We start from the raw sequence: 142,238 nt of genomic DNA, 5'->3' as shown, positions 1-142,238 counted from the left end.
GATCCTAAGTTGTACAGATAATTATATTTGTCTATCTCTGGATTTTCTATATATAGGGATGTTAGCTCCAACCACATACAGGGTGGAATACCTTACTTCTTACCTCCCAATGCAACACAATTGTAAGTTTTCAGTGATTCTGTCCCGTATAAATTGGGACTTTTGCTACTAAACTAACTAATGCCTACACAAATGCAGAGATTTTTCTTGCAACAATTTCACCGTGAACATACCAGACTCCTTATCATTCATGAAACATCTGCGTCATCTGTGAGTTATTAATCCTTAATGTTTAGATATATCGCATATCTGTTTTAGTTTGTGAACACCCAAGTCACAATTTCTGTTGTTTGTGCACAGGAATATCAGCCACAATTCCTTGTCTGGGCCAATTGGCAATATATTCACTGGTTTGCAGAATCTAAAACAAATGTATGAATTTTTATGTCTTATTTTTTGCTCATAGACGAACTTGAATAGTTTGCGTAAAAATCATTAATAAATTGTTTGAAAGACTTACATGTTTCCTTGGTGTTTGTATTGGCTAAGTGTCAGTATAAACTTTGAGCTGTGTATTCTCATTCTTTTTTATACTCTCTTTTCATGTCTGTAATCTCTATGTTTGGGAATATATTATATATAAAAAACTTTCGAATAATATTTACAGGTAGATGTTTTACTGTCAGTTATAAATTTTGGATCACAAAGTCTTAGGAGCTGCTGATTAATGTATTTAAAGTAGTCCTACATAAGTTAATTATCAAGCTTAGGTCTGTGTCTGCCATTTCAGGTAGTCCATTAATACCAGTTTTGGGCCTTTTACAATTTATATGTCGCTTTGTTCCATCTATCTCTTCCATATTTACAAGTGAGCAGTTATTCATACTAGTTTAATTTATCGCTATCTCATTTCAGGGATCTGTCATACAACAGTTTCACTGGAGATCTCCCTAGCTCATTTCAGAATTTAATGAATCTCACTGGCTTGTGAGTCATATACTTATACCAATAACTAATTAGTTCCTTTAACGAGGCATTATTGTAGTGTTTGTATTTCTGGTTCTTACTGTGGACAGTATTGCAGGTACTTGCAGAATAACGAATTCACTGGCTCAGTTATTTTCCTAGCGAACCTCCAGCTTATTGATCTGTATGTGCTACACGGAAACACACTGCATTTTACTACCCACTGTCGGTGCTTCTATTAAATTTCTGACTCAAAATGTGTTGTATTTGTCAGTAACATCCAAAACAATAGCTTTAGTGGTGTTATTCCAACGCAATTTCAACATGTGAACTTGTTTTGTGTATCATTTTTCTGATTCTAAAGTGTTTTTCACTATTATCTTTCAATATAGTTCATTGTTCATATTCTTCTTTAGTTATTCTTTCTTTCAATGGGCTTCATCTTGTATAATACAACCACCTGTTTAGAAGTTGTTAGTTGATCCAACAACTAGACCAATGTTCTCCTCCAATATCCCTCTGCTTGGTTTGCTTGACATTGTTTCTATGATGGCCTCCACATATGGATGATGAAGGATCAATCAAATATTCAAACACCTTTTATATGTATTTGCCGATATGCATTTACGGTTGCATTACTTTATAATATTGTTTTAAATTAGCATATCAACATGCATATGATATTTTGTTGTTGTGCAATGCCAACAGAAGCCAGAGTTCAGGCCAACAATGTCCGAGATTGTGGAATCTCTTGAGCTCCCCGAACGATAGGAGTTTTGATTGTGGAATCTCTTGAGCTCTGAGCTATGGCATTGATAATTAGTCCTTTTGATTTGTCTCTTCAAACAACTAATACTGATTGTGATCCAATAATCCTACTAGCTATGCCTCTTTTGTACAACAATTTTTGTGAGAAAACAATCTGTTTCACCGTCTGTTTGTTCAATGGCAGTGTCATGTCAATATAATGTTGTTTTCAGGGAGAACACCAATTTAATTTCATACATGCTTTTGTAATTTGAGTTTCTTGATAATATTATTACCGAAAATACATTTTTCTGTTGATGATTTTGTTAGTTCTTCCAGAACCCATTTATTATAACCATTTAAACGAGGTCGGTTATTAGCAGGCATGAACTTAGAGAGTTAGGAATGATCATTATACTCACTTCCTTTGTCATAATACCAGCAAATCTGAATGCTTTAATTTAGAGCTGGTAACAACATTTATCAGAAAATGTTTCTGAAGCTAGCAACTATGATGAGAACTCCGAAGTTCTATCAACTAGAGACAACAGAGCAATTTGCTGTTACCGAAGGAAGTTCAAAGTAAGTTCACAACATTTTGTGAAGAACAATTCCAAATAAGTTAGCTTCGTTCACTGTATTAACTATGGACATGAAGAGAAAATTAATTGCAGGGCAAATACCACCAAAGTAAGCACGCTTCGAGTAGTAGGAAAATCAGGCATAATATATAGATCCTCCTATCTTCTGGTGGAGCCATATTAACGGGTATAATCCACAAGTGTATTACAAAATACAAACTATGAACAACGCACTAGAATCTCCTTTAAAATAGTAAAATAAACTGTCTTCAGATGGTTACATTTTGCCTAATCTACTGCGTAGTCTGCCAATCTGCCTCCAAATGCTCGGGGTACACAAAACACAGACGTCAATCTGACACTTCTTTAAAAAAGCATGATTGAGGATGAATCATTGTCATAAACTTACCATCACAGAGAGCATGTGATTTAGACAACCCCTCTTTGCAAATAATAAGCCAAATGAGATTCCTGACACCCTTCTCCCTAATTCTTTGCAAATCCTCTTCAGAAAGATCGTCGATGCAAACAGACACAACAACATCCCATGCTTTCTCATCTAACTGGGTTCTATCCTTGACAATCCAATCCACACTTGGTTCTCCCCCTAGACGAACAAACTTCAAGTTATGACTAGCACAGTCGTCGATAATGGCTTTACGAACTGCATCTTTTAACGCAACTTCATCGTTCAAATAATGCACGACGCTAACTCCATAGTAGACTGCACTGACTTGAAAACCCATAGGCGAAGAATATCGAGTAAACCAGCTACAAAATCTTTTCACCACCTCAACATCCACTTCCCTCTTAGCCTTCTTCTTATCTTCCTCACTCTCCAACTCACTGTTAGTAGCCTCACTAGCCTCATTGTCCAACTCACTGTTAGCAGCCGAAGTCGAGAGCGATTGGGAAGACAAGATCGATAACGGGTTGGTGAAACTGTTGCAAAATTTCAAAATAAGTTATAACTAGGAAGAATAAATAGACATATACTAAATTAATAAAAGAGATTCATGTAGTGACTTACATTCCTGTGAATGAGGGAATGAATGATTTCCACCATGACTGAACATTTGAGGAGTTGTTATTTGGAGAGGTTGATTCATCGATTGAGAAATGACGAATTGGACTGGTAATTGATCCTCTTCCTTGGAAGATGGGATAGAAGGATGTTAGGAGACGCTTTGAATTTGTGTTTCTGAGAAAAGATGAAGCCATTGGAAGAACAGGGTTTTTACTTTTTAGTCACAGTCAGGGTTTTAGAAGGAGAGATGTCAACTGGGCCGGGCTTGAGCTTTTACGGCCCATATGTCTAGGAAATAGAATGGTGAACATACTCCCAGTTAGTGATGTCCAAATGGGTACCCGACCCGGCCCGAATCCGATTTTTCGGGTTTTGGGTATCGAGTTACCCGGATCCATACTGGTTTTCAGCGGGTCGGGGTTTAGAGTCGGGTATTTTGTTGAGAAGTGTGACCAAATCCTACCTATTCCTATATTTCGGATACCCATCGAGCTCGGGTTCGGGTTTTAGGTAGGATAAAACCCGATATAAATGAATAAATAAGACAATAAAAAATTTTATTTGAAATATATATTTACATTTTATTTCTTCTTCGGCTATCCACCCATCCTTCAAACAAAATAAAACTTATCATGAACTTAGAAAGTAATTATCACTTATATTCGGACATAATTATTTTATATGATTTAAAAATATATAAACTTCGAAATAAATTATAGACATATGATCACGTGCAATAACTGAAAAAATTAAAAATCCCAACATAAATTTTTTCCATAATCCAATATATTAAATAACTCATCATTGTAAACATGAATGAGATCATAATCTAAATATTTATCTATCTCATTATTTTTTATATGAGATTAGTAGTATGCAATTGAAATCGGATTTGGGGTTCATTTCAATCCGGTTCGGTTTCGGGTTTTTTAGCCTTTTAACAAGTTTAGGGCTAAACTATCGGGTCGGGCTCGGGTTTAAAGAGTGTGACCAAACCCCATCCTATGTATTTCGGTTTGGGTTCGGGTTCGGTGTGGGTTTTTTATATAAGATTAGTAGTATGCAATTGAAACCGGATTTGGGGTTCGATTTTGGTTTTTGGTTTCAAACTTTTTAACCCTTTTAACGGGTTTAGGGCTAAATTATCAGATCGGTTCGGGTTTAGAGAGTGTGACCAAACTCTATCATATGTATTTCGGTCTGGGTTCGGATTTTGTCGGGTTCAGTGCGGGTTTTTTGTTCGGGTTTCGGGCAAGATGGACATCCCTACTCCCATGAGTATGATATCATACCAAAGGCCGAAAGAAGAAGAGAGAGAAAATTGCCGTCTATTGCACGCTAAGCCTTGAATCACAAACATTCAATCTCTCTCTCTTTCTGACTCTGTAGTTTCTGTACATAAATTTTAAAAAAAATTAATTAGAATCACCTGCCACAAACACTAATTTATTCCATCCAGTGATTCCTGCTTTGATCACATCCCATTTTGACTGTCAGAGAGATACAAAAACCAGCCCATCACCCTTCAATTCTATTTAAAGGACAAGAAAGAATGTACGGTGTTAAAGAGGAATACTTTTTGTTCATGATCATGATCATGATGATGATAAAGATTGGTTTTGAGGTTTTTGGTTAGTATTTCCAATTAATAAGGTATGTGTTGCTTTAATTTCCGTTCATTCTTTCCCAATTTGGTAAATATTGCAAATTTTCATTTCAGCTTCTTGCATTTTGATTGTGATAGTAGAAACCACTTGAAAACAACAAAATTTGGATACTTTAAGGTCGCCTATTAGACATAAAGAATGTTTTTTTGATCTCTTGTTTCTAAAACTTGCAGTTTGTACAACATGTATCAGGCCAGAAAATTTTCAACTGTGGGTTTGGTCCCACACAAGGCCCATAGTACTGAGCAACATACTAATATTGGAGCTTTGGTAGAATCCCCAAAACATGATTCAGCTCCATCTGGTGGAAATGGAAAGCAACGGTTGCGGTGGACGTCAGAGCTTCATGATCGATTTGTGGACGCTATTACACAGCTTGGTGGCCCGGATAGTGAGTATTTTATAGTAGTGCTTTTAATAGTGCACAATAATTGATGTGTATTTTCTGTCGAGCTCATCATGCAGTAGTGTTAATTTAAGTTCTTAAAGTAGAATTGTTTTTATTTCTGTTAGGCTGTTTTAAATCGTGTGTATTGGTAACTTGGATTTTGTTTTAGTTAAAAATTGGATTTTATTCCTCTAGATTTGATATCTGAAAATAATATTATACGTAAAAGTTGATTGCCAGAGAACAATGTGTTTAGAGGTTATACTGTTTTGAGTTCTTCCTTTTCAATCTGTAATTTTTTATTTTTTTCTAGAAACTAAAAAGAAAATGAGTACTTGTGTCTGATATTAGTTTGTGGTTCAGGAGCAACACCGAAGGGCGTTCTCAGGGTGATGGGTGTACCTGGACTAACTATCTATCATGTGAAAAGCCACTTGCAGGTACTACCCGCTATATTATTGGAATTTTCTGTCTTTTTAAGCTAATCTTACCTAGTGTTCTTTATTCTCTGTATAGAAATATCGCCTTGCAAAATACTTGCCGGAATCTCCAGCTGATGGTAAGGGCCTTGTTTCCCGCTGTGTATTTCAGTGCCTAATTACTAGCAGTGGGTCTAGACATGTTGAATTTTGCTGACCTTAATATGTAAAAAATGTATTCTGTAGGTTCGAAAGATGAGAAGAAAGATTCTGGAGATAGTCTCTCGAGCATGGATTCTGCCCCGTGAGTATTTTTGGTCTCATACGTATGTAGTTTTTACAATAGTTGTCACATCGTCTCCCTTTTAGTCTTATTACAGTGCGAACCTTAAGGTTTGTTTTGTAACTAAGTTTGAGACTTTGAGGCTTGGAATGACTTTGTACCCAATTTGAAATTGTTTTGTGTTACAGGGGAATACAAATCAATGAAGCTCTAAGAATGCAGATGGAGGTGCAGAAGCGCCTACATGAACAGCTTGAGGTCTGAATTGTCTTTTGCTTGTTATTATAGAATGATGAGGATGAATTGTAGGTTCACACTCTTTGGATATACGACAATATGCTACTATTAGCTGACTGACTTCATAAGCAAACATTTTGTTGCTAGTTCTGTTACACGAGTGTTTACTGGTTGGGTTTCTTTCATTGTATTTATGGGACTATTCTGATCTCAGGTGCAAAGACAGTTACAGCTGAGAATTGAAGCTCAAGGAAAATACTTGCAGAAAATAATAGAAGAGCAGCAGAAACTTGGTGGGGTACTCAAAGCATCTGAATCCGAGCAGGTTACCAAGGACAAACAACAGCAATCTCCACCACCGCCCAACACCATAGTGGATCCACAACCACCTCTCAAGAAGCAGAGAGTAGAAGACAGAATGCTTGAACCCATCGAATCTGTAGGTCCTTCCAGGACAGAAAAGAAGTCCGATTTCGTTGGCCAGTGGGAAGGAGACTTCTATAGTAATGATGTGGTGGGATTTGATTTTGGTGTGGAGAACGAATTCAAAATTGGGAAAGATGGAGAACCCAGCCAGAGAATCTCACAAGCAGTCGGACCTGCATATGGACCAGGAGGGAGTTCATCTTAGCAGACTGACGAAGACCCTCATTGGCTTGTGTTTAGGAGACCATTGGTTAAATTTAAGCCTGTATAATTTATACACTAATTTTCAACTTGCAACTGAAATTAAATACAGAGCTGTCATCTTCTTTCAACCTTTATCTCTTGCAGATGGGTTGGTTTGTAACTTTGTATTAGGGCATTGAAAAGGTTAATGATTGTTTGAAGTCTAAGATCTTAGTCCACAATTCTGGATAAGAATCGTGCAGTAGAAAAATGAAACAAGTTCCATGTGGTTTTACTCCGAGTCGAATAGGCATTACACCGAAACTTGACCAAAGTGTGTTCTTTCATGCTTCTTCTTTTTCAATTTCATCCGATAATGAAAGCAGTATTATAATCTCGAAAAAGAATAGATATCATAGCACACATTTAAAACAATCCCATATCTTGGTTTCAGTCAACACTGGAATGGTTTCACTCCGTTTCAGTCAACACTGGTATGGGCATGTGGATGATTGCTGGGCTGACATTCTAGATTCAATGGGATCAGTCATTACTGAACGTCTGCGATACGTTGGTATTGATTGAGAATTGCATTTTTGTTGACTGGATTGAAGTCTTCGAACCCAACTCAAAGAAAGAGTTTGCTAGCCGCCTAGCTTAAGATCTTACTGGAAATTGCTTATAACCAGGCTTGGGCAAGGAAAGCATGGGATATCTGACAGGGAAAAGAGACAGAACGCAGAGGGTCTAGATTGTAACTCATCAACTATGGTTAACACTTCACACGCCCTTATCCTGTTGTTCCTCTTAAGCTTTATCTGCGAAAGTAAATGAGCCGCACAGTTCCCAGAACAGGAGGGTGAGCCTTTCCAAGAGTAAAATTGTACAGTATTATCGTAAACTTGACACTGGCATAATTGTAATGAAAATACGTCAACTATTGTGTGCCAAAACAGATTGTTGAGCACTTCTAGCTCAACAGAATCCTTTGCCTATAAGGCAGAAAAGTAAAACATAACTTTTTTCACAATTCATGTCTATGTCAGAGCACAACATGTGAATACAAATACAGATACAAATATTATAGATGCTGGTCAATTTACACATAGTTATGACCTACTAAATATATCACGAGACACAATATATTTGCACGAATATAAATATCCCCGTCCAATTATCACACGTCACAAGGCGATATTGCAAATTGATGCTTCGCCATCATTACGAGCAGTTTGTATCATAACTTGCAAGCCCCAATAACTCTGGACCTTCCATCCGAGGGTTGTTTTCGAAGCTGTGTCCAACAAAAAAGACCAATAAGTAATCTCCCACTAGAGGGGAGGAAGAAGAAGTTTGTAAAAGATATAACGGCAAAGGAACCTACTTGTCTGAAGGGATGTGTTCAAACGGTCCGCTCGTGGGAATTGTTCCACATAAGTTGTTGTTTGAAACATCTCTGGAAGCACAGTAAAATAATTTTTTTTCTTATGAACTAGCACGAGCATATATAAGAACTCAACCAAAGATACTCAACAGTATCTATACTTACACAACTTTGAGGCTTGAAATGGAAGCAAGCTCCCTTGGGACTGGCCCAGTTAAGTGGTTGTCATTAAGCCGGCTGCCAATTAAGTTATAGTATTAGTGATATACAAGCTACGAGAAGGAAATACATTAATCACCTAACAGCACAACTATTTTGAAGGACGTAGACATTCAGACATTGTATAGGAGTAAGTGCGTGCACATGTGTTTGTTCAAATAATTAGACAGATTTGACCAAGAACCGAAGCAGCAGCAGTGAAGCACCATACTACACCTATCATCGTAATACTAGACACTAGAAATCATAATTCCAGAAGGACAAACTAGTGCCAAGATCCGAAATTGTGTGCAGAATCTATACAAGAATTATCAGATCACCAATTTCTTAATCCAGGAAAATATGCAGCGATAACCAAATTAAAGACAAGATCAGGTGAATACAACTCACAAGAACACTAAGGATTTCAGCTTTCCCAGTGCAGGAGGGATGATCCCGGAAATGTTGTTGTTATACAAGTCCAAACTTATAAGGCTCTTCAAATTACCAAGCTCAACTGGGACTGTTCCTTGGATGTTGTTTCTGTAAAGCTCTCTGGATAAGATAAGAATGAAAAACTACTGTTACTATCTCCTCTTCTATGAAAACATACATAACTATTATAACCAAAACTGACAAAACAAACAATTAGCATCAAGATATCGAGAGTCAATACAGCCAAGAAAAAAGGAAGAGTCGCACGTCACATTAGCATCTCTAGTAAGTTTAAGGTGAAACAAAAAAACTTACAAATACTGCAGACGTTCGAGTTTCCCAAGTTCAGGAACAAGATGGCCAGATAAGTTTGAATTACCTAGGTCCCTGCAGTGAAGTATGACGGAAAACTGTATCAATTATTTGTAAATATAGAAACCATAGAATTTTCTTTCCACATCAATTTCTTGAAACTTTATATTATAGTAAAACACAAAACAAGGTGAAACACAGTAGACTACTCTTAATAGAAGCCATCTATCCACTCATCCCATGTTATCCAAAATGCGAGGACATTAAATTCTACATAACTTTTGCAAATAGAGTATTCTAATATGGAGAAACATCCAATCCAATTCTTCAATAAATTATATCTTGATGTTACATAGAGCAACTTAAAATGATTAAAATCTCAAAGTTTTGATGGGCTATCGTGCTTTTCATGGGCATGTCTCTTCAGCCAAACGTAACAATGTTTAGAAAATGGCGTCTATCGCAATTGTGGCACGGGCCAATCTTGAGCATTAGCTCATACTGGTGCTAAATTTTTGCTGGTTCAGTTGGGAAAGAGTAGTCACGAATAACTAACATATGACTTAGAAATGGCTAAGCTGATGAGTGGTAGTACACTTGTGTCTATGCGTTTCTGCATAAAGAAGAGTGCAAAATAATGCAAACATAACTAGTTTAAACTTTACATCACATAAAGATATAAAAAAGAACCAAACATGTGTACCCCATCATCAAAATTAGTTTCATTTTCCAAACAAAAACCTTAAAGAATCAAACTTTAACAGCATAGAGCATCAATATATCCAAAATCATGTCTAAACACAACTTATCATCAAATTAAAGGTATTACAAACTGAATGACTCAATTTCAAGTTAAAAAGAGGAGTGGCTTACAGTCGGGTAACGCGATTATCTTGATCACAAGTGATGTGAAACCAAGTACAAGGATTAACAAGAGTTGGATCCCAGCTTTGAAGAACGTTATCTGGATCAGTTAAGCTTCTCCTCAAAGTGTATAAAGCATCTCCTTCTGAATTTGAAGATGAAAATGGAACAAGGAGAAGAAATGAGAGCGTAGCTGTGAAGAGGGATATTTTGGTAATTTCGGTTACCCCCATCGCCAGCATCGTCTTTTCTTAGGGTTTGTATTATTATTCAGTAGAAATGAAATGAGGAGAGAGAAATAGAAAAATTGAGGTGTAGTGTGTTGTGGGGTGTGCGTGTGGTTTTTTAAATGAAAATTCAGTAGTCAAAGTCAGTGGGTAGTAATCACCAGTCAATGGGTGCCAACCCCACTTACCCACTCCCAATACCTAAGGCCGAGTCCACTGGTGCATCACCCTCTATTTCCATTACACAAAAAGATAGTGTTTTGAGGATGGAGAGTCAATTTTGGTGTCCAATGGTTCGGACCATTCTACGCCACTTCGACCAGCGCGGAATTTTTTTAAAAAATATATTCCGCGCCACTTCAAGTGGCTCCGTTTGGGATTTTACAAACCACGCCACTTCAAATGGCGCGGTATGAAATTGAAAAATGCATTCCGTGAAGTGGCGCCGTTTGGGTTTTTACAAACCACGCCATTTCAACTCGCGTGGAATGCACTTTCTATTCCTCAATATTACTCTCTATATATAAAAAGTATTATGGAGATAAGGAGCAAAAACCACCGCCACTCCCCACTTTTGAGGGAATGGGGAGCCATTGTACCCAGCCTAAGAGCATTCCCAATGCAGGTGGTTTTGGGGGTTTGTGAAAATAGTCACCACTTTTGGTTCAAAATCGTTGTCCAATGCAGAGGTGAATATGTGGTGACTATTTTCCCAAGTCAAAACCAAGGTGAAACCTAAGACCGAGATAGTGGCTGACTTGTGAATTTCAGACGGGACGTTGGATTCTGTCTGTTTTTTTTTTTTTTCGGAATGAAAATCTCGCGTATTTTTTCGATTTTTTTTAATTTCAGACAAAATACTAGACGAGATGTTACATTCCGTCTCGATCAAAAGCCTCCATACAAAATCTAACATTCCGTATGAGACTTTTTTTTTTTTCACCTTTGTATTGGGCAGTTTCACCTTGTTTTTCATCAAAAGGAGACATACTGTCTACGTGGAGGTGATAAGAGGGAGAATATATGGACTTGCATTGAGAATGTTCTAATAAGTTGGTCTGATCCGCTTGGGGGCATTATTTTTATTGGATTTTATCTATTAACCTTTGGTAGTAATATCAAAGCTAGGAAATGTGCGAAATGTTAAAACATCGTACATTTGTTCTCATTAGAATTCAGATATGGGGTACCCTCACAACAAATTTAAGAAAATACATGTAGTAATACTAATGAACTAATGATAATCAACAATTTGCCGGTAGGCATTGACAAATATTTTTGCATAAAATTACAAAATGCGTCGAAAAATTCAAATATGAGAAGTTGCTATCAGCTTAAGGGCTTAGTTCTGGTCTACTTGTCAAAGAAGTTGAGCGATGAGGTATTGAGTTGTTGGTGGTTGCTTGATATGTTATTGGTGGATACACATCCCTCTTTTTAGAATAATATCTATACTAGTTTGGGTGACTTCCATATCAGTTGTGGACTTGTGGTCATGATATTCCAAGTAACCGCGTACTTTGTATGTGCACGATTTTGGATCTTATAGATGGGCATGTATAGATTACATTGAGAACTAGGGACATACAACAAATGAAGTTCCTTCTCCTATTTATACTTTTTTTTAAAAATCGCATGGACGATAAACGATTAATACAAGTGGAATGATCCAACCGTTTCAATAGAAATAAAAATGTACTTAAGATTTTTGCCCATTCCCCAAAGAAACTAAATTATTTACCAAAAAAAAAAAAAAAAAAACTAAATCACTCTTAAAAAGAGAATATGCAAATATGAACAATAAAATTTACTATCTAGCTAGCAGATATGCTATCAATATTGGATATCTCGACCGATTAATCGCGTATTGCTTGTAAACCGATTAGTTTTTACCGATTTTTTAATTTTTCTTACTGAACCGATTTAATCACCTATTAATCGGGCCGAGATGAATGATTTCTCGCTAAACCGAGAAAAAAAATTATTTTTTGAAAATATCGGTTCTCCATCCGAAAAAATATGTAAAATTAACGAATTGAATTTTTAAATCGTATTAATAATAATATAACTCAATCAATACACAAAGCTAATAGTTTACTTATTTTTCTTTCCTCAACGAAATTTAAATATATAAATTATTGTATTATCTCTCTAATAAATATTATCGCTTTTTAATCTCCTTATTCTTTTAAATATTTAACATAATTTTTGTGTTTGTCATATCTCTAGTATTTCAAAATTGAGCTAGTTAGATGTGATTACGATAATTTAATATTTTTTGTTGTATCTCGGATCACCATATAGAATATGATTATACTATTATATACTATTATATATTTTAAAAACGTTAAATATATACATCCAATATAACCGATTAAATTACCGATATATATATATACCAAAACATGCATTGACGCAGATTAGAAAGTCAGGGGGGTGCCGATAGTAAATAGTAGCACGGTGCAACTCTTTTTATAAAATGCTTGCCACAAACAGACAAAAAAATTGTCTTGAAAGTCTTTCGTCTTCTTCTTCTTCGAAAAGGGAAGGGGGGAGGAAGGAAGGAAGGAAAAAAAAAGGTAGTCCCTTTGAATTACTCTTCAATCTATTTTATTTTATTTAGTGTTTTCAGTTTGGGTCTATTAATTTATTTATTCCCAAAAGCTTTTTTAACTGTTGTGAATAAGTATTTAGGGTTTCTGGACATAGAAATTATTTGAGGCTTCCTCATATTCATTTTATGGATATTGAATGCTTTGATGAAAGAGAAGATTCTGTGATTGATTCATTAGAACCCAATTTGCCTAATAAATTGATAACTAGTTTAGAGTTGGATTTGGAGAGTGGGATTAGGATTGTTAATTGTAATGAAGAGTTTGGAAAGCTTTTATCAGTAGATAAATGTGGTGGAAGTAGGATAACTGATTTGCCACCGGCATTGGTAGGTGAGATTCTACAATGTCTTGATGCCAAAGAGCTTGGGATTGTTTCATGTGTTTCCCCTTTGTTTCAAAGACTTGCATCAGAGCACCAAGGGTGGGAGAAGTTTTATTTCGAGCGATGGGGAGTGCCCCCCGGGATATCAAAGAGTTCATGGAAGGATTTGTTTGTAGAGAGGGAATTTAGAAGTCAGACGTTCATGGGGCGTTATAGTATTGATGTTTTGTATGGTCATACAGAAGCAGTTCGTTCCGTGTTTCTGTTGTCTTCTGCCAAGCTGGTTGTTACTGGTAGTTATGATTCGATTATTCGGATTTGGAGTATGGAGGAGGGTTTGTTGGTTGCCTCGTCTCGACCCTTGAAGTGTACTATCAGGGCCGTTGCTGCAGATACTAAACTTTTGGTGGCTGGTGGTACTGATGGCTTTATCCAATGTTGGAGAGCGGTTGAAGGGCTATCTTATCTGTTTGATATTACGAGTGCTCAACAGGATCAGATTACCGAGTTTCGTCTTTGGGAGCACCAAGGCCCTATAACATGCCTTGCATTGGATTTGGCTAGGATTTACAGTGGTTCATGGGACATGACTTTACGCATATGGGATCGGTATAGTCTCAAATGTATAAATGTTCTAAAGCATAATGATTGGGTTTGGAGCCTTGTTCCTCGAGACTCTACTGTTGCAACTACTGCTGGTGTCGATGTATATGTTTGGGACATTGATACCGGGAATCTCCTGACTGCCATTCAGAATGCTCACGTAGGCAACACTTGTTCTTTGGCCCGAAGTCATACGGGGAATTTACTTTTCACTGGTGGAGAAGATGGGACAATTCATATGTTTGAGATCTCTGAAAAGTTCAATGTTTCCAAAGTGGCAACTTGGAGTCCGCACACAGGAGCTGTTCATTCTCTTGCATTTGAGTTCCCTTGGCTTATTTCAGCCTCAAGTGATGGGAAGCTGTCATTGATTGACATTAGACGGCTGTTGAAATCCAACCGACGTTCGAAGTCAGTGAGTGTGGAGGCTCCACAGAGGATGTTACATGGTTTTGGTAGCAATTTGTTTTCAGTGGACATTGGTTCTGATCGGATCGTATGCGGTGGGGAGGAAGGTGTAGTTAGGATTTGGAATTTTTCACAAGCAATAGAAATTGAACGCAGGGTGCAGGCTTTACGAGGCATACGTTTAGAGAACCGAATGAGACGACGAAAGGTCCAAGTAGAGATGAATGGTAAGGGTAGCCGTACTGATCAGTGTTCAGTTGCAGCTAATAAGAAGAACCAGATGAATGGAGACAGGGCCTGGCACAGCAGGCGAGGAGTAAGTGGAAAGCTGAAGGCGTAGCTATCCTTCTCTCAGTAACTGCTTTGAAAAGTTATTGTTGATTATGTAGCATAAGTAAATTGACAGTGCTTTTTTAATTTAAGAACATGGAATTTATATAATTTCCTTTCCGCCGATAGTCTTTGAAGCTTTTCTCAATATAGTTTTTTTTTTTTATATTAGCAATCAAATGGTTGTTAATTAGATCATTTGTGTTATAGTTTATGCAATCAGAATGAAGATTAGAATCTAGCTACAAACCCTCTAGTCCATGAAGTTCTAGAGCGAACTAGATATTTCATAGTTGTAGAAGTAGGATATGCTTGATTAAGTTTGTTTCAGTAGAATATGCTTGAATTGCACTTGTTTAAGTCGTAGTTTTTGTAGTTAGTTATCTCCTGTCCAAGTATCAACTATTAGCTAATATGCCTCTCCATGTATTAGGTAAGTAAAAATATGGCGGTTGTGCCTGTCCCAGGTATCTGGCACTCTGCCAATATGCATGTTCATGTGTTAGGTAGCAATATGTCTGAAGATTATGAAATTATACCAATCTATTTTCACAGAACTTTTCTCTTCAAGGTAGTAACTCTGCCTCATACAAATCAAATCACCGAGCACTCACTGTGTAATATGCCTCAATACTCAATAGTCGTTTTAGTAAGAGATAAAGGTTTGTATGCAAGGAACATCTATCTTAAAGGTGAAAGTACTTGCTTATTGAGAGGACAGTTCACAATTTAGACGCTATTATTCAGGAGTCGCCATGCCTCATACGCCAGATTATATACTTGAAGTTGGGTTGTCGTGCGAGCAGCATCCCGCAACTTGATTGAAGAATATGTGTCTTCTGGTAAATGAGATGCAAAAGATGTATCCATCGGAGTAGAAGGCTAGAAGCTATTGCAAATGGGGGCAAGAAGACCTCAAAACCTTCCAATAATTGAACCAAAACCAAAAGAGGCAACATGAAGAGTTTGGAGTTTGGACCCAAAAATCTGCTCCGATCACCATGCATATTGACATGTCACAGGCTAATCAAATTTCAAAGTCAGAAGCAATTCATTTAGTTAAAAACTCAGATCCCTTACTGCAACATTGATCTGGATTTTACGCGCTCAGCAAACCCCACAAGCAGTAGGTTTCATGTTTATGGAGCTATATCGTACACGTCTTGCATGATTCACATCGGCTGGTTAGATATTAAGTCCAGTTAGCTCAATCAATTATGGCTTATAAACTAAAATCGATGGACTAGCGAGATTAGATTATTGAAGAACTGTGTGAACTGATCAAGGTGTACTGATCAAGGTGTACTCTATTACCATGTACACAACTGTTTAAACTTTAAACTCCTCCATCCCAGATTCCCAGTGAATAAACCTCAATCACTCCAAGCAAAGAGACTAAATTAGGAAAGTACATGAAATGGATCAACAGAAGTTATTCAGTCAAAGACGACAATCTTAAGATGCTTTAGAAAATATTAAGATTGATCATAGTTCATACTAGTAGCAAAAATGTAAACAACACAAAGTAATGCATGGTTATTTCCTGAAATGTACAGGAATGGTGATATCTTCTTTTGAACATAGAGACAAGACTAAATTCATTCAGTTTCTGAAAGAAATATTCAGTACATGGAAACAACTCTTTCCCCGAACAAAAAACTGCTCAAAAACTTTATTCCACGATAGCCACCTGATAGGTATATATCCCTGCAGAACAAAACATGAACAAGTAAATGATCCATGAAATAACAGTGTTCAGGGGTGCAGCTTTCTCTGCACATACTATTAAGATAAAATCTGCAAGGAAGATTCTTTATGGTCGATAACAATGCAGGTCTAAAAAATTCAAAATATCAGAATCAACCAATAGATAAAATTTCCTATGTGATAGAATATGCTGTGTATGTGGCGGAAGGCCATGTCTACCAACCGCCTTTTTTTATTTTGTTTCTTTCTCCTCCCATTCTTTTCTTCTTCACATCTCGCTCCACTCTCCCTTAACTACAAAAAATTTATGGCAGTAGAACGAGTAAAAGTTTAAAACACCTTAACCTTTTGAAGGAAAAAGAAAGAAAAAAAAATCAGTGAAAATGAAAAAGAAAACTCAATAGTGCAGATTTCGTCTTCTTCATCATCTGCTTACTAATTTAAACACTATAAGAGGATCACCATTAAAGAAAAGTTATATCTCAGTTCTCAAACATATTGCACATCTGAAAGAAAAATACACTTTTGTTCTAAAATCACAGGTTAAATACTTGAATACAAGTTTGTTTGTTTTTTTTGGAACTTCCCATATGAACTTGATAGAATAGGTGGTTTACTATCTTTCCATCACGAAAGGTTGGGAAAGGGAAACACACTTATGTGCCTCATCTTATTCCTAAATTCCCAAGTTTTAATTATGAAGTGATGGGATGGCGGCTGAAGTGATATTTTGGCCTTGATCTCACTGTCTCAAACTAGATATGGAGGAAATAAAGCATGTTCTTGTAGTTAATGGAAAGGTCAGGATGTCAAGAACAAACCTTGGTGCATGACTCAAACAGCAGCCTCTAATAATTCTCTGTCTGCACGCTCCTTGATCCTCCTTTCAAGCTCAGGTCTAAAATGTCTGATAAGACCCTGCACAGGCCAAGCAGCAGCATCGCCTAATGCACAGATGGTGTGCCCCTCAATTTGCTTAGTAACTTCCTGAAGCATGTCAATCTCCTCCAGTTTTGCATTCCCGACCTTCAATCTTTCCATGATCATCCAAAGCCATCCTGTCCCCTCTCTGCAAGGCGTACACTGCCCACAGCTCTCATGCTTGTAAAAATATGAAAGCCTTGCAATTGCATCTACAACGTCTGTCGATTTGTCCATCACAATAACTGCAGCAGTTCCCAGCCCAGATGTAACAGCCTTGAGAGCATCGTAGTCCATAAGAACATCGTCGCATATGTGCTTAGGAAGCAGTGGGACAGACGAACCTCCTGGTATTACTGCAAGTAAATTGTCCCATCCACCTCTAACTCCACCGCAGTGTCTCTCCAGCAACTCCTTCAATGGTATACTCATCTCCTCTTCAACTGTGCAAGGCTTGTTAACATGACCTGAGATACAAAACAGCTTGGTCCCAGAATTGTTTTTCCTCCCAAAACTGGCAAACCACTCAGGCCCTCGCCTTAAAATTGTAGGAGAAACAGCAACAGTTTCAACATTTGTAACTGTTGTGGGACAGCCATATAGCCCTGCATTAGCTGGGAAAGGAGGCTTCAGCCTTGGTTTCCCTTGTTTCCCTTCGAGACTCTCCAACAGCGCTGTCTCTTCACCACAAATGTAAGCACCAGCACCGTAATGGATATGAACATCAAAATCATAACCAGATCCACATGCATTCTTCCCCAAAAGTCCAGCTTCATAAGCTTCTTTCCTGGCCTTCTCAAGGTTTAGACGCTCATTTACATATTCTCCCCTTATATAAATGTAAGCAGCAGTTGCCCTCATGCCCACCCCAGCAATCAAGCATCCTTCTAATAGTTTGTGTGGGTCATGCCTCATGATTTCCCTGTCCTTACATGTACCTGGCTCACTCTCATCAGCATTGACAACAAGATAAGAAGGGCGTCCATCAGACACCTTTGGCATGAAAGACCACTTAAGACCAGAAGGAAAACCAGCACCACCACGCCCACGAAGACCAGATTTCTTCATTTCATTGACAATCCAATCAGCCCCCTTGATTACTATGTCTTTGGTTCTATACCAGTCACCTCTTTTCATAGCACCTTTAAGGAAAGGATCATGCAACCCATAAACATTAGTAAAGATACGGTCTTCGTCTTTCAAGCCACCAAAATGTGTTTTCTCAGTTGGTGGTGGAGGGGGAGGAGGTTGTGGAGTACTTGAGGTACTTGCAGCCTGGGTACTAAAGGATTTACAAACTGTGCTGCACCTCAGCAGAGCTACTTTCTGTATAGACAGAACGTTTTTCACAAAAGTCCATAAGCAAAGTAATCACAAATGTTAAATACAGCTTAAAACCAAACATGAGTTAAAGCTTTTATTGTGTCGCCTTAAGTTAGAGACTAAGTTTGAAAGTCTTGTTCAACAATTTGAGTTGAATTCTAAATTAACATTCATACAGAAAACATACATACATCATCATAAAACACAGAATATGAACTATCAATATAAATAAACAAGACAGGTGAAATTTTTACCAAAGAAGCATCAGATACAACTTTACGCCCAACAATCCCCAACATCTTCTCTCTATCTTGTGTATATGCGTTCTGATCAGAATTTCATGCGGAATTCAATTTTGAGTAAAGGTCTGACCAATTTGATTGTCTAATTACACAAATCTCATTCAAAACAAATAAATATGTGGGTGAGAAAATATTGTCAATCTAAAATATCTGGGGATCCAATTTGAGTTGAATGATTGTATGGATTAGGTAGTTGTTTTGTTTTTCTACACACTAGAAACTAGAAAGTGACACGTGGTCGTATCACTTAGTAGCGTCACCTAAATCACACCTCAGCCATTTGTCTTTTGTACATATGCCACGTAAAACTTAATTTTTCAAAAAATATGAGATTTGCCACTGTTTTTCCACATTTGATTTAGATTTAGTTAAAAATGATAAAATCAATGAAAATTTATAAACTGGGAAAATTTCAATTCGTGTTTGTTTGCAAAAATATTTATAAATTATAAGGTTGAAAAATATGAACGATTTGTTTTAGTTTAATGTTAAAATGTATTTGTTTATTATTAAAATATATGTAAAAATGTTGAGGGCTATGAGGGCCAGCTTAAGTTTAAGGTATGGTATCTTTATCCCATCAATCTCATTTTGAGGGTTTTTTCACCATCTTACTAAGGGGGCTAAGGGTTTGAAGTGTGTATTGTACTAATTAGGCAAAACTTAGACTATGTTTGTTTAGTGGCAGGCCCACATTTTTCCACTAGAGATTTGTAAAACAAATTTATAGTGGTAAAATACATCTCAATTTATAGTGGGAAAATATGAAGACATGCTCTTGTTTATCTGGTTTTTCTCTAGTGACAAATGATATTTCAACTTTTTAGAGATATATATTTTTTTTGTTTTCAAACTCAATGAAGTATAATAAAAGCAAAAAATAAAATAAAAATGCAAAATAATTTTGCAGGCTAGTACGAATATAAGTTTTCCAATAGTCATTTGAGCCGAACCAAAAAACAAAGAGTAATTACATACGCTTTAACGCATTGCATGCGAGTCTGGTTGATAAAGTTGTTTTGTACAATCACAAACATGAATAACCTGTATTAATCTTTTTAGGCACTCAAAAGCATCCTCATCTCTTTGGACTCAACTTGAGATGCGAACAAGTAATTATAACGGATAACCAACCATCATCTGGCGGTATGCAGATGATGATGTGTTTGAAAGATGATTTAAGGGTAGGTGTGACTCAAAAACAGCATCGTCCTCCTTCTGTTCTTGTTTTGGCCTTAAAAACCTCATATCAGCATCCTTAGTCTGCTGGCCCCTGATAAAAGATTGAGGTGGAGCAATAGCCTTTCCAAGATTACCACAATCAAAGCCCTAAATGCAAGGTTTCCAGCAACAAGAGGAACATTCATTGGCATTGACATTTGGAAGTTTGAAACAACCTGACCAATTGGAGCCGCTTGATACATTCCACTGTGGGTGGTATTCAATCCAAAAGAACTAGAAGGCATGGAAGGGTGGAAGCTTCATGTCATAGCAGGCAGAGGAGCCAAACTTCATATCACTACCAAATCCCCCAAGATTACTAGGTCTGAAGACTCATTGCTGAAGTCAGGTTTCCTCTCAAAATGAGGTACCAAATCTTGGATTTGTGTTTCAGGCTTTGGGATATTGGTGCTTCTTTGAAGCGTCAGGGAGGTACACTACCACCAACTGAGTTCATGTGACTACTGCTCCTAGCTGCAGGCACCTCATGGTTGTGTTTCCCCTCACAGAGCATCCCGCACTCGTGCATTTGTAGTAACTCCTGAAGGATTGAGACAGAAACAATAATAAAAATAAACCATGATCCTCCATTCAATTACGTTTGAAGGCCAAATAATATGGATTCAGACAACATGCATACACTAAATCAGCACACACCACACACTCACACACTCATGCAGCACACACACATCACACACAATCACACCACTCACGCAGCACACCAGCAACAGCAGCACAGTAGTAGTAGCAGCAGCAGCAGCAGCAGCAACAACTAGAACCAGCAGCAGCAGCACTACCTGCAGCACGGCCATCACCAGTCCACACTACCACACCACACTACCAGCAGCAGCAGCACCACCACACTCACACACACTCACCACATTACCACCACCAGGCAGCACACACACACACACACTACCAGCCAGCACACACCACACATATCATCCACCACCTGCCAGTACCACCAGCCAGCAGACACCACACGACACACACCATCATTCACAGAGTCCACCGGCAGCTTGTATCCCCCTTTCTAAAACACATCGACAAATAGTAAATATCTCAAATGATAAGTAGAATTAAGGATCTTGGTGGGTTTGAACCACCATCACCTTGAGATACATGAAGATATGCTCCAACTCCCAAGTGCTCTACCATTTGAGCTAAAGATCCACTACGTGTTTATTAAAACAACTTAACAAGCAACTTTCTAATTATAGAATGAACCTCTGTCTCCGTATAGTATTCTAATCAACCAACAATAATTGGCATAACGGAAAAAAAAAAAAAAAAAACATGTCAACCTTTTTATGGATTTATGGTTGAGATACATCAATAACATGTACTAAGAAAACTAACACAACTAAGGGTTGAAGTCCTATCTTTCTTATCAAACAACCATGTCACAAAATCAGATATAAACAAACACAAGCAAACCATATATATAGCCTACAATATCCAAAAATTAAAACTAGTTCTGATAAACAATAGAACACAAAAAGGTCTTTTAAAGAGCACAACTCAAATCTAAAAAGTAAGCCCAGCCAAACTGATCACATTATCAATCAAACACCAAATCATGATCTTAAGTAAACATGAATAACTAAATTAACAACCTCAAATTCAGCCACCAGGAATAGCTAAATTAACAACTTCGAAAAAAAAAAACCCCCCAAACTGTGTTTCTCATCCTCATGGACTCGTGAAATCAATTTATTTTTAACAGAAAAATCGATGATACCAACTAATTTCATGATTAATACTTCACATACTAAATCAAATGAAATTGCATGAATTTGCAATCCGTGCAAGGGAGAGAAAAAAATATGAAATTGATTGATGGAATCAATTGACACTGTGTATGTGAGAGAGAGAGAGAGAGAAGAACTCGAGAGATAGATGGGTAATATTATCTATTCGCAATGTCTGTCCATAGGCACTCAAACGGAGGGAATCAGAATCATGTACTCACATCTCGATTACCAGAAAGAAGGTATCTTGATCTCGCAACTCTATGGCACTCATCGTCTTTCAGGATTTCTTTCTAGAACATTCTAACGTAATCTCCCCATTTCATGATGAATTACATCTCCCTATTTGGGATGAATTACAGGAATACATTACATTATCCTGGTCTTTTAGAAAGTCTTGCATGTTGCCTTTGCCCAACAAAGCAGAATCATCATGGGCCAACATTCTATGAGATCTCTAGTTCTTATCATGTAAAATGATTGACATCAGTAAGAGGCAGAAATATCAAAAACACTATAACCATGGTTGTTTGTTTATTCACAAAAGAAAACCTGCTGAAGCATTTTTCATAGATGATTTAAAGGATGTAGGATGGTACTTCATTTTGGATTTACAAGACTCGAGCTTCAACCTTAAGCTACCATAACAAGTCAAACGACATCAAAAGCAATAACCAGTCAGCTTATATAAGAGACGGACCTTATTATTGTTCATAAGTCGGTTGATGCAGTAACTGGCAGATGCACTGGAACTTATGGATGTTAAAAGATTAAGGTCACCACTTGGAGGATCACATACTGCTGAAGGGTTCAATGAGTACTCACTTGAAGAAAATTCTGGACCATCAAAAGTTGATATTGATACACACTCATCAAAATAGTTCAACGCATCATCTATCAGACGCTTCGACATCCTTCGCCTTTAAATGCTTGTTTGCTGGCATTGTTCAAATTAGATAAATTGCTAACAGACACCTTGAAGTTAGAGAAAAGGTAGATGAAGAACCTCATATTCTACATCCTAGTTCCATTGGCAGCAAGCATTTCTCTTTTCACTTCCAATCATATAACACAAATGTGCATCCGTTCGAAGTTACATTGATGGATATAGTAGATGCAAAGCTTATTTCTTGGAATGAGCCCCTTCTAGCCAAGGATATTTAAAATACCTTGGCTACAACAAGTCCCCTTATTATGTCCTGTGGAGCATTACTTTTGCCACGTTTATCATTATTTTCAGTGCCAATGATATGCAACTACATTTACATCAGAGGACCTATATAAAAAAGTCAGTAAATATAATTTTATTTGAATGTCATTTATTTCGAGCAAATTTTTATATAATAATGACTTTTTCAGGGGCATGGGCCGCACAAATGTAGCCCACAATCACTGGTAAGGCAGTCTGGATGGACTGACAAATCAAGCAAACAGTTTGAGCAGGGCTACTCTAAAGGTGATGTTATGAATTGTGTACAAATCTTAAATCCATTAGAAATTTAGAAGTAATTAAAAGAAACATGAAATCATACACTTACTTTTATCCTTGGTCGAGATTTTTGTGTCTGAAAATTGTTTGGTTCTGGAAGTATCTCCTCCAAAATTCTACTGATTTCTTCTTCACAAGGATCCTCAACAGAGATATGAACGTGTAGTTTCCTTGCCCGACCTTTTGATTGCAACTTTGATGAGCACTTCCTAAATTAGAGAATATTGAAGAGAGAGAGAGAGAGAGGGAAAGGAACTCAAAAGAAAATTATGTATCAAACATAGCATTAGTCGTGAACAAAGTGATAGGGAACCGCCTACTTTATTTCTTTCAAGTTCAAATTTCAAGTCTAGTAGTAGCGTATGTGGCAGTACAGGATATTATTGGCAACAGCTTCCCTTGGTATGGCAGGAAGCCTATCCCCAGTCTTCAGAGAGATTATGGGTCCGTGTAGTATATGGTCTCAGTATATCCAGACGCCTTTCTGGAGAGTAATATCTTCTAGACACCGCCTTGAGTAAATAACTATTTGACACAAAGATTTAGAATACACAAAATGCTTCATCTTTGCAACAATTTACTCCTAATTACAGAAATCAATTCCATTGCATCCAGATTTACCAATTCTGGAGGAATATTATCCATTTTAGGTATGGCAATGTTGGTAAACAAAAAATTTGGATAGCACGAAATAAATATTTGGAGAAAATAAGAACAGACACTAAAAGAACACAAAATGAAAAATAGCCATGAACAGGTTAAATGGCAATTAAGAAAGAAACAACAACCTTCTTAACTATGGTACAAAAACTGAACCATTCTTTAAATTTTTGAGTTATAAACTCCAATAAAACCTCAAGAGAAAACAAAGACTCCAACAGTAAGGCTATTGATTATTGATGGGTTCTTAACACTTCTAAAAATACATCTCATGGCTTTTTGAAAATAAAATATGTGTTTCAGTGTAGATATTAGTATCCAATCAAGTGCTCTTTCCACATACTCCTAACCTGTACAGCCCCTAGTGACCAAATAGGAAACAAGGTAAGGGCTTAAACCTAAAGTTAATGAAAAATTGGCTTTACCTCCACCATCAACATCTCAAATAGAAAATAGTGGATTTTGCAGAGAGCTACTCGTGTTGCAAACCCTTTCAGTAGATGCACCTTACAAGCAACTCTGTCTATACAGTGTATCACAAGCTGTATAGCTAGGAAAACAATGACTCTGGTTATTATACACTTTTTACTAACCACAGATGCTTGGACAAATATAACTAGACGATTTTTTACTGAAATAGAAAACTTGAAAAGCACTCTCGTTTCTTATTATTCATTTTCAGAGATGAACTGTTATATCACATGCATCATGATTAATGATTCAATTTTAGTTTTTACATATTTCCTTTAACATAGAGAAAACAATATAGTTAAAGGCCTATAATAATAGTAGCGAGAAACTAAAGTTGCAAACACTTCTTTTATCTTATGAGTGGAAAAAATGGCAGCTTATTCATTCCTAGCTAAGTTACATTGATCACGGATAGGTGTGTCTGTATCTGACACAGATACGAAGTGTCTGACACGGCAATATATAAAAAATTGTGGTATATCACTTACAATATGTCTCCGATATTTGTCCGACACACAGTATTTTCAAAATATGGCGTGTCCATGTAACATAGATTCTTAGTTTCCAATTTAAGCTATTGCACTCTTGTTCAAATGTTAGAAATCTCCAACTCAATTATTTCCTAAAACCAATAGAAAGTCTTACCTCAACTCAAACAGTAAGATCACAATTAGGATGTCACTCACAGCAATAACCTGGAAAGATCTGGTGATGCATGATTTTAGATGTGAAGACCCACAATCACCTTCATCACCAAGTTTGTTTTCCTACAAAGAAAAATATTATTATCAAATAGAGTACAAAAAACTGACAATATAGTCTAAGCCATTGGAAACATTTGTTGTTGTGATTATTTATTGATGCTGTTGTTGTTTTTCCCCAGTAAAAATAGGAAAACTTTCCGTTAGATGCCAAGAAACCAAATGTATATCTCTATAATCAGCGAGAAGCTAAAAGACAAATAGCATAATAGTCCTGGTCACTGTCATCAACAACACCTGCAGAAACACTGAGTAATCGTTACACCATTAAATTAGTAAATTGCTTGGAAGGTGCCCAGGTATCCCGATCTTGAACCCTAAACATGTATTTTACAAACTCCTCAAATTGAACTACCTTTTTTTCTCCAACTTGTTATAAAAGGAAAATAAGCTATAAATCAAAGCTTTTAAATCCAATTTTGTTTCAAAGACTTCTCATTCATTTATTTCCAAAATAGATAGTGTTTGTCCACTACTGGCTGAAGATACATAAGTCAGCTATTAAATTAACTAATTATTGTCAAAAAAAGCCAACTTGGATCATAGAAATTTTTAATTTTACCAATAACTACCAAGACAAGTAACTCTCCAAAAACAAGAACAGGAAGAAATTCAAAACACATCAGCAAGTCCATTCTCTTGAAAACAGATGAGTAATAAGTTGGACCATAGATAGGGCCACCTAAAATGTTGTCAGAGTGAGAATTCTGTATAGCTACAGGGATTCAAAAAACTATAATGTAAATCAAAATATGCTTCCCGTTGAAACTATATTGTCTACACTCTACACATAAAACCTTAATCTGCGAATCAGAATCCATATTAATTACAAACTAACAAAAGACACATCCTCACCAAGAACCCAAATATTTGCATTGAGAGAGTGAGCCTCGGAGAAGAGACTAAAAAAAAGGATCAAACTTCTCAAGAAAAATGATCCTGTCGGAATAATAATAATAATAATAATAATAATTTAACAAATCGAGCATGCTACTTGGAAGTGGAAGGAGTTTTAGAAACGAAAAGTCGAAAACAAATATATCAAGTGAAAAATCATCTTACAAGTTCTATCATTGTTTTTAAACAAATAATATGAGAGAGAGTTGAAGACACTCTTTAAATAACCTAGTGCCTTCTCAAGTGTTCAAACTTCAAAGTGAGAAGAGGTGTCTCACTAACCGTCATTACCTTGATCAAAGGGCTTATATTCCTTTGGTCGAAAACTGGAACGAGTTAATGTATGCGCAGTTTGGCTGATTTGTATTAGCACTGGAATGGCTGCTGTGTGTTACAATTGGATTCATTCATGGCCGCTAGTTAGAGTGCTCCAGTGAGTTGTACTGCTTTAGTTTCTTTTACTCTTTTTTATGTTCTTGCAGTGTAGAATATCTCGTCCTACACAGTTTCCTAATATCCTCTTTTTGGTCTCTTTATTAATAACAGAATAAATACTTACTTTTAACAAAAGACAGACGTATTACTAACCTGATCACTATAGCCCGCGTTGCGAGACATGACAATACCCCACCGATTCCCAGCAGTAGCCATTGAAGTGACATAAAATCCTTCCCTCCATTTCTTGTTTATCCATTTGAAAGGAAAAGAAACACTGACTTTGTAAGATTGCTGAGTGAATTGTGTACCTGAATAAATTGGGTCATAAATTCAGACTCAAGCAAATGAAGATCAAGTCTTGCTTTCAAATTGTAATGCTGTATATTGAGCCGCGTTTTATGCTATCTTACGTGGCAAAGAAAGATCGACAAAAAAAACAATATCTGAAAAATAATATATATAGGGGGTAGGGATCAATATACCATGGTTTTCATACCATGCCCCACAACTTCACCCACAAGACGAACTAGAACCTAATTTTTTGTGGATATGTCCCAACAAACCATGAAGATCTCCTCCACAAAATTTCATCTCATTTTATGGTGTTTAACAATGTCAAAAGATGATTGCAAAATCGAAGAATCTGGACCGTTAAAAAAATTAAAAGTTGGCAACATTTTTTAACTAAGTTAGAGGTTTCCAAATGAACCGAATTTTGGTGGAGTAGCTATCCATAGTTAGTAGATCATATCCACAAAATCTTAGCTCTTAACTCGTCTTATAAAGAGGCGTGGTATAAACCATGGTAAACGGATCCATCCCTATATATATATGAATTAAGCCTTGATTCCTTGTATAAAACGTTGTATAAAAGTATTGTAAACAGAACCTACCCCATATATATATATATATATATATATATATATATATATATATATATATATATATATATATATATATATATACACGTGAATGGGCAGACTGCAGAGTGAAAAGTAATCAAGTGTGCTACCTCTCTCAATTTAAGAAGACCTTCAAGTTTATATAACGGAACTCATGTGTCAAACACATGGACCAAAATAGTAATGGTACACCGTATTTATACTATTCCATTAAAGAACAAAGTATATGATACAGATAGTTGGTAAATTAAAGAGAAACAAGGTAAATTAAAGCATTTGTTTCTGCATTAAGCAAGTGGATATTGGAGATTAACCTTTAGACATCACCACGAGAGAGCTTCCATTGGTAGCACCAGCAATTGAACTGATGTAGTAGTTCTTCTCCCATTGCTCCATAATCCATTCCTGTGATGTTGAAGGTACTAATGGCATTATATTGATTGAGCATGAAATTAAATAACTAAAAGAAAAAAAAAAAAAAAAAAAAACAAAAACAAAGACAAAAACAAAAACCAAAATATTCATGAGTTAGCAAAATGAAGTCATACTTTGTGGAGGAAGCACGGTGACAGTTCATAAACTTGAGATGTGAATCCAGTTCCAGCATCCATAATTAGTGCCCAAAGATTGGTACAAGATGCAACACAACTTATAAGAAGGCCATCTTCATTCCCTTTTTCCACATGTGGTGATAATCGTCCATCCGCCACATTGTAGTGATACCTTATCAATAACAAAGAGTAAAGTATGTTAATTAGGTGATTACAACAATGAAACTGCGGGTTGATGTGTATCACATGCTTGGTTTTGTCAGAGGATGTATTGCTTCTTTTCTTTTTCTTTAAAGGTATTTTTTCCCGGTCAAGTTTGAATTTTCTATTTACTTATTTAGCAATACAATTTTAGTTTAGCTAGCAAAAGTGAAAATAACGAACATATAGTTTTAAAGGGAACATGATCATGCATCATTCATTATTGTACATAACAGAAAATGATGGACTGTACACCTTGAACAAGACAAATATACCATCAGGCGGATTGATAATATGATCCAGGAGCGACCACTTGAGCATCTAAAAATAGGAAGCACTCATCACTTTATAAGTGCATTACTATTTTTAAGATATCAACAAGACATAATATGGTGATAGAGTTTTATTTTACGCTGTGTCTTCTTACTTAGTTACAGAGATAGGAAACAAGCATGAAGAGAAATGCTGTGCTAATGCAAAACCATAAATAACTTTTTTCCTTGTAATTAATTTGCACTGAGACATCTGGAAAATTTGCTTTGTTAGAGGCCCTCCTAACAGTAAAATCTATAATCAAACTCTCCCAATAAATTCAGTCCCTCCTTACATTATATCCTCTACCTTATGACTATGGCCTTTATTTACAACAAGATTTCCCTCCAAACCGTCGTGTTGTATGATTAAACTTAAGAGTTGTTCTAGAGTAACGTGTTACACTCTGAGTGTAACACGCAAATACAGCACAGCCACGTGGATTTCAAACTGGAAAGCAGGTACAATATGTTTCCTTTTGAAAAAAAAATAAAAATAACAAAAGCAAAGGCAAAGACAAAGAAAAAAGGGAGGAAGAGAAAATAGCTAAGCAGAGATGAACTTCGGCAACGACTTCACAGTTCACACAAGATTCAGTAGGGAAAAATCCTCTAACTTTTAGACAATTAAAATTATAAGAACCCTCTTCAAATTTGAATAAACCCTTCCTCAGAATGATTAAATTCCTTTTTAAATTATTCCCTTAACACCTTTGAAATCAAGGCAACTTGCTTGTGAGAGTCATTTTTTAACTTACCCTCAAACCCATATCCTTAAACACTATCTCTGTCCCAAAAATCCATACAAATTTGTCTCCCTATTGCAACATTAAATGTTTGAATTTGAAGGTGATGAAAATGAATTTATAAAAAACACATATTTCGCTTTCCACTACCTATTTTCTTAAAATCGGTTTAGTTAGTATTTCACCACTAGTCCACTAGTTTGATTTTCTACCAAAGAAACAGGGAAAGATGGAACTGATTGAAGAGAGGGGACTAAAGATTGAGAGAAGCGAGGCAGAGAGAAGAGGTGAGAAAAGAGAAAGGAAACTTTTTACTACACAAGTTTGAGTTGTTAACCGGTTGTCCAGTTTCGGCTTCATGTGACAGCTTTGTATTGGCTGGTAACACAATGTGCTACGCTATAGTTTTCCTTAACCTGATCTACTCTCAGGCAAAATACATAATGTTAAAAAATTGTTCTACCTCTGTTTCATTGGTGGCTTGGCGTTGTAAACTGAAATCCACTGGGAAGCAGGAACTCCTAGACGGACCTTCTTCTTCGGTTGACCGTCATCTTCTTCCTCAATGGTCAACCTACCCCGTTTCTGACCAACTTGGTGGATGATCTAGCATTGTTTCAAAGAGAAAAAGAGAGTAAGTATTAAGCTAGCATTAAGCACTACACGGACATCAATAAATCGATTGGAAAATAATGTATTCAACATTGACCATTTATAACCTTTTGAGCGCCATCTGTGTTTATTGGTCTAATTGCCGGGTTTGGTCCAAGCAACCCCTCAAACAGAGATATCAGTTTGGAATAGTTAGGCTCTTCATCAAATTTCATGTTTACCACTATCTCAAGAAATTGCTTAAAAGGTGGAGGGCAAAAACAACACAGCAACTCAGGGGATGTCGACATCTTTTTCTTGCAAACCAGGAATGACTTATTGTCTCCCTGAAAAACGAAAAAACTAATGTCAATCACAGAACACAAAGAAAATAGCATACACAGACTCTCTGAGACAACACCAAAATACCTGATAGCCTTGCCATGGTAATCTGCCTCTATGAAGGAAGATGAGTGTGTACGCAAGAGATTCTAGATCATTTCATCTACTTGCGGTTCTACCCAAGTGGGCATGTGCACTAGCACATCGGACAGTTCCCCTGGAGCAATAAAGCATGAACGAATTTTATATTTATATTCAGCCTAGAAAAAAGAATGAAGTAACTTGTTCAAGAATAGCGATCTACCTAAAAATATCAGGGCGTTGATCATATTCAACATGACCACTGGATCCATCTCTCCATTTTGATGCTGCAAGATTTAATTTAAAGTAACAAATATCAGTAACTACAAAATGAAGACGAAGAAAATAACATGCAAAACCATTGGTGCTTTCATGTGAAGAATAGCCATCTTCCTCACCTAATCCCAGGTCAACAAGGAACAACTTCTTCTCTTGTTGTGTAGTTGGCTGTCCGAGAAGAAAATTTTCAGGCTTCACATCTCCATGGACATAACTAATATTGGACAGAGGCATCACATGAGAAATATAAAAACAGACCAACAAAGGAAACTTCTGTAACTACACATAACCAGTCTCTTTCCCAAGACTACAAAGCTAAACAGTAGGAACATTATCAGTAATTACCCCTTTGAGTGCATCTTCTCCAGGATTGATATTGACTCAACAGCAATACATGCTACCATTTCTGAGGACATCCTGCATATTTAACATACAAGAAGGGAAGAGAGGTCAATATATAGCAAGAAATTTAGAAAACTTTTCTGTGTCATTTTTTAACATTCAGTAGATAAAATAATAAGGTTTAACGAGGCTGAACAATTTGGTGAGAGGAATGATGTTGTGGTCACCTCTCCAGATTCATTCAGACAGAAAACAAACATTTTTCTAAGAGTAAAATATATTTCATCAATTTAAGTAGTTGAAAACCAATTACATTACTTCCTAGAACAGCTAGTTACACTAGCAATTCTACGTCGCAACTCCCAAGCCACCGCACACCAAACACAAGCAAAGAAGAAGAAGATACACACAGAAAAGTAAATAAAGATAGAAGGCACATTGTACATTTGTACCGGATTTCTGATTTATTTACTAGTCAAATTTATGTGAGTTTAGCTTATTTGGTTAATTTCCCGCTATCTGCTCATGCATTTGGTTTTTATCACACCACTCATATATAAGCCCAAGGGTTTTCGTCTTTTTTGTTTGTAGGTGAGGATGTTCTTCCTCTGTAATACACTGACAACCCATAACAAGTGCATTCTTTTCTTATCTCAATCTAGTCTGTTGTGTGATTCCTCGTGGTCTTTCAAATTTTATACGCCAGTTTTAAAAGAAGAATTTTTTTTACCAATCAACAGCAGTATACAAGTCAGAATAAATAAAAGATTTCTCAATAAGAAGATTCGGATACTGCTCGTACATACATACATACACAGACAAGATATTTAGATAAGAAAGATATATAGAACTCACACTTGCCCTGAAGAATTCCATGTGTCCCATAAACTAGGTCCTAATATGTCCATGACCTGAAACCATATAAAAATTAGTCACTTGTGCACTTCACTAGGCCTATACAGATTCAGAATACTAATACAGCCATAAGAAGAACCTTGAAAGTCATACATTACCACTTTCAGTGCATTTCATTCCTTAGATGATCAAATAGCATATAATCATTTACAGCCAAAGGTAGTATCAAATATGATATGAGGGAGAGGAAAAGATTTAAATCATACCATTACATAGTAGTCGCCTTGCCCCCCTTTATAATGCACTTTAGGCACTCCATGAATTCCACCAAGTACGCTATCAATAAAATACAGTTTATTAAAAACTATTATTATCTATTGAGAAAGTTACAATAATAACCAAAGAGAGAAATGTAAGGAGCTACTCCTGTAAAGAGGCACATCCAAAGCTATCCCAATAAAAATGCATATTTTTGTGGATTCCAGGACACAAGATTCTATTCCCAATGCACGGGAATCCGCAGAAGGATTTAGTATTTTAGAGCGGTAGTTCAGTGGTGCTTCTTGTCAAAGAAGTGGCTCCTTGGCATTCCTCTACAGGGAAAATAGGAATAACAAAAGGATATCACATAGGCATAAAAGAAGCTGTCAGACATAGTTGTAAACTTGCCACTCATAAGGAGAACCATAGTTACAACCTTTGCTGCTCCTATGCTCAAACTTTAACACCACCTAAGGAGACATAAAAGTTAATAGGAGCAGCATACCAACTCAGAAAATATAGAAATAAAAATGATTTTACATGAAATGCAATAGACTGAGAACTACCTCCATAGCCCCAGGACCCGTTCCCCGCTCAGTTCCGCCGGAAACACGACGACCAACAAAGACCTGACCAAAACCACCTTTACCCAGCTTCCTTTCTACCTTATATTGTGGGGAACCACATACTTGAACCTGAAAACAATTTCAAGTTCTCAGATAAGAACCAGCAAGTGCACATAGTACAAGGTCAAAACACCAGTATTGTTCAGAATTCTACTTCGACTTTCTTATGAAGTAAAGAGCTCAAATATTGACTATACTTTGATAAGTACAAATTTTTACTTGATACCCCCAAACTGCACACAAAGCTTATAATTCAACATGAGCATTGTTAAATGTTGAGGATAGTATTTCTACAAGGTTACAACAAAGTTAACTAAGTCAGACATGCACTCAACTAAAAACTGCCTCCTTAGCACTGCATCTGACAACACAACTTTCATCTACCATACCCTAAAACCAAACTAATTAGCTATAACAATGACTGTTAAAAACCAAACTAATTAGCTATAACTAATTAGGATGTCACTTACAGCAATAACCTGGAAAGATCTGGTGATGCATGATTTTAGATGTGAAGACCCACGATCACCTTCATCACCAAGTTTGTTTTCCTACAAAGAAAAATATTATTATCAAATAAAGTACAAAAAACAGACAATATAGTCTAAGCCATTGGAAACATTTGTTGTTGAGATTATTTATTGATGTTGTTGTTTTTCCCCAGTAAAAATAGGAAAACTTTCCTTTATGCCAAGAAACCAAATATATATCTCTATAATCAGCGAGAAGCTGAAAGACAAATAGCATAATAGTCCTGGTCAATGTCATCAACAACACCTGCAGAAACACTGAGTAATCGTTACACCATTAAATTAGTAAATTGCTTGGCAGGTGCCTAGGTATCCCGATCTTGAACTCTAAACATGTATTTTACAAACTCCTCAAATTGAAGTATTGAACTACCTTTTTTTCTCCAACTTGTTATAAAAGGAAAATAAGCTATAAATCCAATTTTGTTTCAAAGACTTCTCATTCATTTATTTCCAAAATAGATAGTGTTTGTCCACTACTGGCTGAAGATACATAAGTCAGCTATTAAATTAACTAATTATTGTCAAAAAAAGCCAATTTGGATCATAGAAATTTTACCAATAACTACCAAGACAAGTAACTATCCAAAAACAATAACAGGAAGAAATTCAAAACACATCAGCAGGTCCATTCTCTTGAAAACAGATGAGTAATAAACTGGACCATAGATAGGGCCACCTAAAATGTTGTCAGAGTGAGAACTCTGTCTAGCTATAGGGATTCAAAAAACTATAATGTAAATCAAAATCTGCTTCCTGTTGAAACTATATTGTCTACACTCTACACTCTACACCTAAAACCTTAATCTGCAAAAAATGATCCTGTCGGAAAATAATAATAATAATAATTTAACAAATCGAGCATGCTACTTGGAAGTGGAAATATTTTTAGAAACAAAAACAAATATATCAAGTGAAAAATCTTCTTACAAATTCTACCATTGTTTTTAAACCAATATCAAGATATGATATATTAAAAATCTATTGCTCCAAGGATTCAATTCTGTTATAGTAAAAGACAAAGATGCATGTCTCAGGAGGGGTCATTCATATTTTTTTATCAGCAATTTGGAACCCGGATATTTCATGCACAAGAAGCAGATAGCTTATACTCTCTGAGGTGCCAATGTGGAAGACGACAGATCACACACCTCAATGGTGAAAGCAATTGTGCACCAAATTGAAAAAGTGGAACAAAGATATCTTTAACGTAAAAAACCTATGAGCAACAATCCAAAACTGACATCTTTCTCAAAGTTCAAGACTTGCTTCAGAAAACTCTATTGAGTATTGACACACACACTATAGTAAGCTTAATGTGGATAAGTAAACAACTCAAGGTTACTAGTACCTGTTTATTACTTTATCCTGAGTACAAGCAATCCAATCATCTAGGCTAAAGATAATATAAGTTGAATCCGTTAGAGCATTTGCAATGCAGGTGATAGTTTTCACCCCCTCTATCACCGCCACCTCCTCACTTTTCACCCCCTCTATCACCAACCCGGTGATAAACAAGGTGAAGCTGTGCAATGCAAAGGTGATAAAAAATATCTCGGACGGGATGTTGGATTCCGTCTGGACATAAAAATGAAAAACACTCGGACGGAATGAAACATCCGTCCTGAAATTTAAAAAATCGAAAAAACCAAAAAATCATGCGAAAGTTCAAATCTAACATCCCGTCCGAAAAAAACCCTATTTTTTTAAAAAAAACACCGCGATGCGGATAAACATCCCGTCCGAAAACAACTCGAGGATAAACTTCGGTGGAAGGTTTCACCTTGTTTTGAACTCGGAAAACTATCACCGAGTTTATCACCCAAAGCAATGCAAGCATTTTAGAGGAAAAGGTGATAGTTATCACTTCCCCCCCTCTATCACCTGCATTGCAAATGCTCTTACACATGTGAGTGAATCACAATATGATCTCATAATAGTAAACATTGTTTACCAAGGGTTACACATTCATGAAGCACTTTCTCTTGTTATAAAAAAAAATTAAGAAAGAGGACAAACCACCCCTGCCACCCATGGGCCGGCAGCTCTAGTGGCACTATACTTTCATAATAAAATATAGTATACAATGTAACTTGTACCTTATGACGTTTCTGCGCCACACCATCAATAACCTCGGACTGCATTTGACCTCCAGACTTCTGTAAAGGATAAAAATGGTTCCATCAGGCATATACAAGTAATTGTAAACAGTAATGACTATTAGAAGATTTACATACCAGTTACTCTTTCATGATGAGACTCACAGAGTGTGGAAGTCTAGACCACCATGCATGCAATTAGAGGTTTGAACACCTTAGCAAGAATGCTTATATGTCAAATCATTAGGCTGGGCCTCGTTGTAGCTAATGATCCTGGAGTGAAGAGCTTACAGTCACGACACCTAAGGCAAGCCTCTGACTACAGTCACACGCTCCTCTTTATCAAAAATATGAGTTGAGATGTTCTTATCAATCTTATATCACAAGCTTATATTAAAGTCACAAATGCTCAATTCCTCATGGCTGGTCTAAGTTGTTGAAGTCTCACTTTTCTTTCAGTTCTATGTGATAGACAAGGTTGTGTGGTCCATCATGGGTAGCCATGTGTCATCATCAAGGCCATCGACCATCTTCCTTATTGGTAACGAAGTGACAAAGCCTTTTCTATTCTCTACTTTCTCAGAATTTTAGCATTTTGAGATTGAGTAATTTAGCAAAGCCGCAATCAACACATGTAGTTTTTTCCTCTAATGTCTCAGATATTTATACCAAAAAATTATTATACGAGTTCAAATTGGCTATAAAAACATTCATCCCATTTAAGATTGTAACAGAATTAAAAAATTCAACAATACTTGAAAAAACAAACAAAATGCCTTGGCCATTTCATCTGGTCGTCATTTCATCGAGTCAGAAAAGAGGAGGGCAATACAGTTTTTTTATATATATGCCGAAATTAATGAAATATAAATTGGAATGATATTATGCCAAATATCAGTCGAAATGTGAATGGCATATGGTGCCCAACTGCCCATTAGTGAAAAACGCGAGACATGTTAAGATATTTTGAAAAATATCACAAAATTTATTAGTTTGATAAAATAATTTTTAAGAAAAACTGTTTAAAAATTGTTTTTATAATAAATTTTTTTCAGAAAAATACTTTTTGAGAAAAATTGATTTTTTGAAAGAAAAAAAATGAGATCCAAACACCCGTAAGTTTTCAACAAACGCATTGCATTCTCAAGATGGATCAAATAGTGATCAATTCTTAGGACCCCTTTATCACGAATATGGCCACTCTTCGATGTTGGGCCAACAACACCAATTTATCGACCAACAACATCCCAACATCATCTATTTTGACTCAGTGAGTGTTGAAAGTTTCTCCGCCCTTTTGTATAAAATAGTTTTTCACCCAAAAAAACATCTATTGGTCCAAAAAACATGTTTTATGATAAATAACAAAAATTTGTTTTTCAAGTTAAAAAACAATTTTTTCTTCTCACTTTCTCATCCAACTCCAAAAGCATATTGATTGCACATTAGTAAAAAATGTTGAGATATGTTAAGATATTTGGTCCAAAAATATGTTTTATGATAAATAACAAAAATTTGTTTTTCAAGTTAAAATACAATTTTTTCTTTTCACTTTTTCATCCAGCTCCAAAAGCATATTGATTGCACATTAGTAAAAAATACTGAGATATGCTAAGATATTTTGAGAAATATCACAAAATTTACTAGTTCGATAAAATAGATTTTAAAAAAAAATATTTAAAATATTTAAAAATTATTTTTAGAATAAATATTTAAAAAAAATACTTTTTGAGAAAAAATAATTTTTTGAAAATATTGAGCCTTTCATTTTTTTTGTCAAAGAGATTTGTGGAGAGTTGATTTGCATTCTTAACGGAATTTTAAAACTTATATAGTTACATACATTCCATTTCCACGAGTTAAAACTTCAAATCAAGAAAAATGGGGATCTAGGTTTTTATATGTAAAAAGTACGAAATATAAACTGGAATTATGCCAAATATCAGGCGAAATGAAAATTTATATTCACTATTCCAAAATTACAGCAAAAATTCATAACCATATTTCACACAATTATGGTAAACCTCTAAACATTTGTTTACACTGCACAAACCTAGACAATTCAGACTCCAAATGTCTTTAACAAGTTGATTGCATTCTCCAGGTCTCACCTTTACTTCCCGTTACCCAATGAGCCTCGAAACTTTTTGTTATTGATTAGAGAATTAATGTCCTCCAGAACCGTGCTTAGATCATCATCAGCTATATAAAATAGTTTTTCACCCAAAAAAACATTTATTGGTCCAAAAAACATGTTTTATGATAAATAACAAAAATTTGTTTTTCAAGTTAAAAAACAATTTTTTCTTCCCACTTTCTCATCCAGCTCCAAAGGCATATTGATTGCCCATTAGTAAAAAATGTTAAGATATTCTAAGATATTTTGAGAAATATCACAAAATTTACTAGTTTGATAAAATAACTTTTAAAAAAATATTGTTTAAGATATTTAAAAACTATCTTTAGAATAAATATTTTTTTAGAAAAATACTTTTTGAGAACAACAATTTCACTGACATTTTATGAAGATGGATCAAACAGTCCTCGATTTTATGCTAGATTGGCATCTTATCTACCTACTATTCAAAATTCAGCTGAACGCATTTACCAAACTTTAGAAACAAAATAAAACATGATCCATTTAACAAGATCAGTAGAAATGTACAAAATTTACATTTTATTAGATTATTATCAAAAGATTTAGTTAGACCAACCAATGCTATTGCAATGTATAGATTCAATCACGCAAAACAAACAGTGTTAAGCAAAACTGAGATTCTGAGAACATAATTACTTTTTGTTATAAGAACATAATCTAACCAGGTGAAGCAGCAACGTTAGACCATTGTAATATCAATTGCAACTTTTAACGGAATTGCAATCCTGATCCTTTCGATGTCATTGCAAAAAGAGGAAACAAAAAATACAAATGAAATGGTGGAACTACTCTATCATCAGTGACAACTGACAACAACAAAAAGAATCTACAGTATCACGCTATCTGTGGACTTCTACTCCAACAATCTCGTTCCCTAGCTAGTTGCCCTAGTTGTCGACTTCACAAAAAAGGAAGAAACCATTGCGCTGAAGAAGTTGAATTGTCATTGTGGTTTCAGCTTTGCAACTTCCTCATGGATGGAATGGAAGAGAACACCATAAATATATCTTTCACCAAAGCCTAGGAACGCAATCTTCAGTGCCAAAAATATAAACAAAAATGGTCAAGCAGGATTACAAAAATAATTGTTATGACCAATTCATGACTTTGAATGTTGTCTTAAGTGCAATAGTTGGAAGATTAACCAATGTCGCACATAAGTTTAGCCAGAAATGTATGCAGATACATGCTTTGTAATTCAAATACAAATGCTTGTCAATAATTAGAGGTACAATGCACTGTAGAACTTTACACTAAGCAATTTATTACTCCAAAGTGCCATCACTTGAAGTGAAGCCTAGATCTGCTTGTATGAACCTGACCTTTTGGCATTTTATGTGACAATCCATCTAATGATGGCTTAAGGTTCACTAGTTTCAATATTTAGGAGCATGTGAAAAGTATTCACAAACACTACATATCCGAGGATAGGAACACATACAATAACCATGGGACTGCAAGACTCCCTTTCCTAGTCCAGCTACTACCAAATGCATTTTTCTTGAGGTATTCACGTTTTAAATCCAAACAAGTTAGGTAAAATCGATGATTATACATTTATAATTCCCGGTAAAGGATTTCCTATAAAATATCAATAGATTGAAACCATAGTATGGTGGTTAACCTACTCCCATCTTCTACATTATCGGACATATTAATTAGTCTAGAAGCCAATTATAACTAGACACAATACCCATTTTGTACGTGGTTAATTAAGATTACATACAAAGGCTACAGGTAATATTTTATAATCATCTGCAAGTGTATGTCTATCTGTCTATATTTAGCTGTGTTTTCAAATTTTATCTTTTATTTAAATTTGATCTTGCAGAAATCTTTACAAAATTTTAAACTTAAGAAAATGGAAAGTTCCTTGGATTTATATGAACTCTCAAAGTTGTCTTCTCTTCTTTTCGTTTCTCAGTTACTATGCTTACTTTTCTGTTTTGTTTTTGTTTTTTGTTCTCCAAATAACTTATCTAAGCTAATACCCACAAAGAATATTGAATAAGTTGCACAAAATGGTTGAATGACTCAGAAAAAGAAAATTCCATCCTCCCCACTCCCTAAATAGGAGCAAACATTTTTGAGAATGTGCAATACTCGGAAAACTATAAGGGCTATCCAACATTTAGAATATCACCTACTTCTATGAATGTCGATCTCCTATATAATCTACCAAAAATGATAAAAATTCCCTTTGCATGGTACACCACCACAATTCACATATCTAATATCAGTGTAGTTTTGCATTTCCATTTTAGTCATCCAACTTGGATCATCAATTCTATGGGTGTGCTTGTATTGGATCTTTCTTTTTTATTTATTGTTTCTTTTGGGTTGCCAGGGGGCAGGGGCGGGGGTGCATCACTTAGAAATGTGCTAATCTTCTAGCCATATCAACTGCTTCACCAGTGGTAACCTGCTAGTTCAAGAATAATAGGATCATTAGAAATGTTTTTTTTTTTTTTTCTTTAAAACCAACTTGCAATTCTATTTAATTACAAGGTTTTTACATCAACTTCAGATGTCAACCTAACTTGCTTAAGAAAACTGGACATCCCAACCAATTATTTGTATATAATGAAATGATACACATAAAGAATAGCTTGTTTACCTTCACAACTTCATCAAGTAATTTGACATTCAAAATGCTTGGAATGAATCCTGCACGTATATGTGTGTGTATCACGTATATGTAGCTCCAGGAAGATAGAGACAACAAGGAAACATGATAAAATTGATGTAATTATCTCGTTCACTTGGCTTGTCTCCAGATATTGTGCTAGTTTCAGCAGGAGGTTCTACTCTGACTACGAAATATGTGAAACTTCGAAAATAATAAGCTACAAATCGTTGAACACTAAAAAAAAAAAAACAGAGAATGAGAAACAGTGCAACCTAATGTATACTTGCGTAGGGAAGGTACGTGCATGCCACCTCAGCCACACATAAATACTACTATTTCTAGCACACTAAAAACCTAGTATGCAAAATCGATTATAGCTTCTGAGCATGAAAAACCAGTTGGGTATTAGAATGACAGTATAACCTGTCACACGAGGCTTTTGCTAGGATATCTCTTAAGATGAGGAAAACAAAAGGCTTGCCGTGATATACAACCAGCTTCAGCGTACGGGAGATGTACATACTGAATAATTAAGAAGGTGTGTTATGTGTTTAACAAATTACTCCCAATGTCTCCATATTGACCACTCTATAATGATAGAAACGCGAGTGATGCTGGACTTGGACGGTCGTTGTACATAACAAAGAACAGTTCCACTATAAAGAACCTTAAACTACAAAGTTCCATATTAAAGAAATTCAAACCTTAATATCTTTGTTCATCATCTTCAAATAACCCTCTGTGCCTGTGACAGTACCACCAGTTCCAATTGCCGCTACAAATATGTCAACACTTGTCATAGTATCCTTAAAAACATTCAAAAATCTTTAAAAAGTCAGTAACGAAAGAAATTGAACACCGACTACAATTGAAAAAGGAGTTAAGGACAGTGCGAAAGCTGAACATGGACTGAGAGCACAACCTTTGTATTTGCCCGATTGTCAAACTGTTGAAACAGGTATGCATTTGGTGTTCCATGAGTAATTTCTTTAGTCTTATCAACGAACGGCCCCTTTCAATCCTTTTGCCGGATCTGTCAAAATTATCTCTGCTCCAAATGCACGAAGAAGAAGCCTCCTCTCAAGATTTATGGAAGCCGGCATGGTGACAATAAGTTTGTATACCTTAGTTGCAGCAACAAAAGCAATACCAATTCCTGTATTTCCCGTAGTTGGTTCGACTGAAATTGTCTGCAGAAAGAAAAAGAGAGGGAAATCCTTGTATTACTCACAATCATCTAAGCACTAAGAACTAGAAAGATGTAAGGAGAGCAACAACGAACCTTCCCAGGAGATATACCATCATTTTCTTCTGCATCAGCTATCATGCTTAATCCAATTCTGTGACATAAGCCAGTGAAAATAGTCAGTACTCATTACACCAAACTTTAAGCGAGTAACTAGAATCAAGTACAAACTTCATACCATTCTACAAATGGTACAGTACGCCATATTCACAATGTATTTTTGTTGTGTCTCAGCCCTACAAGCTAATTGAGCATTTGAGCGCCTTTTGTTAGAGGTTTCTATCCCAAAATTGCACAAGGGATCCCTAAGCATCTCATTGGATGCTCACCATTTACTGCCACCCAAAAGTCATGCACCAATGAGATGGTCAGCTCAGGAGCAACAGGAAGATGTACTTTCTCTTTCTATTTAAGTATTTATCTATGGTCGTATCATGATGTATGTACAGATTAAATAATGATAGCCAACCTTAACATTGATATAACAGTTTGAACAGACAAGACACTAAATCTCACGAGGAAATGAATTAATCGAGCATCGTAGGTTACCTATCCTTAGCACTTCGACAAGGCTCCATAGACTCAAGCTTTGCAGCAACATTCGCAACACAGCCTCCAACAACTTTGGTGAGATATATCATGCGTGTTCTCCCAATCAGCTAAAATTGAATATTCAAGGTGCCAAAAATTAGTAACCATAATTTATTGAACATTTATCAGCAAGAAAAAACTACAAGAGATGGAAGACCCCATTTACATGGGATTAAGGCAAGGATGATCCTGATGAAAAACTGCAACAGTAGGCATTTCATTATCTCCAACTATGTTAGCCTACATTTTGTAACTGTTTGCTTGTGTTGACTGTTGAGTGCCGCTATTGTCATTCTTGTATTGATGAAACTAACCATGGAAATCTTTTGGGAACAACAAATCTTATATCTTAAAAATGTAGATTTTTTTGGAGAGGGAGTTGTGTGTAGCCATTGAGAATATCAGTTCAGCTAGCAACAGGAAAATAATACAACTTACCCCTCTACTCTAGTGTAACTCAACTGAACAAAATGTTCATTGAAGATAATCTACCGCCGCCATAAGGCAATAAACGCCATTACAAACATTATAAGAATACATTGCTAAACCCTTCAAATGTTGTATGTGCAACTGAATAACTGAGCTAAATATCGACAAAACCAACTTCAAAATGAAAAATCTCGCCTACCCATTTGAGCAAAAACAAAAGGAACAATCAGAGTAATCCTTCATTTAAAACAACAAAAGTCTAATACTCATCTTCAAATTTCAACATAAAAACAAAAGTACAAAGGCATGGGGAATATATATATACCTGAGTGACATCTTCAGCAATGCTAACAGTTTCAAGCTCTTCTCTACCATGAAAAGCAACGTTTTGTGGAGAAATAACAGAGTCCAACCTTGCTACTCTAGAAACACATTTAAGAGAAAGACTAGTAGTGGCAAATTTAGTGGATTGAAAAAGAAGGAAGCCAACTCCTAAAACTGTGTTCTGTCTATCTTTGCATAATACGGCTGCTGCTCCCTTGTTAGTTGACCTGTCATAATCAGCATCATAAAAGAATTTTGGCCATTTGTCAGAGAAGAAGTGACTAGGCTAAGATGCAACGACAATAGAGTCATCTTACACATTGTGTTTGAAAGCTTCTAAATTGGTATACCATGATGAATGAGTGGTGTTCCAGATAACCCCATATCATAATGGTACCTCTGGCAAACTTAACATGGCTCCTGTGTTTCTAGATTTCATGGAGAAGGCAAAGACAATAAAGACCTCTGTTGTTCGGATCCTCATTTTCATCAGACATCCATTTGAGAAAAAAATTCTCAAGTCATTGTCTACAGCGCCTATACTCATCTGTTCCGAGTGTAACATTGGATGCAAACCATAAGCCTCTGATCCAGTTACTATCAAAAAGTGATAATCAGATTCTACTACTCTAGAACAGAAGCTGCAGGATAAATCATTCTTGAATTTTCTGGGAAGCAAGATTTCACCAGTGGGAAGATAATTAAGATACAACTTCCAAAGAAATAGTTGCAGACTAGACTCCACCTTCAGTCCCCATATGTGCTTTACTACTCCATACTTCCATAGTTGAAGGAGGAGCATTGAGCTTGATTATCATTTCTTCTGATTAAATGATATAGGCACTTTTGACAGTAAACTCACCTTTCTTATGACCTACCCATACCAGAGAATAAGATGAAACAAGTGGCCTAATGGAAATTCTACCAATGATGTTTTTGATATAGGTTGGAAACAGCTCTCCAATCCTAGTGAAGTTCCAAGACTTTGAGTCTGGGAGAAAGAGATGGTTGACATGTTTATAATGGAGTAAGGTGTCTTGAGGTAAGAATTATTTTAAGGACAAAGGTTTAGTGTCTATAGAAAGCCAGGAATCATAGAAAAGGAAAATATTTGAACCGTTACCAACTGACCAGCAGGGATGATCTTGAATAAGCTTCAGATGCTTGCAAATCCCTCTCCAGAAATAAGAACAATCATATGGTAGATTATCCACATCTTTGACTCTCCACCGTTTACTATAAATAACCATGAAAAAAGATGCCCATAGTGATTCATGTCATCCTTTGAGTAACTTCTGACAATGCTTGGCTAGTAAAGCTGCATTCATGTCTCTGGCCTTCCTAAATCCCATACTTCCCATGGCTTTAGGAATACACAACTTGTCCCAACTTGCACGAACTGCATTGACGCCTTCAAAAGTCACGAGCCATTTGATCAATAAGTTTATCACATATTTTGACAGGTAAGTGATAAGTGCTCATATATAGTATATAATGGAATGGGTTGTGCAACATTTTTTACAAGTACTCCCCTACCAGCTTGTGACAAAACTTTGGCCTTCCACCCATAAATCTTCTTTTGTCTCCTTGAAGATATGACAATAGGTACTCCCAAGTACTTTTCATTAAATTTTCTGACATTCCACATTCTTCTGAGCAAGTCTTGATGCACATTTGAACTGAAAAAGATACTAGACTTGTCCCAATTCACTGATTGACCAGATGCAGCACAGTACTTCTCTATGGTACAAATAGCTTCTTATACAATAGCTTTGCAGAAGACTAAGAGGTATGGATGCAGGTTTGAGGTTTATCCCATGTATATTCCCATTTGTTTCTTCTTGGAGAAGAAGTCTTGATAAGGTGATTTAGGGTCACCTTGTCGGAGTCCTCTAAAAGAATTTTTTTTACTCAGAGGTGAAATTAGACTGTTGAAATGCACCTCTAGCTCTAGGTGAGAAACCAAGTTTATCAAGGACTTGGTCAATAAAGCACCACTACATTCTATCAAAAGCTTTTTCATCTTCTTCATATAATGGAATATTTAACTAGCCATGCTAGTATTATCCCCAATGGACCTGCCTTTGATGAAAGCAGCTTGTGGAGAAGTAGTACGGTTTAACTCTACAAACTATGATTTTAGAGAGGATCTTGTAAATGTAGTTGGTTAAAATGTTTGGTCTGAAGTTTGTAATGTGTTTAGCATTTTTCAAATTTCTTCTGTCCCACCTTGTCATAGAATCGAAAAGAGCACTCTAGGTGATCTGTGGTGGAGTTAGCAATAGTTCTAAAACATAAACCCAAGCTGTACTAGCAATAGTTCTAACTTCTAACATATGTTTCGTTTTTTCTATCGAAAATAAAAATAGTTCTAACATGTGCATCACAGGTTCTCCATAGACAAAATGAAATACAACTTTTAAATTGCCACTCGTCGGCCTTTTTTTATGGGCATAACGAAAAATACTGACTGGTTTTAATTTTAGTTTGATGGGCTTTACCAGAAACAGGCTGGGTACCAAAACACATCACCAACAATGGCGCATCATGTTTTGAGACGGGTTAGAAATTAGAACGTGAGGAGTGAAAAGAAAAACAGTCGATCAATAGTGCTTATGACCAAAGCATCTATTTACCACACATCTCCACATATTGATCAAGTATTCATTATTCGTTTTTCGGTTGTAGAGTTATTTTACTTCAAATTTTTGTTAGGTGATTTGGAATAAATAAGTATTTGTTTTTTATGTGAATTTTAGCCTTTTTCGTACAGACATATATGTTACATTGAGTTGCCTATGACCATTATTATCACTTAATGCTTGTAAAATGAAAGTATCAAGCATCTTTTGTGCGAAGCACAATAATTTTTTTTTGCGATTAAGTGTTTGGTTTAATTTTTCATTTGTGGGGACCTTAATGTGCTCTTTGATTAAACTTATGAGAAAATAAACAATTAAGAATCGTCTTCAGTTGTAGTTGTTACTGTTGGTAGATACCCTTTAAGAATTAACATAAATATGACCTATTTAGTAGATATTCCCTAATTCACTACAAGTTTTGTTATTTTGCATTACTGAATAACATACATCTATCTATTAACACTACTACATTTTTCGGCAGAGATACAACAAGAGGAAGATTGAGTGTCTATGTAATCAGTTCTTAAATAAAAGGTCACGACCGATTTCTAATCGTTCTACTACTACGGTTTGTTTACATTCACGTACTGTTGTTTATGAGGATTACAAACAATTAAATCAATTCATCAGTTTTAATGTTGGTTTCTTGAAAACAACAGAGAAATTGCTCTCTTCTCCATTCCATTTTCTTCTCCTTCTTCAGTATTTTCATCTTCCGAAGAAACTATACCATGAATCTAAGTCCGTATATAATTTAATTCTCATAAAACATATATATCTAAGTTTTATAAAAATTCCCCGCTTGTTACGTGTCAATATATTATATGCTTTACACACTACTCACGTCAAATCTTAATTAGATAATGACCAACCAAGTTATACAATTTACGACAATATTTTATTACTACATTTGTCCATATAATCAAATATGTGAAAAACTGGAAAAAGTCAACATTCCCCAGTCAAAGGTCAAAATCAACAGTCAACGGTCAACAGTCAAAGTCAACACGTCATTGTCAAAGTCAAACTATCATTTTCATGTTCAACAGGTTCAGGGTCGTAGCCATGGTTCATTGCTAAGGTCAATGTGTATGGCTCATGATCTCATAACCAAGGTAATGGCTCGGACCCAACTGGCAAAGCCCAAACCTTAGAACCCGGAAGTCTAAATGTTGAAAAACCCATTTGGATCTCTATTAAGTCCTAAGGACTGGCCCCAAACAAATATTAAACCGCCCAAAACTTGATTGAATCGGCCCAAAACACAACTGAGTTCGGCCCGAAAATTTGAACTGAAACCGGCCCAATCAAAACAAATGAAACTGGCCCAACAAAACAAATGAAACGGGCCCATAGACTAATTGGAAAAGGCCCTAAACAAAACAAACTAAAATCGGGCCCAAGACCAACTAACACATTTCGGCCCAACTAACAAACCTAAATCCAAGAGAAACCGACCCAGGTCCAATCCCAATTCGGTCATCTTCTCCAACATCCTCCACCACCAACCCAAATTTCGGCCACCACAAGCTCTCCTCCTCCTCCAACTTCATCACATCGGTTTGACTCATAAACAAAAACCCTATAACTTTAATTAAGGCATAAACCTCAATTCCTTAAATCTAAACCTCCCCAAAACTAGATCTGGACATAAATTTCGGCCACCATTAATGGTTCTTCAAGCTCCACTCGACAGCCCCCACCCAATCCAACATCAAACCAAGAAATACAAAGTCATGGCACAAGAGTTCAACCACCAAAATTGACCCAAAAATAGTTCAAACTATATTACTGCAGTGTTTGGGCAAGCCACCATTAATGGTTTCTCCGAGCTTTGACGGCCCTTCCCAGCACCCATTCGACAGCCTCATACACCATACACTACCCCACTTCAACCCATTATCAACCAGCCAACCAACAATCAAAAAGTTTAAAATAACAACCACAACAGTATTTAAGTTGTACAGGACGTCTGGGCTCGTGCCGCCATTGACGGGCCCAACAAGCTTCTTCGACAGTTCAAAGTCTATTTCAAAGCTTTCAACATAGTTTTAACAATAACGACAAACGACGACGTCGAATAAAACCAAGATAATGAGCAGTATAAAAAAAACAGAAACGTTATACAGTAAACACCGATACACGAAAACTATAAATCCGGTAAAATAGCAAAAATAGCTACTCACCTGTATTAAAACTCAACTCGACGAATTCTTCCTAGTCCGAAGTAAAATCGCCGAGCAAACAAGCAAACAAGTTTCTAGCTCTGCCTCCATTTTTATTATTTTATTATCTTCAAAAACCCTAATCTCTAGAACAATGTGATTATATACTTGGGTCTGAAACCCAAGCCCAACACAGACTCGGGCCCAAAAACAAGGCCCACATATCTCAAACCCAATCCGATCCAATTTTAAATAAATAAATAAATAATTAATTAATTAGTAAATATGTATTTTAAAATACGGACGTTACAGCTATACACATCTCAAAAAAATCTCGTCCCGAGATTCAGAAGTAAATCTATACGAACAAATAACGTCGGTTATTAACTTAGAACATACCCAAAAATGCACGTTGATTAAACTTAAACAAGATAACATTGGTATTAATTATTTACTTAATTAATGATATCAGAACATTTGGTTATCTTAGACTTAGGTGAATCTAGGTGATTCTCAGATCGTGATTTATTGGTAGTGTTTAGGAAGTATTATTTTCAAAACTATTTCCGCTAAAATACATGGGCCTGATTTGAGATACATGGGCCTGATTTCTGGGCCCGAGTCAGTGTTGGGCTTGGGTTTCAAACCCAAGTATATAATCACATTGTTCTAGAGAATAGGGTTTCAAGAGAATAAAAAAATAATAAAAATGGAGGCGGCTTGTTTGCTCGAGCGTTGGAGCGCGACGACTCGGATTAGGAGGAATTCGTCGAGCTGTTAATTAAGGTGAGTAGTTATTTTGCTATTTCACCGAATCTATAGTTTTCCGTGTACATATTTCTCTGCCTGAGGTTTCGGCCTATTAATACTGCTCATTATCATGTTTTATTCAACGTCGTGCATATCGTTTTATTAAACTTTGTTAAAAATCAAAAATTTGTATTTTGAACTGTTGAAGCTCGACAGAGCGTCAAGGGCGGCTAAAGCCCAAGGTAATGAATCCTCCTCTGTCCGTATGCGTTACTGTGATAGCCTTTAGATTGTCGAACTGGGAACGGTGGATTTGGGGTATTTTGTTGGTTGAAATTGGTTGAGTGATGTCGGGGCAGTTCAAGCTCTACTGATGCTCTGTAAAAGAGTTAATGGCGGCTGGAGAAAACCGCCAGTAAATATTTAGTTGAACTGTTTTGGTTGTTGCGTTTTCGAATGGAGTGTTGGTTGTTGAGGGTTGATTGGGGGCTTGTGGTGGCCGATTTTGAGTGCTGTTGGGGGCGGTTGAAAGCTCGGAGAAGCCATTAATGGTGGCTCGACCAAACCCCCTCCAGTAATATAGTTTGAACTATTTTTGGGTTGATTTTGTTGGTTGTTTGATAATGGATTGAAGTGGGGTAGTATAGGGTGTGTGAGTGCTGTCGAAGGAGGGCTGTCAAAGCTCGGAGAGGAGCGTTAATGGCGGCGGTAATATTCTAGATCTAGTTTTGGGTGAAGTTTGGATTGAATGATTTGAAGATTTGGCGTTTATTAAAGTTGGTTGGGTTTGGATGGAGTCGAACCGACTTGATGAAGAAGAAAGTTGGTGGCCAGCGCGATTTGGTGGCTGGTGGAGGAAGAAGCTTGGAGAAGATGACCTGTTGACCGGCTGGGCTTGGGCTTTGGCCGAGTTCAGTTTTTGGGCCTTGGTTGTTTTGTTTGGGCCCGGTTTGTTTTAGTTGTTTGGGCCAACCTTTTATTTGTTTGGTTGGGCCGGATTCTATTTTAGTTGGTTTGGTCCATTTTCTTTTAAGTCTTTGGGCCGGAACTTAGATTGTTTTGTTGGGCCGGTTTCAGTTTAATTTCGGGCACAACTCAATTGTGTTTTGGGTCAGTTCAGTCTAAAGTTTTTGGGCCAGTTTCTAATATTGCTTGGGGCCAGTCCATAGGACTTAATTGAGATCCAGATGGGTCTTTCAACTTTTAGACTTTTGAGTTCTAAGGTTTGGGCTTGGCCAGTTGGGTCCGAACCATTACCTTAGTCATGAGCCCATGAGCCATGTACATTGACCTTAGCCATGAACCATGGCTATGACCCTGAACCTGTCGAACATGGAAACAACAGTTTGACTTTGATAATAATGTGTTGACTTTGACCATTGACCGTTGACCGTTGACCGTTGACTTTGACCGTTGACTTTGAAATGTTGACTTTTTCCAGATTTTTCACATATTTAAGAATATGGACAAATATAGTAATAAAATATTATCGAAAATTGTATAACCTTGTTTGTCATTATCTAATTAAGATTTGATGTAAATAGTGTGTAAGACATAATTATTGGCACGTAACCAGAGGGAAATTCTGATAATAAAACTTAGATATATATACGTTTTTACGAGTATTAAACTACATACGGACTTAGATTCATTGACTTAGTATTTACTTTGTGTTGGAGTCTCGTACGTCCATTAGTACTTAACAGTTAACACTAGCAAGACTGTAAAACGAAGTAAACCGGCTTATGGCATGGCAAAAGCAACCTTTATTAACATTCACAGTAAATACTAAAATCACAAAACTGCTCCCGAAAAGGCAGCACTCATGACTTGAGCTGAAAAGAACACCGATTAAGGGGGCAATTTTGATACTCAAAATCAATTACAAAGACAACAAAGGCTAGTTAAAGCATAGCCTGTTGCTACACCATCGGCACACTTACCATGGGTCAGAGGCCTATCCACCCACTAGTTTTTAGTACTAATGGATGCACAAGATTCCAACACGAAATAAACTGGCCAGTGGCGTGGCAAAAGCAACCTTTATTGACATTAAAAGTACATACTAAAAACACCAAACTGACCCAAAAAAAAGTTCAACAAATCAGTGCTCAGGAGTTGAGCTGAAGCGAACATCGATTAAGGGGGAAATTTTGATACTCCAAGTCAGTTGCAAAGACAACAAAGGCTACTTAAAGCATAACCAGTTGCAACACCACAGGCACACTTATCATGGGTAAGAGGCCTGCTTACTAGTTTTTTGTACTAATGGATGCACAAGATTCCAACACGAAATAAACTGGCCTGTGGCGTGGCAAAAGCAACCTTTATTGACAGTAAAAGTACATACTAAAAACACCAAATTGCCCCAAAACTAGGTTCAACAAATCAGTGCTCATGACTTGAGCTGAAAAGAACACCAATTAAGGGGGCAATTTTGATACTCCAAATCAGTTACAAAGACAACAAAGGCTACTTAAAGCATAACCAGTTGCAACACCACAGGCACACTTACCATGGGTAAGAGGCCTGCTCACTCACTAGTTTTTTGTACTAATGGATGCACAAGATTCCAACACGAAATAAACTGGCCTGTGGCGTGGCAAAAGCAACCTTTATTGACAGTAAAAGTACATACTAAAAACACCAAATTGCCCCAAAACTAGGTTCAACAAATCAGTGCTCATGACTTGAGCTGAAAAGAACACCAATTAAGGGGGCAATTTTGATACTCCAAATCAGTTACAAAGACAACAAAGGCTACTTAAAGCATAACCAGTTGCAACACCACAGGCACACTTACCATGGGTAAGAGGCCTGCTCACTCACTAGTTTTTAGTACTAATGGATGCACAAGATTCCAACACGAAATAAACTGGCCTGTGGCGTTGCAAAAGCAACCTTTATTGACATTAAAAGTACATACTAAAAACACCAAATTGCCCCAAAAAAAGGTTCAAAAAATCAGCACTCGTGACTTGAGCTGAAAAGAACATCGATTAAGGGGGCAATTTTGATACTCCAAATCAGTTACAAAGACAACAAAGGCTACTTAAAGCATAGCCTGTTGCTACACCATTGGCACACTTACCGTGGGTCAGAGGCCTGTCCACCCACTAGTTTTTAGTGCTAATGGATGCACAAGATTCCAACACGAAATAAACTGGCCTGTGTCGTTGCAAAAGCAACCTTTATTGACATTAAAAGTACATACTAAAAACACCAAATTGCCCCAAAAAAAAGGTTCAACAAATCAGCACTCGTGACTTGAGCTGAAAAGAACATCGATTAAGGGGGCAATTTTGATACTCCAAATCAGTTACAAAGACAACAAAGGCTACTTAAAGCATAGCCTGTTGCTACACCATTGGCACACTTACCGTGGGTCAGAGGCCTGTCCACCCACTAGTTTTTAGTACTAATGGATGCACAAGATTCCAACACGAAATAAACTGGCCAGTGGCGTGGCAAAAGCAACCTTTATTGACAGTAAAAGTACATACTAAAAACACCAAATTACCCCAAAAAAAGGTTCAACAAATCAGTGCTTAGGAGTTGAGATGAAGTGAACACGATTAAGGGGGCAATTTTGATACTCCAAGTGAGTTACAAAGACAACAAAGGCTACTTAAAGCATAACCAGTTGCAACACCACAGGCACACTTACCATGCACACTTACCATGGGTAAGAGGACTGCTCACTCACTAGTTTTTAGTACTAATGGATGTACAAGACTCCAACACGAAGTAAACCGGCCTGTAATGTAGCAGGGCAATCAGCCTTTGTGGACTTTTCTAACTAAATATTAACAATACAATTGCCGCTTCCTCTAAACAATGGTCCTTGTGAGTTATAACCAACGTTATCGCTTCATACTATATATTTGGACACACATTTGGGTCCTTGTGACTCAAAACCATTAATGACCAACAGTTGGTTCATATATCTTTTATACACGCTAATGAGTACACATGATAAGGTGTTGTGTTCGTCATAAACAGAAAATGATTATGTTGTTTGGAATTTATCTAAAAAATGTTATGCCTTTTCAAAAAGCATTTATGCTATGAACAGACAAACAACAACTCGAGAAATTGCTTATTGATAAAAAATTTGTTGACACATTATTCTAATATCAGCATGCCAAATCCAAAATCATAACTACAATAAATCATAAATCTATTATTCTAACAATGCTTGGTAAGACTAATATATATATATATATAATAGACAGATAAACTAACGCATATGGCATACTAAATCCCAAAAAAAGTAAATAAATGTATATAAAACAAAGTTTCACCCAGTAAAAATGAAACTAAACCAACTCAAGATACACTATAAGACTCACCCCAACACAGCCACACAGATATAAACATTACCCACAACAAAAGAATAAAACTCATGCTCTCAAATACTAACTAAATCACTCTAAACTCAATTACTAAGCCATATATTTCATTTTTCATACAAATGAAAAAATACATATTTTTACCCATCACATAAAACACCCCCAACATCATAAAAACACACACAAAATGCAAACATTTCACCAAATAACAAAATTGCCCATCACATAAAAAATAAAAAGAAGGGTTATTTACTATTATACCTGCTGAACTCCCCTATCACCAACATGATGTTCCACATTACAAACAACAGCTCCTTCAGGTATACTTCTCAATGGCAAAACATTCCCCACCATTAAATTAGCTTTTTACCCACAGTAAACAAACTGCCCAGTATACATTCCTTCAGCAGCAACAAACAGTTCTTTCTGATGCTTATATCTAAACGGGTGACGGAATGTTACTCGGGCTAATGGAGCCCCACGACCCGGATCGTTAACTATTTCTGTTACTACTCCTTTACGCTGTGCTAGAATGACACGTCCCATTTTTAGGGTTTTAGGGTTTTGAGGATGCGGCTTGTAGAGAGAGGTTGGAGAAAGGGTTTTGAGAGGAGAGTTGTTTATATAGTGTGGAGTGTTTAGAAATGGACTTGGGTAGTGTGGGTAATTACGAGATTACCAGTAATGTAGTGGGCTTCGGATTGGGCTTGGGGATGGACTTAGTCCAATTGAAACGGAAGCCCAGCGAATAAGGAGAAAGAGCCCTTGCTGTGATTATGAGAACGACCACTAGTTTTGGAACCCGTTCTACAAACGGGTACCGTTATTTGAAATTTGTTGTAAAAGAATATACATCAACAAATAGTGTTTACATAAACGGACTTAATTACGCAAGTAGTCATTTATAGATAAAGTCTGTGGTATCATTTGTTTGTGACTACCCTTTTTTTCTTACTTTTAATTTCTGTGGGAGAAATAAAGGAAAAGAGAAAAGAGGAGCAAACCCTAGCCTTTTTAATAATTGAGAGATTTTTTTGTACAAACTGCACTAAAAAGTTGAAAAAAAAAAAAATAATGATGCCGGAAAGAAACTTCGTTTATCACACTGGAAATCAATGGAAAAAAAAACACAATAACACTGAAACAATTAAAAATCAACAAATAAATATAATATACATAAGATTCTTTTCTTACATGTAACGTAAACATTTCCGAGATTTTCCAAATCTCACCGCTGCATTGCACACAGTATATCAATAAGTTCCTGTCTTTAGTTCTTACCCTCCCCTAATAATTTTTCCACAAACATTACTAATACATTTTGAAAGTATATAGTACAAAAAGAAACCACTTGGTTGATATGCATTCATATAAATCACTCATCAATCAATTCCTTGCAAAAGGGTTTCACAAAAGCCTTTATTTTTATTAATTGAAATCTCTGTTGGCAATGCACATTTAACAGAGTTTGGAACTACGATACTTAGCAATTGATAATGTCAATGTTTTTGCGAAGGCTCCTACAATTGTCCTAGACCTTGTAGTTTCTTCTCTCGATGGCTAGAGTTCAATTTTGCCCCACACCTGAAGGTTCATAGTGACCTGGTCCAATCTTCATTTCCACCTTGTCCATCATATATGGCATGCGGCTTTCTTCTTGTTTGCATGCTTTAAATCAACTTGAACCCACTGCAGCAAACCAAATGTCAACATTGTAAGGATTCATTTTTTTGCCATAATAAGAATTTCTCTTACTCTACTTGGCCTATTCTTTTTCATAATTGAAACTTAACAGGAAATTCTTCCTTCTTGTATTGTCTGGCGTCGCACTCAAATTATTCTTGTTCTCACCACTCACCAGTAGCATTTGAGACAATTTGTTCCTTAATAGCTAATGTGTCGGTACTAACCCCCTTTTGATCAGATTTTTTAAGCAGGCCAGTTGGCTGTACAGGTGGGAGAGCCCTATTTCAGTGCATCAGAGATTTTCTTAATTTGTATAGTTGTTGTACTAATGCTTTTTTAAAATTGGGGCAGAAGTATATATACTTGTTACCCTTTCTAATATTCTTATCCTTCTCCTTTTTAGGTTAGGCTAACAGTTAGCCCTTCCATGAGCTGTCCGACAATTGGGTTAGAGCTACAGTGGAATATGTGTAGACTACTAATGAATAACTTTGTGATTGTTTTAATACGTTCAATTGACTTCATGCAACAAACATTATGCTTCAGGCCCATCTTGTATGAAACTTGTGACTGCCTTAAGCTAGTCAGGCCATAATTGGTGCTTACCTTTTAAGGGAATATAAAAGTTGCACAGTCCTTTGCTCACCGTACAAAATCCACCTTTCACTTTTCTTCATAGCAACTATGAAACCACAAAAATAAATAAAGTATAAGAATACTAAGAATTATAAAATCAATATTTGTTAATAATTGTAAATCGTGCTATGAAGATATGAAATACTGAGAAGAACTGCTAAAAGTTTAAGTTTATTTCCTATTATTTTACTCATGAGCGCCTCCAACATTGGTTAGTTAAAAGGTTCATCAGGTAGTTGGTTAATAGTTAGTTTCTCCATAAGAACAACAACCCTGAACAAAGCACACATTACTATGCACATAGTTTAAGCGATCAACAATAGAAACTAATATTTGAGTTTTTGAAATTTCATCCCCATCCATTAGCTTTTGTAGTGAATTCTATTATTGAAGAAAATAATGCATGAAGACAACTTCTACACTTATTTTCATTGATATCATAAGAGACAAATAACTGAAAAATATAGATAAATATAGAAAATTAATATGACCGTGATTTACATGTTTGGTACTTCAATTGTTAAAAGGCATACAAATGAAGCATCATAATCTAGTAAGTGGTTAGCTTTTGTTTTATTGTATCAATAGCAATAAGATAAAGTAGAAGGCATATTCCAAATTAGTCACATCCACACCCGGGAAAGAATCCACAATAACCGCTGTTTAAAAGCGGTGGATGAATCAAAAGTGAAGAAGACCAATAGAAGTAAAACTAACAAAGAAACTTCATTAGAAAAACCTTAAAACAAAATTCACTTATCGTGAAGGAATTTTTTAGCCTGAAAGATATCAAAGAAAACTCAAATGATAGGTTACCTAAAAAATAGACAGGGCAAACATGAAACCACCTTGAGGAATCAGCATAACTTCACAGGTAATAATCACCTCATTGACTTGAGCTGCAACAACATTGACTATATATTAAAATATGATGCAATAAGTCTTAAAACCATATAAATGATTCCCAACACATTAACCACTCAGTAGCCACCATTTTCATACAATCTTGAATCACATACATACTGAGTAGCCTTGAGGATTGGGTCTAGGTCCACTTCATATCATGGCGTGTAAACTATGTTTAAGGTGTCCGCCTTGATAAAATGTTTGTATGTATTGTACCGCAAGATCGACTCTTATAGGGTGCATTGCTTAACTTGAAAGAGTATGTAATGGTTGGGCTTGGAGGGGAATGGGGAACTTTCATCAAGCTGTGCTTGGCTAATGAAAGGGAACGTAACAATTTTTAATAGAATTATACTCGAGCGGAGTCTATTTACAAATTTTAGTAATATGTACTACTAATAGTAAGAAAAATTGAAGCACATTAATGTATAAATTAGTACACGGGCCCAAACAAATCATGACAAATAATTTGATTTTACATGTAATGAACCATAGAGGAGTTTGCTCAATATAATTCCCGGATGATTGTGAAGTGGAATGATCGATAAAGGTGGCACACAAAGTATTCCTATCTGCAAAATAGGGTAGAAACCAAAACATATGCAAACACTTCATTAATCCAGACCTCCTACAATATCCCAAGCAACTCAAAACCAAAGTGGAATTAAATTACAATAAAGTTAGAACACTAAATTAGCAACTCCGAGATGAACTTCAATCTAAACAATAAGTCGAAGTTAAAGGAAAAGGCCAAAAGGAAAATAATAAAAATGGTTGAATGTCTTATTAGATAGCTTTCATGTATTTCACCGAGCCTACCATATGGCCTTTTTTTCACAGCTGGGTTCCAAAAAGGAAGAAAACTACTCAACTACACCTGCCTGTTGAACTAATAATATTGGATGATAGGATTCAAAGTCCTGGCCCCAACAAAAACGAACGTACAATGGGAGGAGAAATGCCTTGAACCCATATAAAATGCTTTAAAATCCATCGAAAATGTCAACTCTATTAGTGACAGGTACATAATATTGTTAACTGATGATTTAAAAATGAGAAGCACAAAGCTACTTGTCTTTTGTATCAACACGAAGAAATTGTAAAAGTACCTCCATTAATGTTATTCTCTTCAAAAGCAATGAGCGGGCTTGAAATCTGACGTGTATTAATCTGGGTAAATAAGCATGTACCTTGAAATCTGTGACATCAATTTTGATTAATTAGAGAAAAATAATAGAGCATAATATGACATACATTAGAAAATGTGAAGAATGACCTGAAAAACCAAAAAGGAATTGTAGGCCGGCTCGGCAAGGCAGAGATGGCAAACTCATATACAATTAGAAAAGGAAAGCAAGGGGAAAAAGGAAGAATGTATTTCATGGCAATAATTCCTGAAAAATTTAAATGGTAAAACAACTATCAATCATCCTCGAAATATTCATGTATCTTGAAGCAACGCGCTTAAACTTCACTATATTTTGAAGTTTCACGCTTAAACTTCACTAAGAGTTGAAATTGGTATATGAGACTTTAGCATTGTTATGTAGATTAGAGCAAAAAAATGGACTATGAATGCCTATAATAAAGTTATATTAGTCATCTTTTTCCAAGAACTAACAGTTTACCATCTAAAATGGAACCCATTTCTTAACAATTTTATAGAACTCTGGACACATCACCAAGTGTGTCACAATAACTAACCCACTTCCATCATTGACACTTCAATCACCATATAAATGTCCCAAAGAAGTAGATAGCTAACCTTGGATGGTGATTTGAATCATGGTTCCTGAAATGGGTTCGTGGTTGAGGCTTGATTAAGGTACATGCGTTGCTTGCCGTAAATGACTCGGATATATCCTCCTATTTTCATTTCTTCTTTATGGTTTTAGTGCATGTCCGACCTTGCTCCATTACTCACCTAAACAAAAGATCACGGAAAATCATTTATTCAAGAATTTATATCATCTAGATCCATTATTTGTATGATTGGGAGTCAAATTACCTGGCTCTCACAATCCGAAGGGTTAAAATGCATTGTATTCACGAAACATTCACCAATTTATTGTCATAACCTACAAAATCGACACAAAAAATGATATTAAAAGGCAATAATGAGATGCATGATGACTTGAATAAATAATTACCAACACGAACTAATGAGTTGCAAAAATAACAAATCAACGAAACGAAATCTCTTCAAATAATCAACATGTACATATTCAATTAATTGCTTCCATGAGTTTGTCAGATCACCGTGTATCTTAGTAGATTGCAAGGAAAAAATATTGAACAATCACTAATTTTTTTGATAACGCATGATCACAGAATGTATCTTCCAAGAAAGGTACGTACACTCTTACATGTTCTCATTGACACAAAGGACAATATATGCTAACAAAAATTTAATATCAATTGTCTTTAATCAAACTAAGGCACCACAAAGGTAAACTATTTGATTAATTAAGCAAAAACAGATCAAATTCATCGTCTCCCAAAAATTTAATATCAACCCTAAATCTGATAGGTTTACACCTTAGTATGGCTTAGATTATATATCTAAGCGAGCTATTCTTATATAGGTCAGCTACATAACAATAATAGGAAAGACACCAATGGCAACAAAACTTGACCATTTAAATATTGTATTTGTAGCAGTCAATTAAAAATACCTTAAAAATTAAGGAATCGCAATGGGTAAACAGATCATTACCCTTTCTTTTTTTACAGACTCAAGACCAAAACTGGGAGTATGTCTCCAAGGTATTTTTATGATAAGACAACAAAGTGAATTAGAAAAGCTAACACTCTCAAATAAGTCAATAAGGAACTCACATCTAACTTCTTTTAATCTCTGTTTTAAATTTCATGTACCATATATTGTCGACATAGGAACTTGAGAAAAAATTAAAACAAAATAAAATAGAGTATTGTATTCCTTTGCTGCCCATAGATAAAAACACACAAATATACGGTAACATGAATAATTTACGGGAAAGAATGTGGGCTGCACTTCAGTGTCTGCTACTTAGTACTACTTTGAACCCAACTTTCAATATTGTCAATAAAAAAGTATAAATGTACATGTTCCTAGATCGACCTTGCAGTAGACTCTCCACCCTCGACCATTTGCTCATTTGCTTCCAAATCTGCTCGTCTATTTATCACCATCTTACCTAAAAATTAAAACCACCGCCACCATAATTCGACATAAATGGCATATTTAAACATTGTATGCTTGAAATGTTTAGAAGGGTATGGAACGTATATATAAATCTGATAGGTTTACACCTTAGTATGGCTTAGATTATATATCTAAGCGAGCTATTCTTATATAGGTCAGCTACATAACAATAATAGGAAAGACACCAATGGCAACAAAACTTGACCATTTAAATATTGTATTTGTAGCAGTCAATTAAAAATACCTTAAAAATTAAGGAATCGCAATGGGTAAACAAATCATTACCCTTTCTTTTTTTACAGACTCAAGACCAAAACTGGGAGTATGTCTCCAAGGTATTTTTATGATAAGACAACAAAGTGAATTAGAAAAGCTAACACTCTCAAATAAGTCAATAAGGAACTCACATCTAACTTCTTTTAATCTCTCGTTTTAAATTTCATGTACCATATATTGTCGACATAGGAACTTGAGAAAAAATAAAAATAAAATAAAATAGAGTATTGTATTCCTTTTGTCAGCCATAGATAAAAACACACAAATATACGGTAACATGAATAATTTACGGAAAGAATGTGGGCTGCACTTAATGCGCTACTTAGTACTACTTTGAACCCAACTTTCAATATTGTCAATAAAAAGTATAAACGCATATGTTCCTAGATCGACCTTTGCAAGTGGACTCTCCACCCTCGACCATTTGCTCATTTGCTTCCAAATCTGCTCGCTCTATTTATCACCATCTTACCTAAAAATTAAAACCACCGCCACCATAATTCGACATAAATGGCATATTTAAACATTGTATGCTTGAAATGTTTAGAAGGGTATGGAACGTATATATTATAGATGACATTATAAACAATTTTCAAGACTACAAAGAACAACATGTTGTTTTTGTAATCAAAATTACCAATTAATGAATCAATAGAATTGCCAATGTAGGTGCACTTAAAGTGAGATTATTCGATAACAACTCCGCAATCTCAACTACAATAGTCAAATGTGCATCACATACATAGTTTGAAGTTCTTAAAATATGTAATGCTATTCACAGAAATACTTAAAGAGTTAAAGCAATTAGTATTACCTTGTCACTTAAACGTGAATGGATATTATGGCTTAGATATATGATATCACAAAATCTTGACCGCTTTTTCTGCTCAAGTTGGAAGTAATCATTTATGAATCCCTTCTCACACCTATCACCACCATCAACAAAACAATTAACAACAATTTTGAGAATTCAATGACATATAAGAAACGTTTTATGAGCCATTTAATAACCAATTCACATCAATTGTAATCATCAATTAAAATCTTAGTATACCACTAAGAATGTCAAATCTAATTAAAATATCAACAATCAAATGCATATAGACCACCAAAAAAAAAAGACTATGTACGAATAAAAAGGTCGTTATTTAGTTGGCTAACAAAAATAAATGAGAATATAAACCAATTGCATAAAAGCAAAGGCTATTCACATAGTTTTAAAAAAAATTGGTCCAGAGTTACCTACAACATTAATGGCAACAACAAAGCAACTACTCAAAAGACGAAACGACATCACCAAAATGTAGTACTGTTTACTACATTAGTCACTGACATTTTGGGACTAACAAAATTTTCTAGAAATTCTTTTTGTTTTATGACGATATGCACTATTTTCTTACATAAATCTTGGTGGTGTACTGTAGTATCTATGCATTAAGTATAGTGTGACCGTTGTTCGAGTTGACAAAGTATAAACAAAAATAAATTTATACCTTTTTCTCAACAGAAGTTTGAATCCCACCCAAAGAAGACTAATATTGCTGATTAGGAGTCATGCTTTCCCTTCATTTCTTCTATAAAATTTATTCTCTTTTATTCTTCCTGATCTCAATCATATTATCTTCTCTTCTTATGTATCTACTGCTACTTTATACCTATTCCTTCTCACTTCAGTCTTTGCGTTTGGTAGTAAAGACAATTTTAATACTCACATATAATTAATACTCGGATCTTGAAAATAGTTTAATTATTCGAAAAACAAATCTAATTTTTGAGGATTGGGAATTTTGTTTTAGGGTCGGCGGAAGAGAAAAGAAGAAAGGTTTGGGTTTTGGGTTTTTTTGGGTTTAGCTTTCTATTTAGTTGACTGTGTTTTTTTTTTTGTGTATTTTGGGGGAGGGGGGGACTACTAATTATTATTAAAACAATGGTTTGCTAACAATCATAAATCATGCAACTAAGTCTAATTGTAACAAAATAGAGTTTAAATTCTAGAACACAAAACGTAGTCCAGTCAAAATACATAACTCTATTAATAAAGGACAATGGAACTCCGACGATGAATCTCGTGAAACTTTACCTTTTTACCATAGAATCCATATACAGAAATTCATGCCGAGCTTAAAAGAGAAAAGAAAGCAAATCAACTTGTAGGGATTGAAATGCTTATCTTAAATCAACAAAGTAAGCTCTGCGAATATTAAAAATGGACGAATTGGCCTTTGAATCACTGTCATGTTGTAAAAATAATAATTGTCTGACAAATGCATTACAATATAGAGTCTAACATTGATACAATTTCGAGTTCAAATATAAATAACGTAGAGGAAGCTTTATCAAGGAATATTGGCTTGGAATGTCCATAATTATTGTGTCCTTCACTATAATTATTAACATTACCTACGGGTTACCTTTTAGAAATCCAAAATAGTAGTAACAAATGGCATTGGTTGCTACACAATTCTGCAACCGGAAAAAAAAAATTATAAAGAACAAAGAGACTCACATATATATTAAGCTGCCTCATGAAACTGGAAATATTGTTATGCTTGTAGCATCTCTTCTTCTTGTTCTTTTTACTTTCTGTTTCAATCTTAAGTTTTCCTGCAAGAGAAGAAAATGGTTAGCAACGCAACAATAAGGTCATAAAATCAACTCTAAAGTTTGCCTCAAGCAGTGCACTCCATTGCCATAACATACATTGTTAAAATTTGTTTTTGTAATGCTCAGCAGCTCAGGGATTAAAACAAATGTTTGAGTGGATGACAATTTACTCCTGCAAACACAAAATTAATAGGAAGTGGACTAACAATGAGGTGCACAACCAAAGTATATATTAATGTGACACTATAAATATAGCATTTCTATAATAATGAAAGCTGCATAAAAACAGGGGCGGATGAACTAAATGTTTGCTAAATAAATTAACCAACTAATGTACCAAGCATAAACTTCTTTACCTTTATGTTGTTCAACATGATAAGCAAAGATTGATGATCGAGAAAAGTTCAGTTACTAAACGTTCTAAAGCAACACAGATTGGTCATTACTATCAAACCAATAACTTGTTCATGGAAGCTTTACGTCTTGGAACTTAATCTACGAAATTCCATGCAAGTAGAACAAATAAAATAGTCTTTTGCAGCAAATGTCAATCTAGGTGTAAACTTCTTTGCAGGTTCACATGTCATCTTAGCAACTTGTCCAAGTTCAGGTTCAACAATAAACCCAAATTCAGCCTCATCTTTGTTTCTAACGTGTATTATATTTCCAAGTGGAAAACTGACTGGTTGTCTAGTGACCAGTCATTATTTGAAAACAACTTACGCCAATTATTGAATGTTAGAAAACCCTCAATATATTAAACGCCGCACCACCCACCATGACTATTTAATCTGTATTAAGTGGAGATGATGGCCTATATAGTTAACTGTAGGCAACTACGTTACTCTGCATTAACTGCTATCCTCATGCCATAGCCACACCATTCCGGTCCATCAGAGATGGTTATATGCATAGGTGAATATTCTGTTCCTCGCCATGGTTTTTCAGATAAGGAAAACTATACGCCAGTATAAAAAAAAAAAAAAAAAAAGAAAGAGAAAGCACTAACCTTTTGTTGTTCCATTGACAGATCATCCATGCATTTAATCAAAAACTCTACATTCCTCTCCATAAATGGATTGGTTGATAGCTGTAGACGATCATAATCACACTGCAAAAAGAACCTCAAGAGTTCAATGATTGACCAAAACTGAAGGAGTCAGGGTAAGAAGTTTCAAAATAATTAAAGAATAACCTGTGTGACAGGTGTATCAGCTTCCAGCTCTGTCATAAAGGCATTGATAAGTGCTGAATTTGAAACTTTGATCTGATAGAAGCAAAAAAAAACGTAAACAGAAGTGAAATATGATTGTATGATTCATATGAAGCAATCGGATCCAGATTCCTTTGCTTCTAGGAGGGATTCAAATGTGGTCTTAGAGTTTTAGTTGTGCTTTTCTACGTGAATTTAGAAGTAGAGAAAGAAGGTTTTGGGGGAAGTGGAGAAAGAAGGTTTTGGGGACCGTGGGGTATAGAATCGTATTTGTGGGGGACTCATATATAATTCCTTTTTTCTCTCCTTTTTTCGGGGGTTTTTTTCCTCTCCTGATTTCTCGTGAGTAAAAAGGGTACTTAAAATTAGCCTACGTGGACACCCTCAGAGAGCAGGAAAAGGGACTGCTATTATATATATATAAAGATGTGCGAGTTAGTCATCTGCATGCGACATGCGTAGATATATATGGTTTAGTTTGTTGAACAATATTTAAATAAAAAAACAAGGAACTGTACATAGTACGTGCTATAAAAAATTGTACTAAATCTCAACTAAATTCGTAATATGTATTTTTTTTAGTTTCAATATATAGAATACTCTTTTCTCATGATTGTAATTTGCAAAGGGTGTTAAGTTGTTTGATTTTTTTAAATAATATTATGAGATTTCTTGATCAGAATGTTAATTTCATGATTAATAATGTGACTCATCAGTTGAGCACGTCTACTTTTAATTCAGTCAGCTATTTAGGTATGAAAACCATAGTATATTGATCCCTCCCCCTATATATTTATTTTTATGAAAGCCCATGCTGATCGAGCTGAGCATATAGCACATGAATTACACCAACTTCTCTTAACATTACTTTCAAAATGATTATGCATGAAAGCCTGTGCTGGTTGTTTTCATTTTGGAGTCCTACGTTGGAAATGGCCCATGGAAATTAGTTCTTAGTGAAAAAAACAGGTACTGTGTGGTGTGGAGGTAAGTGACACTCGATTTTGTCAAGATTCTCAGTTTTCCAAAATTTAAAGAAGATTTCGAACAAGATACATCACATTCTGAGTTTCTCGCACAGTGTTTGTTACGTCTCAAAAAATAGCAAAGTTTCTGGAACTACAATGGATTACAAGCTCATCAAGAGGTGTTAAACAATATGAAGGCATGAAACTGATTATATTTCCATTTCCAACATATTGGAGATACTACAAGAGTACAAGTGCACATTCTGTTTATTATTTGTCATATTAATTCCAAGATTATAAGCTACACGTGGAAGCTCGAGTCAATCTCATGTCCAATAACTAAGGACAGTCCAGTAACCTCTGCAGTCCCTTCCTTTGCATCAAACGTCACTTTTATTTTAGAATCATTGTACAAGCTTGTCCCACTCCCTATAACAGTCAAATATATACTTTATTGGAGAAACAAATTACTTATTACTTCCTGGTAATGAATGCGCTATACAATCTTAATGTTGGAGAAACAAATTACTTTATTACTTACTAACCTATAGTTTCTTGATGTCTAATAACTTCCTGATAGTTTTCACAATTTAATATTCACCCAGTAGTCCCATACTCAACTCAGTTTAATTTTTTAATTTGTATCATATTGAATACAGTTTAAACCCAAACATTCCATTTCATTACCATGTCTTTTGCAGTGCATAGTGATGTTGTGGTGCATTACCACAACTATAGTTTCATGGTGTCTTTTGTGTTTGTCTCTCCTTGCATCAATAATGTATTTTGTGTATATTCTACAAGTAGAATTAAAACTAAGTTACATTGACACGGACATGTGTGTCCATATTCAACACGGATACGAAGTGTCTGACACAGCAAGATATAAAAAATTGAGATATATTACGTACGGGTATGTGTCCATGTGTGTCTGACATGGACACCTCACGGATTTTTTTTGAAATATGGCATGTCCATGTAACATAGAATTAAAACAATGTCTCGTTTATTTAGATTATACATACGACTAAAGCGTATCCGACATTATATACTATGAAAAAAATGTTAGAATGCCAGTGACTTCATCACCCTAGATTGAATTTAACTATGTCAAACTTCATTACTCCTGCTCTCATGCTCAAATACTAATTTGTAGTAGAAACATAACAAGCTTATTTGTTCATCAGTATTGACTCAACAAACTTAGTGCACTGAATGGAGTTTAAGAGCATTTGCCTAGCTTCATGTTTTTTTTTTAAACATATATATATTTTTTCCCATTTCAGTTGACCTGGGGATTGAGTATTTATAAAAGAGGAATAGCTGATGCACAACGTGTTGCTATTTGAGCATCACTAGCAAAACAAATGTTGGGTATGATATTGTGAGGTCTATTACTGACAAAATTCTATTTGGATAGGAAGGTGCATAAATGGTGATCAACTTAAGTTTTAAGAAAGGAGTTGCTGACTTTACTGGTGCCATTTTTTAGGGAAGTACAAAGAAAATAGGGAGGATACTTGCAATCCTGCAGATCCTAAACAATGCTCGGATTGGGCTTGGAGGCAAATGCTGGGTAGTCGTTAAATTATATTTGAATTCCCTTTCTTCTGTTGTAATTTATGGTCTACCAAGCTTGCACCCTGGCCTTTCATGTATGGCCCAGTGGTATATTGTGAATACCAACCTAACTTCAAAGAAAAATGTTGGGTCTTGCCGAATTACTTAAGCGGCTAATTTTGTTATATATATTTTAAATTTATAGAAGACATTTTCTCATATTTTCGTCACGCATTTTACTAGCCTTGAATTGTTCCAGTTGGGACTCCGGCCATACAAGAAACAAGCTGATTGGTCGTATCTTACTTCTTAGCAGTTCCCTTGAAAAAGGTGTCAGTCCGAGACGTTATTGTGCTCCCGATTAAATCGAAACTCCGAACGAAACTCCGGAATTCCGCTCGGAATTTCGGTTTTCCAAAAAATCGAAATTTCAAATATAGAGTCGAAATTTCCGAAATTCCGAATGAATTCGAAATTCCGAATGTGATAGAGTCGAAATTTAATAGATTTCGGTTTTTCAATTTATCGGAATTCCGAGAATTCCGAAATCCCGAACATTGTTTTAATCAAAACAAACCTATGCATGTGGTGTGCAATCAACAACATACATGATCCATTGTCTTGACTCTTGACTCTTGACTCTTGACTCCAAATCCAAGTGCAATGTTAAACCTTGAAAACATATGACATTTCTCTTACAAATTAGAATATATTTTTTGGTATAATCCTGTACAAAAGTAGTGTACTCATGTTTATTTTAACAGTTCAGAAGGCAAATTAACACAGTTTTCCGCTTATAGAATCTTATCACTACTGGCTGAAGATACATAAGTCGATCTCAGCTATTAAATTAACTATTTTTTGTCAAAACAAGCCAATTTGGATCATAGAAATTTTACCAATAACTAACAAGACAAGTAACTATCCAAAAACAAGAACAGGAAGAAATTCAAAACACATCAGCAGGTTCATTCTCTTGAAAACAGATGAGTAATAAACTGGACCATAGATAGGGCCACCTAAAATGTTGTCAGAGTGAGACCTCTGTCTAGCTACAGGGATTCAAAAAACTATAATGTAAATCAAAATCTGCTTCCCGTTGAAACTATATTGTCTACACTCTACACATAAAACCTTAATCTGCGAATCTGAATCCATATTAATTACAAACTAACAAAAGACATCATCCTCACCAAGAACCCAAATATTTGCATTGAGAGAGTGAGCCTCGGAGAAGAGATTAAAAAACACGGATCAAACTTCTCAAGAAAAATACTGTTCAATGACTCTTACAACCAAAGTACTTCAATCACCAAAATAGCCTTTTCAAGTCCTTGATTAGATTTGTACATCTCTCTCAAAGTTCAAGACTTGCTTCAGAAAACTCTATTGAGTATTGACACACACACTATAGCAAGCTTAATGTGGATAAGTAAACAACTCAAGGTTACTTTTACCTGTTTATTACTTTATCCTGAGTACAAGCAATCCAATCATCTAGGCTAAAGATAATATAAGTTGAATCCATTACACATGTGAGTGAATCACAATATGATCTCATAATCGTAAAAATTGTTTACCAAGGGTTATACATTCATGAAGCACTTTCTCTTGTTATACAAAAAATTAAGAAAGAGGACAAACCACCCCTACCCCCCATGGGCCGGCAGCTCTAGTGGCACTAGACTTTCATAATAAAAGATAGTATGTAATGTAACTTGTACCTGATGATGTTTCTGCGCCACAACATCAATAACTTCGGACTGCATTTGACCTCCAGACTTCTGTAAAGGATTAAAATGGTTCCTTCGTTCTTCGTGCCATTGCTGAATTTCTTGCTCCAAGTAGTTCAAAGCAAGGGATCTTGAACTAGTATGAAGATAATAACATAGAGGATCAAAAAGAACTTTGCGAGTCAAAACAAGACACACCTTCTCAATGTACCTGAAGGGTGCCTTTTCCTTCGTTCTTCATGCCATTGCTGAATTTCTACCTCTGAGTAACTGAGAGCAAGAGGTCTTGAACTAAGATGAAATATTAAAAAACAAAAATATTCAAAATATTTATTTACGAGTGACAACAATAAACTGAAATAAAGATGGCAAACAGTAAAAAAATAAGCATATAGAGAGATGAAGCAGGCTCATGCCGATGTTATAAACTCAGAATTCACACTTTCTATGTTCAGTTTATTATGCTTTTACTGTTTTCTCTAAAATGAAGGAATCTTTATGTAATTAGAATTAGGAATATAGATTTACGGGTAAGGAAGTCTCAAAAATTGGCAGAGTTCTTATTTGGCAATAATGTTTCGTAAGCGAGTAATAATGTTTTTGTTCAGTTGAATGACTATAAGAAGATTTACGTACCAGTTACTCTTTCATGAGTCGTAAGTTTGGCACTCACATGCAGAGTGTGGAAGTCTAGACCACCTTGCATGCAATTAGAGGTTTGTAACAGCTTAGCAAGAATGCTTATATGTCAAATCATTAGGCTGGGCCTCGTTGTAGCTAATGATCCTGAGTTAAGAGCTTACAGTCATGACACCTAAGGCAAGCCTCTGACTACAGAGTCACACTCCTCTTTATCAAATATGAGTTGAGATGTTCTTATCAATCTTATATCACAAGCTTATATTAAAGTCACAAAGTCTCACTTTTCTTTCAGTTCTATCACTTCTATGTGATAGACAAGGTTGTGTGAGGGCAGAAGCACGCAGACCCTTTCAGTGCATCACTTTGACTGACATGACCAAGAAGCATCGTCTACTATATCTTTGTTCATCCAACGTCTCAAATCTTAGACCTTGTGGAGTTAGGATTTATCATAGTCTGAGTTGTCGTATGACCAACAGTCACAATTTACAATTTTTTACAGAAGAAATGAAGAAATTAAAAGGGGAAAAAAAAATGAATATAGAGGACCAACATGCAAGTCTGATTATCAGGTCCGTGGACAACTGGACATGCTAACTCATCTAATGTTTTCCCATCAACACGCTATTCAGTTTTCAATGTTTTCTAAGGTTGATGAGGAGATGAACTGATATTTATACCTTTTGAGCACTTATTTTGGGGATGTGAGCCTTTCATTTTTTAGATCGGGTCTTTGTCAAAGAGATTTGATGTACTTAAATATCATCATACCCTCTGTGTATAACTATATTTTTTCTTAATATAAAAAGTAACTTTACTAGGCGATTAAAACAAGGGTGTCCCCCTTGAAGTAAAGCTATCTCAGTTCTCAAACACACTCCATAGGTTCATATATGAAAGAATTTTGTTTTAAAAACACATCAAATTCTTGAACAGAGTTTTCTTTTTCTTTTTTTTTTTTTTTTTTTTGGAAATCATGTACATATCTTTGTCTAAGAACTTGATAGAATAGTTGGTATACAACCTTTCCATCACAAGAGGTTGGAAATACACTAACATGCCTCATTGCATCCTAAGTTCCCAAATTCTCATAACCATGTTTTCAATCATTCAATCTATAGTTGGAGGAAAGAAAACATGTTCTTTAGTTAAGAGTTGGCTAGTATTACCTCCCTTACTAGATGAGCTAATTAGGATTTACCCCCAACTAGATTGGAAACACGGTGCAACTCATCTGAGTCCACTTGGGACTCAACTGACACTCGCAAACTAAAGGGCTGAAACTACGAAAACAACTACTGACTTTCCAAAGACTCAACCTGTGTTTGAATTGATAATTAGGGTCTAGGTTAAGAAATTAATAAAAAGGAGGATCTAGGTTTTTATATGTAAAAAGTAGGAAGAGAGAGAGGTAGAAACACACAAGTAAGAAATTAAGAAAAAGGAGGATCTAGGTGTAGGAAGAGAGAGAGAGGTAGAAACACACAAGTATATGAATAACTAAATTGAGGAGTAACAAATTTGATATAAAATTGTATATACGGTATTTTAAAAAATAAATAGGGCACAGGGAGGGAGAGAGAGAGGTAGAAACACAAAAGTAAATGAATAACTAAATTGAAGAGTAACAAATTTGATATAAAATGGTATATATGGTATTTTAAAAAATAAATAAGACACAGGGAGAGAGAGAAGAGGTAGAAACACAAAAGTATATGAATAACTAAATTGAGGAGTAACAAATTTGATATAAAATGGTATATACAGTATTTTAAAAAATAAATAAGACACAAGGAAAGAGAGGTAGAAACACAAAAGTATATGAATAACTAAATTGAGGAATAACAAATTTGATATAAAAAGGTATATATGGTATTTTAAAAAATAAATAAGACACATGGAGAGAGAGAGAGAGAGAAACACAAAAGTATATGAATAACTAAATTGAGGAGTAACAAATTTGATATAAAATGGTATATACGGTATTTTAAAAAAATAAATAATACACAGGGAGAGAGAGAGAGGTAGAAACACAAAAGTATATGAATAACTAAATTGAAGAGTAACAAATTTGATATAAAATAGTATATACGGTATTTAAAAAAAATAAATAAGACACAGGGAGAGAGATAGAGAGAGGTAGAAACAAGTATATGAATAACTAAATTGAGGAGTAACAAATTTGATATAAAAGGGTATATACATTATTTTAAAAAATAAATAAGACACATGGAGGGAGAGAGAGAGAGAAACACAAAAATATATGAATAACTAAATTGAAGAGTAACAAATTTGATATAAAAGGGTATATACGGTATTTTAAAAAATAAATAAGACACAAAGAGAGAGAGAGGTAGAAACACAAAAGTATATAAATAACTAAATTGAGGAGTAAACAAATTTGATATAAAATGGTATATACGGTATTTTAAAAAATAAATAAGACACGGGGAGAGAGAGAGAGAGGTAAAAACACAAAAGTATATAAATAACTAAATTGAGGAGTAACAAATTTGATATACAAGGGTATATACGGTATTTAAAAAAATAAATAAGACATAGGGAGAGAGAGAGAGAGAGAGAGAGAGAGAGAGAGAGATGTAGAAACACAAAAGTATATGAATAACTAAATTGAGGAGTAACAAATTTGATATAAAAGGGTATATATGGTATTTTTAAAAAATAAATAAGGCACAGTGAGAGAGAGAGAGAGAGAGAGAGGTAGAAATACAAAAGTATATGAATAACTAAATTGAAGAGTAACAAATTTGATATAAAAGGGTATATACGGTATTTTTAAAAATAAATAAGACACAGGGAGAGAAAGATAGAGAGAGGTAGAAACACCAAAGTATATGAATAACTAAATTGATCGAGGAGTAACAAATTTGATATAAAAAGGTATATACGGTATTTTAAAAAATAAATAGGACACAGGGAGAGAGAGAGGTAGAAACAAACAAGTATATGAATAACTAAATTGAAGAGTAGCAAATTTGATATAAAAGGGTGTTTATAAAGAAAAACGACTTTACATGTAAATTTTCCATGGATGACTCTTTTAAATACTTTACACCAACTGAAAGCTATATGGCTTTCTCGGCAGTTTTGGTAAATAGAAACAATAATTTCATTGGCACCTATTTGGGTTCTCAAGTTGCATTTATAAATCCATCATCAAATCTTGCGGAAGCTCTGGCGATTAAGAGTGCTTTAAAGTTTTGTATCATTTGGGTTTCGTAAATCTCACTTGCCTAAATGATAATCAAACTAACATCAATCGTTTCATCAACCAAGGCAGATGGGATACAACTGATGATGATCTGAGCACGGTTTTGGAGGACATTAATTCTCTAATCAATAACAAAAAGTTCGAGGCTCATTAGGTAACGGGAAGTAACCCTGGAATATCTAATGTCTTAGATATTTATACCAAAAAATTATTATATGAGTTCAAATTGCCCATAAAAACATTTATCCCATTTAAAAATGTTGAGATATTCTAAGATATTTTAAATGGGAAAAAAATGATGAGATAGGCTAAATATTTTTTCAAAAAAATACTTTTTGAGAAAAATCAAAATTTTGGGGTTATAAATATTTGATTATTTTAATTTATATATTAAAGTTTTAAATTATCACATGAATGGTAAATGTTTTAACGTGTATGATTGATACATGTTCATAGATTGATGTAAATATGATTGTTAATACATCACTAATTATACATAAAATATTATCATGTAGGAAAATAATAAAATAAAAATAAAAATAAAAACAAAATTTAGTGTTTAAATGATTGAAATTGTTTAATAATCATAATAAATAATAAATATCCGAATTAGAACCGAAACCGATAAAAAACCATGGGTTTTGATGGTTTTGGATTGAGTTCTATAATTTTCATACTAAAACCATTGAGAACCAAAACCAATAGAATTGTAAATAGTAAAACCCAAACCGAAACCGATAAAACCGACCAAAACCAACCCATTGGCACCCCTACTTTTAACATGTTTATAATACAATTTTTGATACCTAGTTGCATATTAAATAACTAAATAAATATTTTTTGAGTGTTTTTGAAAACCAACTCACACCTTTTGGATTTTGCATATTAAATGATTTTAAATTTGAAATACACACGCACCCAAAAACCGACCCATTTTTTAATCACAATTTTGTATTTTTGAAAAGATTGCATATTGCTATAGAATTTTGGATATTTTTTATTCACACAAAATTCTATGAATTTACTTTAGTATTAATACGATTTTGGAGAATTGATGCCTCACATTAAACAAATACAAATTTTGTTATTATAGAACCAATATAAACAATATTGGAAAAAAGAAGAAGGAAAGTATTAGGTTTTAAAAGGTAAAAGGATGGTGTTTTTTACAACAAACACAGGAAATTTAGGCCATCACAATTTTGGTCAGTGATTGTAATAATAGTTTTCGATATGGGCTCAATAGTGCTTCGGACCAAAGTGTGTCATAAGTCCATGAATGAATGAAAGAAGCGGTAAAATTTCAGCGGGAGTCTGAAAACTCAAAATTTTCATTCATTCAACTTTTTAAAAAAATGCTCAAAAATCTTGTTTGTTTTTTCACTCTCTCAAATCTTACTTTGCCCAAAACCTTAATCTCTTCAATTCACAACAACAAAGTTTCAAACTTCATCTTTACTCCAATTCACTCTTTCAGGTATTCTCAACTTCTCTCATTTGCTTTAACAGTGATTGGGTATAAAAAAGTTTCAATCTTTATGGATTATTAAGCAATTAAAGGTTATGCTTTCATTATTTTGTGAATTTTTTTGACATTTTAAGGTGAAATTATGGTGAGGGAGATGAGAATTGAATCATTTTACACTAGATTACGTGAAGCAGCTATGGCATCACCATCTTCCCCTTTATTGATTTTCCCATCTAGTTCTGATGTTGATTCTCTATGTGCTCTGAAAATCATTTTCCATGTACTTGAATCTGATTCGGTTAGGTATGCGTGTTACCCTGTGGCGTCTTTTAGTGAGATTCATAAGTACACTGGTCCAAATCTTAGCTCTGATAATGAGACTGTTTCCATTCTTTTGGTTAATTGGGGTTGCCATCGAGATCTTCGCCGCATTTTGAATCTAGGGTCTCTAGCTCGTGTTTTTGTTGTTGACAGTCATAGACCGATTCATCTTCATAACCTTAGTGACCAGAATGATAGAGTTGTTGTTCTTTATACTCGTGACGATGAACAACAAGCTGACCTGGCCTATGATTTCGATGTTTCTGCATTGGCTAATGCGGCAGATTTGGATAGTGATGATGAAGTTGGTGAGAGTGAGAGTGATAGTGAGAGTGAGAGTGATAGTGATGAGGAAGATAGTCAAAAGGGTGGGTCTCGTAAGAGGAAAAGAGATTCGGGGGAAAATGAAGATGACCCAATTAAGCTGTTCAAGAAATTGAAAAAGGAGTATTACCATTTGGGTACTTTTCATGGAAAGCCATCAGGGTGTTTGATGTTTGATCTATCACATTGTCTTAGAAAAAACACAAATGAGTTGTTGTGGTTAGCTTGTGTTTCACTAACTGACCAGTTTGTCCATGAGAGGTTAACTAATGAGAGATACCTTGCTGGAGTTATGGAGCTTGAACAACATGTTAATAGCTCAGGGAATCTGGATGCGGTCACTTCAGTGACCCTCAAGGATGGTACAAAGATTAGAGCGCCGGATGCTTCGAGAATTGCTTATGAAGATGAGCCAAGGCTTATGCTGTTAAGAGAGTGGAATTTGTTTGACTCGATGCTGTGCTCTTCGTATATAGCAACCAAGCTGAAGACATGGAGTGACAATGGATTGAAGAAACTCAAGCTTCTTCTATGCCGGATGGGATTCCCCCTTGCCGATTGCCAGCAGAAATTCCAGTACATGAATCAAGAAGTAAAAAGGCAAATGAAAGATGAGTTTGAAAGATTCTTACCAGAGTATGGACTCACCGAGTTTTACTACAGAAGTTTCCTACGCTTGCATGGCTATAGCTCAAAGGTATCTGCTGCCGATGTGGTTTATGGAGTTACAGCCTTGCTGGAATCAGTGCAATCAGAGGGATCCTGTGCTTCAAAGCAGTTTGGTGCAGCTTATGATGCTCTATCTTTGAGCAATCTTGATAAGTTGAAAAAGGGAATGCAAAATGCAATCATGGTACAAAGGGCGATCCTCAGGCAAGGAAGTGCAGCTGTAACTAAGAGGGGCTCTATAAGAAGTGGGAGAAGGTTCAGGTGGGTGAAGCTTGATGATTCAGCGGATGCCAAACTATTGAGTTATCCTCTGGCTTTAACTAAACTCTGTTATTTTGTGATCGATGCTTTGCGGGAGAAGGGTGCAAAGATGAAGCCTCTGATATGTGCTTCCTTAGCACATGAACGGAATAAATTTCTGATTGTAGGGGTATGTGGGAAGCCACGGCTTGGGGCTGTTCAAGGGAATGCCTTTGGGGTTGCTTTCAGAGCTGCAGCTGATGAGATTGGTGCTGAATACTTCCATGAGATGTTCGAGTCTTCATGGATGATCTTGGATTCTGTGGCACTCAATTCTTTTATGATCAGGTTGTCTGAGAAGCTTTAATGTGAAGTTTCTGTCCAACTGTAAAAGGTTACCAAGTTGAGTTTTGAATGTGATCCAACTGAATTCATTATCTTTCTCAGGGAAAAATGTGTTTTTCTTCATTTATGTTATAGTGTGTGAATTTTTTCCCTTTTCCATAATATTTTGTCTTTGTTGTACTAATAAACAAATACTTGGGCTCAGTTGTATTTCATTATTGTGATACTTTCTTTATTTCAAAGTTGGTAATACAGGCGTACCATTCTGCGGATGAGCAAGTGTACTGAATGAATAAACATGCCTAAGATGCTGAGACAGTCACAGAGAACTGTTCTCATGCCACAGAAGTGTTGAAAGTTGAAACACAAGAAACATTTGATGTAACAGAGAAAGAAACAGGGAAACAAACACTGATGATCATTTATGTAGTTTAACATGATTGCTCAATCCATGGGTGATGATCTGCAGAATCTGAGATAATTCTTACATGACTCATTTACCTCTTAGCCACACAGTGTTTTAGTACTTGTAGATCACTCTGCTCTGCACACCAGCACACAGTCATACACTTATGTAACGATGAGTATTCACATTGGGGCCACTATCCTTAGCTAGAGTTCCGATGAAACTGTGACAAAAATAAGAGGGCTCACAATGCACGTATGTGATATGTCCAATGATTGGAGAGCAAAGTAGGAGAAACCAGTGAAAGATCACTGGAGGAAACGTTGGAGATCTCTAGATAGCAGATAGTAGAATGGACAATGAAAGAAACGAGTAAACTTGGATCAAGTAGTTGGCATTCACTGATAACCTCGTGGGTCTGAGGACATGCCACAATGGAATAATCCAATAGCTATAGGCTGATGGTTCCAAAATTCAGTAGCGTAGTGATCTATCCATAAATTTAAATCAATTTTTGACTCATTAATTTTAGCTATATTATCCATCCGGTGAAAAATAGGTAGATCAAGTCATCGTGCTATCTCCGACAATTTCACAATTCAGCTGAAGCCTGAAAGCATCTACCGAACTTTAGGAATCAAATAAAACATGGACCATTTAATAAGATCACTAGAAATGTACAAAATTTGCATTGTATTATTTTATAATCAATAGATTTGTTACACCAATCAATGCTATTGCGATGTACAAAATCAATTACGCAAATCAAACAGTGATAAGCTAAACTGAGATTCTGAGAACATCACTTTTTGTTATAAGAAGAACATCATCTAACCAAGTGAGGCAGCAACATAACTGACCATTGTCATATCAATCGCAACTTTTTTTCACGGATTTGCTATCCTTTTGATGTCATTGCAAAAAGGGAAACAAAAAAAATTAATGAAATGGTGGAACTACTACTCTATTGTCAGTGACAACAATAAAAAAAAATCTGCAGTATCACGCTCTCTGTGGCTTCTATTCTAAAAATCTCGTTCCCCAATTGCCGATTTCATGAAAAATGAAGAAACCATTGCGCTGAAGAAGTTGGATTGTCATTGGGGTTTCAGCTTTGCAACTTCCTCATGAATGGAATCAAATAGAACACTAGAAATATATCTTTCACCAAAGCTTGGGAACACAACCTTCAGTGACCAAAAAATATAAACAAAAATGGTCAAGCAGGATTATGAAAATAATTGTCATGAGCAGCAATTCATGACTCCGAATGTTGTCTTAAGTGCAATAGTTGGAAGATTAACCAATGACACAAGTTTAGACAAACATGTATACAGATATATGCTGTAATTTGAATACACATGATTGTCAATAATTAGAGGTACATTGCACTTTAGAACATTCTTCTACTCAATTTATTACTCTGAAGTGCCTCTGCTTGTATGAACCTGACCTTTTGGCGTTTTATGTGACAATCCATCGAATGATGGCTCAAACTTCACTAGTTTCAATATTTAGGAGCATGTCAAAAGTATTCACAAACGCTACATATCAAGGATAGGAATACATACGATAACCCTGGGAATGCAAGACTCCCTTTCCTAAGCTAAAACAAGATTCAGTCCATCTACTACCAAATGCATTTTTCTTTAGGTATTCACGTTTTACATCCAAACACGTTAGGTAAGATCAATGATTAAATTTACAATTCCCGTAAAGGATTTCCTAGAAAAGATGTCAATAGATTGAAACCATAAGATGGTGGTTAACCTACTCCCATCTTCTACATTATTGAACGTATTAATTAGTCCAGAATCCATAATCAATCCAATTATAACTAGACAGTAGACACAATACCCATTTTATGTGTCGTTAACTAAGATTACATACAAAGGCTACAAGGGGTGCCTAGACAATATTTTCAAAATCATATGCAAGTGTATGTCTATCTGTCTATATCAGTATAGCTGTGTTTCCATATTTTAACTTTTATTTAAATTTGAAACTCATCTTGCAGAAAACTTTTACAAAAAGATTATATTTATTACTATTTTCAAAAGTTATTGTCACCGGGTGATAAAGAATGAGAACAGAGTATGATTTACAAACCGTAACAAGCTTTCCAGCACTTTCGGGTCTTTTTGCTATACATATGGCAGCGGCAGCAGCAGCACCCGAAGAAATGCCAACCTAGCAAAATAAAAGCAACTCGATTGTTGTAGAATCAGAAAGCTAACTGAAGGTAAACTTGTTCAGTTGTTTATATAACAAAACAAAATTTTAAACTTTAAGAAAATGGAAAGCCTCCATGGATTTATATGAACTTTCAAAGTTGTCTTCTCTTGTTTTCGTTTCTCAATTACTATGCTTACCCACGAAGAATATTGGAGAACACAAAGTGGTTAAGTGATTCAGAAGAAGAAAATTTCACCTCCCCCCACCCCCAAATAGGAGCAAACATTTTGAGAATGTGCAATACTCGGACAACTATAAGAGGTATCCGATATTTAGAATATTACCTACTTATATGAATGTTGATCTCCTATATAATCTACCAAAAATGATAAAAATTCCCTTTGCATGATACAACTCCATAATTCACATAGCTAATATCATTGCAGATCTACATTTCCATTTTAGTCGTCCAACTTGGATCATCAATTTTGTGGGTGTGTTTGTATTGGATCTTTCTTTTTTATTTATTGTTTTTTTTGGGTCATCAGGGGCAGGGTGCACTTACTAGTAAACCTTCCTCCAGGGCTAATCTCCTAGCCATATCAACTGCTTCACCAGTGGTAACCTGCTAGTTCAAGAATAATAGGATCGTCAGAATTTTAAATTTAAAAAAAAAATTCTTAAAACCCACTAGCAATTCTATTTAATTACAAGGTTTTACATCAATTTCAGATGTGAACCTAACTCGCATAAGAAAACTGGGCATCCCAACCAATTAATAGTATATAATGAAATGATACACATAAAGAATAGCTTGTTTACCTTCACAACTTCATCAAGTAGTTTGACATCCAAAATGCTTGGAATGTATCCTGCACGTATATATGTAGGTTAGTGGTAGCTCCAGTAAGATATAGACAACATGGAAACATGATAAATGTGATGTAATTATCTTGTTCACCTGGCTTGTCTCCAGATATTGTGCTAGTTTCAGCAGGTTCTACTCCGACTACCTAGGCAAAACAAAATATGTAAAAATTTGAAAAATAAAAAGCTACAAATTGTCCAACACTAAAAAGCAAACATAGAATGAGAAACAGTGCAACCTAATGTATACTTGTGTAGTGAGGTACATGCATCCCACCTGAGCCACACATAATAATACTATTCTAACACACTAAAGTTAGTATGCAAAATTTATTGTAGTTTCTGGGCATGCAAAACCACTTGGGTGTTAGAATGACAGGATAATCTGTCAGACCAGGTTTTTGCTAGGAAATCTCTTAAGATGAGGAAAATGAAAGGCTCACCGTGATACACAACCAGCTTCAGTGTACGGGAGATAATGAGTTTTGACTGAAGTGGCAGTTACAGGGACGTTTCCCACAGCTGAAATGGTCACAAAGCCGCCACCATGTATCCATATTCCACTCTGCCTACCAAAACCTTCATTCTTTTTTTAAACTGATCCTATTTCAATTCAATCATTTTCTGGAAAATGGTTACAAATCGAGATAAATTGGAAATTACTGTTTCAATAATTATTTTTTACTATTTTATGTTAGAAAACACAACTAAACAATTTAATTAGGTATTTATTTGGTAGCATCAGATTCCTATTGTTGAAGATCAGATAAGATTTTCGTTGCTGACATATTCAGACTAAATAGGTATGGCCTAGATGATTAGATTTAATCAAACTATTGAGCAAATGTGACCACCAACTCAAACCAAAATCACTAAAATAGTGAACATTCTCACAAAAAATGAACCTGTCCTTGGTTCTAGTTGTAGTCATCTATGACAATTTTCAGCCTAGAAAACAGAAAAGAACATCTTTACAGGTTAGCAACTAAAGCAGTTACTTTTCTTTTTTTTTTCTTTGGGGGAGGGCACAAACTGATTCAATTTCAATTCTTCGATGCAAGCGAAAGGTAAAAGTTTTTTACAAGAGCATTCACCCTAGATTAAAATGTACAGACTAACAAACGTACTGAATAATTAAGAAGGTGTGATATGTGTTTAACAAATTACTTCCAATTTCTCCATATTGACAACTCTAAAATGATAAAAACGCAAGTGATGCTGGACTTAGACGATCGTTGTACATAACAAAGAACGGTTCCACTACAAAGAACCTTAAACTACAAAGTCCCATATTAAAGAAATTCAAACCTTAATATCTTTGTTCATCATCTTCAAATAACTCCCTGTGCCTGTGACAGTACCGCCAGTTCCAATTGCTGCTACAAATATGTCAACACTTCCCATAGTATCCTCCCATATCTCTGGCCCTGTAGTTTCAAAGTGAATCTGTAGTATATTTGAAAATATTTAAATAGTCAGTAAGGAAAGGAATCGAATACCTACTAGAAATGAAAAAGGACACTGCAAAAGCTGAAGACGGACTGAGAGCACAACCTTTGTATTTGCCGGATTGTCAAACTGTTGAAACATGTATGCATTTGGTGTTCTATGAGCAATTTCTTCAGCCTTATCAACGGCCCCTTTCATTCCTTTTGCCGGATCTGTCAAAATTATCTCTGCTCCAAATGCACGAAGAAGAAGCCTCCTCTCAAGATTTATGGATGCCGGCATGGTAACGATAAGTTTGTATCCCTTAGTTGCAGCAACAAAAGCAATACCAATTCCTGTATTTCCCGTAGTTGGTTCGACTAAAATTGTCTGCAGAAACAAAAAAAGAGGGAAATCCTTGTATTATGCACGATCATCTAAGAACTAAGAACTAGAAAGATGTAAGGAGAGCAACAGCGAACCTTCCCAGGAGATATACCATCATTTTCTTCTGCATCAGCTATCATACTTAATCCAATTCTGTGACGTAAACCAGTGAAAATAGTCAATACTCATGAAACCAAACTTTAATCGAGCACGTAGAATCAAGTTCAAACTTCAAACCATTCTATAAATGGTATTTCACAATGTATTTTTGTCGTGTCTCAGCCCTACAAAGGTAATTGAGCATTTGAGCTCCTTTTCTTAGAGGTTTCTATCCCAAAATTGCACAAGGGATCCCTAAGCATTTCATTGGATGCTCAGCATTTACTGCCACCCAAAAGTCATGCGCCAATCAGATGGTCAGCTCAGGAGCAACAGGAAGATGCACTTTCTCTTTCTATTTAATTATTTATCTATGGTCCGTTTGCATGTTCAAATTACGACGTATGTACAGATCCAATAATGATGGCTAGCTTTAACATCGATATAACAGTTTGAACAGACAAGACACTAAATCTCTGAAGGAAATGAAATAATCCAGCATCATAGGTTACCTATCCTTAACACTTCGACAAGGCTCCATAGACTCGAGCTTTGCAGCAACATTTGCAACACAGCCTCCGACAACTTTGTTGAGATATATCATCGGTGTTCTCCCAATAAGCTAAAATTGAATATTCAAGGTGCTGAAAATTAGTAACCATAATTCTGTCGAACATTTATCAGCAAGAAAACTACAAGAGTTGGTATTTTGTTATCTCTAACTATGTTATCCTACATTTTGTAACTGTTTGCTTGTGTTGACTGTTGAGTGCCGCTATTCTCATTCTTGTACTGAACTACTGATGAAACTAAGCTTGGAAATCTTTTGGGGACAACAAATCTTGTATCTTAAAAATGTAGATCTTTTTGAAGAGGGAATTCGGTGTAGTCTATCAACGTTACCCAAGAGTATAGCCATTGGGAATATCAGTTCAGCTAGCCTTTGCCAGCACAAGGTAAATGTTTCCCGTCACGACAAACTATTTTTCAGTTCGAAACAGGAAATACAACTTGTCCCTCTACTCTAGTGTAGCTCAACTGAACAAAATGTTCATTAAAGATAATCTACCACCGCCATAAGGCAATTAACGCCATTAATACATTACTAATCCTTCAAATGTTGTATGTGCAACTGAGTAACTGAGCTAAATATCAAAATGCAAATTCTTGCCTACCAATTTAAGCAAAAGCACAAGGAACAATCATACTTTAAAAAAAAAAAACAAAAAAACAGAAGCACAAAGGCATGGAGAATATATATATATATTTATATATACCTGAGTGACATCTTCAGCAATGTTGACACTTTCAAGGTCTTGTCTACTATGAAGAGCAACGTTTTGTGGAGAAATGAGAGAGTCCAACCTTGCAACTCTAGTAGAAACACATTTGAGACAAAGACTAGTAGTAGTTGGAAATTTAGTGGAATGAAAAAGATGGTGTTGAGAAGGAGAACATGGGAATGATAAGGTAGACCAAGTTGCAAGTTGAAGTGGTAATACCGCCATTGCCTGGCTTCAAGAGGTTTTTGCAAGGGTTTTAGTAGACTCCACTTTTATCCCTGTCCCATTATTTGTTTCTATAGATAAAACTTGGGTTTTGTTATCCTGGAATTGGGCTTTGTATAACCCTCACGTTGGACTCTTTAGTTTGACCCAATAAGTCAATATAAAGGGACTGATGCAAATATAATATGTTTCAATAATTTCGTTCATACATAAAACAACTACTAGACAGCAATCCTACTATTAAAATTTAGAAAATTGTTTATCATCTAAGGCATAGTTAGTAAATTCGTGGACGGTAAAAATTCGGTATGGAAATTATTTGTCAAAAATATGAAAAAATTTAGATTCTAATTTGTTTAAAAATTTGGCCCAAAAAACGAAAAAAATGCTAAACATATAATTTGTGTTTTATACGGGTACAATATGAAAAAATTCGGTCATATTTTGTTGCATTATAAGTTTAGAAGGTAATATTTGGTCCAAATTGTAGTGTTTTTTTTTCATTTAAAAAAAAAATGGACTTTATTATTCGGCAATTATAAGCCTGGATCATAGAATTCCAGTATTAATCCTTAGGTTTGAAACATTTGCATTATTATTCGTATTATATGGAAAAACGTATAAAACGGAGTATTACTAGCTATGATCTGAGCATCCTTTGATTCTTTGAAAGGTGGATGTGAAGAGGGAAAGGGGTAGCATCAACTCCATTCTCAAGTATAATTGTGTGCTCTCCTGATGGCAAGAGGTTGTAACTTGTAAGTTACATCAAGACATCCTGGTTCAAATATCACGTTGGAAACATTGCTTAATCCATCCAAAGGAGATGTATATCTGCAGGGAATTACAGCAACGGTTGTAATGTTTTCTAAGCTCAAGGGTAAGGTGTCATTATCATTCTTAAGAAGAACGATTCCTTTCTAGCAGCCTCAGCTGCTAAGTGCTAACTCAATGTGCTCGTTCGAGCATACATCATTCTTGCCTAGTGATTTGAAAGATGAGGAACCATCAAAGAATCTGAGCCGCATAAACACATTATACAGGTTCTTCAGAGCTTTATCGATGCCAGCCTCTCTCACTTTCCCTTGCACCACTGAATTCTTGGTAAAGTTTGTGTAGTACATTCCACAGTCCAAATCCAATCCTGACCATTTGTTAGAACATAAATAAGTACATGTCTGAATTAATTTTAGATGGTAATTTTATTGAGTATTTACCAGCCTTGAGCACTTGTGCAACAGCATCTTCTTGGGTGTCTCTAAGCCATTGGTGATGCATGTAAATCTCCTCAATTGAGTCGCAGTTTGAGACTATATAAATATACATAATTATGGAGAAAAGAATTATGAGAAAAAATATGCAGTTCTTATGAAAACTAGTGTAGGTCAATTCCTGTTGTGACAAATGATAGTTGTATACAACAGTAATTTTTTTTCCTACCCATGAAGGCCCCAATCATCTCTTATTGTCTGTTTCAATAGCTTTGGATCAGCACAAGTTGGAATGCCGTTGACACGGTTGTATGAGCACATTACGCTGCTCACATCACCTTCCTTGACGCACATCTCAAACGGAGCAAGAAAAGTTTCCACCATGTCTTGCTCAGTGACCTTATATTGGACCAAGAAAAAAAGGTTAAGAACAGAGCTTCATATTTAACTGGAGAGGATTTTGGTCATTACTCTGGCATCAAAATGGTAGCGATCAACACCGACCCAGTTGTCTAGATCATAACCAGCATAATGCTTACAGCACGCCGCAACCTTGAGAGGCCTAGAGTTCAAGTCCGGTGGATTTTCATGCCCCTTGACATCTTGCAATCCTTGGACGTAATTAACTGCGTACGTACCAACCACAAATGGGTCTTCTCCAGGTGTTTTGAGGATTCTTCCCCATCTGGGGTCCCTTACTACATTAATATTTGGATTCCAAAATGAAAGCCCTGATAATCAAAGATTATACACAGCCCTTGCCTCTGTGGAAACGACCTTCACAAGCAAAACATAGTACATTATTATAGTATACTCTAAACAAAATTAACGAGCATCAAGGTTAAGCACATAACTGTGCAACTTCTGTACCTCTCCAATTCTTTTCCATAAGATTCATTAAAGGATGCTGATGTGAGAATAACAGTAGGAAAGCTAGTTGCACCAGGAACAGAACCATATATTTGCAAATTGAGTACCATGTCCTATGTTAGAAACACCATGAAGTGCCTCTGACCACCAATTATACTTGGAGATTCCAAGTCTTTCAACTCCATGTGTTATCTCCAAGTTGTCCAATCTTCTCATCTAAAGTCACATGCTATCTACTAAACTTTTAGCTCTAATGTGGTATGGTAACGACTTGGCGCAAAATGCAAACATGCCCATGTCGAGTCCCATATAAAAGAACCTGCTGCCACTCTGCCAGTATCACATACTGTGTTTGTGGAAGTGCTGTGAATTGATGGTGAATGAGAAGGTGATGGAGATGGTGTTGGTGTTGGTGTGTCTCTTAATGCTGTACAAGTAACCAAAAGGCTAAGAGAGACCAAAATTATACCAAGTTTTTCCATGGGATTTCAATATTTGTATAAATGAGCTGGGATGCACTAGTAGTGCTATTCGAGTATCAACTTATATAAACGCAATTTAAACTTATATTCAACAAGTTTAAAAATGAGTCAAATAATCTAATGCAATCCCTTTAAAAGTGAGTAACAAAATTTAAACAAAGTGAGTAACAAAATTTAAACAAGCAGGTGCCAACTACCAAAGTCGGTAAAACCTTTGGGTGATGATACCAGAGGTCTGGGGCTCGAATCCCGCCACTAGTTTGGCATTGAAGATTAAACTGATCTTTTAATGACCCCTCCAACTTCCTTCGAAAAATATTTGGAAATGAAAAAGGATAAATATTTTTAAACTAAATAACGGACTTATTTCAAAATTTAGTGAACCTCAAAATTTAGTTCAGTTTTGTGTTGTTGACTTGTTGGATGTGTGTACAGTATCCAAAAAGAAGGTACGTGAACAGAGTCTCCCAAAATAGTACGAGGCCTTTTATGTACAAAACCCCATACTAAAGACCACGGACTATCGACCCAAATGAGGTCCATGGGCTCTAATATAGGCCTAGCAAACACCCATGTCCATAAAAATGAATTGCAATTTGCAAATTTGATTATGGTCCCATGTTCATACCTTTCTGTTCCTGATGCAGCAATCTCGTCAATCTTGACTCACCGTATCGATAATTAGATGAATTATATTGATGCCAAGGACGTTTTCTACGTGGGAAGAAAACTATAAAAGTAACTACATGAATATATATGATGATCTTTTGAGGGAGAGTTTTGAGAGTGTCCACGTGGGCAAAACTAATTAATATATAAAATAAATGAAACTATAGCTAAAACCCAATGATTCAATTTCACGCCATCCAAATGCATCGAACCCCAAACTCTATAACCTTGAACTTTGGCTGCCCAAACTCTAAATAAAATAGAAAATGGCGATAGATATCAACGAAAAAACCCACGATTCAATTTCACGTCCTCCACTCGAAAACCCCAAACGAACTATAACCTTGAACTTTGGTCGTTTGTTGATTATTATCAATTCTCCAAAGATCTCGACCAAAATCAAGGTGCGAAATTACCATTGTGGATTTCGTTGAGCAACCTGAAAACAAGTCTCTAAAAACACCGAAAAGAGAAAAATCCGCAATATCCACCTCAAACACCGAAGGAACTATAGCATCGATGCCAGCTTGCATCTCTTGAAGCCGATCTTAACAATGTGTTGTCGGAAATAGCACTAATTCGGATGGAGAAAGGGGGGAAAGGAGAGAAAGAAGGAAAGAGAAGATGGTGGAGGCGCCAAATCAACTACTGACATGCGGCTTTCGAGAGACCCAACAAATCAAGTCATCGGCTTTATTAGAAGATGGTCGAGGTTGCATGGAGCAAAATAAATTGATATTGAGAAGGCTGCTCAAGATGTTGTGCTTCGTGAACAAGTATGTTGTTTTTACCTTCTACGTGTTTTGGGCTCATTAGTTAGAAACTTTTTAACGAAATTTCTTTTTGAAGATTCCTACCATGATCATGAGTTTGAAATCCAGGCTAGCCTACTAGACTTGGTGGATCATCATATATAAGCAACTATATATTGGGTTCAAAAGAAATATCTTAAAAATCTAGGAAAACCTCACCGTCATAGTCAGGATGTCAAATTTGGAGCATACTTATCCCGAGAGAAATCAGGAAAAGACTCAATGACAGCTGCAGCAGCCACACAAATGACCAGGTATATGGGATAGAGAAACCTGCAATATGAATGAATGCAAAAATAGTAAACTATAAATCATTTTGTTTCTCACATCTTGCCTATCAAATGTCACAGGCACAGTTCAAGGATCACTTAAACATTGCAGTCATAAGGTTATGCTTCTGTTCTTAAAGGAGGGGCAGATCGACTGGATTGTCTGGGCATAATGTGTGTCTATTGACATACCATATAACTAAATCATATACTAAATGATATGAGAACGCTGTCAGATCCTCCCTCTTCGCCACTTTTATTTTACTATTGTATTTTCTCTTACGATATTGAAAAGAAAAAAGAAAAGAAAACAACTGAAGTACTTTGAAAGTGGTATCCGGCAAATTCAAATAGGAAGCCTGCCAAAGTGCAAACATTAGTAAATATTTACTGTCAAGGAATTCACCCATATTAAAAAGAAATTATATCAGAGTGCAAACCTCTAAAGATGCCAAGTACTTTGTCTCATTGTGGCGAATAATGTTTGCTATGGAAACCGCACAATCTTCGGGTGACTGAAAGTAAATGTTAATGTCAGCCCTATATAGTTCAAGATTTTAGCACTTTAGAGACATCCAAATTTTAGCTTTCTCTCACAGTTGTAGTTTTTTTTTAGTATCGAAATTGTATTTGTCTTTCCCTTTGTTGTATCTGAGTGGGATATCACATCCTACGAAGTTTGAATTTATGATTATATATATACACATCACATTTTACTGATAAAAAAGAAAAGAAAAGATATATCCAAATTCGTTACCGTGAATACAATTACTATTTAACATTCCTTTTTGCAGTATCCTGATCAAGAAAGTAGAGCAAAGTTGATTTCTTTTAAATTGATTTATTCAGTTCAAATCTTTATGCTCGCTCTAAGGATGTGTTCGACCACCCAACTAAAAAATGTGCTTCTTAAGAAAAATATAGTGCGAGAACACCACAATCAGCCAGAGACTCTCTCAAAGGTTCAGTAATCAGCAGTCTTTTAAGTTCGATGCATAACGTAGATGTTCTACTCATTTTTTGTCTTTTAACAGCAAGAACAGTACATGATAGTATTGTAATATACATATTTCTGTTATGTGAAAAATGTTGGTGGTTGGATGACATAACCTGTAACATAGTTGAATCCTTGTATTCATGGTTAGCATCTAGCTGCACATTTCCTTCTTCAAAGTAATGGGCCCCCACCTGAATGAAACCAAATCATCAATTTTCGTTTATGATTCAGTGCATGTGAATGCTATCCACATGCAAATGCCAACACATGATTCATCCATGAATATGATACCATCTCATGACTTGTGTAAATTGCATTTTCTTATACCATGACACCAAGATTAGTGTGAAGGCAGTACACCTGCAAAGTACCTCTAAAGGCTCTAAGTTCAATTATTTGCAAATCATCCTTGAACTCAATTTTCCAAATTGAGCGCCAACTTCCATTGTTGTGCAGTGCACAAAAGGGTTAGAACTCGAGTAAATCGTTGAATCTATAATATGCAAGGATGGTTTTTACTGCAATAGTAAGTGATGACCTAGACAGACCTTAGAACAAAATGACATATTGGACCAAAATATGTCTCCAAAGCTGGTATTCTTAAAAGAAAAATTTGTATAAACACTGGTATAGAGAACAAATAATACGAAAAGAAGATCTGAAAAATAAGAGGTCCAGCAGTGTTATTGCATACTGCATGGGTAACAGAAATCCCAAGTCTAACATATCAACATGAAAGAAACTCACCTTTACCAGAATTACTTAATCTAATAAGGTGAGTTTCATGCCTCAAGGAACCGACCTATTCAAGAAACACACATAAAAATCTTTATAATCAGTTTCATCGAAAAGAAAAAAAAAACAAAGTAATCACAAACTTAACGAAAATCCCAACTATAGCAGCTGTCCCTTGAGGCATGTTCAATTTATGAAAGCTAAAGGGCAGAATGATCCACCAAGTCTAGTAGGCTAGCCTGGATTTCAAACTCATGATCATGGTAGGAATCTTCAAAAAGAAATTTCGTTAAAAAGTTTCTAACTAATGAGCCCAAAACACGTAGAAGGTAAAAACAACATACTTGTTCACGAAGCACAACATCTTGAGCAGCCTTCTCAATATCAATTTATTTTGCTCCATGCAACCTCGACCATCTTCTAATAAAGCCGATGACTTGATTTGTTCAGTCTCCTGAGCTGCATGCTGTAGTTGATTTGGCGCCTCCACCATCTTCTCTTTCCCTTCTTTCTCTCCTTTCCCCCCTTTCTCCATCTGAATTAGTGCTATTTCTGACAACACATTGTTAAGATCGGCTTCAAGAGATGCAACTGTTACTGATGCTATAGTTCCTTCTCAGTGTTTCAGGGTGGATATTGCGGATTTTTCTCTTTCAGTGTTTCCGAGACTTGTTTCCAGTTTGCTCAACGAAATCCACAATGGTACCAGTCGCACCTTGATTTTGGTCGAGATGCTGGAGAATTGGATATTCAACAAACAGCCAAAGTTCAAGGTTATAGAGTTTGGGGTTTTCGGAGTGGAGGACGTGAAATTGAATCGTGGGTTTTTCCAGATATCTATCGCCCAGTTTATTTAGAGTTTGGGCAGCCAAAGTTCAAGGTTATAGAGTTTGGGGTTTTCGGAGTGGATGGCGTGAAATTGAATCGTGGGTTTTAGCTCTCCCTATTTTATCGTAATTAGTTTTGCCCACGTGGACACTCTCAAAACTCTCCCTCAATTACTTCTTTTTTTATAGGGGTGGTGGCTATCAAAAAAAATAGAGTGAACTAGTGTTACCCCCTACTAGATGAGCCAATTAGGATTTTCCCCCACTAGATGGGAAATTAGGGTCTCCCCCCTAAACACACGGTCAACTTGGTTTGACTGTTAACTTTCAAGTCAAACAACTGAAAATGATATAAATGCCCCCACCTAATTAAAATTGATTTTTTTTTTGAAAACAAAGAGGGCATTTGTGTAATTTTCAATTATTTGACTTAAAAGTTAACCGTCAAATCAAGTTGACCGTGTGTTTAGGGGGAAGACCCTAATTTTCCATCTAGTGGGGGGGAAATCCTAATTGGCTCATCTAGTGGGGGGTAACACTAGTTAACCCAAAAAAATAAAAATAATTACTTCTTTTGTTCTGATAACTGTTATTCGGATCTCTGACTCTCTTAGTACACATACTGATACTGCAATCTTGCATGAAGTCTCAAAGTCACAATTGCATTTGATCAAGTCACATTAGTTCTGATACTGCAATGTGTGTTCGCATTCAGGAATGATCAGATAACTCAACAATGTATCCCACATTTCCACCTGGACTCTCCAAGGATGATGACTAACGAGAATATAGATCCACCTGATTTAGATGGGAAGGTAAAGATTTTAGTCGGTTAAAAGACTGCAATTTTCATGTGCGGGGGTGAGACATTCAAAACCGTTCCGCAGCATCATTAGACAATTGGCAAACAATTAGAGCACGATATGAAACTACATTAATATAAATGTTGAAAAAGAGGGGAGTTTGGTGGTGGTGGTTATTGGTTAAGCATACTACAACAGATAGTAATAGATCTTGCAAATTATATGGACATGCTAGCAAAGATTCAAGCACATTCAAATTTGATAATGACTTCACAGGTCCAACTGGTTATACTGGTGGTTATTGTTAAGCACATACTACATCAGATAGTAACAGATCTTGCAAATTATATGGACATGCTAACTAAGATTCAAGCACATTTAAATTTGATAATGACTTCACAGGTCCAACTGGTTATACTTTCTGCAAACAGACTGCAGAACAAGTACAAGACACACACCGTCCCAACTCAGTAGAAGAAAACATGCCATTTAACACATTAAGAATAAAGAACAGTAAGATTGTAAGAATAACAACGCCATGAAAGTTTCCGTTCAATTATTTCATTTCTACCAAGGAAAGTATCACATTTCAACCATGACAGACCATGGATTTAGCATGAACTATACAAACCAAGTTAATAGCTGTTCCAATCCAACTTCCATAACACTTTTGTGCACCCCAGTCTACCAAACACAGGTGAAGACGCATCTGGGCATTTCATTGAATCTCAAATTTGAGACTTGTATCCCTTGGACACAGGAGGTTTGAGAAGACAGCATCTTCTCGGTATATTCATTGCTGAATCCACCTATATGCTGCAAGTAAGAGCGTATAGCTCTGCCCAGCTCGATGCAATCAATTCATCCCATCAAGTTACAACCTGATGAACATCTCCACTCCTCAATCACATGATGTCATTAGCAAAATCACTATAGAGTAACTTTGCACCACTTGCAATTTTCACTCACGCAAAGCATTCCACAGAGCCCATGCTACACAGATTATGCCTCTGGCGGCCAGTAGGTAAGAGTCCAAAATCTGACGGACTGCCTTACTGCTTCCATTTTCTTTTCTAAGACTAAAAAAAACACATCCCAGTTACATGAGCTACTAACAAAGACCAACCAGATAATACATATATAAGATATCTAACACCATTCAGTTTAATGCCAAACTCAATCAAGCACTTCTATTTACTCCCAAAAAATAAATAAACCCTTCTACAAGTTTATACCATCAGAAACAATACAATTATGCATCATCATGGAAATAGCAAGATTACTATTACATGACCTGGAACCAGCAAGATTACTACAAGGTACATGCACCGGTTGCAATTTTCACTGACTGAATCTATCAACAGATTATGCCTCTTGTGGGAAATAGGTAACAGTCCACAACCCAAAGCAATGCCTTACTAAAACTGAAAACCATAGAGTGACCCAAACTACTTCACAATAGCAGATAATACATAATAAAACAAAATACCACATAATTCAATGCCCAATTCATATAACCCCTACTACAAGTTCATAATATCAGATAAAAGAAATTGAGCATCATTATTTAACCGTTACAACAGATAACAATAACACATAAATTTGTTAAACCTTGGTCTCATTACCTAGACATAAACTGCAAGCTCCAAGCTCAACGTATCAAACTTGACTTGCCCTCTATCAAATTAACAGACACAAAAGCATAGGCAGTAAAGTAGTTAATCCTACTACTTAGAGCACTATATACAAAACCTTCACAAAACAACATCAGAAAATGTAAATCAAGCAAATCTAGAAATGTCTGGAAAGAGAAGAGACTTACATGGACAAGTGACACGATCTGTTTAGTCACCGTCACAAAAGCTCTTCTCTGAACAGACATCTCCACCACCTTCATTCTCAGAAGCCTCGCCGTCGTTGTTCTCCTCCTTTTCGCCAACGCTTTCATTTTCTTCCTTTTCGCCATCGCCCATATTCTCGTCCTTATTGATGCCACCTTCGCCTTCATTCTCCAAACTACCATCTTTGTGCTCTTTATTACCCCTACTGTCAGTCTCTAGACACTGCAACCTCATCCTCAAATCAACCATTTCTCTCTCCATCAAGAACAGCCTCTCTTTCAAAGTCAAATTCTCTTCTTCCAGCTGTGCAATATGCATATCCTGATCATCCATAGGATGCTCCAAAAGATTCCCATTCTCATCAGCAAAATTCGGGTAAATCATTTCAAACCTACTCAAATCATGATCCAATCTCCTCTCCACTTCAACATGCTCTTCCACATCACTCTCACTCGACCCACCACCTTCTTCCTCCTCATCCTCATCTCGCCCGTCTTGAATCTCATTCCCAGGTGACCTCAACCTAATCAACCCATTCATCGAACCATACCCATCTACACCCCACTCCTCCTTGGCCATATCAACTAAAACCTCCCTCGATGGCGAAAATATCGGTGTAGGTAATACAGCTGGTGTTACTGGACAAGGCGAAACAAGTGATGCAATCCCACCTTGTTTCTTAGCTCTAATCAGAAATGATGTTGTATTCCTAGGTGCTAAAGGTGCAAATGCCCCAAATCTATTATTACTATTATTATTATTTCCACCACCTCCTCCACCACCACCACCACCACCAAACTTCTTCTTCGGGTAAAATCGCCTCGCTTTCATTCGGTTTTGTGATTGTAGTTCATGTAAAGTTGGTGGCTCATAACCACCACGACCAGAAATACCAACTCCTTTGTTCCGCTTATCTCCTCCACCGACACCTTTTTTCCCTTTCCAATTATTATTACTTCTCCCTCCACCGGGTTTTGAGACAGGCCCTGGGGCAAACATGAAACGTGGATTATTATTAGACTTGAATTTCAAAGGATCATCAGATGGAATAATAGGAGGTGGAAGAGGAGGTATTGAAGACCAAGCTCCATTTCCACCACCATAATTTCTTTGATTCATCATCATCATCGATGATGACTGATCATTCATATTTTTTGATTCAAAATAGAATAATAACACTCAAATTTCCAAAAAAAAACAAAACAAATCTTTGATCTCTAATTCTATCGATTTGATTTCGATAAACTCGAGATCCGTATTGTGTAAATTTGTTTAATTTATTTTTAAAAACAAAACCCTAGAATTTGCGTATGGGTTGAAAAATGGATGGATCAAATTAAAAGTTGTGTGTTTTTAAATGATGAGAGAAATTTTTGTTTTTTTATTTGATTTTTTTATTCTCGCTCAAAAAAACGGTTTTTATGTGTGAAGGATAAAAAGATGGAATGAGGTGTGGTTGTTTATTTATAGTGGAAAGAGAGGTTAGATGGACGGTTGAGATTGACGAATGAGATTGTTAGATTAGGTTTCATTCGGTTTGGGGAGTTACTAAGATGGTTCGAGATGTAGTGGAATTAGTCTGAGTCTTGGTTGGAGAGAAACACGTTATAGATAAGGACACGTGTTGGGATATAGGAAGAGGAGTAGAATTAGAAAGTATGTGATTGTTGTACTAGAGAGTTTGGATTTTCTTATTCGTTTATGAGTCGTGGAGGTGAGATCAAAATTTGATGCTCACGCAAACATTGCCACAATGACACCACTCGTCTGCCTTTTCCTACTATTAAATCCAACTAATACCAAAATTTACGAAATTTGGTTAGGGGTGGAATTTGGGTCGGATTAGTCCAATCTCGATTGACTAAAATCCAATTTTTGTTGGTCCTCAACATGTCATATCCGTGGTCCGGATTTTGTTATGTAAAATCAAAACCCGATTTGGTTTTGGATTGGACTCGGGTTAGAATATCAAAAAACCGAAAATCCGAACCCGTCTGCATATATGTATATACGTATATATTTTATTCATTCTATTTTTGTAAAGAATAAGATTGAAAATTTCTATTTTAGAAAGAATAATGTAATCAGCAAAGTTAATTTTCTTTTCAAACAATCAAATATCTTTGATTTCATTAGAAGATTTCAATTTCAGTGTTTTTTACTTCATAATTTAAAAAAAAAAATCTGAAAAATTTGACCAATCCGATATAATCCGACCTAACCGGAATTGGTTGGACTAAGGCTTAAGCTGAAAATTTAAGGACTAACTAGGACTTAGTCCAGACTTAGATTGAAACATTTAAAACTCTGATTGAATTCGGGTTATGCCTCAACCCGACCCAACCTGCCAGAGTTCCACCCTTAAATTTGGCTACTGGTTGTTAGACTATTTGAATGGTGCCGTCTAATTAGGTTGATGGCTTAATAGCTGTTTGAAATGTCAATATTTTGAGCTGAATTGCTATGGGCAATCCATTCTCATGAGAAAAAGATAATAGAAAATATTGCAATTGTAAGGAAAATATTTGACCAAATCTATTGCAATTTGCAAACATGTTGGCAATAATCTATATTCAGAATATATGATTGTGGGGAATTGATACACATTTGACCAAAAACCAACGAACATTTTGGAAGGCCGAAATGATTATATCGCTTAAATAGTGTGATCTTGTGCAGCCATATTTGGGAGCAAAAGATAATCTGCTTTCCCTTGCACTTTTACATGTGTTATAATCTTATCACCAATTTTAAAGAGAAAAGATGCAATGGCACTTTATCCAGAAAAAAGTTAAGATTGCATTAGGTAGGCATTAACGTTTTCTGGTAAGAACAAAGCTCACTTTGAATTTAAATGCATTTGCGTTGCAAATAAACAAAGCATGTGAAGAGAGAGAGAGAGATGTAACATAACCAACAAGAAGAAATGAGATTGACAGATGGTTAAGACATGATGAAACCCCCTCAAACCACTTCCTCAATTTTTTTATAGCTAGTCAAATTCAGTACTTACGGAAAATATATGACATAAAAAATTAGAACTAATTTTTGTTGTTGTTTCCTCGACTTTGATATATTTTACACTCTTTGTACAAAAATTAGAAGAACTATAAAAAAGTAAGTAAAAATTTACATGTAAAAACATTTTCAAGTGGGGAGGTACAGAAAAAGACGAATCCTGTAAATCTGTACATACACTTGGTCACTAAATTAAATTCTTCATCACCAACTTTTGTTTACTGTTTGCAAAATATTCATCAACAAAGGATTTCTACACCTTATCCCCATATAAAATCTTAAGACCCCAGTGTGCAACTGCAGGGCTCCAGATGTTTATTTCCCCTGGTTGAAATGGGTCAAAAAAGTTTATTAGCAGCTTTTCCGTAACTCCAAATACAAAGCAACAAAGAGAGCTTCACTTATATGACTAACTTAATTGAGCTTCACTTATGTATTAAGAAGGGTTGACAACCAAGTAAATGCCTCTTCACTAGCTAAAACAAAACACTGGAAGTAGTAAAGATTGAGCAACATGGAGTATATAGTCGTCTCATTGCATAATCTTACTACAAACTCAAAATGAACAAGAAAGAACATATACTAGCCCCTATAGTAAAAACAGTAAAAGTTTATAGAACTCCGATTTTCTTTACTCTTACAATGTCAGAAAATGTTAAGAAATAAATGAGTAGAGGTATGAAAACATGAAAAACAAAATAAAAACCATTTACCTTGAGGAGTTTCTAGCTTCAACCTTTGTTAAATGGCTGACAAATCTTCAGACAGTATTCATGCACAACCATAACCATCCAAGCTCCTTATTGATTTCCACAGATGAAGTGCACACTGAGAATTCAACAAATTCACCCTGTCCAACAGATAACTAAGACAATGTTCATAAAGGATGTCAACATTTCCAAAGCTAACTGTCTAAACTCTACAATCAATAAATTCAATCTCAAAGGTTCTGAACTTGTGAACATCAAAAGTAGATTGTGCAACATGTTCTTTAAAAAATGCCAGAACGTGTGTCATATTTCCATTATTCTTCAATCAATGACAGAAGCGAGATATTTTTAACTGTTGATGCCTTAAAACCTACGGGAAGGATTCTAAGTTTTCAAAGTACGTCAGGAGCGTTCCAGCTGTTTTCATCAACAACAACCTCTTCTACCCTCAAGCTCTTATGGAATTCTCTCCCGTGTTGTTCTATGACAAGTAAATCAATTTCGTAGTCACCATCTAAACGTTTTATAGACAAATATCATGCATGGAGATCGGCATTTCCAAAAGCTGCAACTCCAAAAATTGAAGATTACTAAACTAAATTTGATAAGATTCACCCGGGGAGTGTACAATGCCATGAACTCCCATATGAATCACAAAGAACAAAGCTAAAGAACCTCTTTCAAGATCTTACAAATACGACACCGTCTCGCTTCAGCAGCCAGGTCTAATTCATGCAATAAGGACAAGAAGTATGATATGTGAATTTCAAATTATTTGCAGTTACATTGTTCCATAATGGGATTTCAGTTGGACATCTTGTTTGATTACGACGAACAACAAAATTTACGTAGCTACAGCATATATTTAACTGAAATAAATGACAGTAACAATAACTGGAAACAAAGATGAGAAAGCACATTGTTTCGCTTTCATACCTGTGCATGTTACAGACGGTGAATCTTTTTTTCATTTTGAACCTTCATTTCTTGAAGCCTGCAAAACATCATGACAAATTTGAGAAATAAAATTACTACTTTAAAAAACAAATAAAGATGACAACAAATAATCCGTTGAATTCTTTCCTCACTTTTACCCCTGAACAAAACTTGAATAACTCAAACTTCTAGGTTTGATCCATTGGCAATACAAACATTCAACGCAGAAACTTCACTTTCTGTACTTTCTTCATTTGAACTTTTCCAGCCCGTAACTTAGATATAGTACGGTCATCTGGCACTAATCCCTTCATGGTCATTTCATAAACAAGGTTTACAGCCTTGTCCACATCCCCCTGACTACAATACCCAGACATCAGAGTTGTGTACGTAATGGCATCAGGGGTTAGCCCTCTGTCTATCATCTCATTAAAAAGATGAAGAGCATCCTGAAGGTTGTCTGCCTTGCAGTTCCAATCAATCAAAACAGTATACATAACAACATCATGTGTAATATCAATGATATTCATTGCACTAAGCAATGTAGAAGCATCATACAATTTCCCCGTGGTTCCCTCAGAGTTATGACTGGAGTGGCGTCTTTTTCGATTTTCTTTATGGATCCCATCAATGAGCACCGTATAAGTAATTACATCAGGCTTGAGTCCCTTCTTTTGCATGTCATCAAGTAAATTACAAGCTTCCTGCAAGCAATGGGCCTTGCAGTATCCATTCATCATTATGGTGTAAGTTTTGACATCTGGCGTTAACTCTTTGAAGTCCATAAGGTTAAACACATGTCGTGCCATCTTCACATTTTTAGCTCTGCATAAAACAACAATAATTTTGCAGTAATATATCTCATCCAGGTCCCAATCCAGATCTAACATTTTCTCAAACAATACAAGACCTCCCTGGGTGTCTTCCTCCTCACATAGTTTACTCAGGAGATTTGAGCAAGCATTTTTACTTACAAGGTTTTGATGCTTAGACAACAAGCGCAGACAAAGTTTATATGCTTTTTCTGTATGACCTGCTTCACAATACCCCTTGACCATAGCACTGTAAGTAATGACACACTTTTCTTTTTCCAAACTATCAAAAAAAGCTTTGGCCTCTTTTGTCTTGCCTACTCTACACAGACCTCTAATTATCATGCTGTATGTACTAGTGTCGGGTTTCAAACCTTGGGATTCCATATAACTGAGTAGATCAACTGCTTCCTGTGTGTTCCCATTTCTCGAGTACCCACTGGCCAGTATATTGTAGGTGATAAGATTGGGCTTAACCCCCATTTCATCCATTTTTTCCATTCTCACCTTGCAAGGCACCTTCTTGCAAAAGTTCTCCACTGGAGGAGTAACCCATTTATTAAATCTCATTGTGATGTATAAAGTATGGTCTTATCAGGAATCATTTTGTAACTTCCCAGAGGCCACTCATCTTCTTCATGTCATGTTCTCATCCTTCTTGCACCTCCTCCCATCTTGCAGAACCCACGAATCACGACATTGTAGCCAAAGACATCAATTGGGACCCCTGCTCTCCTCCATGCCTAAAGGTGTTTTACCATGCATGCACAATCCATCAATCAAAGTCGTGTGAGCAAACGCACTCGGAGTAACACCTGCTTCTTCCATGTCTTCAAACACTTTGATAGCTTCGTCCAGATTCCCTCTTCTACAGTATGCCTTGATAAGAATTACATAAGTGTAAGCATTTGCACTCAATCCCAGCCTCTTCAATTGCTGGAAAAAGGCCAATGCCGTGTCGGACTTACCACGGTCAATCAAGCAATTCATGATATAATTACAAGACCAAACATGAGGAACGAATACACATCCCCAATGGATCTAGTTATCTGTATGCATTAAAAACATGCTGCATGGTATTAGACAAAAATTCAGATTGTTACATCAGTACCCCACAAAAAACCGTGTGAAGTCCCAAACTCTTTTCATATTGATATAAAGATAAATGGACTTGCTCTAAAGATATACAGATTGTTACATCAGTAAACTCTTTAGCAGTCCTCCATCGGACTTGCTCTAAAGATAAAAATAAAAAAAATGCCCAGAGAATGACAAATATAATTATCTTTACAAATTAAGATATACTCAAAGTTAATTTGAGAGATTTTGGAGAAGACACTTACAGTGCTTTAGACCTGATAGATTGCCGAGGTGCCTACCAAGGGATCCACCATGATCAAGTCCGCAAAGCTGACTGGTTTCAGAAGAGATAGGAAGTATGAGTTTAAAGAAATTGGCAAAAAGAGATGAAAGATTGAAAGGTTATACTAAAAATACAGAGAGGAATTTTGAGTTACTTGTATATAATAGAAGACCCAGAACATGATATTCCTTTCCATGGCTCCTCACAAGGATCACCTCCATCAGATTTCCACCCTACGAATCCTGTTAATTTTTTGTAAAAAATATGTAAAATAATTGGCAAGCCCAAGCAATACAAAAAGTAAATTCTCCCATCTCAAACGAACTATCACGTATAATTCAATCTCTGAGAGTTGTCACAACGCTACTCCAAATTAAAAGGTAAACCACCTCATTCATGAGGATATTAAGACTAGAGTTCTTAGTTCTTACTGCAAGCTTTTGTATTTCGTATCGAGAGATTTGGCACATCTAAATTAAAAGATGATATGGGCTCAATGATCATCTTCATCAGTTCCAGGACAGTTGGACAACAGGGCCTCTATTGATTCATACTGAAAGGATAGTATACAGTAAATGCCACTTGCTTGTATTGATTAACTAGAACTTCAAGGCTCACTTGGAATCCACAGAAGAGGAAATAATGATGTTCCTCGCTCAGTTGCACCACCAGTATATCATGCAATCCTGCATAAGGAAGGGGATAAATTTGACGACTAGATGTCTCAGATGCAACTGAAAGAGTATGGAACATGGGAGTGGAAAAAAGGAATGTCAAGTGTAAATGGGAGAGAGCGCCAACAGGTATTCAAAACTTAAATACTGATGGTACAATGCAAAATAATGAGGCGGGGTGGGCTGCTGCCATTAGAGATGAAGTCGGACTATAACAGCATCGATCTCATAGGATTGCAAGGCTTGGAACAAAGGACTCAGACTAGCCAATGCCCACAATATCCGACGAATAAGGGCCCAAACAGATTCACAAAGTGTGGTAGCTTTTATTCAGAAAAAAGCATTTTTTTATGGCAAACATTAGAAGATTGGAAGCTGATTTTGATTTTTTTTTCCGTTGTACATGTTTTTAGAGAGACCAATAGACTGGCAGATGCACTAGCTGCTAATATACCCGCAGTCAATTGTATTGAGTTGATTCCTAGTTCCTTTGTAGAGGATGTAAAAAAATAATATTTGAGGATGCTGCAGGAAAAGAATATGTGAGAGAATGTAACTAGAGCTAGATTCCACTTTAATTTTATTTTATTATCAATAATATAGGGGTAATGGACCTCTCAAAAACCCTGCTTTCCCAAAAAAAATAATAATAATGGGTAGAAAAGTTCAGGGATGAAGCATCTAATCCTGTTGGATTACACAAAATGAAATGCTACAACTAATTCCATGCATCCGACTGTTTAGCAAACTTCTCATAACTATGTCGAATGAAATATTTTCTTAAGCTTGGCAATAAGAAGATGTTTGTCGTTTCAGTGTCACATTTTAAGTCGTATAACCATTTTTTAATTAATAGAGTCTTACACATCAAACCGCTTAGAATTTGCCAGTAACATGTTTAAACATTGAGCATGAATAATGGGAGTCCTAGAGTCGTCTATTGTGTAGCACCGTGTTCAATGTTTGCCATTGCAGAATTCATGCACGGTCTTGGTTTTCAATTGAAAAGCACAACATTTAGCATGCTAAAACAAATTGATAAGAAAGCAACCAATAAGATCCAAATGCTTTCCATTACCCAAACAAAATAACTATATCAATGGAATAGTATCTAATTGATGCAACAACACCCAAGTATCATAATACTAAATCCGGGACCTCGATGGAAAGATAAAGGCCTTAAGATGCAAATGAGGATTTTACAACCTTCCTTTGGCATCCTCAACAACAACAACAACAACAGCAACATTTTCTTTTATTTGAAGATTATATACAAAAAAAAAAAAAAAAAAAAAAAATTACTATTGTCTTTTATTCGATATGAATAATTTGGAGACCATTGGTGTATGACGATAACATTGTCTCAACAAGCGAACAACTTTTCGTCTTATCCTCCGGAGAGTAACTCTATAATTTCGTAACCATACGAGATTGCCCGTACTGTGTTTTCTTTACATGGTTTAGGAAGATGAATGTGGAAAGTAAGAGTTGGATATCAAAAGGTGAAGTAAAGATATACGAGGGAATGTGGAAATAGGTTTGGGATATCAAAGTTGTTACATCTTTTTAATTTTTTTTTCTCACAACATCTCATTGATTTGTTGATTTGTTTACGTTATTTCATATGATCCCAACTTTTTATTTTTTTCTTTCTTGAATAGTCTTCGCACAAACTTGAAACTTCACTTGATTTATTTAACAAAGAATTGCAAATAGAGAGAGAGAATGTAGAATAATTCTACACCAAATAAAACAAATATAGAAAGAAAGAGAGATTATAGGGAAAAACCATAGAAGACAAAAAAAAAAAATGATATAAGTAAGATTGAATTATTGGCGATATACTTGATTATTTGTTATGGGGTGATGATGAACTTTAATTAGTTATGGAGGTGTGCTACTTTTTGTTGGAGAAGGAAGGAACCGAAGGAGTTTAAGTATTTAACACTACTTTAACAAATAAAATTGTTATATCTTTTTTATTTATTTTTCTCACAACATCTTATTGATTTGTTTACGTTATTTCATATGATCCCAACTTTTTTTTTTTTTTTTCTTGAATAGTCTTCGCACAAACTTGAAACTTCAATTGATTTAGTTAACAAAGAATTGCAAATAGAGAGAGAGAATGCAAAATAATTTTACACCAAATAAAACAAATATAGAAAGAAAAAGAGATTATAGGGAAAAACCATAAAAGGCAAAAAAAAATGATATAGGTAAGATTGAATTGTTGGTGTTATACTTGATTATTTGTTATGGGGTGATGAAAAACTTTAATTAGTTATGGAGGTGTGCGATTTTTTGTTAGAGAAAGTGAGGGAACCGAAGGAGTTTAAGTGTTTAACACTACTTTAACAAATAATAAAAATTATTACATCTTTTTTTTTTTTCTTTTTTTTTTCTCACAACATGTTATTGATTTGTTTATGTTATTTCATATGATCCCAATTTTTTTTTTTTTTTTTTTTTCTTGAATAATCTTCGCACAAACTTGAAACTTCAATAGATTTATTTAACAAAGAATTGCGAATATAGAGAGAGAGAATGAAGAATAATTCTACACCAAATAAAATAAATATAGAAAGAGAGAGAGAGCGAGATTATAAGGAAAAACCATATAGAAGGCAAAAAAACGATATAGGTAAGATTGAATTGTTGGCGTTATACTTGATTATTTGTTATGGGGTGATGAAGAACTGTAATTAGTTATGGAGGTGTGCTATTTTTTGTTGGAGAAAGCGAGAGAACTGAAGTAGTTTAAGTGTTTAACACTACTTTAACGAGATTTTCTAGTTTCCAACTTACCAATGTAAAAGCGTTTATCCAACGGTTAAAAATAAATGAAAAACAATAGTGGGTTTTGGTTTTAATTTTTTTCTTTATTTCCACACTAATAAAGCAATAGTGGGCAATGGTTTGATTATATTAGGGGGGGCCTTGGGCTGCGAGGCCCTGCTTAGCGGAGGCCTACTTTGGTTGAGGTCGGCCCTGCACGCATAGACCGTCCAATTTTTTTTTAGCAACTCGAGAACCATTTTTCATGATTAGGTTGTGCTCTAATACCATCTGAAAACACAAGATATGTTGTGTTTTTTCTCGGCTTATTAGGCTGGTATTAGACTTCAGCATGTTAAGTGCTAAAATCTGTTCAGTCTGTGGCTGCATTGCTAGCCAAAAAGGAGCTGAGTCCCTAGTTGAGACTCGAGATGATATAAGAGCACAGCCAGGCGAGCTTCAGTATGCTTAAATTTCTGACTCGTGCTTTAAACGAACCCCAAATCGGTTCAGGCTCAACTCGTATTGTAAGACAAACAAGCAGTCGAACCAATTACGCCTAATTCAATAACAAGTTCATAACTTTGTATTAAGGTTTAGAGGTTTTTAGATTTCCACCCTCAGCAACTTTGCCAATTAGACTTCCACCCCCAATTTCACAGCATGACCAAGTCAGCCCTCTTTAACTGGATGCCATCCAGTTAGTGCATGTGCAATGTCAAATCTACCCCTCATCATGTAAAATTACCAAAATATCCATTGACTCTTTCAAGACCCTAATTAGTCAAATTGCCACTTGGCACCATCCTGCACATTTAATCCAACACACACAAATATTTTTCTTGAATGACATCTACTGCCCCTACTCAAGTAAAATTACCAAACTATCCTTATTCATTTTTACCTCTCCTTCCATGTGTCATTATCCTAACACACAAAATCAACAGTCGACAACACTCAATTAATTAGATAAATATTAGTTATGTGGGCTGGACAAAACAAAAGATAAAAGAGTTTAAGCCCAACTAATTAATGATGATGTCATCTTGCATCATTTTCATTGCTAGCCTGGTAATCCCGTACCAGAGAATTATCAGCATATACAAAACAAAATGATTGTCCTGATCCTTGAGTGAATTCATATTATGTTCATCAAAAGAACATACATACACATATATCAAGTGGACGCTCACATTCAAGGGGTTCAGCTACAATTAAAGAGAAAACGAATTACCACTATTATAGGATGAAACAGAGGTGTTGAGTTAGTTTGGACTCGTTAGTTTGAGCATAGAACTTAAATGTGTACTTGTACAATGCTTCATTGACGATGAAGACATATTTACCAGGGAGCAGCAGCTATACATGCGAAATTAAATGTGGTCTTCTGAAGCTCTTTCACAATATCATCATGCATGCCGTTTTTGCAATGAGGCAATGCTAGAGCCTTTGGCCTGCTTTTCCATCTCAACCATTTTCACCTCCTTCTCAATCTTGGTCACGGATTTTCGAAGCTCCCAAGTTTCTCACCAATTTCAACAGCTTTAGACTTCAGTGATTGTTCATCATTCATTTCGCTCTTGATCTCTCCTTCAACTTGCTTCAAATTTCCATCAAGTTGTACAGTTAGGGCCTCCTTGGTCTTAGTAGTACTACTGGTTCTTAGATTTCTCTGTCACCCATTTGTCAGCAGATGCATCCTCTTCTTCTTTTTTATCAATCAAAAGTGTGGTCATTGATATTCTTGGGATAGGAGAATATTAGTTGAAATAAACATTCTCTTTTGTTTTGAGTCTCTGTGAGTGCGGAATCAATAAGCCTGAGTCCTACATGGTGGTTTTTCCTGAAGTATTGGAAATATTCATATCCCAAATCAGTAATACTGTTCTGTACCCCGCAAGACCATCAGTAAGTTATATAATTTTATCAGATAACACAAAACCACCATTTTCTTTGTAACCTCCAAAGACTCGATCTACATAAAATGGTGCATAACTGCATACGTTTGGAAAATATATTAAAAACCCCAAGATAAACATACAGAATATGTATATATATATATTGATAGTGGTACTGTAGTCACTGATATGCAACCACTTTTGGTCATACTAATAGACAACATAGATACATCCAGTGGAAGAGGCTTTTCATTGAAGTCTCTTCACTCTTGCAGTGGCCCAACTTTCTTGAAATACTCAACAGATTGGTCGTAAATATCTTCAATGCCATACTTGAAACTGAAGCCTTCGTTAGTAAGCTTCTCTGAGGAGAGAATCAGCTTTGCGTTTGCAGAAAAATCTCCAAAGCTGCAGAAAACCACAATTTAGACAATGATAATGAAATGATACTACTGCAATCTCACACTAGAGAAACTACAAACAAGCCAAAAGTGAGCCTGAACTTTTCACTCAGCACACTGTGGCTGTGTATGTCAATCAAGCCGAATCATTGCCTAATGTTGGAATCACTTAACCAATTGATCGCTTGCTTTGCTTCAGACAGTTAACTAAAGAATGTGATGCACATTTCCAGTGCGTGTTTCAGTGTTTTATATGTTTGGACCAATAATGAAGTAAACTGTACGGTTTCCCATAACCTGGTTAGTCAAGATAGGTACCAATATTGGTTGAATTGGCCGGAAGGTTCATATAAGTTTGCGTTCAATGAACTTGTTTTCATTTCCTTTGTATGAATAAATGTTCAAATAAATGGATGTTCTATGTGTTGGGGATTACACCAATACCAATCGGTTCCCCCACTACACAGATAACTTGTATGAACACAATTCAACTCCGGACAAAATCTAAATATCAACTACAACCTATACTAACATGCCCACTTCAAACAACTATTAACAACGATAATAATGTAAAGCGGTAAAAGCAAACCACAACACAAAGATTTACCGTGGTTGACCAATGATGCCTACTTCCACAAGAGCCATTCTTAATAAAGTGGGAAGGAAGATTACAATCTCTCCTTTCTGTCTCTCACCTTACTAGATCACTCTTTATCTCTTTCTGAGGGTTGTCTCTCGTAAAGGTTCTCTCTTTTGTTTTTAGTCCGGATTCCAATCCTTTCGACTTGTTTGGTTACATTAGGTTAGGTTTTCCAAAACCTTGATTTTGGTTTTATCTCCAAAAACCAAATTAGCGGATCTTGTAGCAAAGCCCACGAAAAATAGACTGGCCTTGGCACACTCTGGCCTTGATCCTGAAGACTGGAAGGCTGGCCCGTTCGCTTTGGCTTTGAGCGGGTGCCATACATTTCTCTTGGAACTCGGCGAAGTCGCGCTCTATCGGCTTGGCGGCCTCGACTTGTCGCGATGTCGAATTAGCCCGTTTACGTCGACTCGGTTTCTCTCCTCATGTGAGGGATAACTCGACAATCTCCCCTCCCGAAACGGTGAGGGGGCTACCTCCATGCAATTGCCAAATCAGCGGGAGGTGTCTTTGCCATTCGGCATAGCCTGACAAACATCAAACTTACCTTTTCGGTAAGACTTTGGTCATCATATCCGACCCGTTCTTGTCGGTATGGATCTTCTCGATACCAAATGCTTGTCTTCGAGTACTTCTCTAATCGATGATAACGCATATGTATGTGCTTGGATCTAGAATGAAAACTTCAGTTCTTGCTCAAGTGGATGGCGCTTCGGTATCACATAGAACTACAAACTGTTTTACTTTTAGCCCTAGTTAGTCGAAGAACCTCTTCATCCATAGCAACTCTTTGCAACACTTTCGATTGGCTGCAATATGCTTTCGAAACTTCGTAGTGGAGAGGGCAACACACTTTTGCAACTTAGATTGCCAAGAAACTGCTCCCCCCGCAAAAGTAACCCGGATAACCGGAGGTGGACTTCATCGAATCGACATCACTGCCGTATGCGCATCGGTGTAGCGCTTCAAGTAAGGGCTTACTTCCACCAAAGCACAAACATGATTTGGAAGTGCCTTTGAGATATCTCAATATCCACTTAACACCTTCCCATGCTCTTTACCGGTTTGGCCAATCACGCTTACCACCCCAAATGGCGAAAGCAATGTCCGGTCTAGTACACACCATGGCATACATCAAAGCGCCCATCTGCGGATGCATAAGGAATCTTTTCCATCGACTCTGCTCATGCTCACCCTTAGGACACATCTCTTTGGTCATGCGGGCTGGCCACCAAGCGGACAAACGGTACGGCCGGCTTGATCCATGTTGAATCTCTTGACACGCTTCTCCGATGTAGCTTTCTTGAAAAGCCACAACTTTCCACTCTTTTCATCGCGGTGATCCATCCCAAGTATCTGCTTTGCTTGACCCAAATCCTTCATCTCAAAGGACTTACTCAAATCTTTCTTCGGCTTGGATATCTTGTTGATGTTTGGGCCAACTATCAACATATCATCCACATCTGCTATGAAATCCCCATCGAAATCTCTGAACAAGCGCCTGATGATCGGAGCCGGACTTCTTGTATCCTTGCTTCACCATAAAGGAGTCAAACTTTATATACCATTTGTCTCGGTGCTTGCTTCAACCCATACAAGCTCTTTATCGGCTTGCATACTAGGTGCTCCTTGCCTTTGACCTCAAACCCTACGGGTGGTCCATGTAGACATCTTCTTCAAGGTCTCCATGAAGAAAAGCATCTTAACATCTAGCTGCTCAACCTCTAGGTTCATACTTGCGGCCATACCCAATACCACCGGGATAGAAGTCATCTTCACTCTGGGGAGAAAAAATCATCAAAGTCAATCCCTTTCCTTTGGCCGAATCCGCTTCCTGACAAAGGCGAGCTTTGTGCCTTGGGTGAGGATTATTCTCCTCATGCTTGACTTTGTATATCCACTTATTCTTGAGAACTTTTCTCCTGTGGGTTTCTCAACTAACTTCGTAAGTGTGATTCTTATGCAAAGAATCCATCTCGTCATGCATGGCCTTGACCACTTTTCTTTGTTTGTACGCCCAAGTGCCTCTTGATAGTACATAGGTTCTCCACCATCCGATGAGTGTAATGCGTGCATTATGTGGTGGATACAGTTGAAGCTAGTCTCTCTCGGACCCTCCTTGCCCCATCTGGCGGTGCCTCGGGGAGGATACATTACGCTTGCTCGGTGGTGGTTCATGCATCATCTGCGCATCTTCTATACCATAGGTTCTATCCCATCATGAGCAATAGGATTCTCATCATGAGCTTCAAACTCATGGTTCTCTGCATTCTCAATGCCTTACGCGTTCCACGGTAGGAACTTACGGTTACGAATCAACAAGATCATTGGTGAAAGCTTGTAGCTTCTCACCTCCTCAAAGTCTGCTATGGTTTGGTCTTCCGGGAACCAACATCTCGACTTGGATTACCTTCTTGTTAATCGGATCATAGAGTTTGTAACCAAACTTTTCATCTCCATAACCGAGAAAAATGCAAAATGTCATCAAGCTTGAATCTCTCATCGCCGGAATATGCACAAATGCCACGCACCCAAATACCACCAAGTATCCATAATCAACATCTCGCGACCATACTCTCTCGGATAATCACTATTGAGGAGGCTTTCTTTGGTGACGGGGTTGATCACATGCACGGTATATGCGCATTGCTTCTACCCGGTAGCCTTCTAGGTAGTTTAGAGTGAGATAGCATGCATCTTATCCTCTCTACAATGGTGCGGTTCATTCTCTACTATATTCCATTACGGTTGCGGTGTCTTGGGAGCGGTGCGCTCATGGCCGAATCCCATGACTCGGCAATACTCTTCAAATGGCCCAATGTACTCACCCCCATTATCGGCGAATACACTTCAACAACTTCCGGTCTCTCTTTCCACCATCTTTGTGGAATTTCTCAAACACGCCAAATCTTCATCCTTGGTCTTGGACTATAGGCCCATATCTTTCTTGGCGCATCATCAATGAATGTCAAAAGTCGAAAACTCCACGGTGGGACTTCACTCTCATAGGACCACATAAGTGCAGTTGCACTAGCTCAGGGACGGTGTCCTTTACGTGAGGCGGGAATCTTTGGAAAGACACCGTGTTGCTTTCCTACCAAACAATGAGTACATGTATTTAAATGTGTACCTTTTTAATGTCGGCATGGCCTTTTGCTTAGCAAGAACTTCCATCCCTTTTATGCCCATGTGACACGGTCTCTTGTGCCACGCGGTTCGGATGAAGCTTCTTCTTACGCGCGTTAAACACGCTTTACACAAACTAGCCCGTGTTTTGTAAAGAGCAGCAAGTTTTCTTTCTCACGGGCTTCTCTGATGGAACCTCTCTTTCGGTTTCCATACCCGTTACCAAACGAGTTTACAAAGCCATCATCATCTAATTTCCCACCGAAATTAGGCTTAACCGTATGTCGGGGACATGTCTTACATCCTTGAGTGTCAAGGTGTAGCCGACATTGGTTTCTACATGAACATCTCCAATGCCTATAATCTTGAGACTCCAAAATTTACCCATCCTCACTTCACCATATTCACCACAACCGTAGGTAGGTAAGAAGAATCCCGTCGCGGTGTGGCGTGATAGGATGCTCCCATTATCTATCACCCACTCGTATCGACATGAGGTACTAAGGCGGCCACACCACCCATCGACCTGATTCCCACTGGGGTCATCGACTAGTGCGGTAGTATCTCTGCACGTGTTTCCGTTCCTCCGCACCATGTCTTCATGTACCGCGGTTATTCTTCTCATCCCTCTTGATTGTTACTTTCATATCTGAAGTGGCCTTTGGTGGCCTGATAGTAACATTGCCTCTCTGCCTTAGGAGTTCTAAACCACCCCTAGATTTACTTACGTCATCACCTCTAGAGCGAGATGGTTTTACTGCCCGACCTCTCCCCGTTTCTCGTGAAAAGGACCTGCGAGTTAGAAGAGCACTTCTTGCACTCCTTCTAGTCTCCTCATTCAACAAAGGCGTGGTAGCCATCTCCATGGTAACAATTCCATCCTTGGGCGCTCCATGTAGAAACCGCTAATGTCTCCCACTTTTCGGGTAGAGAGCCTAATAGAAACAAAGCCTCAACCGTCTCCCAAATTGATCTTCATCAAATGCATCGATTGATGATATTACGTACTTCATTAAGATGCTTTCGGACATTGAAGAACCTTCTTGGTGCCGTTAATGCGCAAACTTCTTAACGACTAGCACTTTGTTTCCACCCGACTTCCTCTCATAAAGGTCTTGAGTTTCTTCCATAGGCCGAAATTTCAGAGTCTCTTAGGCCACATGGTGAAAGACAGCGTCGTCTATCCATTGTCGAATGTACCCATAGCTTTTACGTCAAGCTTTTTCCATTCGGCCTCATCGATTTTTTACGGTTTTACTCCCTCATTCTCAATGGGAAGTGCCAAGTCCTTGCGATTATAGCAAGTCTTCCATCTTGGCTTTCGGATGGTGTAGTTCTTCCTATTCGGACTCATCATGCGAGTGTTCACGGAATGGTCCATCTCTACAAGTTATTTAACCTCAAATCTTCTCTCGGGAATTTAAATCAAACACCTTCCCGACCAAGATTCGGATAACACCACACTATTCTAACCAAGGCTCGATACCACTTGTTGGGGATTACACCAATACCAATCGGTTCCCCACTACCTGGATAACTTGTATGAACACAATTCAACTCGGGACAAAATCTAAATATCAACTACTATCCTATACTAACATACGACTTCATTAAACAACTATTAACAAATGGATAATAATGTAAAAGCGGTAAAAGCAAACCACAACACAAAGATTTACGTGGTTCGCCAATGATGCCTACTTCCACAAGAGCCGGTTCTTAATAAAGTGGGAAGGAAGATTACAATCTCTCCTTTCTGATCTCTCACCTTACTAGATCACTCTTATCTCTTTCTGGGGTTGTCTCTCTCAAAAGGTTCTCTTTGTTTTAGTCACGGATTCCAATCCTTCCGACTTGTTTGGTTACCGGTTAGGTTTTCCAAAACCTTGATTTTGGTTCTTATCTCCAAAACCAAATTCGCGGATCTTGTAGTTTGCGTTCAATGAAGACTTGTTTTCATTTCCTATGTTGGAACTCGAAGGAATAAATGTTCAAATAAATCGGATGTGAGGGATAACTCCAACACTATGGAAAGTAGCTTACTCAGTAGGAACTTTGTATTGTGGATATCTTTTGTTTAGAAACTTTGCAAGCTCAGGAAAACTGGTATTGATGGGAGAACAAATATATCGACCTGAAGCTGATTCCTCCTCTGCTAGAAAGATGTGTGCTCTAACACTCTAACAACATCCTCAACGTGTGACAATGAGATTGAGCCAGAGAGAATTTGCATCCCTTTCAAACCATTTATCAGAAATTCGTTTCCTGCAATATCAATCATTCGAATAGAGAACAATGTCGTTTTAATTTCAGAATTTGTTTCCTCAGAATTTTTGAACTACTTATTTTCTTATCAAGGTTATCCTATGTAAATCCATTGAAATAGTAATGCTCGATCAGCTACTTAACCGGACATGTTAGATATTCGTATTTGTGCATTTGATAGAGTTAAACTGCAAAAAGGAAATCATATATGAGCACACAAGTCTACTGGATTGGAATGCAGACCTGTGATCAATGACATGGCCAGGCAGATGCTACTGGGGACATTAGGAGTGATAGATGGACCTGCCATTAGTGAAGGGATAACAGTGATAAGGTCTATCTTGTTTTCTTCAGCATATTTCCAAGCTGTCTTCTCTGCCAGTGTCTTTGAAGCTGCATATCCCTGTAAATGCCATACTCATAAAATGCACTTCTTGTGAAAACATTGTAACAATCATCATGGGGAAAATGCATGCATGCTTTTACATACCCAAGTAGGTGGCTTCGCAGAATATAAATACTCAACATCAGTCCAGCACTCTTCATCCATTACCAGATTAGTGCTGTTCAGCTTGTTAATTGACACAGCAGCTGCCTACGATGTCACTACAACCCGCTTCACTGTCTGCGCTTTCGTGCATGCCTTCAAAATATCTAGCGTCCCTTGAATTGCCGGTTTGATCATGTCCTTCTGATCTCATAATAAAGAAACTATAAAATAACTCCTGAAAATAACTCTTTTTTTTCCCAAAAAAAAGTCAAAACAAAAATGCGGTGAGCGTGGATCGAACACGCGACCTTCAGATCTTCAGTCTGACGCTCTCCCAACTGAGCTATCCCCGCAAACTGGGAATGGGGTGAGAGAGGCTCGAACTCTCGACCTCAGGATCACTCAATGTAGCTATGAGACCTACGCGCTAGCCAACTGCGCCACCACCCCTTTGTGCCTTCTATCAAACTTTTTACCACACAACAATATGATGAATGATTGTGTTGGCTCACATGTCACATGTTGATTAACCTTGAAATGGCCTCCTTAATCCCTGAGCTCTTATGTCCTTTTTTTGTATGAAAAAAATATAGTTCTAGACTTCTAGGGGAAAATGCCTTATGTCCTTTGTTATGCCATTGTTCGTCTAAACCAGTTAGGGGCTAATTGATGGTCTTAGTATTGGACAAGATTTGGTAATGTTATGTACGTTTATCTAAGGGCAATAGTCTTCCTAATAAGGCAACGGACAATATTCTTCTTGTATTTGCTCCATCGTTATCACTAAATAAATCATTTGTATGAGCAAATAAATCATTTGGTATCATCTTGGATCTGTGTCAATTACCTCAGGATCCTCAGAAGCAAAGTCAACTGGTGTGGCAGTGTGGAACACACTGTGGCATCCCATAACTGCCTCTTCAAAGCTCCCTTCATCAGTTAAATCTGCTCGGTAAATTTTAGCTCACCCAAATTGTGCCATATAAAGTTCATCTGGTCCATATTGGATGAGAATATACTTAAACCACAATAGTAGCAACAAAAATAATGGCATGCGAAGCAAGGATTAATGGCTCTCGGGCCTTTGGTGTTATTAAAACACCAAATGTGAATGATCACTAAATATCATTCCAATGTCATTGTTCATATATGTTTCTTTCTACATGTAATGCAAGATCAGATCAACCAACAAACGTAGGTCTCTAGCAGTAGTGTTGACAGCATAACCTTTTTGCAGCAATTGCTTAATGAGCAAAGAAGCCATATATCCAGTACCTCCAGTCACACACGCCTTCAACTTCTTATCAATTGCTTTATTATCCATGTTATTGCTCGATTTACAAAGGGGACAAAACTGAGTTATTATATACACCCTCTATCTTGTCCTACGGAAAATTTGTGAGCCTGCATTCTTAGTTTGGCCTTCCTAGTTCTAGTTTTAATTTGACCAAACATAGCCTCTAGTTTTAGTTTCATTAAGTTGGGCCTCCCTTGTTTTCTCTACCAAACCTGCAAAGCTCATCATTAAACCAAAAGCTTCTCCTTTACAGTTTTGTTGTCCAACACAGAACTACAAAATTATATTGACATGACACTGCCATTGAACAAACAGATGGTGAAACAGATTGTTTTCTCACAAAAATTGCTGTACATTCGCAGAGGCATAGCTAGTAACAGGAGAGGATATGAAGTGAGTATTAGTTGTTTGAAGAGACAAATCAAAGGACTCCCCTTCAATGGCATCGGCCGAACTCCTATCGTTCAGGAGCTCAAGAGATTCCACAATCTCGGACATTGTTGGCCTGAACTCTGGCTCAGTCTGTTGGCATTGCAGAGACAAAATATCATATGCATGTTGATATGCTAATTTCTGAACAATATTACAAAGTAATGCAACTGAATGCATATCTGAAATACATATAAAAGGTGTTTGAATGTTTGATTGACCTCACCTGAATACAGAGAGAGACAATGTCAGCAAACCGAGAGAGGGACCTGGAGGAGATCATTGGTCTAGTTGTTGGATCAACCATCGCTTCTAAACATTTGTAATCGTGAAGACAAGATGAAGCCCATTTCACCAGAGACTGCTCCTGTCTTGGTCGTAAAATATATTGAAAGAAAATAGCAAAACACGATCACTAAAATAGAACAAAAACAAGTTCACATGTAACTTAGAGGAATGAGAATGCCAAGACACCTGTCAAATGGTTTCCTTCCTGTTAGAAACTCCAAAAGCAACACACCGAAGGCATAGATATCACTCTTCAGTTGATCTACTCCGGGTTGGCTGTTTTCTGGAGCAGTGTAGCCCGTGCAACTAATAGCCAACTCAAAGCCTGTGGTGCAAACATATGCTAATCACTGAGATGGGCAAGCTTATATACCGCGTTTTATTTTGTATACAACTTGATTAGGATATGATTTCTGTTCAAATTGCTTACCTTAAGCTTAACACTATTGCTTGTGAGAGACCTCAAAACAGCTAGCCCACAGTCGCAGAGATGAGGCATAAGCTCACTATCAAGTAAGATATTAGCAGCCTTTAAATTGCAGTGGGCCACAGGTGGCAAGCAGTTTGAATGCATATATCTGTACAGCACAAATTTTCCATTAAATCAAGAAAAAAAGAGAAAAAAGCAGACAACTAACAGCATTAGCATTGCTTACTCCAACCCTCGGGCTATGGAAAGGGCAATCCTTATGCGTGCAATCCAGGTAAGACGATCATGTACATTGAAATGTAGTGCATCTTCAAGTGACCAATTCCTGACGTACTCATACACAAGAAGATGCTGCCCATGTTCCACACAATATCCGACAAGTGTTATAATATTGGGATGTCTCAGGCGTGCAACATTAGAAATCACATCCAAGAATTGTTCCTCTTCATGGATAGATAGTGCTACTGTACTGATATTCTTCACAGCTAAAATCTGTTATGAAAACAACAGAAAGAGCTTGCTTAATTATCACGTTTTACTTGAAAAAATGTTACTTATTTACAATAAGTTTAGTCGTCAGAACATACTTGGCCATATGAAACCCTGCTTTGAAAACAGAACCGAGTGATCCCTCTCCAAAAAGGTGATCCTCGCTAAAACTGTTTGTAGCTGATTGTAGCTCTGCAAGGGTATAAGTAGCAGTCACCGGGTTTTTGAATCTCCTTGTAAAATATACTCTTTTAAACGAGTTTGCAGCTGTGCCACGGTGAACAGAGGGTGGATTCCTCATCAGAGCAAGCATGGCAATCTTGTAAAACATACTCTTTTAACCGTTTTATTTGTGAGGTTTTTATTTCCGAGGCTATTTATAATCACAAAAAAAATTCACTATATATTTACAATTTTATTATAAATTAAGAACGAAAATCTAGTATCAAGACTCAAATCGAACGAAAAAACGATCAGAACGTAACCAAATAAACATCAAAACTATAAATAAATAAAATAATAGATTCATATTGAAATTAAAAAAAAAAAAAAAAAAAACAAAAAAAAAAAACAAATTTCACAAAAACTGTGAGTATTAGATTATGAATTGATGATTAACCGTTTAGAACTCAAAAGTGAAATTGACAAATGGTTAAACTTGAAATTGGTGAAATAGAACAAGTGAGAGAGAAAGATTTAATGAGAGAAGTGTAATGATACTCTTTTAAACGAGTTTGCAGCTATGCCACGGTGAACAGAGGGTGGATTCCTCATCAGAGCAAGCATGGCAATCTTGTAAAACATACTCTTTTAACCGTTTTATTTCCGAGGTTTTTATTTCCGAGGCTATTTATAATCACAAAAAAAATTCACTATATATTTACAATTTTATTATAAATTAAGAGCGAAAATCTAGTATCAAGACTCAAATCGAACGAAAAAACGATCAGAACGTAACCAAATAAACATCAAAACTATAAATAAATAAAAAAATAGATTCATATTGAAATTTAAAAAAAAAAAAAAAAAAACAAAACAAAAAAAAAAACAAATTTCACAAAAACTGTGAGTATTAGATTATGAATTGATGATTAACCGTTTAGAACTCAAAAGTGAAATTGACAAATGGTTAAACTTGAAATTGGTGAAATAGAACAAGTGAGAGATAAAGATTTAATGAGAGAAGTGTAATGATAATTTCTTTAATTAAGACAATTTAATTAAGAGAGAAGAAGGAAATGCACAGAATGTGGAGATTCTTTCACTAAACGTCAAATCGAACGAAAAAACGATCAGAACGTAACCAAATAAACATCAAAACTATAAATAAATAAAATAATAGATTCATATTGAAATTAAAAAAAAAAAAAAAAACAAAAACAAAACAAAAAAAAAACAAATTTCACAAAAACTGTGAGTATTAGATTATGAATTGATGATTAACCATTTAGAACTCAAAAGTGAAATTGACAAATGGTTAAACTTGAAATTGGTGAAATAGAACAAGTGAGAGAGAAAAATTTAATGAGAGAAGTGTAATGATAATTTCTTTAATTAAGACAGTTTAATTAAGAGAGAAGAAAGAAATGCATAGAATGTGGAGATTCTTTCACTAAACGTCAAATCGAACGAAAAAACGATCAGAACGTAACCAAATAAACATCAAAACTATAAATAAATAAAATAATAGATTCATATTGAAATTTAAAAAAAAAAAAAAAAAAAACAAAAACAAAACAAAAAAAAACAAATTTCACAAAAACTGTGAGTATTAGATTATGAATTGATGATTAACCGTTTAGAACTCAAAAGTGAAATTGACAAATGGTTAAACTTGAAATTGGTGAAATAGAACAAGTGAGAGAGAAAAATTTAATGAGAGAAGTGTAATGATAATTTCTTTAATTAAGACAGTTTAATTAAGAGAGAATAAGGAAATGCATAGAATGTGGAGATTCTTTCACTAAACGTGGGATTTCCCATTTGTTTTTATTCTTCTAATGAAACAATTTGATTAAACGAGCACACTCCTACAAAAACTGAAATTACTACGCACTTGTAGCCATTGGATTCATATTAATACATCGAGATGTCATTTGTGCGGTGGACTATTGGATTTTATACACTCCACATTAATTCACTCCGAAATTTAGTGCGTGCATAGAAAATTCATTTTATAAACAAATTGACTATCATATTCTTTTTTGGTGTTTTTTTCTTTATAAAATTAGATAATAATAAACAAATGTGGATAAATTAGGAAATATGAGGCCTTCCAAATTTGAGGAATTGAGGCCTTAAGCAGCCGCCTAACTTGCCTAAGGGTTGAGCCGACACTGACTACAATCCACTTGAGTGTAAGCGTCAGGTTGAAAAACCGAGAAGAAACAAAAAAAAGGGCCCAAGAAGAACAATCGCCGCTATCGCCATTTGCCATTTGTTTCTCCCTCTTCCCGGTCTTCGATTAAAAGGATTATGTCTTTCGCGCTCTCTTTGGCATTGGCGTTGGTGCTCCATGGTAAGTTAGGGACAACTATGTATACAAAGGCAACTAAATTTGAAAACAAATTTGTGGAGTGGAGGAAGAAGGCGAGTTCCCGCTTTAAAGAAATGAAAACAAATTGTTTGGGGAAAAGTGTGTGATGGCCCAAAAGTGTGGGTAGCCATGGTATCTAATAAAATTTCAGACTAAATTCATGCACGGTCTATTGTGTAGCATGAATTTAGTCTGAAAACAAAGCCGAGTGATCCCTCTCCAAGAAGGTGATCCTTGCTGAAATTGTTTGTAGCTGATTGCAGCTCTGCAAGGGTATAAGTTTTAGGGGCTATTTGTTTTTTTGGGTTAAGTTATAAGAGGGTCTTATAAGACCATGCGTTATAAGAGGGTCTTATAAAGTGATTTGTTTTTCATTTTAAGTTCCTCTTATAAGCACTTGTAAAAATAGAAAAAACAAATACATAACATCTTATAGATGGTTATTTGACAAATATAACCCTATTTTACATCACATTTAACATGAATAGATTAATTTGAAACAAAAATATAGTTTGATTTTCAATTTCAAATCAATTTTGATAATTAGAATATCGATTTTAGAAAACTACTTTAGTTGGCATTGGTGGTAGTGGTCTTAATAGCACGGTGGTGGTGGTAGTGGAAGTGATGATATTAGTCTTAATAACACGGTGGTGGTAGTGGTAGTAGTAGTAGTAGAAGTGGTGGATATCTTAATAGCACGGTAGTAGTGGTGGTGATAGTCTTAATAGTACGATGATAGTGGTGGTGATGGTAGTAGTAGTGGAGGTGATGATATTGGTCTTAATAGCACGGTGGTAGTGATGGTGGTGGTGGTGGAGGTGATGATGGTGGTGGTGGTAGTGATGGTGGTTTTAATAGTTTGGTGGTGGTGGTGATGATGGTGGTGGTAGTAGTGGCGGCAGTGGTGGTGGTGGTAATGGCGGCAATGGTGGTGGTGGTTTTAATAGTTTTGTGGTAGCCGGTAGTGGCTAGGGCAATGGAGTTATTTGGAGAAGAAGATAATGAAAATGAAAGAAGAGATAAATGAGGTTAGGGGTATATGGACGGGGGTGTTTGAGTCATTTTACAAGTTATAAGACTTATAGAATTGAAGTAGATCCAATTTCACTATATATTTACAATTTTATTATAAATTAAGAGCGAAAATCTAGTATCAAGACTCAAATCGAACGAAAAAACGATCAGAACGTAACCAAATAAACATCAAAACTATAAATAAATAAAATAATAGATTCATATTGAAATTAAAAAAAAATAAATAAAACAAAAAACAAAACAAAAAAAAAACAAATTTCACAAAAACTGTGAGTATTAGATTATGAATTGATGATTAACCGTTTAGAACTCAAAAGTGAAATTGACAAATGGTTAAACTTGAAATTGGTGAAATAGAACAAGTGAGAGAGAAATATTTAATGAGAGAAGTGTAATGATAATTTCATAGCATAGTTCATTATATAGTTGTTTATCTTAAGATGATTTGATTATTATGCATATATTAATTTAGGAGTTAAATTGATGATCCTTGTTTAAATGCTAGTTAGATTTATAGATATCTGAGATAAATTAGGGGACAATTACTTTTATTTCTTAGTCGTTGTAATATAAATGAAGTTTGTAAGTACCTTTTCTAGAAAACTCTCACGATGCTATAACTCGTCCACTAGAAAATTCTTAGTGGTTTAAGGTCTTACTGTATATGGTCAATGCAGTCGCACTCAGCAAAACGAGAATATTAAGAATACATTTTTGGCCACTTATTTTAATTTCACATATTTGTTTGAGGACAAGCAAAATGCTGTTTAGGAATGGTTTGATAAGAGCCCAAAATTATAGTTTCAATCCCTTAATAGTATTATATTTAGACCAATTATGTTTATAATAAATAAGAATTAGTAATGTTTACGTGTGTTTTTGTATAATGAAACTTTTTTCTCTTTCTGCCTTAATAGTATTCCACATTTTCAGAACTCCAACATCATTGTAAATGGTAGTCAAGAACCCTCTACAAATAAAACCATTAATGAGAATATCATCCCCCATAGATTTGTGAATATCTTCAATGAGCCCCATATAACTCAATTCATCCCCATCAAACATAAGATGAAACCGAGAACCACCATGATAATCCAGATATTTCATTCTACCAGGCACTATTTGCATCCAGAAACCATCACAGTGTATCACAGTGTATAACATTCAGTTTTGTACTTGATGATCATGCGATACGTTTTTGAGACGTGGAAATGGTGATGATTACCGATATTTCAAACGAGGTATAAGAGGAAAGAGAAGATTACCTACTGTAGTTTTGATGTTACATAGAGAGTAAAGAAGGAAGAAAAATAAGGGAGTAGATCAGTTGGCAAGACCTTTTAAGGTTTGAAGCACATGCCGTGAAAATTTTGTACCATCATAATGAACTAATGATCCACGTTCATAACAATTGTTACTATACTATCATAACAATTGTTACCATTGTTACATATTGTTACTATTTTGTACCATCATAATGAACTAATGAACTGGTTACTATTGTATTCTGAAGAAACAAAATGATATGTTCATCAGTTCATGTACATTTACTGTATTGTGGGCCTAAAGCCCACCTGAATACAAAGACAAAAAAAAAAAAAATGAACAAAAGTAGATTACACTGCTACAGTATAGAAGATATATATGTTGTACACCACTCCTTTCTACATCCCCCATCTCCTTCCCTGATAAAACACCATTGATACACCAATGACATCAACAACGACATCCTGCTGCAGAGTTTAAGGGCTTCTTTCTTTATTCTCGAATAGAATTACAATCACAATAGAGAGGGAACAAAAAACGGCCTCGTATTCTTTATATTGAAAAGAATGAACTACATCTAATGCCTCACGAATTACAGGTCAACCCCACCGCACCATCAAAAAAAAAGAAAGAAAGAATAAAAGTATAATGTAAACCGCCTAAATTGCACCCTTTGGGATGTTCACTATAGAGACCTTCTGGGCCGACGTCTTGATGGCCCTCCAGGGAAAAGCTTCATTATCCAACCCAAGACCCTCTCGACCACCTGGTGATGAAAAAGAACAGAACTGTGTCAGTGGGCCTTTGCATAATGTACAAAATCATAGACCATAAGATGTAATACATGTCAAAGATGCTGCCCAAAGGCCTCCCTTTCAATCCATCAGTCCATTAAAAGCAATTAATAAAATTTGAGATGAGCATAAGTCATAAGGAATATGGAAAAGCATAATATATATTTAGTATGCACATTATATTTAATATCTCATGAGGTAGGTTTAAATGAAGATAAAAAGATATTGCGGGAAAAAGATGGTGGCAGGAGACAGGAATAGCTGCCAACGAATGCAAATTTCAATTGTGAATATATGTTACATAAGACTATTTTTGTCAGGAAATTTTATTTTTACGTGAATTATGCTTGGGGGCATTTAGGATTTTAGGATACTAAGTTTCGCAGAACCGACTTCTACTTTAAACAATCAGTGGTTGTTACTTGTTAGTACAAACAGTGATCAGATATTACAACAACGCAGATACCTCCTGGGTCCTGCTGGGGTACGTGGAGATATTGATTGCAATAAGAGAATATGAACTCTAGAAAAGAATAATCATAGTAAAGGTACTCTACCTCATCTCCTTCATCCGCGTAAGCCATACTATCATGCACGGGGCGGCTATCCATTGGTCTCCCCAGAATATTCTCATTTGCCATAGTCTGAGCAGTCAAGAGCTCTAACCTTTGAGTCTGAGCCTCAAGTTTACGTGTCAACTCTTTATTTAAATCCTTCAAAGCAACAAAAAATATGTTCAGGATACATTAAAGAGTAAAAACATCGAGTGCAAAAGGATTTGAAACATGTTATGTCAAGGATCAATAAAAAATAGTGATCAAACTCAAACACATGCTGAAAGATTCCATCATCTTATTTTTTTATCGGACATCTCAGTGATTAGTTAATGGCTCCTACAAGGCTTTGCTCAACTGCTGGGTGTATATTATTACATTTTAAGCAGTCTTTTTCAGAAAATAGGTTTTCCATGAGTAACCAACTAACCATCCATCAAATACACTAAGTTCCATACTTCACCGTCATGGATAAACACATTAATAGGCTAAAACTTAGTAAGCACGAGTCATGAGCAAATGAGGAGAAGAAGACGAGTAATAATTCTCCGTACACGGAAAATCTCCGAAGCAAATATCATAATGCAACGACTTAAAATTGCCAGTTAATCCTTGTAGTTACCTTCAACTTTGAACTTTGAGATGATTCAGAACTCAAGGCTCGCACCAATTCTTCTTTCTCCAGTGCTAACTGCACATCACACTATATCTAGTTAGTGTTTTGTTTGGCGCATTCATGTAATTCCAACCGTTTGTCAATTGTTCAGCACATTCAATCAAGTCCTCCAATGCTGAAAGCATGATTAAATTCCGATGAACTGGAAGGAGGAAACAATAGACTACCTCAGAAATCAATGAATTAATGCTTCCAATCATTCTCAATTGATCAGGTGGAATGGAAGCAGATACAACAGGAAAATGCAACTGATTATTTCCAGGACTAGTAATAGAGGACAAAAATGCATCATTTTGCATTTCATGACTAGAAGTGTTTTCCACTGTATCAACATCACTACTCATGGTGCGCACCAATTCAGAATCTTCAAAACCTGGAGACGAGAAATACAGATAAACTGTTGGACCAAAATCCTCTCCAAACCAGTGATATAAACCAAAGACCTACAAAGGGAAAAGCTACAATAAATACCTAAGTCCTCTGTAGATGTTGACACATTTTTCACAACCGATGTGGTCTTCACAACTTCAACAGATTTGGAACTTCCAACTGCTTTCCGTAGTTTGGACTGCAAAAGCTTTTTCTCTGAAAAAACATAACTAATATAAACAAAACAAGTATAAAGGTGTAAAAGAAAAAGATCTGACACAGGGACTTCACATCTACAGAAATGTATTCCTATCGTTGCTTGCGAATAATTAACTAAATATTAATACATACATTCCAACCCTTTTGCAGTTAAAGGTGCAAGGTAATACCAAGATGAGAAGGCCCTATGTGGTCTTCTTGCCCAGACACAATTTTGTTCATCATATTTAGAAGCTAAAATGGCAGAGTTAACTCGTAGACAAATGGCTAGCAACTCCCCCTTTTTTTAACCTAGAGACGTGAGGGAGGAGTTGAAAATGTATATTTGCAACTTGTAATGGAAACCATGGCAATGCAGCTCAGATTTCTAATTAAAGGCAAAGAAAAATAATAGGCTGCTAATCTGCTATATGTGATGCACAATATCACAACCACCCCAGAAAGATTAAAATAGTAGGAAAGTAAGTATGGAGAAGATGAGATCTTATAGCCCCGAGATCAAATTAAGAAGCTAGAAATGAAAATAAACATGGATGAACAACAATCTTGACATCTGGCTCAATTCCCCTAATACACAAACACAGAGATCATTTAAAACCAAAAATTTATTGCTCAACCTAAGCAAATACTACCTTTGAAACTAAATTCTACTGAAAATTATAATGGATTAGGTTGAAAAGGGCCCTCTACCTCAAGGATTTGACCTCAAATGGAATTTCCGAATATAAATGCCTTGATCCTAAACATTGTTTGAAATATAAAGAGAAAAAAATCTCACATGTAATTAAGGAGAAATGAAACTTATAAGTGATGAATAATGAAAACTGTTTAGTCCAATAAGCTCCAACCGAGGAAATAGCAATGTTATTCGGTACAATATCAAAGGACTTGCATCAATGGAACTTACATACAGACATGGATATTCCAAAATGAAATTAAGAATTTGAATACTAAGGGGCGGCAAGAGATAACATGATATGAAATTAATACCTTCTTGTAGAGCATCAATTGTTGATTGCAAATCCTGACGCTCCTTCTGCAGGCTAGATACTTTTTTCCTGTATCATTATAAATGAAATTTTGCTTATAACCTGTGGGTATGACCCGGAGATCAAATTTTCAAAAAAATATTACCGGTTGGAGAAAATGGAAATCTTATTGAAGACAAAACAACTAAGTTACATTGACACGAATACGTGTGTCTGTATCCGACATGGATATGAAGTGTCTGACACGGTTAAATATACAAAATTGAGGTATATCACATACAATGTGTTCAATATGTGTCCGACACAGACGCATGGATACGTATCCGACACAGATTATCTTTAAAATATGACGTGTCCATGTAACATAGCAAAACAATGAAAAGATAAGTTGACTGCAAAGACATCCATTTGCACAATTTATAAAGCATTACAGACATTAGATTACATATAAGTCAGATAGGCCTACAGACGATAGTCGGATAAATTGTACGAGTTAGAACCATTTATGCATGGACAAAGATTAAAAGAACTCGGACAGAACATATATTCATGAGTATAAGCACCACATTACCAACCATTAAAAGTTAAAGGTGTTTCAAGGTGGTTTTATTCTGAGGTGAGGTATGACCCTTACAATGGTTTGTGGTGTAATTCTCAATTAGCCAATAAGAACATGCTTGTGCACTGATTTTGTGCTGAAAGAATGAAATTTCATTACTATACCAAATTTAAACAAGCATGATTTGAGTAATTCAGTAATGACTGAGGTACGACCCTTGCAATGGTTTGTGGTGTAACCCTCACTTTGCCAATAAGAACATGTTTGTGCACTAACTTTGTGCTGAAAGAATGAAATTGCATTACTTCACCAAACTTAAACATGTATGATTTTAGTAAATCAGCAATAACTGCTTATACTCTAAGTCTCTCTAACCATAAAGTGCGGCAGTGCGCAACAGGACGGTACAGTTTCTTATAACATTATTTCATAAAGATAATCGACCACCAGGATCCAAAACAAAGGCATACCTGTATGAAATAATTTCAGCATTTGATTTCTCCAGTTCCCTCTCCAACTTCAGTTCTCTTGACCTCAGTTTCAGTGCCTACGCAGTCATGGAAGAGTTTATAATAATTAGCACATCCATAAAGCATGTACATGCCATTGTACTATAACAGAAATGTAGCTATGTAATGTGATTAATGTGCTACTGCAAAAGTATATTATGCAAGAAAGTTTTCATTAGATATTACTCTAGAGTTGAGACAATACTACTAACTGAAAACCTAAGCATATAAACAAACAACACTACAACTACTAAACAATATCAAAACAGATCCAGCCCAATTATTCAAGAATCAAAACCAAAAATCTTGCTAAGTATCATCTGTACAAAAGAAACATCACAGGGTATTTTGAACTAACACATTTTAATAATAAAAAGTTCAGTTCAAGTGAACTGAGATTCTCTGTACTATCATATGCGACCTTTCAGATGAAAGGAATAAAATGTTTAAGAAGTCCTGAACCACAAGATCCATGGTAGCATTGTTGATATGAAAACTCTTATCATATCAATTGCCCAAGTTTTTTTTCTTCTTCTTCTTCTTATTTTTTCAACAAGTTATTGTGTATGGGGCATAGTATCATTTTGCTTATCCTTTAGAGTCAACATGATATCATTTTTTATGCATGTGTTTCTCCACTGAATTGATGAAGTGCCAGACAGTTACCCAAGAAACACAATACCTTTTCTTCTAAGCCAATGACTTCAGAAGCCAATATTCTAGCACGCTCATCAGCCGCATTACACTCTAGTTGTGCATTTGCATACTCCATTTTGATTGAATCAAGTTCCAGCTGTTTAGAAGAGTAGGTAATATAACTAATTAAGGAGCCAGATAATCCTCTAAAAAGATTTAAAGACAAACTGCAATACAAAACCAAAAGTACTATGATGGTGATTATACAGTAATCAGAAAATAAAAAAGTAAAAGTAAGGAGAAACACACAGTTGGCACTTGCAAAAGGCTTCAATTTGTTACGCTTTTATAACCTCATAAAAAGAATTAAATACAAAATGCAATACAAAACCAAAAGTACTACGATGGTGATTATACAGTAATCAAAAAATAAAAAGTAAAACTAAGGAGAAACACACAGTTGGCACTTCCAAAATGCTTCAATTTGTTACGGTTTATTAATATAAATACAAAAGACTATTTTCCGAGCTATAGAAAATAATCTTGATATGACATCTTGTTTAATGATTTGTGTGAATATTAGAAACAGACGTACAGTTTTGAATGCACGTGCTATGCAATACACTTGAAAAGGAACCCATGCATATTATTGGATATAAATCTAATAATACTATCAAATGGTAAAAGCCTTATATCCACTCTAATAATATGTATGACACGCCCCCATTATGCTGCTCGTGAAATTTAACAACTAGTACTAAATTATGAACATTGAGTCTTTATCAAAGTTCATATTACAACTCAGGGGAACTTGATTTATGAGCACCTTCCATTACTAGCAAGGCAATAAAGGTAAGGAGAAGCTACAATTAAGTCCTAAAGTTTCAAGTCTCCCAAACGGTTGGAAGGAATAATAACATGGCCGTGATCAAGTTCACACAATTCCACAATGTGTATTAATTCTAAAAAAGGGATAAGGCATAATGCTGTTTTCCTCTTCTTCTATATGTTCGCGAATTCAACAGCAGTTGGGACATACATGCTATGCTTTATGATCTCATCTAAAGTGACTACTAAAGATAAATCACTCACAAGAAAAAAAAAATACACTTATATAGCAATTTTCACTCTTTTTTTTTGGCATAAATCTTAGTTCCTCTGAAAACTTTGCAAGAACACGAAAGCTTTCATTACCTCCAAACGATGCAATGAAACTTGTGAAGTAATTACAAAATTTCAGTGAAAATTGAAAAAAGTGTGTTGACAACATTGCAAACAAAAATTTGATGTAAAAACTAAAAACTAAAGGGTATATGTTAACTAACACTATCATAACGAGGATCGACACTCAGTGATAGGATCCAATGCAGTAACAATAGGGCTCAATACATATGTGAAGAGTTGAAGACGGAAAATATTGGAAAGAACTTGCATTTAAACAAGGGACATAGAGAAATACAGATAGCTATGTACACATCGCTTACAAGTTGTAGTTATACTAACCATCTGGGCCTTGATTTCCTCCTGTAAACTTTCCATGTTGGACTTTAGCTGGTTAACAGCAGCTCGCTGATCAATAAAAAATTAGCAAAAGTGGTCAAATAATACGAGCTAAAGTTCAAAGGAATGTAATATAAACATTATGAATAATACTAAATGATCACAAGATAAAATAATTCGCACATTTGGAAGGTCAAGAAAATCAAGTTGTAGGTTATATACCACAGATGTTATTAAGTAATATAAAGATACCAGAATCTATCCACTCTAACTTTGTGGAAAAATAAACTTCAGGAAATTTCTGATGGATGATCAGGGGTAAAAAATTTGAGATGTGTTTGTAGCAAAATATATCTACTATAACTTTATGATTACCTGTTGGTTATAACTATCTGTGAGTGAAGAATTTTCAGTAGCTAATGATTCTGCTAAGGCTCTTGAGGCATTCAGATCTCGCTCCATAGAGAACTTTGCTTGTGTCAAATCTTCAATATGCTGCAACAAAAGACACCAGAATAAATGTCAAGACAAGCAAATTGAGTCAACTTTATTGATTCTCAACAGAAAAGGGTGCAGAGAATAATGAACATTAAGTGGTTCCTCAATCTGCAAAATAACCCATATCCTTGGATAAAACCTATAGCAGATATTGTACACGCAAAGGGCCCAATGGATCCAACAAGTAATCATAGCTGCTAAGTTAAGGGCTACCAAGGAGATGAGAGATATTGTACTGAGAGCATGCACAGCAGATACTGTTTAAGACTTATGAAGTGAACCCAAAAAAGAAAGCAAGTTAACCTGTTCCAGAGTAGCAAAGTTTTCGTCCTGCTTCACTGTAGCAAACTCATGATTCCATTTTATACCACTGTCCTTGACACCTGCACCTTGCATTTCTTCTTCAGTGCTCACTAAAACTGAATTGTTCTCGCTGTGATGCATATCAGGTATATTTGGAGTTTTCCACTTGTCAAATAACTGCCCAGAAACAGAGGAGGCTGGTGTATCTGCACTCTGAAATATAGAACTTCTAGACATATATGGTTCGGTTTTATTTTCACTCAATGGCAAGTGGGAGGAAGGGGAGACTCTGGGAACATTAAGAGAGTCAAGGAAAGATGGACGATTCCGCCGGGTTCCAGTTTCTGATGTTACAGGGTTAAGTGGGATATGATTGGAGTCACTTCTGAGATCAAAATTATAACCTGAAGACAGTGAGGAATCTGATGATTTCCACCTTTCACTACCTGTGCTGGGTTCCTGATCAACAGAACTACTAAGCTTCATTCGCCCCATATCAAAAATAGAACCATTAGACCGCTCAGCTCTAGGAAAAGATTCCGCTAAGCTGGTTGTAGAAGGAATAGAATCTCCAGAATAACTGACTACAAGATAGTAAATGAAAAATCCCCAAACGTTAAATCAGACTATATGCACTCCAATATATTGTTCCAACGGAATTGAAAAAAGTGGTTAATCAAAATTAAAAAATAATAATCATATATATATATATATATATATTACCTTCATTTAGATAAACAGATGCATTGCCACTAGCTGATGTGCTGGCAAATCCAGAATCAAGCTGCACTGGATCACTATGCTTCTCAGGTGAAATGCTTGTAAAAGAAGCATGTGATGTAGTAGAGTCTTCCTTTAGATGACTCCTGTCTTCTGTGAGCTGAGATCCACTTACGGAGTACCGACTAGATTGATAAATGTTCCGATCATCATATCCACTCCCATTAGAATGGTCTGTTAAATTGGTTTGAATCTCTTGAGTTCCATTATAAGTACTAGAATAACGATTCTTCTCTTCTTCCTGATGATCAATTTCTCCTTGATACTGTTTAGATGCCACATCCCTTCCGAATTTCAGCCCAGAGTCCGTATAAAATGCATTGTGGCGACTGTCAAACTGACGAAGATTATCATGCGTTTCACTAGAGGAACCTAACTCATTGTTAATGGACAATTCAATTGCTTTGCTGTCACTATTTGAAACTACCCTAATAGGCTCATCTCCTTCTGAGGTAACAGCTCCATTTGAAGCAACAGGTCTCTTAGATCCACTTTCTTTTGTTGGTGCCACATGTTGGCTAACCTCAGTAGACCGCTGCTGGCCACTTGATGCAGGCTTTCTCGTTTTTCCCTCTGCCTTTTTCTTTTTAAACTCTTCCAGCTGAAGAAACAGAAATAAAATTTATGAGGTAAGAAGTCCCCAAGGTCTACCACCACTACTTAGCAGTAAGGAAAACACAGATTCACCCGAGTCCATATACCGTATGCTCAACTATAACGGTTTTTGGTTTACGAAATACATTGATGTTTCCTAGACTACAAAATGTAAAGCATGCAATCAACAAAGACATCCAATCTCATGGGATTGAAAAAATAGTTTCAACATTTAATGACGCAAACATATATTAAAAAAAAAATAAACAAAAGCATACCAATCTTCTACCCGATTCACGCTGTACGTCTGCCTTGGACAAAACCTGGGCAGAAGCCATTCACAATTCCTTCAAACTCTGCAAAACAAAAAATCCTCAATCAAAATTCAATTCATACAACAATAATAATAAAAAAAAAAAAAAAAAAAAATGCCCAATACTTGTAATTGATCTAATAACTCCAAATCAAAGGGATCATGATACATACAATTGAAATAGAAAAAATTTGACAGAAACCGCTCCGCCGCTAGCAGCGAAGCGGATGGGCCCCTCCCTCTCGATCTCCTCTCAGCTGAGAATTTTCCTTTTACTAGTTTCTCCCATCAATGTTTAGCAAATTCTAATTTTTCAAATCAGATCCAACTTACGTTTTATATAAAAATCAAATCTTTTCACCAGCCTCAAAAAACTTGAGAGAGAATTTTTTTTTTTTGATCTGAAAACTTCTTCTTTCTATTTTGTTTCCGTTAATATTTTTATTTTTATTTTTTTTTTACTGTGTTATGGTAAAAAATCGGATTTACCGTTGTTAGTTTTTTTTTGTTTTATCAACTGGAGAGGAGTGGTGACCTCATTTTATCCAAATGTCGTGTTTGACCAATTTTGACTATTGTTTTAGTCAATGAAAAAAAGGGACCCACATTGTGACACCAGTTAATGTCACGAAATATTTTGATTCCAAGAAGTATTTGTGGAGGGACTCGAGATCTCTACAACCGGGTACAGAGATCATCTCTATAACCGTGTTATCTCGCCTTTGATTCGAATTCGAGATGTGTGTGTGCCTCGATACATGTGTGTGCGCGCCGAGATACGAAATGTGTGTGTGTGGTACAAAGATCAATCTCTGTACCCGATTATAGAGGAACCGAACTCTTTGTGGAGATACTAGAAGGTGGATGGAAAATATATAGATAATGGTAAAGCTATGATAAAGAGCAAATCAGTTTGACAAATGGTGAAAGATGAGGAAAAAAAATGTGTGTGGGACAATGAGAAGAATGGCAGTGATCCGACAAATGATGTATAAGAAGGACAACAAGTTGTTTTTTGCCACCTAATCCCCACCAAGATCTTCACTAAGAAACCAGACTAGCTCAATATACATTATATATTGGACTATAAGAGAAACATGTAACAAAGATGAGTCAGAAGTATAATTTAAAGATTAATTAGGAAGTTAGATAGTGCCACACTGCCACCCGTTTATATACTTTGTACTAAGGCGGAGACACACCTTTCAGGAAGTTAGATAGTGCATCTTCAAGTGACCAATTCCTGACGTACTCATACACAAGAAGATGCTGCCCATGTTCCACACAGTATCCGACAAGTGTTACAATATTGGGATGTCTCAGGCGTACAACATTAGAAATCACATCCAAGAATTGTTCCTATTCATGAATAGATAGTGCTACTGTATTGATATTCTTCACAGCTAAAATCTGTTATATGAAAACCACAGAAAGAGCTCCCTTAATTATCATGTTTCACTTGAAAAAATATGTTACTTATTTATAATAAGTTTAGTTGTCAGATCATACTTGGCCATCTGGAAACCCTGCTTTGAAAACAGAACCGCTTTTGTCCCTTCCAAGAAGGTGGTCTCACCCAAAACTGTTTGTAGCTGATTGCAGCTCTGAACTTTTTAAATTTTTGAACTAGTTTCTGGATGTCTTTGTAAAACATACTCTTTTATTTGAGTTTCCAGCTGTGCCATGGCAAACAGAGGGTGGACTCCTCAGAGCAAGATAACTTTTTTTTAACTATTATGTTATAATATACCTAAATTACATCATATTTTTTATTTTGATGTTGAATGTGTTTAATGTATTCAACGGGTACTCTTCTCTTACAAGAATATGGACAAGATATAAAGATACATTCAGACTTCCAGTTGCATGCTTGAGCCCTATAACTCCTCAAATATTTATTTATTTTTTATTTTTTGTTATATTGTTGTTGAATGTGTTTTTGGCATATAGTCAGGCACTCAGGCAGGTTTTAGCTTATAACTTTTTCCCTTAACTATTTGAGGTCAATGTTTATGTCTTCGATCTTCAAGTATGAATTTTAGAGTTTTTAGGGGAAGAAATGTGGAAAGATGTCTTGAATCACGTAAGTTCTTAGCTAACACCAATCATCAGTTTGTGTGGATCGAGGATTTCCTATGCACCTACGCGATTCTTTGAACCTACTAAAAAATGGCGCATCGGTTCCTGAAGACTTTTTTAGACTCAACCGCCTCCACCTCCATGAAGACTTGCTTTCACTTCTTGATCTACCTATCGTAGCAGCACCAGTCTCTAGCTCGAAGACTTATCTGGCCAGAAAAGAGTACACAACCAACTGAGCTAGAAGCTCTTGTGTCCATGTCATTTTCTAAACTATAGTTGGTACGCTAAATACTTCTTAGCTAACACCAATCATCAGTTGGTGTGGATCGAGGATTTCCTGTGCACCTACGTGATTCTCACTATCTTTTATTAGTAATCGAGACTTCAATATCTTTTATGATTCCATTCTACATTGAATCTCGCCTATATGATGTGGTTTGTATACTCTTTTCAATATTTTGTATTGAACTTTCAACTTTGTCGATCATATCTCCTGTTTGGGTTCATTGGCTTTGACACTTTTCCATAATTCCTTGTTTTTATCTTTTACTTGAGACTTGCATGATCATTCACCAGTATGTTATATGAACATTCATATTTTCACAGCTATTTCTAAAATGATATGATGCATCTTTAGACTGAACTTGTATTGAATCACTTATAATCATGAGTTCATGACCGTATTTATCTTTTTGTGTCAATGCACTTTGTCTGAACACGTTTCTACTTGGTTTAGTCATGAAGAATACAAATCTTGGTTTTATTGGACATTGAGTATGGTTTATGTTGTTTTTTTTTGGTGTGGTATTGAGTGTAAATATCATCACAATTTTCTGCCCACACGCACACGCACACGCTTGTTGATAACATGATTTTGTGCTACTGAAAGTGTGGTTTCCTGTAGCATGCTTATTGCATTTTGTTTTGTCTCAAACTCCACATCTATTTACAATTGATCAATCTTCTTTTTATGATGTGTCTAAGTTTGATGTCTTATGAACTGGTTTGTAGAATTCATTCTCAAAAATAAGCTATCACCTATAGCTACTTGGTTGGTTGTTTATAGCTTAAGTCTCTTAGGTACAATCCTAGCTAATTCTTGTTGAATTGCTTTCTATATCTGTTGATTATGGTTCACATATTCACATCTCTTAGGTACTAACAAACTTCTTATGTATAGGCGGTTAAATTTTCTCTGCTGCTTGAGATACTAGAAACTATTGTATTTCTTAGTTTCTATAGAACCACAAATCCCATATATATATACTAGAATTTAACATGTGGCTACGCCACTCGAGTCATTATGGGTAAATTTAGCAAAATAAAATCGTGTCAATTTATTATTTTAACCCTATTTTTATTGGGAAAAAATCAAGAGTGTTTCCACTATTTTTTTACATTTAAATTGAACTTTTGTGTATCATACATACTCAATTTCACACGGCAATATGCCCATAAAAGTGATGCACCCACAAATGCTTCAAATCCCATGAGTAAATATGCCTTACGCCAACAAAACCTGAATAGTTGTCAAGTCCCTTTATAAGAATTAGAATTGAAAAATAAATAAAAAGTCAATAGCAAACTCCTATAATCCAAGGTATATATTGCTATCAATAAGAACCTAAAACTCAAGGGTTATAGAAACACTGTTGGAGCACTATTAGGCTTTTAGTGAGAATTTGTTGCACATATGTATACTTAGTGTGAACATTGAAACACACCCCATCCGCGTCGTTAAGCAAGCAAATGTAATTTTCACCAATGACAATCTTCTTGAGAGAAATTTTGTGGGTCTTTTGGCTTACTTGTTTTTAATTTTGCTAAATACATAGCGAGATTAGCTTATTCATAAGCACATAATTATTATCATCAATAGTTCTACAGATAGTCCTACTGTAGAACATGTTTAATTAGATGAAACAACTAAAATCCCAAATTGATATCAAATGTTTCCTACTAAAGGACATGTCTGCAAGTCTATAATCTAATGGATTGCCAAACGAAATGTCAACAGGCAACAACAAAAGCGCACAGTAACTAATATGAACTGCTGAAGTAACAAAAAGTTCTCAAGTTTTCTTGATTTTGTCAACATCAAAAGTTCGAAGACAGTAGCTAAATGAATTCAATACATCTAATTAATCACGTCCATTACACAATTACTACAAAAATGCATAAGAGATCATATGTAAGATGCACTACAAATTATGCCATTACATTGAACAAACAAAGATATTTCAAATGACCAATATAGAGCCCATGGAGCTTCAAATAGGCCCAATTAAAACATGGCTATTGTAAACAAATTAAAACATGGCTTTTGACTCCTTTTATTCTATTTTTGGAGTTTTTATTTTGTTTTTATTTTTATTTTTTTTTTCTTTTCTTTGGATGAAAACTTCTTTTCTTTTTCTTTTCTGAAGCAACTAACTAATTTTTGTTTACACAGGTTTTTCTCTTCTCTTTTCTTCACTCATCCTATTCTCAGACTCGTTCTAAAATGGGTAGGTTGATTTTTTTTTTTTAATTTTTTTTTGTAAAAGGGTAAAGAAATTATGGTTTATGAAAGGCTAAAGAAAGGCTCAGAGGGGCGACTAGCGAAAAATAATTTCATAAGGTTTGAATTTCTGGTTATATCGATCCAAAGAGGGCCTAAATTCTCGCTTAAGATATGGTATAGTGATCAAGCAAGTGGACGTGTGATTTCTCTATCCGGATTTTACTTCTCCCTTGTGTCATTTCTCAATTGTGGATATTAGATCATAATCATAGATTTTGGGTTGCACAATTCTTAATTTCTTTAATTTCTTAGATTTTGGATCACAATTCTTAATTTCTTCAATTGCACAATTCTTAATTTCTTAACTTCTATGCACAGTTCCTAATTTTTAGAAAAAACGCATGCGGTGTTAGCAAAACCACGCCAATAGAAGCCCAAGCCCAGGCAGTGTTGGCAAAACCGCGCCATAGAAGCCCACTTAGCAGCCCAAGCCCATGCGGTGTTGGAAAAACCGCTCGGTTTTTCCAAAATCGCGTGAGAGATTTGGTACAGCGCGCACCAAAGCTGGAACCAAATATTGGCCGATTTGGTGTTTGGTTTGGTGTTTTCATCAACATGTGACTTTCCTGAAGTTGAAAAAACACTAAATTTGGAAATTTGGTGTTTGATGCAAGGAAAGTATCAATGAGAGAAACAAAAAAAAAAACACCAAATTTTTTAACCAAACCAAACACCAAACTAAAAAAACACCAACCAACTTCAGAAGCAACATCAAATATTCGACATCAAATAATGTGGTTTTGGATAAACCGCGCCATATAGCCCACGTGGCTTTATCAAAACTTCCCACTGAAGCCCATCTTAAAAGCCCAAGCCCACGCGGTTTTTCAAAAACCGCGCGATGTACTTTCTTTTTTTTTTCTTCTCAAATCTCTCGCACGGTTTTCACAAAATTGCGTGATTGAAGCCCACACTCTAGCCGAAGCCCATGCAGTGTTAGAAAAACTGCGCGGTTTTTCCAAAACTGCGTGAGAGATTTGATACAGCACCAAAGCTGAAACCAAATTTTGGCCGATTTGGTGTTTGGTTTGGTGTTTTCATCAACATGTGACTCTCCTAAAGATGAAAACACATCAAATTGTTGGAAATTTAGTGTTTGATGCTAGAAAAATATCTCTCCTAAAGATGCTCTTACAACTACCTTTTGTTTTCTCTTAAACTGAAGTTACTTGTATTTTATCACTTGTCCATATTTCACAACTTATATAGTGTGGTGTTAAAGACATTGTTAAGACGTGTTGGTTTAAGAGAAAGCCTGATGTTTTGTGATTCTGACAAGATATGTTTTACGTGTTAAAACTTGAAACAGTGTCCATGCACATTTACACGTGCATTTATATAAGTGGTATAATCTCTACGGTAACCACTTTTTGACTTGCTTTTATATATATATATATATCTTAATTAGTAGAGTATACCATAATTAATATGGACATTTAAATTGGATCAGCCTTTTTTCTATCATGAAATACCCTTGATAAAATATAAAAATCAATTATTCAATGCCTTTAAGAAGGACTACTTAGTCATTTCAAAATTTACTAAGATTATATAGTAACTTAAGGACATATGTGTAAATTCAGGTCGAAAATCAACTATTCGCGACTTACCCTCATTAATTGCCCAATAATTACCTTTTATACCGAAATTAAATTCAAGAAACCAACCGTCTCTCTTCTTCTTCTCTCTCCTAATAAGGTATTTACTTCTGGCTTCTCTTCTCCCTCTTCGTCCTCTATTGATAAAAAAAGATAAACTCTTTGTTGCCTTCCTTTTCTCTTGATTTCTTCCAGTTTTGAAGAAAGCAAAACAAGTAGGAGAATACCGACTTTAAGAAGGGTGGGAAGAGAATTGAAAGCAGGGAAAGGAGTGAGAGCGCGAACGACAATATCGTGGTGTTCTAATATCACGTGTATCATCAAGGGCATTGGTTAGAATGGTGAGTTTTTTTCATTTGCAATAAAATTTAAATTTGGGAGTGCTTGGTCTGATTTCCTGATTTTAATGGGTTGTATGTTGTTACTTTAAATGGGTTATGTTGTGAAAATGTTCATTTAGAGTTAACATGAACCCTCAAATCTCCCCTCAAATTTTTGAAAGTTGTCATGGCTCTGTCGTTTGGAGGAAGTGGTCTGCGCTGGTAGCATTTACCAAAAAAAAAATCGTCTGTAAGAATTATCTCTTTCAGTATTAGGTCATGAGTTTAAAACAACGGGGGAATAAAGGTTGAATACCTTGGAAGCACTCAGAGAGATTCCATCGTCTACTCAAATGCGGAAAGTGGTCGGTTTGATATCTTATACATTACACCTGAGAGGGATTGCACTCTTTCTCACGGGTACTAGAACCTTTCTGTATCCTACCTATCATTTAGCTAGAAGTTGTGAAAATGTGTTTGTATTTTAGTTCATATAGTTCCCCTGCTCTTTTTAGCCAAATAGTGAAATACTGTATTCTCAGTTCTTTTAATTCCTTAAGGCACTGGAGAGGAAACCGTTGAATGTGATTGTGGCATAATGGAGAAGGGAAGAATGAATCGTAAAACCATTGATAAAATGACTCGTGATGATAAAACACGAGCGTGTGATTATGTTGAAATAATGTAGTGGGACTAGATTTCAGGACACAAAAATGCATGAGCTTACATGGCTGTAGATGGAATTGAATTTAGGATTATGTTAAATCAATCTGACCACAAACTCAGAATTGGCTTAGATGATGATGACATCAATGGTTACGATGCTCACAACCCTAAATTTTAAATACAGGGACATACGCCCTAAGATCCCAATCAGTAAGTATGATTTTAGTCTCTACTGGTAGTTTACTCAAGTAAGATTTATGTTACTTTATGACTTGGATTTATTCTATTACATGTCTGTAGCCAAGATTCATTTAAATGTAATATTTATTCTTTTTTCATACGGTATTGTAGGTTTTGGTCTAATTTGTTACAAACGGGAATCTGTTTGTTGGCTGTTGATGAAGCACATTGCATTTAAGAGTGGGGTCACAATTTCAGGTATCACGTGCACACATCAGTATCCACGAGGTTCTTATTGCCCTACTTCGCTTGGTGGTTTGGGGCTTATCTATGATAAACTCAATTTGAGCAAATTTTTTGTCACCAAATTCAATTTTCCCTTGTGCTTGCTTATTATTAGTATTTTAATTATTCGTCTTGATTGAGTTACCTACTTTTAATATTGACTCTTCTTTTTTGCAATTTAACTTTGTGAGCACTGGAAAGTGTATATATTTGTTTGGTTGTCTTATATGACATATCATGTTATTCCCTTGGCTGTATAGTTATTGCAAATAAATATCGTAGTTTTTTTATACTTTAAATTGTAGATATATCCACTGTTGTGGATGCACAATATGGTAAAACAACTTTGCTAGACTGCTGTCTTGTGCATAATCCATTGGCTGCGTCTGTCTTTAGAGTTTAGAGTAAAAGAACCTATCCATCACAAGCTGTGAATTCTCTCTTGAAGCCTTTAGCTGAGATGCGCATGCATGTTTTTTTTGTTCCCTGGATTAGTTCTGTTGTATCCTCTATATGCTCTTGGCGCTATCCCGCATTTTTTTTTTTAAATATTGTGAACATGTTAAATTTTATATTTCATCATATGGGCTGACTGGTGCTGTTAAACAATGTAGTTATATAACTTAACTTTGGGAGTGTTGGGAGGACCGCTTTGTGCTGTTAGTTGTGGTAGTGATATTGGAAATATTTCCTATAGCAATTAGTGGTTACTTTTGCAAATAGAACAATGTATCTTGGTATGTGCCTAAGAACTAAAGGTAGAATTTCTTTCCCTCTCTTGACAACCCTGAAAAACTTCAATAGCTTATAATTTTTGTGTTGTAGGTAACATTGGTTGGATTATGAATTTTTACCAATGAAGTCTAACACATTTTTTTTTATCATGACGAATCCGTTAAGCTTTGTAGGGCATTGGTATGTCTGATTTTCCACATTTTAGAGCATGAACAGTCAGTGTTAAGACAGATTCAGATCAAGCCTTCTTGAAGACTGAACGGTATCCTGTACTCACGGTGTTGTCAGCAAGTCATACTTTGCATGTCTTTCTTAATGGACAATTATCAGGTAGAATATTAGCCCTTCAACATTGAACTGAAATATGGATTCTTGCAGGTTGGGAAAGTGAGCATGGAATAGTTGGCTGGGGAAAAGACTAAGCTAACTGGGACATTTGCCACCGAAGGAAACGGGTTGGACAGGTTATGTTGAGAAAGACACTGCTGGACATACAAACATATACTCAGTTGAGGTTGGTACTGTTTACTGTCTTTATTCATTTAGAGATTCCAGCATCTTACCTCCTTTCTTCTCAAATAAAACACCAATGGGTAACAACCGTTTTGTAATGCTAAATAATATGATTCTCATCGTAAAAAGTGTTGTCCTGTAGCCCTGTAGGCATCTAGAAGATGAGTGATCATCTTTATAAGAAGAGAGAAAGAAAGGCCGATGTGATCATTCATATCTCTAATACATATATTCACCTAACCTTTATTGGTTGATTATGTGTCTTAAGTATATTTGTTAATTTGAGTGGTTTGATTTGAAATTTGGGTTTTCGTTGAGATATATATTTACCAGTAGAATATAGATATTAAAATATGACTCATTGGTATTGGTTGCCTATCGTTGATTATAGAATGTATTATTGGCTCAAGAGATGCAACCAATAATGATTATACAAGGTTAAACCACTATTTTTTTTTATGAATAATGTAGTTATGAATGTATGCAAAACACAACACACTGTGTAAAAGCAGATATTTGATCTTTATTGAGAAATACTAGGTTTTTTGCTATTGTTGTTGTAACTTTATGTTGTAAATTAGTTATAAAGTTGTGGAAATGAAGAGGTTGAGATCATATGGTGATGATTTAGATTTAGTTGGTGAAAAAGGTGGGGGGAGTAGTAGTTGTAAAGATTGGGAAAGAAGGGATCGAGATAGAGATAGAGATAGAAATAGAGATAGAGAGGGAGAAATCTTGATCGTTCTTCGTCCAGGAGATTCTTTGGTGAAAGGGTTCATCTAGATCTTCTAGGAAGAGATATGATTATGATGTAGATGGATTTGATAGGAGAAAGACTTCTGGCCGGCATCGAGAGTCACTTGATAGAGGGGTTATAATGACTTCGCCTCGAAATGGGTATGTTAGTGAGAGGGAGAGGATACATCGTTCGGAAAGCTAGGAGTGGTGAGGCTGTTCCAAGATGTATTGAGCTTGAGCTTATACATGGGGAGAAAAAGTGCAAGAGTAGTGAGGTGAAGAAAAGTTATGAAATGCAGGGAGAGGGTGGTAGCAGCAATGAGATGGAAGGAGGGTAGTTAGAACCTGAACCTGAAACTGAGTCGATAACGGACCCTGATAACGAAACCAAACTTCCATGTACAGAAAACTCTGAGAGTGAACAGGTCGAGTCCAATGAGCGGAAGAAATTACCAACAAACTTGATTGTTGAAACTGAGTCATGACCTGAAAATAAGTTAGATCTTAAAACATAATGTCTTTAATGAAATTGAGGGAGATAGAATGTTGGAGACAATCCCCTTGCTGTATGGACTATGGACTTTATTTACGTATGTTTCTTACAATGTTTGATTCTGAAATTAAATATTTGAATCTATGTTTATCTCATGAGACCTTTTATTTGAAGGTATTGAGATATATTGCGCGCCTACAACTAATGCTAGGGATCTGTGGCAAGCATCAATGACCCATATTGCCCTTGAGGGAGGATGCTTTGTTCTGTCGGCAAACCAGTTCTGCCGAAGACAAGACTATCCACCTCCTTCGAGTACACGCTCAAGTACAGATGAAGATATTTCACCGAGTCGTGGTATGTGGCCGGAGGCGGTGTATATAATTCCCCGTCGGGGCTATTTTGGTCGGACCCACTTCTGAAGGGGGGAGGCTCTCATCTCACCTGACCTAGGTATGATAATCCTTCTTTAACCAAATTCTGTAATTTCAAGATTCTGACATATAGCTTCGAGGGCACCTTTGTGCTTGAAGATGAAAGCATGTTAGGCTCCCTAGAAGGCTAGAAGTATCTCGAAACATGGATAATTTCTAAAACAGGATAGTTTGAATCATGAACTGTTAAGAAAAAACTTGGAGTTGAACCAGTGCAATGCATATGACAAACGTGGGTTGTCTTGACCATACCTGCTGAAGGTATCATATTATACTCCTTGATATAAACAATGAAATAAAGATATGATATCATTATGTGTCTATGTTATTTATACCCTTCTGTGGTATGACTGGTGTCAACAAATCCTATTTGGGAGTTTAGTGTTTCACTGAATCTCACACTCCATACCAAGTTGGACTCTGACCCCATGCATCCATGCAACAAAGACCATAACTTAATTAGGATGGTCACTCGGTCTCTCCTAAAATGGCAAGGAGACATGTGAGAAAGGTAAAATTATTAAATTAGCATGCCTCTGTACGTACTTATATGGGATTAAGTGAATATTTTGAGTTCATGTATCTAACTCAACTACTTGAGTTTAAGGTTTAGGTGACAATTGTTACCTTGGTTTGACAATTTAAGTAGTTAGGCTCCACTTGGTATGAAGCAAAAGATTGCGAAAGTGCAAAACAAATCTTGAGTGAGTTGATAAGAAATGGGCTTTGAGGTGTAGTAATACCTGGTATAATTCCCAGTTCAAAAATCATGCCGTTGGTGCTAAATCCAATAACATGTTTGTAGTTTGGAACTTGGAACTTGGAAGTGGCAGAAATATTTTCGTGGAATTTTTATTGTATTTAGATATCATCTATCAATAATATAATTGACCTCACCCATCTCTCTTTCAAAATTCGACAGTTTTGCTATTATTATTTCGTTGATTTTGTTGTTAAATTAGTTGGTATTGATTTTTGCTTTTTGTTTCCAATTCCTTAGATCGAACAGAACTAATGAATGACTTCTGTCAAATTTTGCCTTTTATAATGATTTATCATTTGTTTAGGAGGATCGCGTGGTGGTTTCCTCGCTTGGTCGCCGACGGGGAGGAAGGAACCCATCAAAAATCTCCGGATGAGCTTTGAACCAGAATCGGATAACTATCGTCTTTGAAGCTATGAATACTTCCTATTGTATTGGTATACGTACAGAGAATGAGTTGATCAAAAGTGGTGTTGGAGCATTGATGCAAATATCTTTGAATCTCCATCAATTTTTCATAGGTAGTAAACTCTGCTCCAAATTAGCTACCTGATGCAGATGGTTTATCTGTTTTATGAAGTTTAGAGTGACAATGTTATCTGTGTGGTATCGTAGTATCATTGATTTTAAAAGCAGTTAATTTCATACATTATTCTTTGCTGTCATTTGTGGATGCAATATACTGCAATTTGTAGTCACCGTTTGTGAACCTATAAGGCATAATCAAAACAAATAAAATCCTATTTCCAAATTCAACTACTGAGATTCATTTGTGCAGTGTTTAGTCATATAAACAACCATGTTAGTCAGAGATTCAGTCGTGATAGTAAAGGTAATAGCATTGAATAGAACTATGTGGTTCAGTAGAAGTATTGCTTGGATTTGTATACATAATTCTATATTTGATAACATGCCATTCTGGTCTGTACACTAATAGTTCATTGAAATGGAAGTAACATCTGTTTAAAAAAATAAAAAATAAAAAATCGTGTGTATACTTTGTGATAGATAGTAAGTTCTAGATTTTGAGCATATGGTCTTTGTGTTTCATGTAGTATTATAGCAAATTATGCCCAAAAATAACATTATCATTCAATGCTTGACCATCCTTCAAATATATTATAACATATGGTCTTTGTGTTTTATTGAAAAATTCCTGACTTATCCGAGGCTAACAATTGCACCATATCAACTTTGACATTTTACGTATTCTATGGATGAATTCATACTTCATTAAGCAGTCTTTTATTTGTGCTCTTTATCTTCCCAACTTAGTAAGATGTTTGGGATGTTTCTTTCTTATAGATTTAATTTAAACATGCGACCAGAAAATCTAGACTTTGTTGGGCACTTCCTTTGTATTTGATTTAGTTTTACATGAGCATGATATTTCGTAAGTCATGACGTTGTTACTGTAATACATGTTGGTACTTAAGGTGTATGGCCTTATGGTTCCTATAGTAAAACTTTTCTATATGTAAGTTGGTCAGTCATGGAAGGCTATGCCGGCTGATTTTACTCTTTGGCAAGAACAGAGATCCATTTCTAATCTTCGAGGTACAGGAGCTGATGTTTTCGCTTGAAGAGTGGCAATGATGAGAACTGTGATAAGCAATGAATGGAGCTTTTGCGGAGGTTCAAGAGTTGTTCTTTGTCTGAAAATAGTCAGATATGTGCCCAATGGAAAAGCTTTGTTATGAAGTAAATGCTTCATGTAAGATTGTAATCTTTTTGCTCATTGAATTTTCCTTTAGTAGTTTTGCTCATTTGTAGAAAATATAATATTGAACTGGCTTATGAGCATCATATTGAAAATTTTTATATTGATTGTTTGTCGAGTAACAATTATTTATTTGGACCAATTTTATAGTATAGCTTTGAAAATTGTGGCGAAATCAAGACAACAGCTTGTCTCTCCGACTTCTCCAAGATCGAGGGAATGGGATAGGCCAACTAGATGGTTTGAATACTTGACTTCTGAAATGAATTTGCCAGTTACGTCATCGTCTTGGAAGCCTATAAGTTTTGAAGTATACCCATAGGAGTTTGGTAAAATCCCAGAAAGTTGAGGTTTGAATATGCATTCAATAGTACTGACTATCGCAGAAGGTTTGTTTGGCTAAGATGTATAGGTTGAGCCAGATTCTGGTTATGCTAACCCTGTTTCACATGTGCCCTCGGAATAGTTTTGAAAGTGAGTGTCGTTCCAAATCATCTGAAAATTTGAATGCTGGATTCAAAGAACTTTCTACTTGAAGTGCCTGAACTCGATGGAAAAACTCACAAAGTTTGATTGGTTATTATTTTTGTTATTGTTTATAATTAATTGTTGGGGTTTTGTTAATTAAATGCTTTTTTTTAAACCCAGATGTATAGAGGAGGAAAGATTTCCTTGACAGTTCATTTTAAACCATTGTGGGCGAAAAACCGGTATGTGGAATGTCCTTTTTTATAATGCAATTTAAGGATCGATGGGTTGGTTTCCTTAGGAGTTGCAATTTTGTTGTAATTACCTTGATGCGTGGATGTTAGTAAGTTGTTGTTTGCTCCTCTTTTGATTCTTTGTATGCGTTCCACTTTTTTCTCATGTAAGTACTTGAGTGTAGCAAAGGGATGTATATCTAAGTATCTACCTATAGATTGTAGATTCCACAACAGCTCAATAGGGTGATACTGGGAAAGTATATGGTTCCCCTAAGAAGTTGGTGTGTCGTGTGTGTAGTAAAACTATGTACATATGTCTAATACTAGATATAAGTGAGAAAAGTGAGGGAAGGGGAAAAAGAAAAAAGAAGAGGGGTGGAGGAAGAGTCCCCCCCTCTCAAGAGCTTCCTTGGGTCGTGGATTGTAGGTTGATTAGAAACTTCATATATATTGTCCGCTGACATTCTACAAGTCAAATTACTGTTTATAGAAATTTATCACCGAGCTTAAATTCTGGATAGATCAAATCTATTTACTTGCCTTGATGCAGTTTTTTGTGCAAATAGAGAATACATAAAAAATTAAGGAAACCACTAATTACGATATCTATTGGGAATTCTGAACCAAATATCTTCATAGAAGCTGATGCCACCGCACTTAAAGTTTTCACCTGCTTTTAAGGAAAGATTAGCTGAAAAGTCCTCCATGATGTGGTATATATATGCTACTAGGATAACTCTTCGTCGTTCTTACAAATCTATATGTGAGTTCAGGATCATGCAGTTATGTTAAATTGCCTTTGCGTAGATTTAATTTTGATTTAATGCACACCATGATACATAAATTTAATTTTGTATACAATTTTTTTTTATTTTTTTATTATTTTTTTTAATGTGCTTAAGCTATAGTGGTGTAGCGCTCATATAATAGTTGACTTGCAGTTTAAATGGTCGGCAGTTTTATGGAAGTACCAACTGCTCCATTTCAGTTTTGGGCCATGTGTCTTCAAGTTTATTTATACATGATATAATTAATCTATATTCGTAGGTACCAACTGTGATTGGAGATAAAAGACGAAACATCTACTGCAAGAGTTTTCGAGATGAAGCAACAACACGCCTACAAAAAAACTGAACAGGAACTAGCTCATATTGAATCGCAGGTGAATATATATATATATATATATATATATATATATATATATATATATATATATATATATATATATATATATATATATATATATTTCTCTTACTTTGAACACACATATCCAATTGCATTTTAAATTGTGCACATTCAATT

The 142,238-nt window shown here is 35.9% G+C and overlaps 11 protein-coding genes, 6 long non-coding RNA genes, 2 other non-coding genes and 4 pseudogenes across 34 annotated transcripts in view; 6 read left to right on the top strand and 17 right to left on the bottom strand.

Annotated features, from left to right (window-relative positions):
* LOC147485038 (protein STRUBBELIG-RECEPTOR FAMILY 2-like) overlaps positions 1-1,322 on the top strand; it is a 1,994-nt gene extending 672 nt beyond the window's left edge. Inside the window, exons 4-9 of the mRNA XM_086571106.1 lie at positions 57-122; positions 199-270; positions 361-432; positions 916-987; positions 1,085-1,150; positions 1,241-1,322. Of these exons, the coding sequence (XP_086427232.1) occupies positions 57-122; positions 199-270; positions 361-432; positions 916-987; positions 1,085-1,150; positions 1,241-1,322 (430 nt within the window). The remainder of the gene's footprint in view (positions 1-56; positions 123-198; positions 271-360; positions 433-915; positions 988-1,084; positions 1,151-1,240) is intronic.
* A 1,097-nt stretch (positions 1,323-2,419) lies between these two features.
* On the bottom strand, positions 2,420-3,541 carry LOC147485037 (uncharacterized). The gene is made up of 2 exons (XM_086575086.1): positions 3,325-3,541; positions 2,420-3,236 (listed from the first exon to the last, which is right to left on the bottom strand). Exons 1-2 carry the CDS (start codon positions 3,513-3,515, stop codon positions 2,645-2,647), a joined length of 783 nt encoding a protein of 260 aa, XP_086431212.1. The 5' UTR covers positions 3,516-3,541; the 3' UTR covers positions 2,420-2,644.
* A 1,070-nt stretch (positions 3,542-4,611) lies between these two features.
* Positions 4,612-7,073, top strand: LOC147485036 (myb family transcription factor RLI1-like). 2 transcript variants are annotated; one of them, XM_086575084.1, is made up of 7 exons: positions 4,612-4,974; positions 5,162-5,379; positions 5,740-5,816; positions 5,893-5,935; positions 6,042-6,099; positions 6,267-6,336; positions 6,530-7,073. In XM_086575084.1, the coding sequence occupies exons 2-7, from the start codon at positions 5,172-5,174 to the stop codon at positions 6,944-6,946; spliced, it is 873 nt and encodes a 290-aa protein (XP_086431210.1). In that variant the 5' UTR covers positions 4,612-4,974; positions 5,162-5,171; the 3' UTR covers positions 6,947-7,073. The 2 variants fall into 2 exon arrangements, with proteins under 2 accessions (XP_086431210.1, XP_086431211.1); XM_086575085.1 differs by having other exon boundaries at positions 4,639-4,974; positions 5,181-5,379.
* A 768-nt stretch (positions 7,074-7,841) lies between these two features.
* On the bottom strand, positions 7,842-10,474 carry LOC147485035 (Leucine-rich repeat (LRR) family protein). The gene is made up of 6 exons (XM_086575087.1): positions 10,127-10,474; positions 9,257-9,328; positions 8,918-9,061; positions 8,474-8,545; positions 8,309-8,380; positions 7,842-8,218 (listed from the first exon to the last, which is right to left on the bottom strand). The coding sequence occupies exons 1-6, from the start codon at positions 10,357-10,359 to the stop codon at positions 8,146-8,148; spliced, it is 666 nt and encodes a 221-aa protein (XP_086431213.1). The 5' UTR covers positions 10,360-10,474; the 3' UTR covers positions 7,842-8,145.
* A 2,282-nt stretch (positions 10,475-12,756) lies between these two features.
* On the top strand, positions 12,757-14,750 carry FBX2 (F-box protein 2). Of its 2 annotated transcripts, XM_086571618.1 has the most exons (2): positions 12,757-13,208; positions 13,242-14,750. In XM_086571618.1, exons 1-2 carry the CDS (start codon positions 13,085-13,087, stop codon positions 14,630-14,632), a joined length of 1,515 nt encoding a protein of 504 aa, XP_086427744.1. In that variant the 5' UTR covers positions 12,757-13,084; the 3' UTR covers positions 14,633-14,750. The 2 variants fall into 2 exon arrangements, with proteins under 2 accessions (XP_086427744.1, XP_086427743.1); XM_086571617.1 differs by having other exon boundaries at positions 12,855-14,750.
* Positions 14,751-16,083: 1,333 nt separating this feature from the next.
* LOC147485033 (NADH dehydrogenase [ubiquinone] flavoprotein 1, mitochondrial) lies at positions 16,084-19,171 on the bottom strand. 2 transcript variants are annotated; one of them, XM_086570800.1, is made up of 3 exons: positions 18,828-19,171; positions 17,151-18,576; positions 16,084-16,329 (listed from the first exon to the last, which is right to left on the bottom strand). In XM_086570800.1, the coding sequence occupies exons 1-2, from the start codon at positions 18,870-18,872 to the stop codon at positions 17,164-17,166; spliced, it is 1,458 nt and encodes a 485-aa protein (XP_086426926.1). In that variant the 5' UTR covers positions 18,873-19,171; the 3' UTR covers positions 16,084-16,329; positions 17,151-17,163. The 2 variants fall into 2 exon arrangements, with proteins under 2 accessions (XP_086426926.1, XP_086426927.1); XM_086570801.1 differs by having other exon boundaries at positions 17,151-18,640; positions 18,717-19,045.
* A 3,179-nt stretch (positions 19,172-22,350) lies between these two features.
* LOC147485032 (casein kinase 1-like protein HD16) lies at positions 22,351-35,439 on the bottom strand (annotated as a pseudogene). The gene is made up of 18 exons (XR_015201496.1): positions 35,419-35,439; positions 35,281-35,340; positions 32,592-32,720; positions 32,422-32,495; positions 32,031-32,100; positions 31,765-31,820; positions 30,913-30,984; positions 30,687-30,781; positions 30,512-30,575; positions 30,295-30,424; positions 29,994-30,212; positions 29,738-29,880; positions 28,014-28,188; positions 27,780-27,870; positions 26,714-26,871; positions 25,113-25,234; positions 23,386-23,545; positions 22,351-22,784 (listed from the first exon to the last, which is right to left on the bottom strand). The product of XR_015201496.1 is annotated as a casein kinase 1-like protein HD16 (transcript).
* Positions 35,440-39,441: 4,002 nt separating this feature from the next.
* Positions 39,442-53,147, bottom strand: LOC147485031 (putative inactive cysteine synthase 2; annotated as a pseudogene). The gene is made up of 8 exons (XR_015203198.1): positions 52,828-53,147; positions 42,659-42,884; positions 41,863-41,972; positions 41,350-41,407; positions 40,990-41,257; positions 40,772-40,873; positions 40,056-40,105; positions 39,442-39,860 (listed from the first exon to the last, which is right to left on the bottom strand). The product of XR_015203198.1 is annotated as a putative inactive cysteine synthase 2 (transcript).
* Positions 53,148-56,264: 3,117 nt separating this feature from the next.
* LOC147485030 (uncharacterized) lies at positions 56,265-63,364 on the bottom strand. Its single transcript, XR_015202052.1, has 5 exons — positions 63,057-63,364; positions 62,871-62,972; positions 61,764-61,861; positions 56,904-56,992; positions 56,265-56,366 (listed from the first exon to the last, which is right to left on the bottom strand). It is a non-coding gene; the product is annotated as an uncharacterized LOC147485030 (long non-coding RNA).
* Positions 63,365-72,620: 9,256 nt separating this feature from the next.
* On the top strand, positions 72,621-75,069 carry LOC147485029 (uncharacterized). The gene has a single exon (XM_086571575.1). It carries the CDS (start codon positions 72,820-72,822, stop codon positions 74,596-74,598), a length of 1,779 nt encoding a protein of 592 aa, XP_086427701.1. The 5' UTR covers positions 72,621-72,819; the 3' UTR covers positions 74,599-75,069.
* Positions 75,070-75,658: 589 nt separating this feature from the next.
* Positions 75,659-81,507, bottom strand: LOC147485028 (cysteine synthase-like). Of its 4 annotated transcripts, none has more exons than XR_015202502.1 (11): positions 81,216-81,507; positions 80,451-80,560; positions 79,935-79,992; positions 79,579-79,842; positions 79,333-79,470; positions 78,468-78,593; positions 78,119-78,170; positions 77,980-78,029; positions 77,723-77,782; positions 77,092-77,172; positions 75,659-76,169 (listed from the first exon to the last, which is right to left on the bottom strand). XR_015202502.1 is itself a non-coding variant. In XM_086573210.1 (10 exons), exons 1-10 carry the CDS (start codon positions 81,444-81,446, stop codon positions 76,080-76,082), a joined length of 1,134 nt encoding a protein of 377 aa, XP_086429336.1. In that variant the 5' UTR covers positions 81,447-81,507; the 3' UTR covers positions 75,659-76,079. The 4 variants fall into 4 exon arrangements, 2 of the variants coding, with proteins under 2 accessions (XP_086429336.1, XP_086429337.1); XR_015202503.1 differs by having other exon boundaries at positions 78,119-78,166; XM_086573210.1 differs by lacking the exon at positions 78,468-78,593.
* A 652-nt stretch (positions 81,508-82,159) lies between these two features.
* LOC147485027 (putative beta-D-xylosidase 5) lies at positions 82,160-83,743 on the bottom strand (annotated as a pseudogene).
* A 1,870-nt stretch (positions 83,744-85,613) lies between these two features.
* Positions 85,614-86,331, top strand: LOC147485026 (uncharacterized). The gene is made up of 2 exons (XR_015202505.1): positions 85,614-85,744; positions 85,841-86,331. It is a non-coding gene; the product is annotated as an uncharacterized LOC147485026 (long non-coding RNA).
* On the bottom strand, positions 85,855-88,456 carry LOC147485025 (uncharacterized). Its single transcript, XR_015202504.1, has 3 exons — positions 87,836-88,456; positions 86,870-86,947; positions 85,855-86,274 (listed from the first exon to the last, which is right to left on the bottom strand). It is a non-coding gene; the product is annotated as an uncharacterized LOC147485025 (long non-coding RNA).
* Positions 88,457-89,656: 1,200 nt separating this feature from the next.
* LOC147485024 (PRLI-interacting factor) lies at positions 89,657-92,399 on the bottom strand. 4 transcript variants are annotated; one of them, XR_015202501.1, is made up of 3 exons: positions 90,944-92,399; positions 90,747-90,798; positions 89,657-90,200 (listed from the first exon to the last, which is right to left on the bottom strand). XR_015202501.1 is itself a non-coding variant. In XM_086573208.1 (2 exons), exon 1 carries the CDS (start codon positions 92,109-92,111, stop codon positions 90,966-90,968), a length of 1,146 nt encoding a protein of 381 aa, XP_086429334.1. In that variant the 5' UTR covers positions 92,112-92,398; the 3' UTR covers positions 89,657-90,200; positions 90,944-90,965. The 4 variants fall into 4 exon arrangements, 2 of the variants coding, with proteins under 2 accessions (XP_086429334.1, XP_086429335.1); XR_015202500.1 differs by having other exon boundaries at positions 90,747-92,398; XM_086573208.1 differs by lacking the exon at positions 90,747-90,798 and having other exon boundaries at positions 90,944-92,398.
* A 1,514-nt stretch (positions 92,400-93,913) lies between these two features.
* On the bottom strand, positions 93,914-96,934 carry LOC147485023 (uncharacterized). 2 transcript variants are annotated; one of them, XM_086571920.1, is made up of 4 exons: positions 95,785-96,934; positions 95,609-95,684; positions 94,694-94,830; positions 93,914-94,304 (listed from the first exon to the last, which is right to left on the bottom strand). In XM_086571920.1, the coding sequence occupies exon 1, from the start codon at positions 96,928-96,930 to the stop codon at positions 95,845-95,847; it is 1,086 nt and encodes a 361-aa protein (XP_086428046.1). In that variant the 5' UTR covers positions 96,931-96,934; the 3' UTR covers positions 93,914-94,304; positions 94,694-94,830; positions 95,609-95,684; positions 95,785-95,844. The 2 variants fall into 2 exon arrangements, with proteins under 2 accessions (XP_086428046.1, XP_086428047.1); XM_086571921.1 differs by having other exon boundaries at positions 95,627-95,684.
* A 251-nt stretch (positions 96,935-97,185) lies between these two features.
* On the bottom strand, positions 97,186-98,576 carry LOC147485022 (uncharacterized). 2 transcript variants are annotated; one of them, XR_015202823.1, is made up of 3 exons: positions 98,233-98,576; positions 97,956-98,043; positions 97,186-97,852 (listed from the first exon to the last, which is right to left on the bottom strand). It is a non-coding gene; the product is annotated as an uncharacterized LOC147485022 (long non-coding RNA). The 2 variants fall into 2 exon arrangements; XR_015202822.1 differs by having other exon boundaries at positions 98,420-98,576.
* A 4,838-nt stretch (positions 98,577-103,414) lies between these two features.
* LOC147485019 (anthocyanidin reductase ((2S)-flavan-3-ol-forming)-like) lies at positions 103,415-111,400 on the bottom strand (annotated as a pseudogene).
* On the bottom strand, positions 110,357-110,429 carry TRNAF-GAA (transfer RNA phenylalanine (anticodon GAA)). The gene has a single exon. It is a non-coding gene; the product is annotated as a tRNA-Phe (tRNA).
* TRNAM-CAU (transfer RNA methionine (anticodon CAU)) lies at positions 110,440-110,526 on the bottom strand. Its single transcript is given in 2 exon segments — positions 110,440-110,475; positions 110,489-110,526. It is a non-coding gene; the product is annotated as a tRNA-Met (tRNA).
* A 1,082-nt stretch (positions 111,401-112,482) lies between the features above and the next one.
* LOC147485018 (uncharacterized) lies at positions 112,483-113,263 on the bottom strand. Its single transcript, XR_015203234.1, has 3 exons — positions 113,108-113,263; positions 112,747-113,012; positions 112,483-112,668 (listed from the first exon to the last, which is right to left on the bottom strand). It is a non-coding gene; the product is annotated as an uncharacterized LOC147485018 (long non-coding RNA).
* Positions 113,264-118,061: 4,798 nt separating this feature from the next.
* BLI (protein BLISTER) lies at positions 118,062-127,623 on the bottom strand. 2 transcript variants are annotated; one of them, XM_086570684.1, is made up of 14 exons: positions 127,316-127,623; positions 127,108-127,185; positions 126,179-126,836; positions 125,456-126,039; positions 125,030-125,149; positions 124,658-124,723; positions 123,201-123,311; positions 122,480-122,556; positions 121,452-121,519; positions 120,345-120,458; positions 120,041-120,246; positions 119,820-119,888; positions 119,201-119,356; positions 118,062-118,615 (listed from the first exon to the last, which is right to left on the bottom strand). In XM_086570684.1, exons 2-14 carry the CDS (start codon positions 127,165-127,167, stop codon positions 118,535-118,537), a joined length of 2,370 nt encoding a protein of 789 aa, XP_086426810.1. In that variant the 5' UTR covers positions 127,168-127,185; positions 127,316-127,623; the 3' UTR covers positions 118,062-118,534. The 2 variants fall into 2 exon arrangements, with proteins under 2 accessions (XP_086426810.1, XP_086426811.1); XM_086570685.1 differs by having other exon boundaries at positions 127,476-127,534.
* Positions 127,624-133,494: 5,871 nt separating this feature from the next.
* LOC147485016 (uncharacterized) lies at positions 133,495-137,622 on the top strand. 2 transcript variants are annotated; one of them, XR_015201943.1, is made up of 5 exons: positions 133,495-133,726; positions 134,723-134,809; positions 135,745-135,833; positions 135,950-136,085; positions 137,490-137,622. It is a non-coding gene; the product is annotated as an uncharacterized LOC147485016 (long non-coding RNA). The 2 variants fall into 2 exon arrangements; XR_015201942.1 differs by having other exon boundaries at positions 135,737-135,833.
* Positions 137,623-142,238: the final 4,616 nt, after the last annotated feature.

The sequence above is a fragment of the Coptis chinensis genome, chromosome 7 (genome assembly GCF_015680905.1).
Source record: "Coptis chinensis isolate HL-2020 chromosome 7, ASM1568090v1, whole genome shotgun sequence".
In the NCBI taxonomy this organism is placed as follows: Eukaryota; Viridiplantae; Streptophyta; class Magnoliopsida; order Ranunculales; family Ranunculaceae; genus Coptis; species Coptis chinensis.
Note: the sequence above shows the minus strand (reverse complement) of the source record. Positions and strands in the feature narration are given on the sequence as shown.

Coding starts and splice junctions, on each gene's coding strand:
- LOC147485037 (XM_086575086.1), bottom strand. CDS start 3,515: ATGGCTTCATCTTTTCTCAGAAACACAAATTCAAAGCGTCTCCTAACA. Junction 3,237..3,324: donor ATTCCCTCATTCACAGGAAT/GTAAGTCACTAC, acceptor ATTTTGCAACAG/TTTCACCAACCCGTTATCGA.
- LOC147485036 (XM_086575084.1), top strand. CDS start 5,172: ATGTATCAGGCCAGAAAATTTTCAACTGTGGGTTTGGTCCCACACAAG. Junction 5,380..5,739: donor ACAGCTTGGTGGCCCGGATA/GTGAGTATTTTA, acceptor TTTGTGGTTCAG/GAGCAACACCGAAGGGCGTT. Junction 5,936..6,041: donor GCCGGAATCTCCAGCTGATG/GTAAGGGCCTTG, acceptor TGTATTCTGTAG/GTTCGAAAGATGAGAAGAAA.
- LOC147485035 (XM_086575087.1), bottom strand. CDS start 10,359: ATGCTGGCGATGGGGGTAACCGAAATTACCAAAATATCCCTCTTCACA. Junction 8,381..8,473: donor ATTTCAAGCCTCAAAGTTGT/GTAAGTATAGAT, acceptor CTGTGCTTCCAG/AGATGTTTCAAACAACAACT. Junction 8,219..8,308: donor GAACACATCCCTTCAGACAA/GTAGGTTCCTTT, acceptor TGTTGGACACAG/CTTCGAAAACAACCCTCGGA.
- FBX2 (XM_086571617.1), top strand. CDS start 13,085: ATGGATATTGAATGCTTTGATGAAAGAGAAGATTCTGTGATTGATTCA.
- LOC147485033 (XM_086570800.1), bottom strand. CDS start 18,872: ATGTTGGGGATTGTTGGGCGTAAAGTTGTATCTGATGCTTCTTTG. Junction 18,577..18,827: donor TTGTATCTGATGCTTCTTTG/GTAAAAATTTCA, acceptor CTGTCTATACAG/AAAGTAGCTCTGCTGAGGTG.
- LOC147485029 (XM_086571575.1), top strand. CDS start 72,820: ATGGTGAGGGAGATGAGAATTGAATCATTTTACACTAGATTACGTGAA.
- LOC147485028 (XM_086573210.1), bottom strand. CDS start 81,446: ATGGCGGTATTACCACTTCAACTTGCAACTTGGTCTACCTTATCATTC. Junction 77,783..77,979: donor TACTTGATGAAGTTGTGAAG/GTAAACAAGCTA, acceptor TTGAACTAGCAG/GTTACCACTGGTGAAGCAGT. Junction 76,170..77,091: donor GTGCTGGAAAGCTTGTTACG/GTTTGTAAATCA, acceptor TGGTCACTGAAG/GTTGTGTTCCCAAGCTTTGG.
- LOC147485024 (XM_086573209.1), bottom strand. CDS start 92,111: ATGAATGATCAGTCATCATCGATGATGATGATGAATCAAAGAAATTAT.
- LOC147485023 (XM_086571920.1), bottom strand. CDS start 96,930: ATGGATGAAATGGGGGTTAAGCCCAATCTTATCACCTACAATATACTG.
- BLI (XM_086570684.1), bottom strand. CDS start 127,167: ATGGCTTCTGCCCAGGTTTTGTCCAAGGCAGACGTACAGCGTGAATCG. Junction 126,837..127,107: donor GTGAATCGGGTAGAAGATTG/GTATGCTTTTGT, acceptor CTGTTTCTTCAG/CTGGAAGAGTTTAAAAAGAA. Junction 125,150..125,455: donor ACTTTGCTACTCTGGAACAG/GTTAACTTGCTT, acceptor CTTTTGTTGCAG/CATATTGAAGATTTGACACA.